We start from the raw sequence: 119,227 nt of genomic DNA on the forward strand, positions 1-119,227 counted from the left end.
GAATGGCTATACTAGAAGCCAAAGTGATGAAAAAGCACTTAAGAACTATTGTTTCAGTAAGACCTAACCATATAAAATAAATGCAATTACACAAGATACAGAACTAAGTGAGATTATCAACTTTCATAAAGCATTGCCAATGCACAGATGGTTTTACTGACCAAGTTTTACCAGAAAAAGTTTTAATGAGAAATGCTTTTTCTGTCCTTTCAAATAATAGGAATCAGGTTTTATATATGCACTGGATGGCATTGTGACCATTCCTTTGATTTGTATTGTATTTCAGAGCAGAAATGAAACAGGAAATTTGTAAATTATAGAAAAATAAGAGTAAACACCCACTCAAATGTTGACAGCAATAAGGAACTGTTGTTGGAACCATGGATTCTTTTAATAAAGAACAGACACTTACCTCATGATATCAGATTCTTCAAAACATTTATCAGTTACAGTCTCAATATTCAAGGGTCCTCATGCACCTGAATTTGAATTCTTTTGGCCAAGAGTGTGTATTCAGACTGCCCTTATGCCCTTGATGTCACTGTGTCCCCTTTCCAGATACAGAAAGAGAAGAACATAACTGTCTCTCAATAGTAAGGAAGGCTGATTATGGAATACATAAGGAGATCACATTGCAAATAGAATTAAAAAACATCCTTACTGTAAGCAACAATTACTTCTTTGAGATTCCTCACCTGACGTCAGGGGTCATCTAAATAGTAGTTTAGATCAACTCAGTTAAATTGAACAAAAGTCCTGTAGTTTTGAATGGGAGCATCCATGCAAGATTTACTCTGCAATAACTGATATATTTTTAAGTTATCCCTTCCTTTAATTTGCTTGATTTTTTTTCAGTGCTATATATCGAGATGGCAGAACTCACCATGCTGGGTAACAGCACTTAAGAGTACATTGACAAATCATCTGAAAACAGTTTATGAAATGCAAGATTTTATCTTGGTGTCTTTAAGTTGGGCAATATGACCTGAGTGTTTACACCAACCAGACCTGCTTGATAGAGAAACAACAAATTGCATACACAGTTACACCAAGTTGCAGCAGTTGGTCATGCTAAACGTGTACTCCATTCTTTATGCTGGTTGCTTTAAACAAGCTAATTCACACTAAAATGTGTAAGAAAGACATTAACATTCTGTTTCTCAGCCACCAGCTGGTTCTCCACCTTGTTAACAATCACTAGGACTGAGCTTACTGGAAAATAATCTTACTGACTTTTCTATGGGGTTGTTTTTTTAAAATCTGATTGGTGACAAGGCCAAAAAAGTTTTGGAAGATCAGTATCATGTTAAATGCTTTTAATTCCGAGGTGACCAACAGCCTTTTGAAAAAAAACTTTCTATTTTGATCTCAGTTACAGTTGAAAGCCATCAAGAAACGGTCTGGAGGGCAGGTCCTGCGTCTGAGAATCACAGAAACTGAGTTTCATGAGATTTAATTCATATAGTAAACTTCTGGGTTGGAGCATACACAAGTTCCCATGTAGTATTTGGAAATAAAACAGTGAAAATAGGTAATGTTTCTTGTTTCAAGATTTAATCCAAGCAGACACAGACACAGTTTATAAAATTACTCTATTGCATTAGAGTTCTATATAGCATTTAAGTTTTATGAATGTTTTTCCTTCAGTGTAGCATATATTCATATTCCAAAATATCTTTGCACAGTCTTTGTGCAACTACATGCTAAAAATCTGCAAATGCACACTTAACACTAAACAGCACAAAAAATACATTCTGTATCCATTCATATGCAAATTTAAAACATTTCACTTGGCAGATAAACAATGAAAAGTTATTTTAAAAAAATCAGAAACTACAAAAATGCGCACATAAAAGTCTTCCCTTTTGGATTTTTAGTAAAATACTGCTCTGTATAAGATCTAATGAAAAACTCCAGTGCTTAGAAAATACTTTATATCTATGGGAAAAAGAAATGCTTAAATTTGTAACTGTGTGAGTTAAACATAATGACCTGGTTAAAATATAAAAATGAAAACAAAGGGGACAAAGATCAATGCAGATGTCACATCTACCAGGACATGTAAAACTGTAATTAACTGGGCACCAGGCAGTCACTTTCATAGAACAGAAAAACTAAAAATCAGGGACTAATACAATATGCAGCAGCTACAGAATAAAGGGTTGAATCACCTACATATACTACACATAGCAATTCCACTTGAAGAGGGAGCAAAAATCTTAGTCTGAAGTAGAATAATTAATAAAAATTGCTGTGTTCACTGGTACATATGAGTATAGCATCCTTCATAGCTTTGTTTCTCAAAAATCTGCATAAATTTGCTGTACAGACACATCAAAATTTAGTGATGCAAGAGTCTAACACAGCCCCATCTCTGTCATGGCAATTTTCAAACAGGTATTTTCTCTTATGATCAGATCATTCAGATAGATACAGTGGAGTAATTAAAGGTCACATAACCACTTCTAAAATATTGGCATGGCAGCATCATATCAGTCTTATGTTGCTAATAAGAAGAAAAAAACCAAAAAATACAACTTTCCTTTCACAGCATATGGCTCTGAACCTCTTGAGACTAGATGACTATAAAGAGAACAACAAAATCAATGTAATTTTAGACTATACGTAGACTATTCCACAAGTTTCGTGATACTAAGTAAAATAAAATTCCTTGATCTTGTTTTTACCTCTGTGATCCTTTTTACAGGGCTTGCTGCTATTCTACAAATACTGCTGAGCCAACAATTGTTTTGGAAAACTGAAAATTTAAAAAACACCGTAACACAGTAATAATGTGATTTCATACTACACCAAGAAATGAAGGCAAAAAAACCAAATGAAAATGTCTACGGACTTGCAGATCCGAAATGAAACCTGTTCAGAAGCAACAAAATGAATCACTCAAGTTTGCTTTATTTCTGGTTCCTGGGCCTTAGGGTAAAAATACTTATTTTTCTAGAACAGATGAAAAATGAAATTTAATGAATGCCAGTAAGCAGCACCAACAGAGGTTTCAAAATTTTTCTTAGACTGAAGATTTCATATTAATGTCCATAAGAACAGTACATGTGGGTTAAAAACAGTACAAGGACCTTTGAGCCTTCTTTTCTTCCTATATGAACAAAGAATCCCATAGTTCTGTCCAAAAATTCAAGTCAGCTTTTTGTCTGAATATTCTTGTGGAACCAATAGCAACATTTCCTAATAATTTAATTTCGCAACACAGAAATTCTCTCACAAAAGTAAAAAAATAAATATTAAAAGTCACTAGTAACAAAAAATAACCTACTACAGAGAAAGTTTTAGGGCACAGACTATTAGAGGAAGAAATGGACTCTAAGTAAACATAACTTTGACAGCAATCCAGCAAAATGGGGCATCTTTAAACTCTGGCCATTTTTATAGTTTAGAAAAAATCAGGATATCGCAAGCATTTAGGAGGCTATGCACACCTGTAGTAGATAACTTTGTTATTTTAGCATCAGAAAACAATTAAATTGGTAGATTAAAAAAAGTTAAATGCACTTTACCAAAGGGGTCTCTACTTTGCAAATGCTATTTTTTTATTCAATTCATCCTATAATTTAATTTCCTGGAACAGATTGTATCAGAGCAACCACTTTTTGCCACTCCAGTAGGAGACACACAATAACACCTATGTTCTGAAAGCTGTGAAGCTGTTGCCCTCTAGTACAAAACCCAGCAGTTCGTACTCAGAGTGGATTTGGCAATTTCTTTGTAGTCAGCTTTCAGTTACACTGACTCAACTCAGACAGACCTGGAGTGCCAGTATAAAAGCTGCATTTAAATGATTTTTACTTTCTGTCTTATAACACTATTTAAAATCAAGCTAGAGTACAAAATGTCATGCTAAACACTGTTAGATGCCCAACTTATTACTGTTCCACATCCCTTCCAAAAAGCACATCCAACCTGAGTTAAGGTTGCCACTGTTATTGCTGCTTACCCGATATTGTCTGTAAGCCACTGTGTAGAAACCTAGGCACAAGGGATGGCATGGCAACCCTAACTTAGTATTTCCTGGCTTTTGCTAATTTAAGTGAAAATAAAATAAAGTTTTAACATAATTTTTATGGTTTTAATGACAACCTGAAAAATCATAGCAAATAAAATGTATTTCCTTCTATATTATACTTAAAGTGGCTGGTCTTTTTAATAGAGATTTCTGATTTTTTTAAATGATAGAACATAGCAGTGGGGAAAGAGTTCAAGATAAAATACACCTAGCTACCAGATTTATTCTGAAGATTTTGGTGCGCCAAAATTGACAGCCAGTTTTCTTGGCTTTCGCTTGCTGGAAGTGTTTGGTGTTGATTTGTTATGAGGAGTACTTGGAGTAGCCACATTGTCTTGAAATGAAACAGTGGATTGAGCAGCTTGAGGAGATTTTAAAGGAGCTGAAGAACTATCTTGCTGAGTGTGGTCAGAAGACATTGGCTGTTCATTCTTTAGTGGTGCAGCTTGAGGGGAACTCTGAAACTCCTTGAGTTCAATTTTTTTCTTGCTAGCAGCCCTTTTTTTAGTTACCTTTAAATTAAATAAATATTATTTAACAGAATGCATTCTCAAAAAACTACAAATATTCCACTTTCAGAAAACATGCACACATAACAATAATTTTCTAATACTAAATAGTATTTATTCACAACGGGGGTGTTGTTGTATTCATCTTGTAGTCACATTTTTTTACAAAAATACCATATTAAGACAAACCTGCTGCTCTTACCTGCAGAGGTATAAACTGGTTGTGAGAACCAACTGGTATAGTTCCTGCAAGAGACACATTTCCTGGATAGGAGCCAGGATAATAATGCTTAGGCACTGGAGTTCCCCAGGACACTGGACCAAACATGTGAGATGATGGAGGCATCATATTAGCTATGAAAATAAGAAACTTTTAGCTCTCTTTCCTCAAAATAATAAAAAAAAAAGAGAAACAAATTCCCCAAGAGCCCAGGACTACCCCAACTACATCTATCTGCATGTTGTTTATCTTTCCAGCAAAGCCTCACATGCTTCATATTTACTTCAAAATAGCTAAGTATTTATGTATTATCAAAAGCCCCCAAACAAACAGAACTCCACCTAGATGACAGCACAATTAAGAGCACTAAAGTCATGGTATCTGCATTCCAGAGTGCACGTAATGTGGCATCTCCACATCCTCAGCTGAGTCAATTGTATTAGCAGAAAGCTGCAAGCTTAGGCCGTCATTTTGGAACACAGCAACAACAGAGAAACCCCATGAAAAGAGATTTAGCAGCTGCTGTATGAGTTTCTAGGATGCTACAACAGTGCTGACTCATTAATTCCTAGCTGTGAATGGGAACATCAGTAGAATACAAAACAACTGGGAGTCAAAAACAGCACCAGAACTTTTAGCAATTTTTGGGGCGTTACTTACCCTGCTCATGTTTGGCAGAGTATAAGAGGATTGTGGAAGTTGGGCATAGACAAATAAAAACAGTATTGCAGGGAGAAACATTAACTATATGGGATGGGGGGAAAATCCATATAAAAAAATCAAGGAAGCCATTTCTTACAAATTCTGGACTGGGACCACCCGCTTTCAAATAACTAGTTGTTTTGAAGAAAAAATAAACGGAAAAAGCACCTAGGACTGAATGGATAAATTCTTGAGGAAAAGAAACAATTAATAGAGATGATTCTTTGTACTGAATTAATCTGCACATTGATGTGAAGATGGTCATGAACTGTTTTCAAAACTGTTCAGACATATAAGTACACATATGAAGACCAAAAATGGGGCTTTCTGGAAAGCTTTCATTTTCATATAAAGAACCAGCACAATTAGAGGGCATTGTGGTATTATCTGAAATGTGCACTAGTCAAACACCTACCAGGGGGCTGTGCAAATACTGGAGGAATTGATGCAGGTGGTACAGGAACTCCTAGTGGCTGGTAATTTGGAAACACTGGGGGAGGCAGAGGTGGAGGCGAAGCAAAGTTTACTCCTATAGAACCCTATGAAGAAGGAATCAGAGGTTTACAAAGAGCTGCAGTGCACAGAGACAAAGATTTGAAGAGATTTTTTAAATCCTCACCAAGCGCTGTAAAGCAAAAAGCGCAGCTTTCTCCTTTGCTTCAGCTTCAGAATGACACTGCGGCCCGTGAACCAATAAACCATTTGACAGCTTTATGTGGCAAACTGTCATGGTCTAGAAAAATAGAGAGAAAAATTTTTGAGGGAATTTGTATTGCTAACAAAGTGTGAGACAGAAACAGAGATTTGTTTGTTTGTTTGTTTGTTTCAAAAAAAGGCAACGAAGGGAGCTAAGGTTTATTTTCAGATAGATTTCAGTGGTCAGTCCAAATATTTAATATAGAACAGTTGATAGAAAGTTGAGAACTTGTACTTTCGCAGAAAAAACATTTTACCTGTGGTGTTTTTAGGAAAGAGAAATCTGGTTGCGACATTCCAAGAAGAGAACAAACACGAGAAAGTTCAGAAACAGTAGACAGTGCAGGCTGTGGACAAGTGAAAGGATGACCTCCAGCTTCTGTCGCTGGTGTGTTCTGGGGGCCTCCAGGGCTATGCTTGTTCATATAAGCAGCTGACAAAAGGGAAAAAAAAAAAAAAAGTAGTATCACAATTATTTCCTTCACTAAAAGGATGGCACTTTGGTTATTAGCAAAAAAAAAAAAAAAAAAAAAAAAGCGCCTTATTTGATTTTTTCCCGGTATTTTCATATTGTTTAACAAAAACCAAGAGACTACATCTGAAGAGAGTTTTAGATCCAAATACAGAAGTAGAACTAAAAAAAGATGTAAATTTTATTACTGTATTTTGATAAACAGTACCCTGCTGAAACTGTGTTCTAAAATGTCACTCCAAGGTGAAGCTCTGAATTATGAGCTGATGGTTAAACATACCCATTTTTTTTGTTGGTCTGTATTGCACAGCAGCTCCATGGCAATCCTGTCTACCAGAGGGAGCAGGAACATCATTAACTTGTGATTTCACTTCATTCCTTGTTTGCAGATCTGAGCCATCTATCTTCAAAATCTCTTTGAGCATCTGTGTTCCTTTCTTTAAAAATAAAATACACCACTCAGGAAGATGCTGGCATTCAGACAGCATGACCTTCTTAACACTGATTATCATAATTGGTAACAGAATCTGGCTTTTTATTTTCCAATCAGTTTTATTTTATCAAAGCAAAGATAACAGCATCTTAGCATAAACAAAGGTGTTTGCTGATTTTCTTTCAGAATAGCTAATTAAAAAATCATTAAGACACTTTAAAAAGCAGTCTGAGGTTTCATGGAGATTCTTTAAATAGAAGCATTGATGCTAAGGTAGCAGATGCTAAACTGCAATGTAATGATTCTTGCAGTATACAGACCATAGCAAACGACTGTGGTGACAGATGTTCCTCATTTGTAGCTCTTGCTTCCTTGGAATAAGTCTGCACTTCATTTTCTTTGGAAATTTTCAAAGAAGCTAGAAGGCTTTCCAGTTCATTGTCCTTCTTAAATTAAAGAAGAAAAATGTACATCAACTAAGTGTATTTACAAGCAGATGCAAGAGGAAGGGTATATGAATTCAAGGTTCATTTTATTCTCATTCGGATTTTTCCTTTCTTAGCTTAGACAGGTCACAGCCATGTCTGTTCAGAGTGTGAACAAATATCCAGAGACTGCACCAAGTTCTGCATATTAAAATATGCAAGTATTGGCCAAGAGAGAATCGATTTAAAAACAATCAAAGTTACACAGGTTTGTTGTACTTTTTGAACATGAGTTTGCAAACAAGTAACCAGGAACAATTGGAACAAAAAGGACTGGAAACTGAAGTTACTCAGAGAGCACAAGACAGTCAGTTCCTTAGATCCTACCTTTCCACCTGTGCAGGGACCATCAACTGCAGCCTTCTGAATTAAAGGCATGTTGGGACTTCCATTCCTCTTCAAAAGTTTGACATTGTACTTATTCCCACCTGTGAAATTCTGAAATAAATTGCAGCAAGTATTATTGAACACCCTATTACTATCTCTCTATTATCTATCTCTAATTACACTCCATTACACAATGATATTAGAAATACATCTGCAAAGAGCTTTCACAAGCTAATATTCTTAAAGGACTTCAGCTTATTGAACATCTAGCATTTGTGTTTTCCCACCAGAACATAGATTTTAGAGTCTAAGAGGAACAGCAAAGTTGTTCGGTATCATCATACATTTTATGCACTTTCTCTCATATTCTGTCTATAAACCTCTAATGAAAAAAAAGGAATAATCTCCAAAATAATTTTGACTGAAAGAATCTGACTAAAGAATCAACTAAGATGCCAGTTAAAGACAAATCTGTAAAATGATAAATCACATCGGAGTAAAATAAAAGGAACAGATTTACTCAGTACAGACAAAATTACCTGCTGGTTTGACATTTTACTATGTGGTTGACTTTCGCCTCTTGTAACTTTGGAATCTTCTTTAACTACAAAAGAATGCATTTTTTTGAAATGCTCTTAAAAATTGTAACAGTCAAGACTCAAAATAATTAGTAACTCCATACAAATACACAGAATTGCATTAATTTTAATGGTTTTATCAAATGTTTAAGTCTTACTTCATAGGTCATTTGGTCCATGCTTTTCTTCTAGGATAAAATGAAATTCAGTATATCCAATCACATATCAAATTATCTACTCTACAAATGTGATCATAAGCAGATTTTCAAAGACGTGTTTGGTTTTTTAGTTAGATGGGTGGCAAGTTAACAGAACATTGAACAACTTGCCTAAAATATTCAGGATTAAGTGTGGAACAATCTAATATGCACTTCAAGGACATTTGACAGTAACAAGTGCAATGTAGTGTTTAGAAAACTGTAATAAATTATTTCCTGTCAATAGCTACAAAAAGCCAAAAAGCCCATCAGACGTTTCAATGAAGGTCAGATAAAACAAGCAGTTCCCCTGAACGAAGTTTCTAATGACAGTACTTACATTTTTTATAAGGCTCCTGTTTTCTTTGCTGACATTTAAAGCTGCCGTCATTGAAGCCTGGCTTATAAAACTGATGGCCAGTTCCCAGCTTGATTTCCTGAGGTAGAACTGCACCCTAGGGTTTCAAACATCAAAGCTTAACCAGAAAACTGGGTATTATTTACATAGCAGTGCCGTACGATTACCCCTTTCCAGAGCTATGCATACTCCATGTAATACCACTTTCATCCAGAGGATTTATTTGTAATGTGAAGTTCCCTGATACAATGAACTGATGTATAACATTAAGTACTTTCATATTTTGAATGCAGGGATCTGTTTAAAGTTTCTATACAAACCTTCTCATGCATGTTTTGTTGAACGTGATGAGACTTCCCAGAAGTCTGCAATGACTGCCATATGCTGCAGAATTCATCATCTTGCTTACTTTGTGCCTGACAAAATAAAAACACGAGACCCTTAACACACTCAGCTGTGATCAATTCAACTTTTCAACCAGCTAAGCATATACCAAGACATTCTGGAAAACGTAAGGTTCAAGTTTAACAGTCCTCAGATGAAAGATATTTTCATACTGACACTAGTACGAGTTGCAGGTAATTAATAATGAAACAAGCTGTTGTAGTGGATTGCAGTTGCAAGTTTTTGCAACTACAAGATTGCAGTTGCAATCTGCAACTGCAACTACAAGATTGCAGTTACCAAGAATCAGTATCAAACTGATATGAGTTTAGTCTGCCGATTAAGTATAATGCAATTCAGATAACATTTCAGAATGGTTTCAAAAGCATGCTTTCATACTAGGAGTATTAGATTTTATTATTCATGATTTATTTTGTAAGGCCTTGCCAACAAGGCTCAATTACTTCACTACATTACAGGTATGTTACTGCAGAACTGTAGTGCAGCTATGCAAAAAACCACTTTAATATCTAAGCAAGGATAACGCAGGATATTATATTCGCCCAAGAACTGAGAGCAGTTCTGCTCCAGTCTGTATCTGAACTAAAACATCTGATGTACTAAAACAAAGCAATTTATTAATCATGAGAAAATGACACCCACCCTGAACAGAGGGCCAAAACAGAGACATTTGGGTCCGATACTAAATTAAGCCGAACACTCACTTTATTTTTCTGATTGCCACTCAGAAATGATCCTTTCTGGGGTGAGTTAGAGTTGCCCTGATTTTCAGCCCTGAGATTGTAATGCTGTCTTCCATTCAGTTGCTAAATCATTGAGAGAGAAAAAAAAATCACAAGTGTTTCATTGTTTTACATTTTCTTTTGGAAAGTATTTTTTCTTGTATAGACTTGAAAAACATGAGACAACTGTTTTCAAACACACATAGAGCAACATGAGGTTACTAATTAAGGTGAGTTTCTTTAAGGAACTCTCTCATTAAAAAAAATAAAGTGTCATTAAACCACCAAGACACTCAATTTACTTGAAATTTTTCCTCCTTTATTGTGGTTTCAAAATAAATTATAACCAAGAAGCAAAGCTGATAGGAAAATCATGTCTTCCATTTCTAAGCATGGACAAACAGCCTATAAGGAAGCACTAACTGAATCACACCTTTAAGGAAATAATTGCATCTCTGTCCAAACACACTATTTGTTGACACCACATATGGTGTCACTGCTCCGAGCTAAGTATCTATCAGTATCTCTCAGGAAAGCAACTGGAGTTACTCAGAGCAAAACCACTGTCAATAAGGAAATTTTAGTCCTTTTCATTATTAGATTACATTCTTTCTCCAGCATAAAAATTATTCTACTTCTAATATATTTTCATAAACACTATATTTTGTTTGGACCAATGAAGATAACCATGTCAGTATTTCAGAGTCTACAGAAAAACATTTTTGTACAAATGAGAGAAAAGCCTTACTTGAGTAGGAACAAAAAGGGAGCGAGGAGAATGGTTGAGGCCTCCCAGATGCATTTTTTGTGAGCATACAGACGAGAGATCAGATGTATATGAGTTGTAGTTATTCACTGCTGGCTGAGGTTTAACTATGGCCATCAGCTTTTGGTTTCCCACTTCTGACCGACTACCATGAGACAGGTTAATTAAGGCACTTGAGGGCAGGCGATAACCTCTGGCAGGTGAGCACCTTGAGAAAAGTGAATTCCAGAGTTGTTTTATGCAGTTTACTTGTTGCCAAAAGACAATGACTCAAGTTTGAACAACAGAGGCCGAAAACTATGCAATATTGAAATCTAGTAGCATCACAGACAACCTGAAACCCACGGATCCCCTCTGCCCTCTGGCTGTCAAACAGTAATTAGCACTACTCTCAGTTTATATTGTACCTTTCAGTGCCGAGCTTAAAGAAATTTTTAAGGTGAGTGAATTGTTATAGCACAGTTCTGTAGTAAATATTTCTGCAAAAGAACCAGAAAACAATATTCTTTTATTTTTCAGAAATGAAAACTCGAGTTTCAGGTTCAGTAACAGAATTACAAATTGAAGTTAAGCAGCATTTCTGAACACTGAGTATTATCTGTGTTACAGAACATTGAACGGCTATGATTGCTGAATGCAGGTAGTAGGGAAGAATCTCTTCTAATTTCCATCATTAAAACCTTAGTTTAGGTAAGAATAGTAAAATGAAGCCTGCTGGGTATATCTCAGCACTTAAAGTTTAAGTGTTTACTTCAATACAGAGGAGCTATCACACTTCTAAAAACGAAAAGTACCTCCACCTCCCAAAGAACAGTTCAGGCTTTTAATGGTTGGAGTTTAGTGTCTAAGTATCAACTATTGAGTTTAGAGTCCCTCCTTAATTATCACTACTCAAAGAGTAACAAGAAACACAAAAGAAAAAAAACCAAACTGACCAACACTGCTAAGAAACAAAGTTTTAAGAAGAGGCAGCATTAAAAATACTCAACCAAACCAAAGCCAACTATTTCATGCCATCTATACCAATAGCATGAAATGACTCTGAACTCCCCCACACAAACCTTATAGTGAGGCCTCCAAGGAATTCTTCATCAAACAAAACTTCAAAGAGCACATCTGTTTCTCTAGTAGCTATAGAAAACAAAGCAAAACATCATCCTATACAGTTACTTCCACCTATATTATATAAATATCTATCTATACTAGTTATACAATAAATAATGAAAAGACAAAAAATCAACAATAGATCCCCAAATAATTTCTGAGTTATTTCATTAACAGGAATTTCAAAATCCTTCTCAAGGTCTCACATATGTCTGCCCTTCAGTTATGTACCATGCATTACACCTTACCAATGTGCATTAACAGAACTGCAGTTTACAGCAGTATGTCACAGCTGTCAGAAACTGGCAGAAAAGAGATGCAAGCCACTTCTACATTCATGCAGTCAGAAATGGACAGCTACTGCCATAATGATAGACTAAAACAGCTTTAAAATTATATTAGTATCTAAGAATGATGGAGAAAAGAATATATTTTTTAATATATTCAAAATGCTGTTAGATGCAAACTGAATGAGAAAGTCACTACTGAAATGGCAGGTAAGAAACCATTTGTAATACTTGATCTCAAACTGCTACACTCTATGGGGCTCAATAAATCCTTCTTGATATAGATTTATGGTTAGTCTTGTCAAACAAGGTATAAATCCATGCCAATTAATGGAAATTGAATATTACAGAATAAAAATACAAATTCAAAGTAAAACTATTTAAGACAAATCATACTTGATCAAACTTTATGTTCAATATAAGCATTAGGGCTAATACTTGGTTTTATGACTACTTCACTTATCTTTGCCCATATTTTCCCGTAACTACATTTTGTTCCTTTTCTGATCTGCCTTCTTCATATTAAGAAGAAATGAAGAGTAATTTCTAATTCATATAGGAAGGAACATAGAGTAAGTAATTTCTTTTTCAAATAACAGCTGTGTAATACATGAAATTAAAATAGAAGACTTAAAGGTTTGTTTCAAAACAGTAAATATGTCATTAACAGCTTCAAGTTGCATATGCTTCATAGTGAGAAATATGTGCATTTACAACCATTACACAAAACACTATCCTGAATCCTTTCACGTTACTAGCTGAGCTGTTATATAGCTATAATCATGAAGAAAATATTACCTCCTTTAATTCCAATAATGGTGCCTCGTAGACCAACAGGAACAGAAAAGTTCTCTCTGACATTGACAACACGGTCAAACAACCTGTACTCTGCATCTCGATCTGGAACAACCCCCTTCTGCTGCTCTAATGGCTGACAATAACCAAAAGACTAAGTTAATGAATGAAAAACAATAAAGATTACAATAAATTGCATTTATAACAGTACCTGAGATGCACTATAAATTAAACTTTCTGGGGAAAAAAACCCACAGGAAGTCCCCCCCAAAAAATAAAACCTTCCCTCTCCAGAAAGCAAACTTTCTTTTTTTCCCCTTGCAACTCTCACTCAGTGCTTCTGCCTGAAAATGCATTGTACACTAGTTGATCAAGAGAATCAATTCAGACAGAACCAAAACATCATGTGTAACCTGCCTATATCAGTAAAATGGGCAAGATGAGCAGTTGGTCCTATGCGAAGAACTGAATAAAAAGTGAGACATGGGAAAAGAGACAGCAGAAAGCACATTTTATTTTGCTTTTTTTATAGAGCCAGTAAGAACTGTAGAAGCATAAAGGACAGAAGGTAGAAAAAAACTGAGTCAGTGCCTGACAAGAGAGAGTTTGTAGTTAGAAGAAATTCTCTCTCCTTGTGGAGACAGATAACTGTTTTCAAAATTATTTTCTTGAAGACATAATAAAATCTTTCCTTTCATCAATACTGTCATAAAATTCCATTCCCCTAAAGTTGGCAAGCTTAGGTAAAATAAATATGATCTGGACAACTTAACCCCTCCCCTGACCCATTCACATCACTTACTCTGTACAGCAAATGGGGTTTCACAGTTACTCGCACCTTCTTGTTGCTCTTCCTCTGCTATAGGAAAGGAACAGAAAGTCTTAACAAACGACTGTAGGAACAAGAACAGCAATAGGTAAAACAAAACTCCTGAAAAGATCATGCAGAATTCTTTAGTTTCTTTTAGATAATGGTATAGAGCTTTAATGAAGTTGTTAGAGTAAGTCTAGTTCTTAAAGCATGATGGATTTCATATCAAACCATTAGGTGTCTAATTCTAGATTTCACACCAATTTTCTATGATGTCCTTGCAAGTTATTTCAAAAAAATCAGCCAAAAAATCATTTAGCTTTGTCCTTAGCTTTTACTTTAGTAATTTCCTTGGCCAGTTTTTTCACCTGAGGCCTTCAGAAAATAACTTTCTAATCTTCTGCAGAACAAAGAGAAACTGCAAGGGAAGAAAAGCTGGGATTGCATATAAAAAGAGCACTTTAGTATTTTTCAATATATACTGACACCTGTTCCTTTAGAAAACCACCAAAAGGCACAGCTCAGAGTATGTCCCACTGCTTATAAATCACCCCCAAAAGAGTGAATCCCTTGCAAAGATTAATAATGAGCTCTTCTGAATTTCTGGGATAATTCATATTACAAATCCAGATTTTACATTATATTCTGTATTCTTTTTCTTTGGAATGGCAAATAATCTTCAATTGTCTTATTTAAATTCGAGAACTGCAAAAATAATAAGCACTGCTTTTTGGTTCACCCCTGCTCACAATGACACCAAGATGCATACCTTGCATTTCTCTATTTCTTCTTCAATTTTCTCAACAATGGCTGCATCCAAAATTTGCAAGTCACAAGACGAGCGAGACAAAGCGGACACAGGATGTGCTTTTAACCAGGCAACAATTTCTTGCACTTTCTCAGCTCTGAATAAAAAATGGCATGAATGAAAGGTTTTAGCTGCATAAACCAGTCATTTTACCATGTTCCCTATTTTAATCAGTCAAGTATTATCATACAAGCACACTGATTGTATATATTCATAAAGTAATGGAATCTAAAGGTTCTGTATGACTTAAGAAAAGTCAGAATTACACAATACTCTTTCAAAACCATAACCTAAAGTTTTGTTTCAGGAAAAAAAAAATTATTAAGTTGATTAAAAGTATTCAGCAAATGAAATTTGCATCCAACCAACAAGCTGTCCAGATGTGATTACTGGTTCTGTGACCAGCTGTTTCTCACAACACAGGAAGAAAGAACTTCACAGGGGAAGACCCTCTGGTAAAATGGCAAAAAAAAATCTGAGATTCTTCTTTAAGAAGAGTCCCACACTGGTGTATCACCAGTTAAGAGACCTGCAGATTTACTGATTGAAGCCCATGGATTGGGTTTATGAACTAAAGCAGTTTCAAGTTACCGTACTGTGTCTGGAATCAAGGTTGCTACTTTTTCCCATGTAAATGTATACCAAAAATGTGCAAAATACTTCCAACTCTGTAGGACTTACTTTTCAAATTCCAAGTGATTCTAGACAATTACCACAATTACTGGTTATTTTTAAAAAAATTATTTATAACTAGTCATATCTATGCTTACTGAAGGTTATTTTAAAGGCAAGAATTATGAAACAGCCACTGAAATTGATATTTCTCATTTACTGGACTTGAAGTTGAAGTTAGGCAGAAACTTGGACTCCACAACTGAAAAGTACAGCATTCAAATAATGTTTTCAGCCATCACTGAACAACCAGGCTGCTGGAGGAACAGCAAGGTTTCAATTACACAGCAGCCACTTCAAAATCATTAACAATTTCTTAATTGTCAGTCTTTATTCTCCTCATTGTAGTAAAGAGATAAGGACCATGGATGGCTTACCCGTTCTCATCCTCTCCAGGCCAAATGTCATCTTCATAGCAGATATCTTCCTGGCTGTTCTTGGCTACATAATTAAATAGTTCAGGCACCCTAAAAATCCCCAAATATATGGAAGATAACTTCAGTTTCACATCAGCACAGACCACAAAAAAGACCCATCAAAATCAAGTCTGGCGAGCTTCAAAAGTTGCGAAGCCTACTTTTTTTACTTAATTTAGTATCACACTGCTAATTTTTCAAGGCAAGCTCCTAACAAAATTACTCTATCCCAAAATAGAACATTGCAATAAAAGAAACTAACTCAAAATTCTTAGAAGATCTGTGACCAGAGGACAAATTCCAACAATTGATACAAAGATGGGTAATTTGGATGAAGCTCATATCCAATAATTTACCTTTCTAAATACTCAGCAAGTAATTGTTCTACTGCAGAAGAATACATCCATTCGTTTCCAACTTTCTTAGTATAGCCAGGAACTTCTTCATTTTTCTTATTGAACTTCAGGTTTAGCCCCACATTTGCTTTGTGATCACCATGAGGACTGGAAAAAAGAAAAAGTTCATTAGCTTACAATGATATGTGTATGTGTTTACGTACATTAAAAAAACCCCTCCTAAACATACACTCTTGACCTTAAACCACAGAAAAAATTAAATCCATTGTATTGTTTACTTGTTAACATTGTGTCAGTTGTAAATGTCACAGGCCAAAAGCTGTGCTATGGTGGCTGTCCACCTGTGTGCCTACACTTCACTTTAAAGGAGGGTAGGAAATATTTTACGTTTCTTCCTTAATTGAGATCTAATCAACCACAATCAGCCTGGCATATAGCAAGGTGCAGAAGGATGCCTTTGAACAATCCATCAAGAAGAACTGTACGCATCAGATCACAATGAGATGCTCAGGTATCGACCATATCTTTTGAGAGGAACCAAATTTTGATATTCACAGGATTACATGGATTGCCTTCCTTAGGGATTTTAAGCAGTTTTAACTAGTTCTGAAAAGAAGCTACAGGTACAATTAGTCTCCCTTTATAGTAGGAGTAATAAGTACAATGAAATTAAATCCTGATTCCACTTTTTTATTCTCAGTACGGTAAACAGCTAACCAGGAAAGTCAGTTTTATATCTGTCTACAATATGAAAGCAAACAGAACTGTCCAGTCAACAAAAATTTAAAACATGCTTCTGATAGAAAAAAAGTACTGCACATCAACTTCGTTTACAGCAGACATACTTCAAAGAAAGCCTCAAATCACAAAAGAGTGTACCCTTGATAAAAACAGCACTTAAACACAGCAAAAAATCTGCAGAGCTATAGCAGAATTTAGAAGCTTCTCTGCAGTCAAAATTCACAGAGAGAACTTACTTCTTCTTTGATCCTCTTCCAATAAAGATACTCCCTGTAAATCTGGAGACAAGATATCCACTTACTCCAAGACGGCTGGCCAAAATATATGCAGGATTGTATTTCACAGAATATTTCTTTAAAACAAACAAACAAAACATATTGGCAATGCCCAAAGGATAAGGATTTTTATACAAAGGGCAAATGAATGATATGGAAACATCCCTTAAAGATATTTACCATGGCAAAATCTATTTGATACATTGTTAAAGCTTTTACTAGAAAAGCAGAAGCACTCACATGCTGGTTCTGTATTAAAGTTTCAAGCTGGGGTTCACATGGAATATTAAAAACTACCCGGATTCTACCTTCTGGGATCACATCATGGGAATCCTGAACCTTGGAGAGAAACACAATAGGTTAAAAATATTAAAAGTGCTACTTAAAACCAGCAGCCTTTGGATCACAGACCTCATGATCTACTTCATCAACAATTCTGCTGCAGTAGGCACAGAGATGTTTTGGGATTCATCACCTTGCCTTGACCTGTACCTTGCTTCCTCATAGAGCCAATCAGTCAGCATTAAATGAGAGGAAGTCATGACTGAAAGTAACACAAATGGGAACTTTATGTATTATCCCAAAGAACTAATAAAAAAAAAAATCCTGCATTCAAGATCTGCTTTTTCCTCTTACATAAGCAACAAGGACAGGGAAAACCGAAGATCTCTCTTTCTCAGACTAAACCACCAGAGAATCCTAGATTAAAAATTTTAGCTAGCAAATGGCCACTACTGTCACACAACATCTTAGATTATTTTAGGTTTGCAAAAAAAAAAAAAAAAAAAACTGCAGGGAGAAATGATGAAATTAGTGGAACTAACTTCTCCCATGCAGCCGTAGTAAGGAGATCCAAGCATGAAGGCCGTACTTCCAGGAGGAAACAAATCATCCAGAGTTTTGATGTTTGAAAAACGAGAGTCAAAGGCTTTGATATCCTACATGAAAAAGACAACAGTGATAATCTTAAATATCATTCAGTTCTAGTAGAATAATTAAGAAGTTTATATAAATAGACACTTAGTTTAAAACATAGTCTGAGTCTGAAATAATTCAGAGGAGATACTGAACTTGTATATTTACCTTGACAACAGTTTGGTAAACAAAAGGAAGAACTTGTTTAGACCACTGCTTCTCCAAATAAACTTCTCCATTTTGTTTTAGTTGATATCTATTACCAGTGAGTAACTGTGCATAAACAACTACTGATGTTTCATGGATAATTATTCCTTTCCTTCTCTGGTACCTGAACACAAAGCAGAACATTTAGCTTGATTACAATGAACAGAACTGAACCAAAAGGTTAGAATTAATTTACTGAAGTAAAATAAAGTAAAATAAAGTAAAATAAACTCCTTAAATAAGGATTCTAATAGTTTTCTTCTTATTTTACAAAAAATACCTAGAATAAATGGCTTAACCAACTGCTTACCCACTGTTGCAGAGCAATCACTACAGAGTTCAGAGTATTAATTTAAGCACATTTAATCTTTACAGTGGAAGGGTTAGGGGTAATTAAATCAGTTAACTCAAATGACTGATAATGATTTGCCAAAGTGGTGCCAAACTGATTTTTGCCTTTTTGCTTTTATATATTCTCTATATTCTTTATATAAACATTTGTAGCTCTGTAGCCTATCACAGGACTTGTAGCTAGCATTTTACCTACTCTGTTAGACACAAAGACAAAATAAATTCCCCAGCAGCTCCAAGCTGGAGGTCCAAGATTAGATTCTCTGGGAAGCCAAGGCTGAAACCAGCTCTCCAAGACACATTTTCATAAACGAAGTTTAGTCCCTGTCTAAGGGAGGTGGGGGGGAATTCAGAAAGGGTTGAACTGAGGAGAAATTACCTTATCACTTATGTCTCTAACTGGGGACTCTTGTCAGTTATGCTAATTTGCTATACACATAAGAATTGTTTGTGCTTTATGTTATGGGTGCATCGTCAGGTGCTTTCCATCTAGTGTGCTGTGCACCTAAGGATCCTTAGAAAGACAACTCCTTTTCATCACATAAAAAGGGTATGTGATGTGTCTGGCTTGTGACTTAATGATCAGCAAAAAGGCATCAAAACTACTGTAACTCGTTTATAGTCTACTGAGCACCCACTCTTCACAAGAGCAAGAGCTGTATTCAAATTTAACAAAGCTAAGCTACTTGAGTTGCAAGTTGATTCTGCATTACGTCATCCCACATACTTTCTACAACTGAAGATTGCTAACACCAGAACAAAAAATTGAGAGAGAATAAACACTGAAATTCATTCACTTGAGAGTTCTTTTGTAACAGCATCTAACTTTAGTTACCTCAGAACTGACTCCATATATTCTGAAATCTCAATATAAGCTCTTTTATGTTGTTGTTTTAAATTTAAGCAGACTTGATTAACCTTTATCATCAAGTATGCAGCAGCTCTTCTGTGCTACTTAGGTCTGTAACACAGGAACAAAACACAGCCAAGACATAAAATGCAAAGCTACACTTTAATTTTTGAAGTTACTTACTGCTCTGAAATGCCTTGAACTTCTTTTACCCACATGCTTTGCTCCTTATCTCCAACATAAGCCACTTTAGTTGGGGGTACTGCATTTCCCATGTAAAGCTTCTGTGTGCCATGTGGTTCTTCCAAATAAAACCTTGAGAATATTATGATAGGTAGGAAATTTAACCAAATAAGATTAACACGCACATAACCAATTGCAAGCAAAACTCAAAATAGTTAGAAATGTTTTTAATAAAATATACCAGTACATGTGCTATTTATAAAGGAGGATTGGATAGAAATGTTCATTGTGTGGATTTCTGTGCATGCATTTTCCCCTCAAAACCAAGAAGGAGCTCTCCCAAGCTTCTATATCTATAACAAAACAGTGAAAGACTAGACTGCTACAGAGGCAACCAAACCTCAGAAAAATGTTAAACACTCTTCACCAAGCAGCCTTTGTTACCGCTGGACTAATTTGTTGTTAGTTTTACAATAAAATCAAAATTTCTGTGCAGTCCAAGAAACTTAGTTTGAAAAAAACCAGTAAGACAACAAAGAACTATGTATTAGATAACTCTTACTTCGTTTCTCCATCTGACACTGCAACAACTCTGGCTTCTTCAAGATGGGGCCAGTTAACAAAAACTCGCTTTCCAAGTACTGAACTGGCAGCATTTTCTACCATCTGAAAAAAACCCAGAAGTTTTATTACTAATTGTTTAACATATTAATTTTTTTGTTACAGTATTTTCTTGCTGTTTTTGCAATAAAAACTACAGAAGTTATATAATGGATTTTCTTGCAGAATATAAAACTTGTTTTATTTTCCTAAAATATATTTGACACAGATTACATAATACCTGATTAAAGATGTGGCTCTTAAAATGTTGCATGTGTTACCTGGAAGACCTGGGATAACTTGTATGTCTCATATACGTTTTCTAAGCACTTCTTTTGTTAAATCACATAGAACTGTTGGTGTCTCTGGGACACAATAAACAAAATGACAATTGGAGATTACCGAAGTATTTTGTATGATATATTTTACTTATTTATCCCATTGAAAAAAAGGAACAACATTAATGTCCACAACTTGCCAGCATCTGTAAATTCAGTCTCAGATTATGTTCTTTTTTTCTAAGTCTCTGCTGCTTTTTAATATATTAATTGGATTTTTCTTCCCATGCATCTTGAATATGCACTCTCCCTATCTCTCTACTGTAAAATCATATCATATTACATGGTTTTCCTCCTCTCTCCTTTATTTTATTTATTTCTGAAATTTCTTCTTTTCTGCACCTGTCGTTTGCTACTTTGACTCTTTCCTTTAATTCCTCCATCAAACAGCCTCATTAGAGTGGAAGGTGTTAAGTCCGCTTCCTTGATTAAAAGGAAACACTTTTTCTTTTGAAATGGTCATCCCTTCAGTAACACTAAAGACAAACAACTCTGGTCTGGAGACTGCTCCCTTGCATTTATACCATTCATTAGCCACCTGCTCCTTACCCAAGAACATCTAAATGCTACCACAGAGAACGGCCAGAAACTCAGCTAAGGAGACTGATATTTCATATTGTGAAGTCTGGAAAAATTTTAACCTTTTAGCAGATACCCAAAATTCTAAACTGTTTCCCACACAAATGTAGCATTTTAACACCTCAAATCTGACTTTAACAAATTCAGACTTCTTAACAAGTCTTTTGTCCAGCTGTGGGGCATTTTTTTTGGTTAGGTTTTGGTCTTTTGTGAGGAACTGAATGCTTACCTGGTCTTTTGAGTTCTCATCAACTATGATTTCTAACATCATGTTCTCTCCATGGCTGCTTTGCTGAAACACTTGTACACCACTTTTTTTAAGATAGAACTGGGTAAAAACAAAACAGCACGTGAAACTTGAGCTCCTACATAGTTATCTATTAAATACATTTGAAATGTTGGAAGAGAAAAATAGTTTACCTTATGTTTAATGTGCTTTAAAGTAGGAAATCCACAAAAATATAATGCATTCTTGTTAATTTTAGTTATCTTATTGTGGGTTATTTCTACATGCCAAGCATCCAAAGGTATTGTTTTATACCTAAAAAAGAAGTTGCACAGAATTTGCTCATGCAGATTGACCATCAGCTCTAGAAAAATTCATTACTTGTTCACTCATTAATGAACAAACCCTTTGCTTTCCAGCAACGAATTTACGGCACGTGGAATATAAAGAAAGGGAAAAGCCCCTATGCTATTTCTGCAAAGAGACTATTCACTAGGAAAAAGATAAAACTTTAGGATATATGCCAAACTCACTATTTTAAATAATTGCAATTATCAAATTCTAACTAGCAATGGTTCCATACAGTATCATTCATCTTCACAACTGTCCATTCTTCACCAACTGTAACCCAGCAACTGGCATTCCTCCTCTACTCTTAAGTTTGACTACTGTTAAGCTTATGTTTCCATTTCATCTTCAGTCTGTGTGAAATAAAGCCGGCTAATTTCAGTGAGAAGGTGAAAAACAAATTCGTGTTTAATTCTCTGCAGTGGATCCAAATGCTTGCATTTTTAAAAAAACATTCTGGATTTAGCATGCCAGTAAATGATCACTATTTATCAGGTATTTGTACCAGTCTTTCATTCTCTGTCATACAGAGTTTAGTAATTCTCTCGATTGTTCTTGATGACTTAACATTGGTCATCTGTTTTACAAAGTAACATCTGAAGGGACAAATACTTTTACTGTGCCATCCAAAGCAGGCAACATCTATTTCAGTGTTTTTCATTTCTCAGTTTACATACTGGCATACGCAAGGCTTGGTTAAAATGTTAGGAAAAGTCCTCCTACTGCTTTTAACCTGCTCTAAAACAGTTACACCAGCATTACCTCGTGTGACATCGTTCTATTGCAGGGAATTTCTCTGGCCATGGTGACAGGTACTGGAACTCAGCATCTTTGTCATACCAGTACATTAAGCAAGCACTGTGAGTGTTTCTTCGTTTCTCCTCTTCTTTTAGGCCCTTATTACAGGATTCCATGGCCTGCAGCAGTCGTTTCTAAATTTTAGAGGAATTAGCACGTGTGAAACTGGCAACAAAAATTAGCATGGAAAAAACTACACTGGGAAAGTAACCTGAGAAATCCAGAGACCCAATGTGCTCATTGCCCAGCTGCAGCCTCACTCTCTCATGTCCCTGATAAAAATGTTCTCTGAACAATTACCATGGAATGGCTTTGGAAAATAATCACCTTTCTGCAAGCCTGTTTCCAAAGGGTAGCCTTGTCTAGCACTGTTATCCGATATGCAAAAGTAAAGCACTATTCTATTGCTCTTCATTAGTGCTTTCCTCACGTGAAGAGATTTCCTGTAAAAATATTTTCTTTTTTTAAAGTGTTTATTTTATTTACAGAGGTTCTCTGTTTTTATATGTACATAAGAACAGAATATTCTTCTCAAAGAAACTGAAACAAAATATCTGAATAGCTGATTAAAACATGAACACCACCAAGTCCACAGCCCTTACTTAGGACTTCTGCCACCTGAAACTAGCTTTGCTTTGTGGTAACTTAATCTAAACTTACTTCCCAAGTAGAAACATTTATATTTTTCTGTGGTCTTATCAAGTGTTAATTTAACCTTCCACTTCATTGCATGTCTAACTGTTGATTAATCAAGAAATCTAGCAGTCTTGTTACGCAGCTTTTATGGACAGCACATGCTGGAAAGAACTTACCTCATCAATGAACGGGATTAATACTACAGCTTCCCATTCCTGCTGTTTACCATTTAGGTCAGTTTTAAAATCAGGTGGATAATATTCTATAATAGGAGAGTCTTGACTAGTCATCAAATGCTAGGAAAATACAATAGAGATGATATCAAAGGCAGTTTAGCACTAACTGTAAGAAGACACAACGGAAGACTGCTGTACAGGAATGAAATCCAGTGCTGTACAGGAATGAAACACTTAACTGTCCTAGCTGGAAATTGCTTAGCAAATGTAAAATTTTGTATTTATTACTAACTTTACAATGCACTACATATAGTAACAAGTAGAATATTTAACCATATACCTAAAATGTACAGATAGAATATAATTAACATGCAAAACCACCAAGACTAGAGTAAAATAAAATAAAGTGGACAACGAGTAAGCAGTAGATAGATAATGCAATTTAATTCTGTACCTTACCTGGTAACATTTAGGCAGCAGATCTTTGCTAGCTGCTGGAAGTACCGCAAGAAGCTGTTCAAATGGCATGAAAGGTTTTCCAAGTTCAAATTTGATTTTGAGTTCACTGATGTTGTGAATATCTGACAGGTAAGGTGCATAATGATAAGGGTAATACCTGCAGGTTAAAAAACTCCCTAAGTTATTTGACTTCATTAGAGCACAACGGTGTTCACAGACCATTAAATGTTTCCAGCATACAAGATGAAACATCACTCTTTCAGCACTTTCTCATTCACTGTTTTTTCTTACCAGCTCCATGACTGAACTCCATGGTAGTAATAATGCAAAATCCATTGTATTGCCTGGACATAACATTCAGCTTGATCAGCCAAGAAGGCACTTAAAAGAAAAAGGGAAGATACTTATTAGTTTTCTCATTTTCACTGGTTTATAAAAACTACTTAGCACCTTAGCACATAGGGATGAAGATAGAAAATTGTGGGAATCTAATAATACCATGATTTTCTAGATTTATTTCCTCTCTGGTCCTCAATACTTATTACAGAAAACTTGATTTTCAGCTCTTGTTGCTTTAGGCAAAATCATCACCACTGCAGTACTCTGCCATGTGTTCACCACTTTTGACAAGGGGGGAATATTCTGTCTTTTATTAGAATCACAAAATGCTGGGGGTTGGAAGGGACTTACAGATCATTTTGTTCCAACGCCCCGCCATGGGCACAGACACCCATAGACCAGTCTGCTCAAAGTCCCGTCCAACCTGGCCTTGAACACTTTCAGGGATGGGACGTCCACAACGCCTCGAGGCAACCTGCTCCAGTGCCTCACCACCCTCACAGTAAAGAATTTCTTCCTTATTATCTAACCTAAACCCACTCCTTTCAGTTTGAAGCCATTATGCCTTGTCCTGTCACTACACCCTCTTGAAAACAGGCTCTAACACATATTTACAAATGTATGTCTCTAGTAAATATCTACAAAGACTTGTCTTCAGCATTTAGGAATAAAAAAGGAAGTATATACTTACTCAGACACTACTTCTACACCCATTTTAGTCATGTAGTAAGTTCTTTTGTATTGCCTAAACTCAGTTTCAAACAGATCATCATCTTCTGGTTCATCTTCCAATGTGGCTGGAAAACCAGTCATGAAAAAAAGGATTAACATTCACTTCTCGACTACAGTAAGGTTTGAAAACATTCACTTCTGACATAATGCCTTAACTTTATTCTTCAATTCGAAGTACAGGTGCTCACACCTTCCTTGCACTGAAAGTAACATGAAACAATCAAACAAAATCTTTACCCAGAGAAATTCTGGAATTTTTAAGACAGGTAACCCATTTTTTAGCTCAATTATAAGAACAGAGAAGATAATATAAGCCATCAGAATATATCCGAGAAAAGATTAAAATGAATTTTAAAATTTAATTATGTTCAGCAACATCATCTAATACCCTGTAGTAATATTCATAGATTTTTGACAATTAATTTCAAAACATGAGCAAAAACCATTTCCTACAAGCGGAATGAATTTAAAAACAACCACAATCAAAAACCCTAAAACCACACAAAAATCTGTTCCCCTGTCCCCCCACCTAAGAAAATACCTATGCATACAATTATCAAAAGCATATTATTGTTGAAGGTTTGTTCATTAATTCCTTTAACTCATCATGGGAATAAAGGGCAAGGAAAAAGCACCTCTAAAGCTTTAGCCCCACTCTCTCTCACCAGAGCAGTTCCACTTCCCAACAGCTGACTACGTAGGTCTTGCATTCAGATTAAGCTCATCTCTGACATGCAATTCTTACAGCTCTTTGAAATTAACACACACATTTTTTGTTATATGTGTATGGAAAAATTCTTCCCACTTACTTTTAGGGGTTACTTCACCTTCATTTTTTTCTAAAGCAGCCAAAGATATAGAATTTTCCTGAGCCTATTAAATTAAGATTTGAGATAATGTAAAAATACAGGTTAGTATGCACAAACCCCATTCAAAACTTGCAACTCAAAATGCTTCAATCAAAATGTATAAATATTATTTATTATAAACCCCATTTCCTTCTCTTAAAATTGCTTCAAGGAAATTATTTAAGCTGACAAAAAGGACAGATCAGACAAAAGGAACAGTCTCAAACATTAACTACTTCTAAAAAAACACCCCAATATTTGTGTCAAAAATGCTACCAAAACTGCTCTATACACAAAGAACAGGATAACAGTATACAAAGACAGATTAAATGCAACAGAATTTTCTCCTGCTACTCTCCACCCTGCTGAAGCATACAGTGAAGGGCAGTCAGTGGAAGTAGTGGTGGGGAACTTGACACTGGGGCAGAGACAAGATATTGCTATGTAGCAGTACACATGTATATACAAGGTGCTGTTCCTTAGTAATTGGTTTTATGTAGAACTGCAAGTTTAATACTAATCTGAGATAGCTCACCAATGAAACTGCCCTGTTTATCATCCAGTAGTTAGCCAATACCAAAACATACATGAATGTTCTATCAGTGTATCTGAAACATCAGGAACTTCCATCAGACTGTGCATTAAAAATTAAGATTATGAAGCATAGCAGGTTTGGTCAAAACTCACACAAAGTTAGGTTCTGCTGCTTTTGAAGATCAGCAAAGCACTAAATACAGATTTACGAGACTTTAGAGATCAGGAGCACCTGCCCCTGACTGAACCATTTCAGCACTCACAGACAGCAAAGCATAAAGGCAGAATGCAAACACGACAATTTACTACCTTTTCTGGTTGAAAAGAATCTCATAGCAGAGGTTTATGCCACTTAATTTGTCTAAAATCAAATTACTGATTTGCAAAAAGTAACGTTGTTATTTCTGAAATTGTGCATATGAAACACTGACCTTTTGTTTCTTTTGTTTATTTTTTCTGGCTTCCTCTGCTGCAATCCCAGCTGCCTCGTTGAGGTATTTATTGCCCACTTTACTTTCAAACCATTTTAGGTCAACAAAGACTTCACTGAAGTGTTCACGATCAAACTGTGAGATTAAAGTAAGTTTGCAAATATTTGAGGGATGTCAACTTTAAAATGCAGATTAACAATGTCTTTTTAGTTTGTGCATTAGATTACATCTAGAGTCACTCGGACATAAACATTTTCCCTAAAGATGCAACTAAATCACTTAATATCAAAAATCCTGTTTCTCAGCAATTTGTAACATACAGCCAAACCATATTTTGTTTTCTTTCACTAAGATGTAAAAAAAGAATTAAATAACTTCTACATTTCACTATCAACTCTAGAAGCAGTATACACATAGGGTCTGGTAATACAGCCTCGTGCCACAGATCTAACACTTTTACAGCTCTATTCAAGAAGCAGAAAAAAAAACTGAAGCAGGGACAACAGATGACCTCCCTCTTTTCAAGTTCAACAGAAGGTTTAATCCTTTCCATTTCTATATGGCCTGTCCTTACCTCATCTCTAGGATGGATTACTGCACCAGGACTTAACAGGACTACCTCCTGTACACAGGTTAGTTCATGAACAACACTCCTGCCTGCCTCTCAGAGATCTTTACTAGTGATCTTCATAAAAAACTTGCAAACAATTCTCCCCTCTGAGACCTTCAGATATAGCTTACCCCACAGGAAACTACCAGCAGGGGAAACATCATCACTGCCTGCAGCAAGCTTCAAGAATACACAGAAATCACACACAACCCTGAGCTGGAGGAGACCCACAAGGACCACTGAGTCCAACTGTTACGTGAATGGCCCCAGAGGGAGTGAACCCACATCCCTGGCTTTACTGGCACCTGTTCCAGAGGGACTGAACCCACATCCCTGGCTTTACTGGCACCTATTCCAACCAGCTTTGCCCAATGCTGCCACACACTTCGATGGGAAGTGAGGACCATGATTCTACTGGTAAATCCTCATTTGACTTGCAGCATTAAAGCACTGTGCTGGCTAAAGCACAGATCAAATGATTCAATCTTTTTCCTCTCATGCCATAAGATCAGACAACAACTGATTGGATTCCATCTGCTCAATGCTAGAACAGCTGATTAAACCACCTGCAAAACACAGGCATTTAACAGTTCATTAAATCTACAGCATGGTGTATTTTAGGGTACAATATTGAGTTTAAATTCTACATTCTCTAAATTTCAGAGTTACTTACATCTGACAATCTTGTGAGATATTTCTCAAAACGTTCTAAATTCAGATGCCCATTCTCATTGATGTAACCTGTTGAGAAAATTAAGTCTGTTTTTGAACTAACAAGTCAACAGTTTTAAAATTTGCATTTAAATTCTGCACAGATAATAAAATGCAATCCTGCTGTCTCTCTAAGAAAACTGTAGTAAATGCTAAACATTCTAATGCAGCAAGAAAAGTTAATAAATACAAATACACCAACGTTAATGCTTCTACTTTCCACAACTGGACCCAGTTTTCTCACCTCCCAGTTCTGGCAAGATAGCCATGTATGTTCTATAAAGTAGCGGCAGTGCATCATGATTAATGTGTAAATGAGGTAGATGAGGAATAAAATCATTTCCCACAAGGAAACCCATTAAGATCCAATCATCTATTATCCTTTCAATATCATATTCAAAAGAAATCTTGTCCTGGAGGAAAAAGAAAAGGGAAAAAAAACCAGTATAAATTTTGTTATCATTTTTGCATAAAGACTTCACACATTCACACAATTTTTTTCCCATCTCAGCTCCATTAGAACTTACTTTTACTGGGGAAAATTCATAATCAATATATTCTCTCATCAGTGATAAGTGCAGTAAATGAAACGTGGTTTCCTCTGGTGCACATACTCTGTAAATTATTCAAACCACCAAGTTAATTATTTATAAACACACTTTCAACATTAATATTAATAAGCCCAAGGTTACCTAAACCCAAAAACGTATCTTTACAGAAGAAATAATGTATAAACATTTCCTTGAATCTATTTTAGGATTAATCTGGTTTAGTCTATAAAATTCTGCAGTAGAATCTTCTAAACACCAGATACGATTGCATGGAGAAGAACTAACATAGAGAATAGCCTTGTGGAGTTCCATGCTGCAGTAACAATTTCCTAAATCCTTATCCCATTGCTCAAAAAAGAGACAAATTAGCCTAACTTGGCACCAAGCCTCATTATTTAAAGGTATTTTCTAGCTAATCTGAATAACAGAGTACACAGATTCACATCTAAACCAGATGGGTTACATCTGTAGTCATTTGAAATGCTTCTTGTAAGAGATGAATATGCTCAACTTGAAAACATGCTCTGGATATATTATTTCATGGCTTCAATGCAGCACTAAAAGAGTAACAAACCTACAGTGTGTTTATGGCATAGTCAACGTATATTCTGCCTGCCTTTTTTCTCTTCACTAAAACTACTCATAAAAACCCTAAGGCAACATTAGCCCCAGATCAGTTAATACCTACAGCAAAAGATTAATGAGCTAAATGATGCATTTTAAATTAATAAAGGACTATTTCACCTTGTAGGTACTATAACTAGCTGAGACCACCTCCGATGACAAACCAGCATAAATACTTGTGTTTTCACACATAAAGAGGAAATTTTAGAAATAATCCTTTAAGGAAGATGCGTGTGATGGCAGCCTTCAGATAAACTCATGTAAGACAAACTCCAAACTACACTGGGCTTCAGAACCAATTGTCACTTTTTAAATGCAATTTTCATATTGGTATTAAAGAGCTCTGGCAACCAGTTTGATGCTGTAAGACTCTAGAAACATTCTGCCCTCACTCTCCATTGCACTGGACTTGAAAATCCTGATAAAACAAGCCATTTCTCTCAATAATTGTGGAGAGATATTAATTTGTACATATTATTAGGATTTTCAAATTTCCAACTGTAAGTATCCATAAAAGTGACAATATTGGCAGAAGGTAATTCCTGTAACTTACAGAAGTAAATTCATGTAATGAGCGAAATTACTCAGAAATTAAAATACGGAACAACGCTGGGGGGAAGGAGAATAAATAACACTTTGCCTTTTGATTTCATACTTTCACCAATTAATCTTTCAAAAAGTAATCACACTCTTATTTCACTCTATTTTATTTTTTAGAAAGGTGAAACCAAGGTTTTACTTTGATTAGATGTAAGATCTTTAAAAAATACTGTAGTGCTGCATGCCAACACTACCCATCAGTTCTGGAGAAACATTGACTGCAAAGACTGAAAAGAAAGCTTATTTGTGATCTTCATCACATTGTCCTTGGCAATAAAATATTCCTTTATTAGCAAAAATTACACATTTATCTAAACATTCATGACTTATCCTGTGTTATTCAAAATCCTCACTGTGTCAGGAATGTTTATTTCTGTCTCTCCCATACTCTCCCTTTATATATCCAATATATGCTTTAGGCCCTTCAAAAAAGGAACCCAGGCACAGTAACAAATTAATTCCTGTATTACTTCAGAACAGCTCCAGGTACATGCACAGCTCTGGAACAAGTCACCATCTTCTGACTGTTTACAGACCACTAGTTCTTTCAATTGGGCAAACCCTGAACAAGAGCATCTATGCAGCCATTTTTAGAGAGTTTATTTTAGTAATTATCCTAGTAATTTCCTTAGATGCACAAAACCTCAGACAGATAGATATACATTTTACTAAGTTAGTATCTGCATAACGCAGTTATGGAAACAATGTCAATATAGCCCAGGTTGCTTCATTACAACATGAAGAAAAAGTTAAAACACACCAAAGCTTTAAGGATTTTTATAAGCTGTTCTGACAGCATACATTTTTTCATGTAAAACAACTCAAATACACAATTCAGCATGTTAATTTCTCTAATTTCATGACTTTTCTAACCCAAAGAATAAACTAAGACTTCATTAAATTACTACGCAATCAATACAAAAAAACGCAAATCACCAAACACACACCTGTTTTAATCACCCAGTATGTTTTGGATTTAATTTCATCATAAATAAAATAAGAGTAAAATTAAATCAATTCACCTTTGAGCCTTTTTACCACCAAATCTGACTTCTTCTCTTAAGAGCGCAAAGTGTGCCTCATGACTTGTTAATCCCAGCATTATCTATTACAAAGAGATATCAGAAACATCTTACTTTTTCCATTTTTTTTAACCTTTCAAGCAGAATAAAGAAATTTCGATGTTTGGTTTCATTACAAATTCAAAAGTTTGCAGAATACAAAAGCACATGCTTGTTTCAAACCATTTCAGAACCCTGTGAGCTCAGGAAGATACCAAAAATGTACACACTGGACAACTCCCTGCTGTTTGTATTCTTTTAATTGCACATACCAAGTCAGCGTCTAAGCCATAGAGACAGTGTCTTGTGTTTGGATCATGATGGGGCTTTGCTTTTTCTGATCTGATGAACTCCATAATTTTATGCTCACCTTCCCCTGGAGTCTGGACACACACACACACACAAAAAAAAAAAAAAAAAAAAATCAGCAGTAAGTATTATACTATTAAAAAAGATCTATTTAAAATAAGATAGCAAAAAAATATAATGACCTCATGGCCTGATAAGTAGACTGTTATTCCTTGCCAGGATTTGTCTGTGGAAATCTTCATATTTACAAAATATTTAAGATGCTCATTCAATCTGGCCATGAATTCAGTTCCTGAAAACAGAAACCTAAGTTAAAGCTTCTCACTAGTCTGTATTTACATTTCAGAAGTGTTAAAAAAATGCCAACAAATAAAGTTTTGCCAGAAATGAAGGGGATAACTGCTTTCTTTCCCGAAACATTTCACTTTTTACAGAGCAATGTAAAAATTTTTTAGAAAAAGACAGTATTCCAACCCTACTGAATGTTACTAAATTTTTTGTTACAAACTTACTTATGTCTTCATTGATTCTGCCTTCTATTTTTACAAAAACATGCCTTAAGATTGGAAAACAGAACCAAAATACAGATGACAAATCATAAACATTTAAATTTAAATAACTGAAAAATTATCTTACCTGGTGTAATACAGTTGGAGTCAAACCTGGCTTCTGTCGGGAGAGTTTCTCCCTTTTCCAATGCCTTTTTAATTTTGTCCTCTGCCTCTTTTGCTGATCTAAAACAAAAGAGCATTGGAGAGAGAGTAGAGAATGAATCATCTTATTCAAATGTTAATATCCTAAGTACAGCTTTTTAACAAAATAAATATAGCTGATTTTTTAGAGTGCGTAAGAAATAAAAAAAAAGGAGAGAACTTGAGTTCCTGAATAGAGTCTGAACTTATTTCTGATTCAACCAAGGTGGCTTAAAAATAGCACTTTTTTCACAGAAATGTGACAATCTGTCACTATTCAGTTACAGTTAGGATTTAGATTATCAAGGTGATCTTACAATGGTTGAGCAGAATGAATGGATATTAATGTTGAAACAACAGGAATATTTGTTATCCAAACATCAGAAAATGCCACTCCAGAACAATAACTGTAACACAGTTAAACAAAGCAGCAGGTGTGGAATTCCAAGGGAGTCGCCAGTGAACTAACAATTTATCATGTTCAGTAATGGACAAACTAACAAACACCATGCCAGACTTTCTTGGCCAAGAATTTCCTAAACTCCTCTGAACCAGAAACAAGAGAAACCACCAAAGCCTTACGTTTTTGTCTGACTCTCAATTCTGCTACAGTTTTCTATTATGAACTCTTAATCTCTGCTTCCTCTCAAACCTCCTTCAGTCCCTAAAGAAAAAAATACATCAAAAAACAAACCACAAAAAAAATCCAGTTGCTTGAAAATGTTTTCTCTTGCTCCTTTCCTGCAGCTGATTTATGCTGCATTTCATTCACCATCCCTGTACTGTCTGACTACAGACACTGGCTTTTTTTTCCTTATAGCAATCTTTAAAAAGCTTCCAAATCTCCCAAAACATTATGTAATTCTTAATCTACTTGTACCTCTGTATCTGAGCTAGTTTGGTAACTGGTATCACTAGGAAGTAAGTTTCATTAGGAACTTGATTTTTTTCTATGACTTCCACTACAGCTACCAAATAGGCATATCTGGAACTAGCATTCACAAATACCAAAAACACTCACAGGTTATGAAGCATTTGGAAACAACTGCAAGAGCTCCACTGCAGAGTGGTTCCACAAATTCCGTAAGAAAAAGCTCCCCTTGTCACCAAGTTCCACATATACAGAGAACAATTTACATAACTAGCAAACTTTCCTTTTGGAATCCTGATTTGAACATTTTACAGGTAGTTACCCTTATTCAATTAAAACCACTGTCAAAGGCACAACCAATCACAATCTCTTACTTTCCATGGCATACATTTCAGTCAGTAGGTTCTTTTAAGGGTTTACTATGCTCAAGATAGAGTGAGAACTGATCTTCTTACCTGAAACGTCTCCCACGCTGCTGATTCATTTTTGCTCTTGGAGCTACTCCATCAACTGCCATGAAGAAAACTTTTCTTGGCTTAATAATGCGAAACAGGACTTCCAAATAGTGAAAAATATTGGCAAAAATCTTATCTTCTGAGATTCTGAAGTGGACATCGTCATCATTTGGATGTGAGCACTGATGTATGATGCCATTCATGTCCAGGTATAAGTTGTCAAACTCTGGAATCTACAAATGCCACAGTTAGTATCACTTGGTGAATGCAGCCAGTGCCCAAGGCACACCTGAGAGCACTCTGGGAACGAGCTGAGCTGGGGAGACCTCTGAGGAACCTCCTGCAGACCAACAGGCAGAGTAACAATATCTGCACTGGCTATGGGTTACTATCATTTTACTCAGTGAGCCAAGTCAGCTGAACAGATTCCTACTTTATCCAGGCTGTTTCTGGCACCTCAGGACTTTTGTCCACGTGCTCAGACTATCTTCTACACTGTACAATGGAAAAGCAAACCAAAACCACTTTTTTCAGGAAGATTGTTTTTTCTTTTTTATAAGCTTGCACTTTTTTTTTTCTTTTTCATAATCGATTCAACCTTTCACAGCTGCACTACAAACAATAAAAACTACAAAACTGAGTATGCTGTTTCCAACAATATTTCCAAGCAAAGCTGGTTTGAGGAGCTTTAGAGTCCTCCCCCTTGTTCAGCAGCTCCTACCCCAACCACTGCATGCTGTCACTTCAGCAATGCCTGTGAGCACCTTTGAGTCTACAGAGTGGCAATTAGCACCAAAAGCAGAGTTGGCAATAATAACATCAATTTCCTACCCAGACTTTCCAAACAGACTTTCTTTTTCCTCCTAGTTCTCTGCTCTTCTAACAGAAGAGCAGAGAACCTTACTTGTAGCAGTCACACTTTCTTTCAAAGGAAAAAGGAAGCCTTCCCAAATGTACACAAGCAACACACAGGGAACAAACACTGGTAAACGTATCATGCAAAGGGGCGAGTACTACCTCTGTGTTACCAAAATGCACCACAGGAACAACTGCGTTAACCTCAATCCCCCAGTAAGACTGTTCACAAAAACTCACACATCATCACACCTAAAAAAAGGCACTGCCAGCTTGTTGCTATTTTCTACAGCACTGCTGCTAACACATCTCTAAAGGCACTTTATTGGGCTTGTATTTATCCTCCAGATGCAAGAGAAATGTAACTGTTTTAGACAGAGGAAATAGTGAAGAGAAGAAACTAGAGGCAGGATCAGGAATGACCCCCCCTCAACTGCTGTAACTAGTCTTCTGTTGCACATCATGATCCTCAGAATGGTTAAACTCAGTAACCAAACTGCTTTCAGTGCTTTCAGACAAGTGAGCAGGGCAGTGCACAGGCAGCACTCTAAAGAGACAAAAACTAAAGCTTTTATATGAAAGCAACACACATAAAAGGTCCAATGTTTTCTTCAAGAAGCACAACTATAATATGATTTAACAATAATACTGTTTTACATAGATAGGCCTTTTTAATTTGTTGGTTTAGTTTTTTATTTTCTCTTAGCATCTACTCTAGAAGCCAGTATGTGTCAGTCTGTATATTGCAGTGATCTGGAAGGGTTAAGTCATGTTTATTGTTTATCTTAAGAGCTCGAACTGCCTCTTCCAGAAGGCATCAAGGGTAGCACCCCCTGCTGCCACCCCCCTGGTTAGAGCAGACACTGCTGCCTCCTCAGCCTGCCACAGTTTTTCACTACAAGTTTAAAGATGCGTGAACAGCTCAGGCTTCTAAGAAAACAGCAGAAAAGGCAGCATAAGCTGCTGCCGCCGTGCAACACAGATGGCATTAGACACTTCAGAGAAGCCCAACAAAACATAAGCAAAGACCTAAGCTTTGAAACTAGCAGGAAACATCCAGGCTGGGAATCACCTGAGCTGGGCATCTTAGTTACACTGACACAACAGCCATTTAATCTTTAAAAATCACAGGCACTCAGGGAAAATGTATTAATATTCAAACACACTCTCCATTATCGCCTACCTTAGAACATTCAATCTATAAAACTACATCTATGACACCAGTTGAAAATGATAATTAGAAGAGCCTGTATCCAACAGGTACCAAACACGACGTCTCTGAAAAGATGACGTCTTAGTCCAACTATCAGAAGTATCATTTACGGCTTTCGTTTTCCAGGCTCGAACATACTTCCCGGTTGAGCTGCTAACACAAACTGTCCGACGCAGGCGACAACAGGGAAACGCAGCAGAGCTGTAAAATCCGTCCCTCGTCATTACCGCGCCACTGGCCGTCAGCAGCTGTAACTTTTCTGAGCCCAACAAGGAGCAAAGCCCGACCTCGGGCGCCCCGCGGGTGCGAGGCCGGCGGGTGCTGGGGCGGCACTGCCGAGGGGCCCCAGGGCGAGGGGAGCGAGCCCGGCGGGGCAGCCACGGGCCGGGAGCCGCCGCGGGCCGGCCGTTCCCCGGGCGAGCGGCGCACCCGGGCTCCGGGACTGCTGAAAGCACCGCCGGCGCCCGGCCGCGGGCTCCGGGCACTGCTGCCCGCCAGCGGCGGCCCGGCCCGGACAGGCGGGCCGTCCGGGAGCACCGAACGCCTCGCCCGCTCCCCAGCGATCGCCCGCCGCCGTCCCACCATTTTCGGCCGCTCCGAACGGCGAGTCCCGCCGAGACGCAGCCGCCCCCCTGCGCCGCCCCGGCTGTCGGCGAGCCGGCCTGGGCTGCGACTCGGTCCCGCAGGGCCGGCCCGGGACGAGGCCCGCGGGCTCGTCCCGCCGAGGGGCCGGTCAGGAGCCCCCCGGGGCGAGCCCGCGTTGCCCAGCGGCGCTCCGCTCTCAGCTCACCTGATGCTCCTTCAGCACCTGGCTGAGGCAGGGGTACCGCTCCGAGATCCACCGGTAGAACTTGGGGACCCCCATGGCCACAGCCGCCCGCCGCCCTCGGAGCCCCGCCGGAACCAAACACCGCGGGCCGCGCTCCGCCCTCCTTCCGGCGCGCCGCGCTGACAGCGGCCGAGCGCCCGCACCACCGAGAGCGAGCGGGCACAGAGCGGCGCCGGAGCGGGGCGGGCCCGGCCGGGGCGGGGCTGGCGCCGGGGCGGGAGCGGGGCGGGCCCGGCCGCCGCCCGCCCCTCGGCCGCCTCCCGCCCCTCGGCCGCCGCCCGCCCCTCGGCCGCCGCCCGCCCCTCGGCCGCCTCCCGCCCCTCGGCCGCCGCCCGCCCCTCGGCCGCCGCCCGCCCCTCGGCCGCCTCACCGCCGCCCCGGCACGCAGGGCCTGGGAGCGCCGGGAACGCACGGGAGCCCCTGCCCTGCCCCACCCCGGGCCCGGCCCCCCGCCCCGGGCAGCAGATCTGCTCCCCGCGCGGCTCTCTGCGCTCCGATAAACAGATAAAGCCTGGGAAAAACAACGGAACGTCAGCACTCAAACACCGCACCGGAAAAGACCACTGTATGTTCCAAATATTTTACTAGGAAAACTCGTCACGTTTATGGGACAGTGACAACGCTTCTAGACTACTCACTAAACCGACAGAGAAACAAACGCCCTAGAAGCAGTTGCATACCCATTATTTTACTTTCCCAAACCTCTGGTTTTCAGCTGAACAGAACAAACACTAGAGTGCCAAACCACAGTGTGAGCTTGTGATCAAAACCTAATAGCATTGTCTCTCAGAATAACAGAAACAAAACCACTGTACAGAAATTCTAATGATAGCCTACTGTAGGTTAAAAGGGTGTAATTTTTCCCTATCTCCCCCCACACCTCATTTCCCTACAATTTGGATGCCTAGAAAGCACGCATTACTGTAAGATAGTATCTGCCTTTCAACCATATTTTAGTCTACTCTTGTCTGTGTTAAAATAGGTTTTCTGAAATGGAGTCTGAAAAACACTCCTTAGAGCCATGCTTTTTCCAGGGGAGGAAGAGGGGCTGTGCAAGGCTCTCAGGAGCCCACACGGATGTTACAGTCACAGCTACAACACCTGCCTGCAGCCCTGGCCTTACAGCTGCACTGCCAGGCTCCTCCAACTCCCAGCTTTTGCCTGTCCTTCAGGAGGGTTTTTTAGAGCACTGCACTCAAGGGCTAAGGAAACAGGTTCAGAACATGGTACCACTTCACCAGTTTACTTATGCTATGATTTAAGATCCCAAAAGCTTTCCTAGAGATAGCCAGGCTATATGGAAGAAAGTTGAAGAAAAGTCTATACTGCTGGAAGGAAATACTAATAATTTTTAGAAAGCCCTTCTGAGTATGAGTACAAAAGTTGAAATAACCACTTTACGTCATATCAGTATTAAACTTCATTGTATTTTCTAATCTAAGCCACATGAGAAACATGTTTACAAAAATATACAGTACTTTATAGAGTGCATCTGCAGGATCATGACAATTTTTCATATAGTCAGAGTATGACACTTTCAGAGCCTTGCATTGTCTAATTTTAAGCAGTTCTTATGTATTGCCTTCTACATGTGTACAAAAGGTAAATCCTAACACCCTACACATATGCATTCATAGCATCCTTGCAAGGGCACTGTACATTTTACACAGATTTTGGAAGACCATAAGCCTGTTCTTCTGCTTGCAGCCAAAAATCAACAGAAGTAACCAGGTACCGCAGATTAATTCCTTCCCAACAGTATTACAGCTACAGCACTTGTGGTATCATTCCAAAGGGAACAAACTTCACATATATGGAGCCCAGCCCATATACATCTGGCAGAGCAGGTTGTCATCACTTGCTTCTTGAATGAGGTAATGAACATGCCCTTCAATAGATAAAGGTAATCCTTTGATTCTGTTTCTAGTCTTAATGACACCTTGCAGCCGTTGTTCTATATCAAGGACATGGGTTTTGGCCTGGAAAGGAGAAAAAAAAAAATTGGTACTATTCAGGAACTTCCACTTCTCAAAATAGAAACAGTATTTCTTAGGATGTGTTCGAAATCATTTTATAATTTAATACAAAATCCAGATGCCTATACCAGCTACATTGAAAACAAAGGCTACTCACTTTTAAAAACAATTCCCTAGAACGGATATGTCATTGGTCAAGCTGTAACTTTTGCCTTACTTTTTTACAGTTAAAAGTTACCAGAGAGGACTGAAAGAGCTATATAAATATATTTGAGAATTGTTAGAAAGCTTTATTTCATACAACTACTTTCAAATAAATGCAACATTTTCCTAGCCTTGCTCCTGGAATTCTGGATAAAATTTACGGCAGAAAATTTAGGTCGGAATTATGGGGAACTGAAAATGAATAACTCAAATTACAGAGGTTCTGCTGAGCATCTCAAAATGAGCTGTTCCAAGGCCCACTGGAGCTGCTAGTTCATACCAATTACACTCATGTATTTTCTTTTAAAGCTCAAGCATAATGTTGGCATCTCTCCAGAAAAAGCAGTTAACATATACAACTATGTGGGTGGTCTTGTAAAAGAAAATTATGTAGACACAGCCTGCTTTGTAACTGCTTGAAGACCAGGAGATTTTCTGTGCTGAAATAGCCCAGGTAAGTTCTTTGTTGTGACACAGTTTCAGTGATGTAGTTTTTCCTTATCTTAGCTGTTGTGTTTGTCAGTGCTCCCTAACTATTACCTGCTATTACACATTTATTTTCATTAAACAGTCCTTAAAAAAAAAAATATTAAGGGACAGATCAGAAATTTTGCAGAGGGGGAAGATAATAAAAATTAAGCTATAGTTTGGATGAATAATGCAGTCTTCAGCAACAGCTAATAAGGATAAATGAAATCCTAATTTTAATCATGTAATTATATGCACCAAGGCATGTATTTATTCAGTAATAAACACCTACTCAGGAAAAGCACAAAAATACACATGGAAAGGACTCCAGATGTTACATCACTGTAAATCTGGAGGACTGTGCAAGTGAGGGGTAACAAGATCCATTGCTTCTGCTGATGTTGTCCTTGATTTATTAACACTAACAAGTGAATTACAGGCTTTTTTGTTTGGTTCTTTAGTAGAGAAATTACCTTTTTTATCAGTAAAAAAAAAAAATCTCTTTATAAATAAAAATTATGAACAGAGAGATAACAAAGAACAACCAGAGAAATTTTTAAATGGAAGAAAAAAAGGACAAAGTTCCAATTAGAAAATATGTAGTTCGTAACAATAACATTTGACATTTGAAAACCTTAGGTTGTGCTTGTTTTAAACTCACCTTTTCATTGACAACTTCCCCGGTTTCATTCACCTGGGCTTTTGTATTTCCTTTAACAGGTTTACTCCATTCCACAAGAGGATCATGGAGAAAAGTCTTTAGGACACTAAATAAATTAAAAAATTAGAAAAGGATATGATACATAAAATGCACTTAATTTTCAAAACACAAACACTGACAGGAGCCTGTACTTAGTGCTGAATATTTCTACTGCTTTATATTTAGCTCCATGTCATGGTGAGAGTGAGCTGCAGGACAGGCATATGCTGGAACTGGCATATTCCCCAGCAGTTACTGTTTCACACGTTTGGACTACAGACAGCTTTGGGGAGTCTGTAGCCAAAGCAGCTGCCATACCTCATCAGAGGCTCCCTCTGATCACGCATCAGCCGCAGAGTGACTTCACAGGCCCTTCGGAAGAGACCCTCTGTTCCCATGGGGCCCATCCCATTAACCATGTTGTGAGTGAGGCGGAAGGGAACGATTTCTGGGACTTCAAAAGTTTCTCCCTTTACATTGAGAAAAAAAGGTTTGCCATAAGTGTTTTAAGCATTATTAAAGAGTAACATTTGCATTGGCTTTAGGATTTTTTCTCCATCCTTGTCAGTGACAGTTTCCTAGCTGGAAAGAGACGTTTGCTCAGCTCAGTCCTACTCCGGTAACAGGAAATTACAGTGAGCAAAAGATAACATTGTCCAAATAACCTCTTTTTCCCTGTCTTAACACACTAATACAGGGCATAAAATTTTCTTCTTAAATATATATTTATCCTCTGCAGTCTCATTGCAAAATGCTAACCTTTATAATATGCAAGTTAGCTTAAAAACATTTTTTTTAATTAAGTGTTATATAGGACAATTTAGACTTACTAAAAAGAAACCAGAACAAATAACCTAACAGTATTTCTACATCACTTATCTCAATTAAAAAGGCCACATGTCCCACACCAAAAGCATCTTTCAAGTGAAACACTAAAACTCCAAATCTTAATCTGGCCACAATTTCTGCTGTTTATTTTTACTGAACCGTTGGAATTTTTGTGCTAAGTTTGTGTGAGAGAGAACAAGAAACTCTCCACAGCAGCAGAATTCTGAATGTAGCAATTAGTTTTGTTTGGAGGGTGACAGCAGAGAGAGAGGAGAGTCACAAAATATAAAGAGTCTAAAATTTGGGCTCTTTCAGTGTATATCCACATCAGGTCATCCGATATTGGCTAAATCAAAAAGTTGGTTTTCATTGAATGCAGCACACAGAACAATCACATCCTCTTTATATATTCCAGGCTTTTTTGGGGGTATAAATATGAGACAAGTGAGAGAAAGAACACAACTGACATGTTAAAGTAAAAACGTGGAAAAAACCCCAAGACAGTAGAAATTGGTAACTTACATGCATATAAAATAAAGAGCAGGTTCAGCAAGTGGCATTTCTCACCTTATTGAAAAGGCAGTTGAAATCCACATGCACACACTCCCCAGTGAAGGAATCAAACAGGATGTTCTCCCCGTGGCGGTCTCCCAGCCCCAGGATGTAACCCACCATGGACATGACGGCGACAGAGCGGCAGTAGGCTGACCTGCTGTTGTACCTGTGGACACAGAGCAGGCAGCTCTGAGGCACTGCTTGGCTTAGCTGTCCCCATCCTGTAGTCCCATGAACTCTTAGGGAAATACACAAAGGAGATGCTCTTAAACTAGTCTCATCCCACTCACCATGAAGTAGGGTCAGGAAACGTTCTAAGAAACCATTCATGAAAGACAGGAGGGTGACGAGGCAGAAGGACCTCTTTGAACATTTTCAGCTTTTCAGACAAAGGTGCTGACTTTGGAAGCATGTGCTGCCGCAGTTCTTTCCCAGTCATATAGATACCTGCAACAGATTTCCTCAGCTGGGCAAAAGAAATCTCCAAATATAAAGCCTGATATGTACTATTACAATATGGTAATTTAAAGAAAATAAATGTCTCCATAGAGTTGAAATAAACGATCAGATGAATAATAATCTATAAACCATGTCAGTTGTGGGGTACAGGAAAGTTTTTCCCCAAACTTTTATTGCACTGATCAGAAAGCTGCTTTGTTAACAAGAAATTCAAAAGAAATCTGATCTTTTCTCTGGAAAGCTGCTGTATTCCTAATCTTGCTTCAATTGTGTATTATCTTAATTATCTCACATAAATGTACCAGACATGAAAACTAACAAATCCAATCTAAAGAAAAAGTTCATGGTATTTTTTACTATTCTGTGCTGCACTTATATCCCCAAGCTGCTGAAACAATTTACATCACTGTATGTAGCAAAGTATGAAGATGCCTGTGCTATCAGTTCTTGTAAGGAACTTGTCCATTCCAAGCACCAACTCTTTTCCATTTAAGAGCAAAAGTCTACCTCACATACGAATAATAATATACTGCAGATAGATAAAAACACATGTGACTACATCTTCCTAGTATTTAGCCTGACTCTTGCCATTGGTTTCATTTACTTAATAAGGTCCAAGCCCTTTAAAAATGTCTAAAAACTTTTACTACAGTCTAATATATTTCTTTACCTTTCTCCTTATAAAGTTTTATCAGGATATTTCTAAGCCCAGCAGTGTTATTCACCCACTCAATGATGCCACATTCATCATTTAATGGAATCACTGCGTAGGTGCGGATGTGGAGCTCTCGCCTACGGGACTCTGCATCTTTTCTTAAGCACTGTTCACAAAAGGAAAATGAGATTAACACATAACATATAGGATCAAAATGGATCTCTAGCATTCACATTCTGTCTATAACTACTTTCCAATCACACGGTCTAGAATTTACAAATCTAAGCTTCACAGTCTGCAGTAGGTCAAATGAAAGCAAAATGTGCATCTGTTCACTAAAGTAAATTAAATAAATGAGGATTTTGCAATAAAATAGTCAAACTGCAGTATTTGAAATAAATTTTTTAGTGTTTCAGAGACACTGTCATTTATTTTAACCTCACAGAAGATATGGTAGCTTAACCTTAAGCACACTGCTGAAAAGCAGAATAAAACTAAAATAAGAGGTATGGCAACACCTTAGTATAAAAAGATTAATTTACCTATGTTTTATAAAATATATTAGAAATTACTAAATAAGAAATTTTAAGCATGACAGCAGAAAGTTTGCAGGTATTTATTAATTCTAAATAACCTGTCCTGTCTATTTTTGCTAGAATAAACAATTGTTTGGGCAGAATAATGTTATTTGTTATTCTTTTCAGAAGTCTGTAAGAAGTCACACAATATCAATTGCTACTGGTTTTTGCTGAAATACGATATTTTGTACCAGTTTCCTTTTCTTACAGTGAGCTTTATCTCAAGCTAAATTGGCTTTTTCTGTTAGATAACTCAGTGTTCTGTCCTGGTCAAAAAGTATAATGCACCTGACTGTCTCATTCATCAAACCTTATTAATAAGGGAGTTGAATTCCATGAGTCGACAGTCTTTTCTCAGATCATCTTTTGGCTTGCACATCATAATGTAAGATTTCCCATCTGAACCTTTCAAGGTGATCTTTTTTGGCTTTTGAAGTGAGGCAAGAATTTCCACCTAAAGAAAAATGAAGGTTGTCACTAACATCTGTATCAGATTATCCAAAATAAAGTGTGTGATTGTAATAAACCACTGCAACCAATCATGTTAGCACTTGCATGGTGCTGCAGCACATCAACCTCAGACCAAAACTTTATCTGAGTGCAAGGGGCCACAACTGCCTCAGGCTGCTGTGACAGAGGCCACTCAGCTCCCACAGAAGTAATTATGGAATTTCCTACTCTTTCCTCCCATTTCTAGAGAGCCGACATGTATTTGCAGCTATGTTTGTTCAAGATTAAGTGAAAAAGCAGGTGCCAACCGGAGCCTTACCGCATCATCAAAGCCTGCAATGTAGGCCCAGCAGCCAGGAAAAGGGTCATGGTTAGCATGGGTGCCAGGAATTGAAGGAAGAGTTGGTATCATTACAGATTGTAAGGGAATAAGGATTTCACTGAATGTGGGCTCCTCTACTAATCTTTTCAGTGTTTTGAAATGGATATTCATGCTTAATGTTGAGCTGTTTCCATCAACCTTGAAAAAAACAATGATCAAAGTTAGAAATAGCATTTAAAGTTAACAAACACTTAAAATAATACTGCCCTTTCACATTAATTAATAAATAGACTAGAATAATAAATGCTGATTGTAATAAGAAAAACAGCAAGCTACATTTCAAATTAAATAATCAAGAAGTAAACGTATCTGGCTGTTATGACAGACTTATTTTTCACTTTGAATATAAATATAGAATAATGAAATAGTTCATTTAGTTCTACCTTGATCACGCTAATTTGTTCATAAAAGCACAATCACCCTATTTTTACAGTAAAACTCTGAAAATTAATGGGCACGAATGATATGCGAAAGTACAAAACAGTGTAAATCCTATGTACTGTAAACAAGCCATTATGTACTGAAATATTTTACAGTGTGCTCAATTTAAATCTTTGACAATTTAGTGCAGTTTCTGCTAAACTGCACTAATATTATGAATTAATAACTAATATTGATATATAATAATTATTAACAGAATAAATTCTCGCTACTATAATTAATATTATGAATTGGCTAATGAAAGGAATCAGAAGCAGCTTTTGCATGACATTCTTGCATAATCCTACAACATGCATGAATTTGTTTATTTCTGTAAGTACTGGTTTGTTGCAGAGTTCCAACAGCTTGTCCGTAAGGCGTGTGGCATCCCCAATAAATTTTCCTAAAGATTCCTTCATGTGGATAGCTCTGTTTAGAATTTCCTTACATCTATTGACACGCATAGGGTAAGAGGACTGAAAAAAAAGAAAAGTTAAAATTTATTAAACAGTGAGTTGAAGAATTGTCCCCAGTAATTAATATTCTTTCTTCTGCTTATTGCTTATCATATTTAATATCCGGAGAAGGATGTGCTTCAATTGAACAGCTGAAGTGGTGCTGTTGGTGGGTGTGTGGGCGTTAATTCTGAAACCATTCTCAGGACATATAGACCAATATTCAAGTCTATATTTGTGTATCCTGAATGTTATTTCACCAGCCTGAAGAAATAGTATGCACCACGCTTCCCAGTCTGCTTTGGAATGACCTTACTGCCAAGCAGTTAGTTGTACATCTACCTATGATTACAGGACTGAAAGTACTAAAACACAATTAGTAAATAAAACAAAATCTGTTGGCTATAACTACACAATTAATCAGCTATTTCTTATTCAAATTTCCTTTCCTAATACACCATACAACTCTGGATGCATATTAGCATTCCAATTTGGAACATTTAAACAGTAATATCTGAATTAAGACTGCAAAAAATAATTTGCAGTGATAGCATAAATATCCTCTTCTCCAACACTTTATCATAACAAATGAAACTCTCATATCCTTCTTACCAGCTTAGAGTAAAATAGGCTGTATTTACATTTCTGAGAAAAACAGTTTTGTAAACTTAAAAAAGGTGTAGCTGAACATATCAAGGTACCTTGGACACAGCAGTCATCATCCACATTGCTTGCTGTGGATAGGCTAAAAACACTTTAGCAACAATCACCATCAGGACTGCAAAGACTTCATCATGGGAATGGCAGATTCGGGAGATAAGCTGAGAAAAGGCTGTCAGGAACTGGTAAGGTGCCAGGTGGTTCGTGTGCTCTGTAATCACCTTGTTTATTTTAGCCAGATCATTTTTCATTTGTACACGTTCTAAACGACCTGCTGTAAAATGAAAAGAAAAGACCATGTTCCTGGTTCTCCCCACTGGAAAGAGAAAGCCATTTAAATCGAGGGTGTAGAGTAATATTTTGTTGGCAATTTCATTAGCCAAAAAAAAAAATTGAAGACAACAAAAAGCTCCTACTGTAAACTTCTTTTTAAAACAGCATACAGTGATCGAATACATATGCTATTTAACTAAGCAGAATATCAGGAAATTAAATCTCCTTACACTCTTAGAATTACTTCTCTAAAATGATCCAATGGCATAGAACACTCCATGTATTTGCCTGATAAAAGGATTCCAGTGTTCTTTAGTGGAGAGGAAATAAACAACGTCTTTCCATGGGATGAAATTAGCACATCTCCTATCTCCACCCCTTCCCCTGAGGACCCAGCTTGATTGTCACATCAGTACCTCAGAGTGCAGGATCTGGTGTGCCTGCAGCCAAACACAGTTGACCTGAGTGTGTAGAATGACGACAAGACCAAGGAGCACATCTGTCTGCTTCACTCCAGACCCGCAAGCAATGTTTGAAATTTTCATTTTTACTGAAATCTCCCACCCAAAGCGCATCTGTGGTGTTAGTTTCACACGCCTTCATGCTGCTGCCTACAAAATTTTTTCTACCACCTTCATTTCAGTAAAATGAGGCAGGAAATTTCAGTAAAATTCTTTCAAAGACTGGAAACAAATTGAAAAAAAGCCCTCAAGCCTAACAGTTTACTGTAGCAAGTGCAAACAAAACTACCACTCATCACTCATGAGGGACCTTAAAAGTGGTGACCAGGGGCATACAAGGATTTTCCCCGTATCTATTTAATGACTGCAGTTACCCAAGGAACAATGCTGTCTCATTATATACTTGAAAAAATTCTGGAGGATTTAATTAAAATAATTAATACTCTCCTGCATGTTAACATCCTGTATTTTACAAGGATAGTAGTACTTTCTTGTTTCCATATAACATCAGGCAATAAATCTAAACAAAGAACTGTAAATACACGTCACTGCTCTTTCAATCATCTGTTCAAAAGAATGACATGGGACCTGTGTACTGGGTGGGAAAAAATGTTCTACCTTTATCACATTCATATGCTTTTGCTCCAAAGTCCAGCCATAAAGACAGCATTCTTGGCATTGACTGATAGATGAATTGGTTTCCGTACTGTAGAGACCTGTGATTACATGTTTAAATCAAAGTGTGCTAATGATATATATTAGAAGTGATACAAATTTTATATTCTTACTTGTTTAATACTCCATTCTAACTTTAAAAATTTATGTCAGCATTTTAAAGCATCTGCAACAACCAAAAAATATACAAAGGGTTTGTTTTTATTACTCAAAACCACTGATGAAATAATTAACTGGCTGACAAAAGACAGACAGTTGCTTATTCAGAAGTAAAATTAATTAGGTATGAAAACAAAAAGGAAGCATGCAGTATTTTATCTTACAATACTGCATAAAAATTTGAGTCAGTCTGAATTGATGAAAGGAAATATATTCCTACAGAAATGTTTTTTCTCAGTGTAACTGTCATAATTTTATAGAAACGAAGCAAAGTTCCCCTCTAACCTCCCAAAGTGATGAACAATGTATCTAATCAGATCTCCTTGTTTTTCCATCTTGTTGTCAGTTACCATCGGCATTAGTTTATCATAATATTTTGCAAGATAAAAATGTCCATCTTCCCATTCTGGCAAGAAAACAGTAACATCCTGCAACAAAATCAAAATGAGATAATTACTTTTGAGAGGATGCTAACTTAAAATATTCTCAAGAAACAAGAATTTTGTACTAGTTACGTTTCTGCAGAGTACATGCAGTAAAAAGTATTAATTATTAACACTGTAACTCAAAAATTCTAATTTTGCCTCAAGATAATTGCCTCTACAAACTAGAAGTCTGTTTTCAAAATACCTTTTGGTTTGGAGACAGACAATTGAAGACAGAATGATATGGGATTCCTGAACTAGGAAAGATCATACTTTCATTAAAATCAGGTTCCTGATCCTAATAACTCAGTGTTGAGTTTCTTAGAGCTTTTTGAAAAGTGAAACAGCATGATGTTAGCAGTTGGACTCAATGACCTGTCTGACCTTAATGAATCTATGATTCCATATTTTTCACATTTCTGTTTTCCTTCTAAACCCTGATATTTAAAAGAAAAACAAAAAAATGGCATGACATGTATTAGAAAAGAAATAATTGGTGAGAGGCACATCCCCTCTTTAATAACACTGGCTTCTTTCCTGTGCCAATACTTAGATAGTACTGAGTGTTGTTGTTCTCATAAAATCTGCTGAAATTTCATTTGTTTACATTATTTCAACCTTCATTTGATTTGATACATATACATTTTTTCTCTAAGTGAATGTTACAGAAGTGTGTTATTAAATAAGACAGCAGTAACTATTAACAGTATCAAATGCCAAAACCTGGACAGCAGACATGCTGCTTTTAAGGAAGCATAAACATCTGCATCTCCTACTGTTTTAGGAGGCAATATTAATCAATGCCAAAACGTATTTCACAGGCATCACAAGATGAAGCATGCAGTGCTGTATTGTTCAAGAAGAACATACCATTTGTCCCTTTTCCCAGTTCTTCAGAGACTGGAAGCATATTTAAATCCCTTACACAGAGAGAGAAGTAACACTGAAGAGCAGTACAATGTATCACCAAGTCAATTCTGTGTATTTGGAGTAGTCCACATTTTAGTGAGGAATTCTAATCTGTGCAAGCATGAGAACAAAGCCATGCTTCTGTAACTTTTTCTTTTAAAAGAATTATATGAACTGTAGACTTCCCTGTGCTGATGTGTTACATTAAAGTTGGTTAAGACAGCTAAACCTTTACAAGAACTGCTTCCCTCCTACACATCGATGCACTATTTAATCCCATTTATGTTATACTTGGTCGACATCATCAGGAGCAGAACGAAAGCTTACTTAAGAAATACATTAATATTCAAAGCTCCTGCCTTGTTAACAGCAGTATTCCAGATTACCTTATACTTTTTCATGACTGCATTGCTTTCAAAGTTAGCAGTTTCTTCCATAAATCTGCCCACTAGCAGCATTGCCCGACCATGGATGAGCTGATTTTTGCTATTGCAGGCTGCTTTATTTTCAGGGAAACATAACTCAACCCCCTTCTGGAGAACAATTAGTGCTTCATGAACCTCACCCTAAGGGAAAGACAGAAAACATTTTATATAAATGGATGACATATGTTTAAGTAACATTTCATAAACTCTAAATATGAAAGATGCAAAACTTCCCTCTTACAGTTGTTATTAAGGCAAAGCTATGTCCCCAAACGTGTTCTAGGCCATTCTAGCTGTGGTAACTGAGTATTACTAACATCAAATGCTTCTATTTCCTTGTTATCTCAGCATTCTTGTGCCTTTAGGTGTACCACAACAATTGCCCTCGTGTTTGCTGCCTACTGCTGTTAGTTAAAAGGAAACAAATTAAGGAGAGGCGTATTATTAAGATAATTTGTATTTGCCTGGGCTCCTTTGACAGTGGCAGGTAATCCACCAGTTTTATACAAAGGTGCCAGGAAGGTCAAAGGGTACAAAACAGGCCTGACCAGCAGCTGGAGAATCAGCTGCAATGTGTTGACAGTCCCAAATGACACATATTCTTTTTATATATGCTGACTGTGTGCCATTTTTTTCTTGAAGAAAACTAAAAATATTTCCTTCTTGCATGTAAGAAATGAAATTCCAGTTTTGTTTTCCTTACCTTGGACCAGAGCCACTTTGCTCTTTCTACATAAAGTTCTGAGAGGGTTGATTCCCCAGCATTCAGCAGAGCATTATAGGCAGTCTGGTGATGCCCAGCTTTCCTTGCAACTCTGGCACTCTGGAGCCAACACTGACCAACAAGCTCACTGTAATCCTGCCTGCAGGGACATTTGGGGAAAAAATGAAACATTTCTATTTTGAGCGCTACTTTAAAATCTGAAGTAAATATCACAGTGTATTGAAACACAAGTTGAATTTCTCAGCAAGTTATATTTTACATAACAATAATTTAAAACTATTTTAATACATTTCTTTCACCTTTTTTTTCCATTTAGGCCTAGAAACAAATACACTTTCTCCCTGTTTCTTGCTTCTCTTTCTTTTAGACAGTAGATACATAATATTGGATGACTACTTTTGTGTACAACAAACTCCCAGAGTTTTATCTTCTCTCTTCTAACACATCCACGGAAACCCAGAGTATTACTGAGAATACAACATACACAAGAAGCAGTCCTATCCTCACCTTTTATTGAGACTAAGCAAAGCCCTTCTCAGTGCTAAAATGGGTTCTTTTGCTCTGTAGGAGTTTTGGGTCATTTCAATACGGGCACACCAGTTCAGGGAATCTCTACTGTGGTCAGCATCTGGTTGATGAAACATTGGCCCAATACTGTGTTCCAGCTCACACAGCATATGCAACCTATGTTAGCAAAAGAAAAGGCAAAAAAATTGGTGACGATTGCTGTTTGAGATACATGCGAATTTTACAAAGTTTCTGCAATTTTCTTTCTAAAAGCTGGCTCTGTAAATAATGCCACCCAGTAGGATTTATGCTAAAAGCAAAAATGCAGCAAAAGCAAGCACACCAAATCAAGGATTTATAAACTGATTAGTTATTTCCTCGATATTCCTTTGCCAAGCTGCTGAAAAGAGAGACAATGTAGATCACTCAGAGAGAAGTCAGTGTTTAGCAAGAGTATTTCTATCCACTAGTTACTTCAACCATTCTTCAGAAAGTCTGACATTTCAACAAATCCAATTTTAAAAGCAATGTACTTTTACTTGAAGTGAAGTTCTTCCATTTATTTTAAAACACCATTACTGTTAATAACTGTCATTGTAAAGATGGAAAGCTGAGTGGTTATAAACGCCCTAGTTGTCACTGGCAGAGCCCAGATCTGTGGGTACATCTGACAGAGAAAAAATGACTGTTGAAAGGCTTCCAAGTAGCCTGGATCAATGGCTAAAGGAAAGTGCTTTGAAACACTTCTTTCTCAATACCCAAACTTCATTTCCCAAACAACACTTCAGAAATTACCAACAGGAGATAGAATTAAGAAGTAAGTAAAACACACACTTCAGCTGGCTTCAGCCAGTATCTTGCCATGAGGATGCATTTACAGTGCAGAAGTATTAAGTCCTTTTATTCAAAAAGGCTACTCACTTTTTAGTCTACTAGTGCCAAATTAAAAGTTAATTAACAAAGAAAAGTAGAACTACTGAAAGGGATGGGGTTTAATTCTTACTGCTCTTTCTTGATAAAAAAGGGAGTGCTTTTCAGCCTCCATACAGAACAAAAGAAATGCTCTTAAGTTAATGGAGTTACTGGCCTATTTGCACTACTTCAAGCATGGAATTAACTTGCTGCTTTTTATTACCTGACATTTACATTATCTTGCTAGCTGATTTTGAAAGACTGTACCACATCATTTTAATGTGAACATTTTCTATGGAGGATAAATATAAAATCCTAATTAATCAAAGGTTTTCAGTTGAATGAATATTTTAAAAAAAGGTGACAAAAATGCACATCACATCAGTACCATTTACTGTAGAAGTGTAAAATTCTTGCTGCTGCATACTTGATTGTGTGATTGCTGAATTTAAGAATAGTGCCATGAAAATGAGAAACCTGATAATGTGTTCATATCCTCGCTGATAGGAGCCTCTTTCAAAGCTTGCTGCTGAAAGGGGCACAATCTGTTCTGCTCGGACCACCTTGAGCGTCTCGTAAAAAGCTGCTTCATTCTTCTTCTTGGCTGATAACAGTAAATGTCCCAGTCTCACACTCCAAGTAGTGGACTTCACATCTTTGGGGAGAAAAAGAAAACTCTGCTTCTTCAAGCAGCTTAACCTGAACATGCTAATTTGTCTAAACATACTACTGGGAAAAGAACTTTCTCAGAACAGAGTAATTGCATGTTAATAGCACTGTATAATTCAACTCCACAATCCATCCAGCCAAACAGCCCCAAAAGATACATTCACTCCAGACTTCTGCTCAAATATTATCCAGGTTACAATCAAATATAGTTACAACATTCACTCCAGACTTCTGCTCAAATATTATCCAGGTTACAATCAAATATAGTTACAAAATCCAGAATACAGAACTAACCTTCCAACCAGTAAAATCCAAGACAAATGACAATATCTGCCACTTGATTCAAGATGATTAAACCAAAACATAAAATTGTTAAGAATTGCAATGAAGTATTAATGCTTTTATGTAATGGTAACTTACCTGAAGCCAAATAATTTTCCAGTAAATCCCATTGTGACAGTTTCCAGGCTGCTTCCACTCTGTAAGTGTTCAATTCAGAAATCCATTCAGACCTATTAAAAGAAAAAAAAAAAAGGCACTAAAATATTGTGCTGTCTCCTCTCAATATGTTAATCCTACATTATATTAGCAAATGTTCTTTATATAAAACTTCTCTTACTTGAAAAGAGGCAAGATAAGCTTGCTTCTAAAGAAAGTCAGTAAAACCAAAGGACATGCACTGACAACAGAGAAGCTTCATATTATTCAAATGAACTGTGTATTAGATGCTTACACTACCTGTTTGCAAGCACTCCATTGACCTGAGTTATTACAGTAGATAACTGGCCAAGGCCTAACATGGACTTCACTACACCATGATAGTGAATAATCTAGAAAGAGGAAAAAAAAAAACCAACAAATGAAAACCCCACATACACATTAATGAAATTCATGGCAATCTGAAGGAAGAAATGTGCCCATTTGGGTGCTTTTTAGAATACAAATAGGCATAACTAATTGCACCACAAGCTAAATGAACATTCAAAAAATCCAGTAAGAGATCTGTTTCAGTTCATAAACCACTCTCAACAGCAGTAATGATTTAGCAACTGACAAAATAAGCACATAGATTCCTACTTTACTTAAAATATTCTGAAGAAGTTTTTTTGTCTTAGTTGTCTGTGAGCTAAAAAGATTTAAAATAATAATTATATTTATATGAAAAGAAAAAAAAAAACTTTTTATTTACTTGATCAGGTTCCAGTTGGATAGCCCTATCATAGCAGGCCGTTGCATCTCTTAACAAGCCAATACTTTCATGTTCAAGGATTTGCTCTTTGAGAGACGGCTCTGCTTTGCGGATGGCGCTCACCCCGGCCACTCCGTCTGGCTCGTGCATGGCAGCATACAACTTCTGCATTCAGACAGAGTTGGACACGGCATTAAAAACAGGAAGTTATTTCATAGATAACATGCAGAATCGCAGAACTTCTTGAACAGGAAGTACACACTGCTCTGTAGGACTCAATGGCAGTAAATTTTCATGGAAGATGTCAGTTCTGCCAGGCTCCTCTTAAAGTTGAGCCCTACTTCTGCTTAGTGTACAGTAATATTCATGATCTCATACTATTGATGGGGTATCACATGAAGTTACCTGAAACCATCCTTATAAAAAGCAAAATAAATATCTTATTTTTATATGATAGCATAAAGATGATTACTTTTGGTGAAAAAACAACATGATATTTCAAATTTGAAAAAACTTTGTAAAGGAAAACCATCAACCACAGGAAACCACAAAAAGGATCATCCCACAAGTTAAAACACTGCTTGAAAATAAATTCTATAATCTGCAACAACTTTAGCACTGGCTCTTTTTCTACTTTAGAATAAGCCACTTGGAATTTTTTCAAATGTACTTTGGCTTTTTTTGTTGTTGTTATTATAGTTGGCTGTATTTTCTGGCAAAAGGCACAGAGCCAACTTCAAAGCAATAACTGTTATACGATCAACAAACCCACATTTAATTATTTTCAGGAATTTACAATCTTTTATTATACAATAGAAAGCTATTCATTCCTTTTCATATAAAAAACATGCCAAGCAAGAGAAAGTACTAAATATTGCTGAAACACAGACGACCAAACACTTGTATTCAATAAGTGCCCAAATAAATCTTTTCTTCTTCCCATCAAAAAGAAGAATTTGACCAAGCTTTATTCATCATACACATTTTCATCTTATAATACAAAAACTAAAAAGAACTTCAGAACCTGAAGAAATCCAAGATGTTCCTGAATATTTTGTTTCTTCTCTGTTATAAATGATTCAAAGTGCATCACAGCCCTCGTGTAAGCCTTGGAACGAAAGGAGGCCACAGCCAGTGTATCCTGGGGAATGAGGTCTAGAAAACGTGTCACATTTTGATATTCTCCATAATCCTCACTTGATGCTGTTGAAAAAAAGACATATTAAAAGGCCTGTCAATTGAGGTTTCATTTGTAAGAATTACCTTATGCATCAAAATTCAATTAACTCATTTAACAATTTAGTGAGATAACTGTACTAATTAAAGAACATGGTCTTCTCTTCTACCAACAATAATTCATTTAAAACAATTCTAGTGAACTTTCTACATCTTGCAAGACAGCACAGAATATTACATATTGTATATAATTCTATATATGTAATATAATAATATATTCAGTTAAACTGAATGTTTAGAAAACTGTCAAGAAATTAACATTTCATTGTTCAAGTTTTATATCTCTAGCTCTCGCAACAGGCATTCAGAACAATCCATTTGGGGTGGAAGAAGTGGAAATCACAATATGATGTAAAGAAATCATAGAAGAGATTACAAGTTATACTAATACAGCATTTGTAAAAAGTCATAATGTGAAGCTGCAAACATAAATAAAATACTTCTTTAAATAATGGTAACGCCATTTTAAATAAAATAAGCATCCCTCACTTTTTAGATCACTTCTGTCTTTGCTAGACTTGCCAGCACTTTTCTCAGCAATGAGTGTTTGAAATTTATGTCTTGCCCACTGGGTGAGGTGATCCAGCATGGAGAACACTGTCTGTGTGCTCAGCTGGCTCAGGTCAGAGGCGCTGTCCTCAAGCCTCCTGCTGCACTGCTCATCGTGTTTCAGCACAGCCATAATCTCCATGTAAACCTACACAAAGGTAAAAGACACAAGTGGCATACCCACAGCAAAACAGTAGGAAACAGCAAGTAACATAAAATCAAACGGAAATACTGATCTTTTAAGTGTGTATTGTAATAATTTGGAGATTATTTTCATGACCTTGCTGTCCCACAATCTCAAAAGGAAGAAATGGCAAACCAAGCAGCAGCTGTTGTCAAGGGATTCTGTACAGGGACAAAGTCTTGAGGTTTCAAGACACCAAAAATGCTACTGCACCTCTTCTACAAATACAATACATCAAGATTTGATAAGAATAAAGTTGTCTACTGGTTACAAGATTACAGATCTACTATTTTGTCTCTGTTTAAATAAATGGCGTAACAAAATATCTATTTCTGTTTGTTTTAGTCCACAAAATATGAGTTAACATAAATAACAGATGCTTATTGTGGATGTACTTGCTCACAGAAGAAAATCATCACACGCCTCTACACACCCACAATATTTAAACACAGATATTTTAGCTGTGAAATTTCAAATTAATGGAACGTAAGTTAAGAATTTTCAGTATCTTCTAACTGCTTTTTTTCACCCAGGACATGCTTACTAAGAGTCCTTGCAAACTTGCATCTCTCTGTGCATACATGTGCTGCTCCCAGTAAAAATGGCAGCACTTGGGCACATGCACTGACAGCTCAAGCAAACTGAAGGAAAACAGGATGACTTCTCCCCCACTCCTGCTTTGCCACAACACATCTACAAATCCTGCTCCACATGAATCTGGCATGTGAATAGTTTATCCACTGAAACAGTAATTGTAATCAAAGGAGAAGAAAAAATTATGAGTCTGAATTCTTGGAATTATACAAGTTCAATTTACTGGCTGTTTTTGTTGCACTCTTCCTCTTTGTACCACTCCAGCTGTTGATGTTACTGTAGTCATAATTAACTACATAATATCTCATCCTAGTTCCAACTGATGGAAATCAGCAGAAAAGCTGTTCCAACACAAACTTGTATAAGTATATTCAAAACCCTGTCAGAAAATTTATATTATTAATACACAAAAAGGAGTTTTACCAGAACAATTTATTCGTGTAGGCCTACAGAGCTGAGCAGCTCTCATGTGAACAGCTCCTGAGCATTCCTGTGAAAAACACTACCATCTTATACACTCACCTCTTGTTGATCCTCTTGACTGCATCCCAACAAAACATAGACAAGGATGTGTGGAAGTAGATAAATTGTCACTTTATAGTCATTTTTCATCATAATACTGCAGCAATCAAAGACTTTTCTGGCAAGATCATGTCGCACCTATAGAAAAATATTATTTCCAGGAAAAGCGTCATTACAAAAGTGCAAATACATGAACAACCAATAGATTTCCTTTTGTTGATGAACACAAATTCTAGTCCATCAAATAATTTTAAGAAATCTGTCTTCTAGAGAAGGTTCATCTGACTTAAATCTGCAACAGGGATACCAGATGGCAGCTGCTATTACACCTAATAACCGCTGAAAGCACAAAAGATAGGTAAGCCCTGCTTACATTTCCACTTCTACATGTGTTTTACATCACTGTGAACTTGCACTGGCCACAGAAAAAAACCTTAAGACTGAGAGTCTACCACTACATTTAGCCTTTCTTCTACCCTTAAAAAAGCCCGCAGAAAGTAGGATATTATGAAGACACTCTGTCTGAAAGAGGACAGTGTAGTTACTGAGCTATTGTAATTCAATTCACTTCTAACACTGGCTGAGTTGGAAGTGACATTTTGGTGGGTCACTTAGATATAGGAAAGGAAAAAGAAAATACAAGTAATTTTTATGTGCTGGGACTATGGACAGGGAAATCTTTCCAAAACTGAGAAGGTAAATCCAGAAGCATTTCAGATACTTTTCACAAGCATTTGTCAGTGCCCTCAGTTTCACAAGAGTGTCAGGAAAAAGGCAGGTTTCCTTGATTTTTAGCTTTGACACTGCCTGTGAAGACTTGCCAGGAATCAGTGCTGGGAAGGGGGGTGCAGTACCGTGCTGAAAAAGCAGCAAAGTCCTGAAAGAGGCCTGTCGTTAACAGACATATTCTCCATCCATCCCTGACCTGCAGAAACTGAAATGAGGTTCAAGAACTGTCTTGCAAAGAGCATTATTTTTGCAAAGAGAAAGATTTCTTACCTTTGTAATAAGATAACCTGCCCAAGTTGCTGACCATTCTGCAAAATTATCACCTAACTTGCTTAAGTAAATTGGCTTCTTCACCTTTGACCAGTTTACAGTCTTCTGATAACTCTTGTACCTGTAATTTTGAAATATCCATTTAATAAACCTAACTTTTCATTTAATACAGTAAACAATAGCACATTGCTAGTTATGAAATTCTTTCACAAGGAACAATATTAAGTTCTGTCTTATGAATCTTTAAAAACAGAGTTAAAATTGCCACTTTCAGTAGTCAACGCCTTTTATTCTAGAGCTTCTTAAAATGAAATATGAAATAAAAATTCTCCTAACTTGTTAGGTTGTAAGTATATTTTAATGTGCTCTTTGTAATCAGTTTTAAGAAATGGAGTTTGATAAATAGAATACTATGTTGTTGACAGGAAAAACCCAGAGCATGCATGAAAGCTGAGGAAGGCCAAATAGTCCGTTTTCTAAAAAGGTAAAGTTTATCACAGGTGAGCATGACTGTCTTCATGAGGAAACAGAAGGGAAAATGATTATTTCAAGTTAAGACACTAAGATAATTTGAAGTAATGATAAAAATAATGTGAAGAAAAAGTCAAAACTCAGTGAGCTCCTCCTACTTCTATAGAAGGTAATAAGATGCTGTAGATTTGAGTAGAGGGGAAAGAAAACAAACAAAAAATTCAAAACATCATCTAACTCAATGCTCTTGGGACAAACAGGTAGACCTGGGCAAAGTATGAGCTCTGAGTTGTGCCTGTTTGATTTAGAGGGAATTACATTCAAATATGTGCTAATTCAGCTTTTAGTAGAAAGACCTTGTTTCAATTTCGTAAAAATATATATCACTCTTCCCAGAACAGTGACAGTCACAAAACCATACATGGTTAATACTAGCCTGGAGAATAAAAAAAATCAGATGTGTTATGAAAAGCTATTCCTTAAGCTGTCATATACCGTGTGTTTAAGTGAGGTTCCAAGATCTCCTGTACATGCTCAGGAAACCTCCTCCAGAGCCTGGAGCCAGGGCAGTCAGTGTTTGTCTCTCTGCAGTCATAGATGGACAGTAACTCCTGAAAAGGCATAGTTTGCATCACCAAGTTGACACTGAGACTTTTCATGATCACAGTACAAAACCCCGTGTACATGATCAAAACCCCATGTATATGAGATGAACCTTTCCAACCCGAATTATTCTATGATAAGCAATGAGAGAGAAGTTATGGAATGCCTAATTCAGAAATCGTAACTGCAAAACTGTCATCCAACACTCTTAATCCCCTGTTACTAGGCAGTTTTGATTTCAATTACTGATTCCCCAGATTCTCCAGCTGGTGTTTGGACCACATTATCTTGTACTCTTCACATCTGCCAATAAACCAGGACCAGAATTTAGTCTGATTCCTCCTTGTGCAGGAAGTGCACAGCCCTGTGCATTTGCTAATAAAATTCTTATCCTGCTGACTACATAGGGCCACCTATTTCCTCCTGGACTAAAGAACTGTCCTCAAGTTTTCACAAAGATATTACACATCAAAAATGGTAAGCACAAAAAAACCCCAAAAACCCCCATCTGCTAAATAAAACCAGCACAAAAGACTAGAGTCTGAAAATAAGGGTGGGCTCCCTTTCAGCTGCTTCTTAAAAGTGTAAGCAGAAACCATCCTAGGAATACTCCTTTTCATTTCTGCCTGTGCAACCTGAGCTAATTCTAAGCCTCTCTCAGGATTACTCCTTTATCCCTATGTATGGACTGCTAGTTACCTCTAAAACATCAGATATCTCCTAAAATATTATGACACAAAAGCAAACAGATCTATTTTATTTGAGAACTACCCAGAATACTATGTGTACTTTCTAATTTAAACCTGCTACAGGATGAAGTTTCAAGCACTTAAACATATACTTCAAAATGAAAATTTGTATTGCCTAGTTTTATGTTCAATGTTAAAATAATCTGTGAAATAACAGTAGGATCTAACCATGTATCTTACCTGAATCGCATACGCTGCAGAATCCTGAGCACGAACATTGTCAGCATAAGCAAGGAAAGCTCTGGTCAGTTCCATTAACAATCCATAGGCAAAATTTGGATCTTCCACCCCAGCCTTAATCACAAACAGAACACTAGTTTTACTAGAACAGAATAATAGCTATATCTTTCAATAATCACATGGAAGCGTAACTGTAAACTGTTTTATGTGAGACAGCAAGTCCAGATTTTCAAAGGATCTAGAGATAAGAGGTTCCCTCTTCCCACGGACTTTTAGAAGATCCCTAATGCTAAACAAAACACGACTGCAATGCTTCTTACCACAAAGGTAAAGTGTTTTCCTTGAGTTTCACTTGTTGAAAAATCGAGCCTGCCGGGATCTATGGCTCCCAGTTCACCTAAACATTCTCCACAGAGCAGCCGAGCTTGGGAATTCGCGTCCTGGCAGCCGATGAGAAGCACCGTCACCAGCTGGGAGATGACTGGCTCCACAGTCTCACTGTCTGTGACATACTTGATCAATTCTTCCTAGGAAGATGAATAAAAAAGATGAGTTATTTCACAAGCATATTTGTAAATAATCTTGGAAGTCTTTGACCTGTAACTCACTTCTGATTTCATTTAGCCATGACTTCAGGTAGAAACTGTGGTCCAATTGCACTAATCTGCTTCTCACTCTAGGAGGGACTAAACAAAGGTATGAGGGATCTGGGCCTCAGTTAATAATGCTGTCATGGCCAATATTGTATTTCACATCATGCATCTCTCTACTAACTTTATTTTGTTTTACCAAGTACCTCTTTTCTTTTCTACATAATCTTTTTCACTTATTTATCCTTCTAGTAATGTGTTCCAATACTTCCTCCCAATTTCTCTCATGCAACTGTTGTCATACCTTCTGGGTCTGTTGCCATTTCTGTTCTTATTATTTGCCATTTCTTGGACATTTCTTCACTCTCAAGACATACAAAACCCAGGGTTTCAAGTCCTTTGATCTATGTCCAACATTTTAATTGGGTGGCCTTTCTTTTTTTGTTTTGGCCCAGCTTTTATTCCTCAGTTTCACATTTAGTCCAAATACAGAAAAAAATCAAGATGTTTGTCATTGTTATGCTTAATGAAAACTGAAACCACAGCCAACATAACAGAGCAAATAGTTCCACAAGCTGTGGAACTAATTAAGTTTGATTTGCCTCCATTATTTTGCTAGACTTCTAACGCAGCAAGACATGGCAGGATTTTGCTGACCTGAGCTGCAAGAATTATTGCTTGGCCAGGAGTACACACAATGATTGTTTGTTCTTTTAGCTGGACTTTTTTTTTTTAAATTTCTGGCAAAAGAGTGTCCCACAATCTTATAACTTTAAGGAGATTTATTACTTTTTCTAATGGGTCACATACACCCTTTGAGCTAATAACTGGACAGAACTGTAAAGCAGTGTCTTCAGCTTGTACATGGCTATAAAATTTATTTGAATATGATCAATGGATTCAAATTTTTGAGGGTGGAAGACAAAGAAAGAAGAGAAAAAAAAAGGTGTGAGGTGGTCAAACACATCCTAATTCTTTCATTTATTACACATACACACACACACTCGCTTTTATGTATGAGACACCTGATGCAAAAGCCAAACATGCCCTAAACAGTCAATAAGCCCATATAATAAAGTGCTGAAATGGACTTCTTAAATACATGATTCCTCAGAGTGGCAAAAAAAAAAGTACACTAGCCTTGCTGAATCAGTATCACAGACTTGAAGGATTTGAAAGTCCACCTACACGGAGGTGCCATGAAAAAGAATCCATTTTCCCCATTATAAGAAGAAACAGCTTAATTAACTGAGGAGAATAATCCAGCTCCAGTAAACACTCTGTAACAATAAGGAGTTTTACACTTTTAGTCCAGATGTTAATTTGATTTATTTTTAGTTCTACTGAAGAAGTTTTCTGTACCTGGTTTCTGTACAATGTTTCTTTCAGGCTGGTAAGTGCATGAATGCGAACATCCACATTCTCGTGCTGAATAGCTCTCATAGAGAGCTGCAGGGCTGTCTGCAAGTCTGTGCTTTTGGAGGATTCCTGAACATAAGAAGTTCAAGTTAAGTATAACAGGAATATGACTGAACAGCATCTCAATGAACACAAGTAAGAACATAGGGAAACAACTGCCTTTTTGCCTATGTTCTCAACTATATCCATATACTGTTGTCTTCCTGCCTATTTTTAAAAATGTTTTACTCAAAAAGGCTCTATATTTTGCTTTTGAGTAAATATAATGATGGTGTAAATAAAAATTATAAAATCAGAAGAAAATGCTTTGCTTAAAGTCTGTCTAAAATCAAATTAATTTCTACTTTTGTTGCATCACTCCCACAAAATAACTATTTCCCATCTATTACCTAATCATTCTGAGGGCAACCAAATGAAATGGACAAAAGAGTACTCCTAAGAAGAGAAAAAAACTTTGCTTCCTGTAAAGAGAATATGGCCATAGCTAAAACTGTTGACTTCTCATCTTATAATCTGGCACAAAAGAAATGAAAAGTCAGGGTTCAGGAGATGCTACAGAAACAAGAATATTGAACACAAGTACATTTCTTTCCTAAACAAGAACCAGAACATGCTTCAAACTATGCCTGTGATACACAAAACCTATTTTGTCGTGGAGGCAGGTAAATGTATTTCCACTTAACAATACACTTCACGTTTTCCTCAGCTGTCATGAATTCATTTGATGCAATAAAGCCAAGCAAATAAATAAAAGAAGCTGTACCTTTCTGTATTCCTGAAGGACGACCTGAACTTCTTTTAGTTCAGGAAGGTCAGGTAAAAAATATATTTCATGCAGAAAGTCTCGTACTGCATCCCTAATAATTATCAAAAAAAAATATTGCAAAGAACACAGCGAACATTACATGAATCAGAAAAACCTTAAAAACCCATCAAAAGAAAGCAATGAAGAAATCTCGTTCAATATTGCTACTATAGCCTTCTACAAGAGCCTTATTATTCCTACCTTTTATTGTGAAAACTGTTGCTATGATACAATGCAAGAAAAATGAAAACCCAACAAAAGTAATAAAGATATTAAGTATCAACATTCCTAAAAAAACCCTTTAAAGCAACAAAATATAAGATGAAAAAGAATTGACTCAACCTTACATTCAAAAAGGTTAAGTCATGAGAATTGAAGTATTTGGTAATAAACTTTGATTTTTTTTCAGTTGGTTTAAACATTTGAAGGGAACATATGAAACCTTACTCAACATAATTCTCTGTGCACTTCATAATTATACCTCTAATTATTGAAGAAAATAACTCATTTCCTCCCCACTTCCAATTCTGTACACTTCTCTTTATCTTAGAGCAAATGTTAGCAATCATTGTTATTCTGTAGAGGGAAGTAATTTTCCACATCAGTACAATAAACACATTGAAGAAAACCTGGCAGGGTTCAGTGTCTGAATGGGTTGTAACTTGGCCACAGAATTGTATATAAGGACAATATAAAAACCCCTTTTCAGATGAGGCTATCACTTGTTACATTTCAAGATCTCAAACACAGTTTAGAGAAGGGGCAGTTTTACAGAACAACTATTTAGCAGAAAAACAAGATTTCTCATCTCGGTGCTGGATGACTTGAATTTAGGGTTATCCCCATTCCTGTTGCAGGATTTAAACCATATAACTGAAAATATTTTCTGAAGTACCTGTTCTCCACTATGAGGAAGTGGAATATTGCTGTGGTTTCCTTGGGTTGGATATGTATGAGGGGCAATAACACTACTATCACATGGCTGAGCAAGGAGCCAAGGTAGGAATGGTCCAGACTTCGAACAAAGCAATCCCAGGCTCTAAACAAGAAAAGGCAACAAAGCAATATAATCAATGATTCTTCTCTGCAGGAGACATTTCAGGTGAGTCATGAGAAGCATTTTAAGCTATTTCAGCAGTGTGGTTTAGATTACTGTACAGAACAAAACCAAAGAGTATATTAAAGACAGAAATAGCAGGGATGTCACTGTTTGAGTACACCATCAGTTCACCTGCAACACAGTTCTGGGAAGTCATCCTTGTATCTCAGAGCTGTTCTCAGCGTGGTCATCATCTTCACTCTGACTGAACTGACGTGTTTGGGACCCATGAGCGTCATTAAAGACCTCAGGCTGTTTAAAGCCTAGACAGATGAAAGTCATTGTAGTGTATTAGATACTCATGGTACTGTAGGAGTCATATTTTCTATTAAAATCAAGCCGCCCTTGCTTAAGAAATCATACTCTAAGACATCAAAATTAGTTTGATGCTTTAATAAAGAATTTGGGTTTAGAAGAAAAAGGGAGTGAAAGGGAATCTCTAATGACAAGGTTGTAACAAAACCCTACATTGTTTAGGCTGTTGACAGACTGATGAGGGAAGAAATGTGGACAGCAAAGGAGTTAATGATTATAGATATCTGTTACAAGACATGATTAACTGTATATCCCAAGCTGAAAAGGGAAGGCTTAGGAAATTTAGAGGAAATAAACAAACTTGCATTTAAAAGAAAAACCAAACCAAGAAAACCCCAACAGAGTTGACAGACAACTGCTCACAGAAGTGATTGGCAAGCATCAGGGAACAGGTAATAGCTCAGTTGTCAATGAAAGACAGAAGAGAAATACTGAGATGCAGGAGGTATTTCAGTCACAGTAACACTACACCAAACAAGGTAGTAAAATGTCCAGCATGACAGATCAGTAACACAGGAATAAACCCGAGCCTGAGAAAAGGTCATGCAAGGTGAAACTCACCAACAACAAAAAACAGAAGAAAAGATAGAAACAACAGCAGGTGCAGCAAAAGAAATGCTATACAAAGTAAGAAATTCAGAAAGCATGAAGAAAGGAGGGTATGAATATGAGAACATTTTTACATGAATACCTGAAGAGCAAGAAATCACCAGAGAAAATGCAGTCCAGTCTATCAATGCAAAGGTTATGTACATTCTAGCATTGAAAATTTCCTGCTGAAATCATCTACACTCCCTTTGTGAGGAGGCTAAAAGGCCAGTCTTGTGGTTAGAAGCAGAATTTTCACTTTGTCTCAAGCTGTGAGCTCTAATTTCTCTAAATGTTCTCTACTGCAAAGCTTAAAGGAGCTGTTCTGGGAGAACCAAAACTAATGAAGTCCAGCTTCTCCTGGATTTCCATCCTTTTTCTTTACTTTTACCCTTTGGTGTCCTTATATAACCAGTAATTCCAGTAATTGCAGCAATTCCAGTTGTCTCCCATATTCCTTCATCCTCGCATTGGTGTCCACTTCACAGACTAAAAGTCATACACTTGGATTTCTCCCCTAGAATTCCTGGGTGACTGACTCATTGCATACACTCTGTCTGACGGAAATACGTAATACACTATCTGACCATTAGAGAAACCACGAACTTTTGAGCTTACACAGAACTCCTACCCACAGTGAGACCATCAGTTTTCAAGAATCATTCTGGGACCCTAGTATCTTTGAGACATCCATAACAGTGGCACGATCACACAAGTAAGTCTGGACTATTAAAACAGTCCTTCCTTATTTTTGTTTTAATACCCAAAATTAAGTTGACACACCATTTTTTTATCCTCAATGCCAACACTGGAACTCAGTAACTGCATGTTAAAAAAAGCCAGGATACCAAGCAATTTAGGTTGCAGATAATCAGCCTGTGGAGAGGGAAAAAAAAAGTTAAAACCCCAAATAATCGTACAATTAACACATTCCAAAGCCTAAGAAATTAAAAAGCAGGTGTGAAATGCTAATCCTGAAATAGGTAAGAGAAGAACCCCAATTACATAGCTACTTAAGAAATATCAGTGTTATTGAAAGACATCCCTATTAGGCTATGGGTTTTGCTGTTTTGTAGGAAGGTTAGGATTTACATGTGTGTTGTTGGTTTGTTTGGGCACTTTTTGTTTTGATTTGGTTTTCTGCATACTTGGTACGGATCTTTCTGTTACAGAAACACTTAACAGGAAATGTCAGCCTTTCTTCCACTTTTTTGCCTGAAATAAGTGATGTACAGAGAATGGCAAATTGCCTTTACTCTCAGAATGGTCAAAAAGAAATTATTGAAAAAACTGAGCATGACAATTTTGATGTCCTTACCATTTGCTCTGGTGAGGTTATTTCCCTAGGCCCCTGATAGGGATCATCCTGAGAGGCAAATGAAGCCAGTATGGACAAACCATTGAAGACTTGCTGGTAGTGCTCCCCGATCCGCAGCAATAATTCATTATGCAGGCCCTGGTAGTCCTGTCTCAGCAAGCTGCCCAGCTCTATCTCAGTCTCATTCTGCGGTCAAACACAAAGTCTTCATTTAATTGCAGTGTAATTAGCACACTGAGAGGCAGGAGGCATTGGGCTCTGGCTGGTTTGTTATAGAAATCAAAGGAAAAGCTTTCAAACAGCTCAATGTTAGACAAATCAAGCTTTTAGAATTTGCCAAGTTCTAAAATACCTTAGACACATTCCTCAGAGCCAATGGAAGCGATTATAAATAATAAGAACAAAACTTCTGCATATGCAATTTCCCAGCCTCTGCTTTGCAATACCTTAATTTAAATAAAGCAGAAAGCTCACTATGCATCAACTGTTGTTCCTAATCAGCAGGTGTAACAGAGCAAATGCCAATTTACCTTGAGGTAATGCAGCGCCCGCTCAAGCTCATCCTTGGTGCAGGAACAGACCAAATGAGAGAAGATGTATTTGAAGTTATTGATTAAAATCTCTCTTCGGTTCACATTCAGTTGCTTTGCTATGGTTCTGATAAGTGTGGAGGCTGCAGGACTGGCCTTGGCTGCTAGGTCAGGAAGCAAAACTTGCAGGGTCCGCTGGTAAATTAAGAACTGCAGTTAATGGAAAAAACAAACAAACCAACCCTCCAAAACCCCAGGGTTAGGCTAAGTTCCACTACACACGTGTCTGGTCATATTTATGACCATAGGTATGAAAAGAGAAAAACTTTAATAAGATGAAAATACCTAGTAAAAATGCAGATAGAACTAATTACTTCAGGAGCTGCTTAATCTAATCCATACTCAGAAATGTATAAACAAAAAGCGAGCTAGCATTTTTTGTGTCCATCCAGATTCTCCACAAAAGGAAATGTTAAAAAAACCCCAGAAGAAACCAAAAAGCCAACGTGCCCACACACAACACTCACCCAGCCTATGATTCAGCTAGAACATTGCTGACTTAACAGTTGGGCGCTTCCCATCTACCAACAAGCAAAATACAAGCATGATGCTGAAGTTACTGAGGATTCTAGTAGGACAGATATCTAACCAGATCAAAAAGATCTGTATCCACAGAATGGTAGCTTTCTTCTTTTGAAGTAACAAAGCTGACACCAGGCAAAATCACACCTTACAAAGGATGCCTCCAAGTGCACTAAACCATTAAGACAGATATACTCAATGAGCATTCTCAACTTCAGCTTCTTATCCATCATACTTGAATTGGCACTGTAGCCATCCCTCTAACTCCTTGACAAAACTGTTCCTCTGCATTTCAACTCTCAGTTGCAGCATTCCCAAGAGAAAGTGTGGATTAAAACTGAAATTCACAAACACAAAATATCAAAAGGACTGACCAACTTACTGAGAGAAAGCGATTTAGATCTGGAAAATCAAATACATTGGCAATCTCAGATAACATGTCCAGAGCCATTTCTCTCTGGTGAGCAGCTGTTTCTTTCGGCAGCTCATTGCCCTGGCACGGAGCACTCAACACCACCATCTGGCTGGAGTGCAAGGATTCCACTAGAAACTAAGCATGAAAAAATAAGTATTCAGTATTATTTTCCCCTTGTTCACTCCCTAAAACTAAACATAAAAGTTTATATGCATCTGTTTTTCTCTCTCATTCATTGCACATAGATCTATGATTATTACTTTGCAACAGAACTGAATTATCATCCACTTAATAATTACATTCAGTTTTGCAACCCTGGATTCAAATATTGCATTATTAAAAAATATTCAAAATTAGAAAAGTCTGCTTTTGACAATTTTCTTTTAAACAGAACTTTTTGTTGTTAGGTAATGGATATAACAAAAAACCTAAACCAATCATGGCAGGATTATGCCTGTGAAATGCTGACTTCAATTCCAATTTTAAACCATAGTGTCTTGCAGCAATAGTACTACAGAATGTAAGAGCCTCTATTTCAGAGTGAAGCATGGGAACAGGGAAGCAACACTACTGAGGGGAGATCACAACAAAACCAAAGATTTCCCATTTCTTTCTGAATGCTTGTAGTGGTTTTTTCCTCAAAATCATTTCTTTCTGGTCCTATGAGATTTCACCTTAAGCAATAGTGCAATTTTGACCTTGAACTCCATTTTCAAAATACACACAAAGAACTCAAATACATGCACTTTCTAAACCACACACTCTTTTTACCTGACAGATTGGCTTCTTGTACTGGCTGAAAAAAGCCTGCAGCTTGATGGCCTTGGCTGCTGCCAGGGCACGGATTTCTGTGTACGCTGCTCCGGCCACTGAAGCTGACTTGGACAACAAACAGTGCAACAAATGTAAGAGGGCAAATGGTACCAAATCTCCTTTGGATGCCCTTACAAAGTAAGTAGAAGAAAAAAGATTAAAAAGGAAAACTGAATTGTTGCATTAATAAAATGATTTAAGAACATGCGATTGCCATCATGTAAAATGAGTCCTGGTTGTATTGGCATGGCTTATTTGTACTTCCTATGACAGGGCAGAAGAAAATGAGGAATGTTCCACAGAAATCAACAGCTCTGTACAGTTGCAATGGATTTGGGGAAAAGATGGCTTCAAAATAAGTAATTTACACTTACACCTCAGGGCACTTTCTATCACAAAGTGAAACTTGGCAATTTTCAAGATACTATCAAAAATACCTTCCAATATCTCCTGTTGTGAGAATCAAGGTATCTTTAAGCTCATTATTTCTTGATATTTTGGCATTTGTGTAGGCTTCTTTCATCCTTGAAACAAACAGCTGGTACATTGGAAAACAAGAACAAATTAATGATAGTGTTTGACATTAGTGAAACAAAAACCACAGTAAGTTAGGAACAAAACCCAAAACTAAACATGAATTCACCTCTTTTATGAATCCTCCTTCAGAGTCTAAGGATTCTAGTATGTTCTTTATGCAGTCACTGAAAGCCACTCGTACATCTTTGTCTGGATCTTCCATTAGATTTAATAAAGACCCAACAAGAGTCTTCACACTGGACTCATCAGTATTAAAATCCAGGTGTTTGCAAAGATGAGGTATATTTTCTATAAATGCTGGGTGGCATGGTTGGAGGAGGGAAGGAAAACATATATTTAATACTTTTTCAAAATGAAGTGCACAAGAGTGATGCAAATAAGCCATAAAGCACGCTTTACTTCTTTAACCAAAAGAATAAATATTGTGAAATCAGAGAAGATATTTAAAATTCAGATTTTACCAAGTATTACAGTTTTAGATATAGCCATGGACCAAATTTAAGCCAGTTTAAAAAGAATATCACTGACAACATTAAATATCAGCAGTGATATCAATTGAAACACAAAACTTCAAACATCAATAGAACTATTAGAAACCCAACACAGAATAAAAGGAATGGGGAAAGGTTCAGAGACAGTGACTTAGTACCTCAGATGGAAGTGTAAAATGTTACTAAAGGTAAAGCCACATACCTAGCTTTACTGAACTGGGTGCTTTGCTCTCAAGGAGAATGAGAAAGGGCTTGAAAACACAGGCTTGCACAGAAGAGGTTTTTCCATGAGCAGAAGTCACGGTAAGGCTGCTACACAAAATATCATGAGTAATATCCTTAATAGCAGAGTCTGCTAAGGAAGGTTTTACATGGAATGGACCGCAGAGACAACAAGATAACTTCCCAACTATAGCAGCACAAGCCTCCTGGACTAGCTCAGACTCATCTTTGATTTGATTTCTGAAATGAAAACAAAAATGAAATCATTTTAATAGATCATTTACATAGAAATTTGTTCTTCTACATTGTCTGAGTTCTCTAATTATACTGACAGTACTATCAGGACAGTTTAAGGGTCTCTCTCACTAAATCATCTTTGACCTTTTCAGATCACCTTTATGTTCTGTTAAATGTTTGAAGTAGCACTGGGCATGGTGAGGCTGGCATGCTGTAAAGAAGAAGCTGAAGACTAGCACAAAAGGACAGAAAACACCAAAACATCTACAGAAGAAAGGCAGAGAAGCTGCAAAGATTTTAAGAGACATATGGACAAACACCACATGGATTTCACAGACAAAGGTTCTTTCCTTTCCCTTCCCCACCTTAATTCAAATTGGGGTCTTCATCTAGCAAAGGAACTTGGACACTGACAAGGTAAGAAAAACACTGTTCTTTCACACAGACATCATCATGTGCACCTGCCCTGTTGATATCTGATGATTTCTGAAATTAAGACCTAGCAAATTTCATATGAAATTAACATGTATTTTTGTGCTTATACTCCATTTATTATTTGCCAATTTTTCCTCTTGCACAAAGACAGAACAGCTGCATTAGTACATACAAAAGAGCTCTGGGAATCACGCTGCAGGACTGCACAGGATGAAGCAGGAGAGAGAATCCTTTAACACAAGTAGCCCGAATTACTTCATGGTGACTTTGTAATGCCCAGTGATAAACTGATTTTCTCCAATCCAGATGAATGTTTCTTGGGAAGAGAGACAGAAGGAACACACAGTGTGACTGAGTTTGGGGTGCTAAAGAGAAAAAAAAAAGCAAATAATTATTTGATTTAAACATTTAATACCATCAATCATCATAAGAAGGCAAATAAAATTATTTTACTTTAGAACAATCATTCCAAAGTGGAACTAGGTTTTATATACTTTAACATACTTACAGAAACTCTGTGCAGTTTTTTGACTCAAAACTAGAGGATCAACCCCCCAAATAGATGGCTTAAAAGAAGAATCATCAGGATGGCTGAAAATCCAGGGCAGAGACAGCAATCCACATAAGTCATCAAGAATCTGATCACTCAGTGGAATTTTCACTAGGGGAAAAAACCAGCAAAACAACAACAAAAATATACTTTTTCAGTTCTATAGAGTTTAAAATATTTCATGTTCTTAATTTGCTACAAAATATTACTTTTTCTATCAACAAAGACTAGTATCACTATTCCCACATGTTGACATTCTATTTTTTAGGCATGTAATAATAAATCATGTGGTGCTAAATCAGTAAAACCTAAAAATCTCATTAAACAGATGACAGAATGTAACACATGAGCAGCAGAGTGAATATAACTTTGGTATCTCTGGATTTATGTGAAGACTTTCAGGTGGACTTTGGGGTGTCTGGTAAGCTGAACTCACAATAACATGGTCAGTCTTGGCAACAGTCTGTCCTCCATCCCACTACTTACTTTAAAAAAACCCCATGGAAGTACTCAATATTTTTGGTACCACGGATGCCATGTTTGCTGAAGCTGGTCACAAGCTTTGAAAGTGTTGAGTGGAACAAAAATAGTAAAGTATGCTGCCTCTGTGTGTCTTTAAAAGAAAATTGCTCAAGTTTGATCCTTTTTAATGTATTTTCACTATCCCCATGTATTCTCTTGATCAGATAAAAATCAACAGAAGTAGAGACAAAAAGAAGTACATTGTGTTCAACAAGGAATGAAATTAAGGTCTCTAAACAGAAAATAATGCTTTTTTTTATTTAACCTTTTTTGTAAAAGAGTTGGAATACTAGCACAAGATTCACAATTTCAGTACCTCTACCAAAAGAGAGTTAATACAGTCAGATGAATTCCTAATTTACAAAATACAAGACATCTTAAAGGGTTTCTTACCTTGTGCATATAGCAAAGCATCGAAGATTTTTACTATTCTGTCAATCACTTGTTCTAGATTAACAATCTGCGCAGCAGCCTCTAACAGGTTCCTGCAGACTTTCACCACTCTTGTGGTAAAATCAGAGGAAATCCACTTGAACTGTATATTCACCATTGAATCTGAGGGGCTTGAAGGAGTATTTTTACACGTATCAGAGTTACAGGGATGAGACCCTCCATGCTCTTTACTGTTAAAACAGAAATCACATCAATGCAACAAACAACATTTAGTATTAACTACTTGTAAGCCAAGTTACTATGAAAATGTACTGGACCCATCCAATATTGATCCTGATACACAGACAGGCATAAAAGAAATTACACAAATCGTAATGAGAGCTACAAGAAACTCTTGGTCCCACAGTTTCCCCTTGGCACCTTTACCTGGCGGAATCTGTTGGGGAAGAACAATGAACTATGCACAGAGCAGCCAACCGCAGAATTACAGCGATCCCTTCCACAGTCTGAAGAACATCTCCTGGCGGCTTTTCTTCCTCAAGGAGAGATATCAAGGATGCAGCTTTCTTAGTGATGGCATTCCACAGAGCACTCTTCAGTTTCATGTTTACAGGGCTAAGTCTGTAATTTGACCATAATAATTATTTTCCAACACATACTTTATTTCAGAAAAGATAAATAACCATAGAAAAACCAGAGTTAATCCATATTTGATATAGGATTAGGAAAATACCAAATGAATCTTTAGCTTAAATGTGTTGTTTGGATTGAAAAGAGGCTACCTCTGAATTTTAGTATGACTCATATCAGATTTGTTTGAAAGGCTATAAATGCATGACTCTACAGTCCTTGGAAGATCTTGGTAACCACAGAAAGGCAAACATTATATCCATCTTTAGGAAAGGCAAAAAAACAGAATCCAAGGAACTATAGGCCTGTCAGCCTAATCTCACTCCCTAGAAAGACTATGGAAAAAGTCTTCCTTGAACTCATTTCTACCTGCATGAGGATCAAGAAGGTGACTGGAAACAGCCAGCATGTATTTACGACAGGCCAATCATGCACTCGATTCCTTTCTACAATGAGACAGGCAGCTCTGTGGAGAAAAGTGGGCTGCTTTTTCACAAGACTACAATTGTCTACAAAATTGGGCTGACAAGAACTTCATTAAGGTCTACATGACAAGTCCCGCAACTGGCAAAAACCCCCATGTGCAATAGAACAGACTGACAGCTGATTAATTAACGAGCAGTTTTGGAGAAAGCGACCTGGCAGGCCTGTGGAAAAGTGGAGTATTAGAGCGGTGTGACCCTGTTTCAAAGAAGTCAACTACAGCCTGGGCTGTACACAAAGAGTGAAGACTGATCACATGCCCACACCTGGAGTGCAGCATGCCCCAGCCAATTTTGAGAGCCCAAAGACAAGAAAGAGATCAACTGCTGGCACAAGTCCAGGATAATCAGGGAGCACAGCACAAGCAGAGGTTGAGAGAACTAATTTTGCTCACCTGAGCACAATTTAACTAGACCTGCTTTAAGTACCTCCAATGTAACAGCACAGCCACACACAACTCTGTCACACTATGGATGCTCTCAGCTTTGTTTTCAGTGTGAAAACATGAAAATAATTTTCATTGAACACATTCAAAACAGTCTCTTTGATAAAGTTAGACTTAAAAATCACCAGTAATTTTGATCCCTCAAAATATAATTTAGATTTGTTCCCCAGAAGCTCTTTTAATCTGCTAAGAAGAAACTGCCTCAAGAAGTTGTCATTTATTACTCAACAGCCAAATTACTAAAGAAGTAGTTACTAAGTGCCATACATTAAAGGTGCAGGTGATTTCTTTGGATGTTTTGTGGGTAGGCTCAGTCGTAGTCTTTTCTCTGGAACTTCATCACTGCTGCTGCTCCACCCATCAGTGTCTGAGCTCTCCAGCTGGTTCTGCTGAAGCTCCTCAAGGATTTCTTCTGTTTGTGTTTTTAACGCTGTATAAAGTGGACTCACCAGATACTGGGATGGACAAACAACAAAGATACCATGATGTATGCTCTGCCTTACTTAAAGATGTGCTATTATCACTTCTGACTTAAAATATTAAATTGCAAAATATCATGGTAAAAAGGTTCATAAAAGCCTTTCCATTCAAAAATCGTAATTACAAGATGAAAGCTCTTATGAGCAATGAAGTTTCTTGTGCTGCTACCAGAGAGGATGCAGCTTGTTCAGCTGTTTCCCAGTTCCTGCCATAATACCTTGCTACCAAAGCCATCAAACAGACACACAAAGTTTAACAAACAGGTAGGATACACAGATGAATGTATGGAATAGAGGCACTCAGCTTATCTATCAACAACTTGTTATCAACACCTCGTTATGGTTTCTAACTATAACAGAGTTTATTTAGGTTGAGTATCAGGAAGAAATATTTTATGAGGAAGGTGGTGACACATTGGCATATGTTGCATAGAGAGGTGGTGGATACTCCATCCCTGGAAACACACAAGATCAGGTTGGGTGGGGCTCTGAACCCTGATCTAGTTGAAGCTGTCTCTGCTTACAGCAGGGAGTTGGACAAGGTGGCCTTTAAAGGTCCCTGTCAACCTAAACCCATTGACTCTATTTTAATTTACACTTTTCTGTCTACCTGTCCCTAACAAACATGACTAAAATCATATGGTTGGAAAGTAAGAGCATCTCAAACTACTGCACACTACTTGCAAAGCTGCCCTCATATGAGTGCACTCTGGGCCTTGTATTATGATTGTGGACAGACAGTTGTGCCTGCATAGCTTATGGACAGTTTAACACATCTGAGAAACATAGCAGTTCAGCTACATCCTCAGATTTAAGAACCCTGACCTGTAGAAACATGTGAAACAGATAAAAAAAAGGAGTATCAACCTAAACACACAACTAAAAATAGCATTTCCTAGATTTTCTTCTTTGCATAGGTATAGATTTTTGTATATGATCTATTCACACAATAAATTCAGTTTTTAAAATAAACCTACCTCTTGCTCTTCCTGAGTTCCAAGCACATTCACAAAAATTCTACATATGGTACCGACACGGGCTTTCCTTATTTGTGAGGCAGATTCATAGCCAGCTGGAACAAACTCCAGAAAATACTGCAGGATATGGCAAAAGGCAGTTTTCAGCTTTTCACACTGAAGACACTTAAAGACATCCCCTTCAAACAAAGAGCAGAGCTTCTCTAGCAGCATAGTCAAGTAGACAGGTTCAATATTTTTGTAAGAATCTGCTTCAAAAGGCAGCAATGTCCTCACCAACAGTAAAAGCGGTTCTGCAAAGAGTTCTGATTCCTCAGTATCCATTTCAAGTGCTGATTGTAGAATTTCAAAAAAGACTGTGAAGAAAACACTGGCCAGCTGTTCTGGAGGTCCTCCTAAATGAATTAACTTCACCACAAACTTCATTGCCAAAGTTTTAACTTTTGGACTGCCGTACTCTAACAGGGAGCAGCCTATCCCCCAGAGAATAATATCCTGTCTTACAAAAAACATATCTGCAACAATATTTGTCAGAATAGACATTAATACAACTTCCAAATATTCTATATTTGGCACACCCATCAGCTGTAATGGTGCCAACCTTAAATATCCCACTTTGTCACTTATATTGCTGGAAAATCTCTTTACAGTCACTGGCCAGACCAGTCCATCTCCCCAGATATGCTTCTGTGCATCTCTTTCATGCAGGATGATTAAGTCTTGAAAAAGCTGTAGCAACTCTTTAGTTAGCGCTTCAAAAATGGAGCAACTCTTCATTTTAAACAGAAAAAGTAAAGAGCAGATGACATCACAAATGTTCTTGTGCAATGTGTTGCAGTTTGGAGCTGCAGCAATTCGAAGAAGCCTTGTTATGATCCAGTTACTAAATTCTAGGACAATGAAAGAGAATCTTTATTATTAAGATACAAACTAAAATCTTCAGTTGAGCACCTCCCTAAGAGCAGATTGTTTATCACCAAAACTAAACCCCTTGAGATAAATGCTCAGTAGACAGAGTCTTCAGTGGGACATTTATCCAGCAGATCCCATTGAAAAAGAGGAAAAGAGGGGGCAGAACATGGGGGTTGGGGATGGAAGACACACAGTGTACACTGGTATTTCCAGACATTTTCCTCTGTCAAAAAAAAAAACCAAACCACCTTCAGGCAATGAGTACAAGTACAGCATATCTCATCAACACCATGTAATAATATATCTATGCAGTGGTAATGAATAATGCCAAAAACTGTCCTGAGAAATTTCCGTTATCACAAGTGCTAATCCATTCACAATATTCAAAGTCTATCATCACATTTGTTTATAAATTTACAATGATGAACTTATACATCTGCCTTTCTCCCTTTTCTGTTCTTTTGGATGATCCCACTGTCTGCAAATTTAAATCCTGAAAATACCAAGCTTCAATATAAACATTTTCAAGAAACTCACCAATGCAACTGCATTCAGTTTCCTCCTGATTTCCATCCACATTTACAAACATAAGTGGGGAGGATTTCATGATATGCTGAATAAAATCAAGCAACATCACAGAACTTGGCTGTGAATCTGATTTCTTAATCAGTTCCAAGGCAACTTAAAAAAAAAAGACAATATTTAAATCAGCATTGCAATCACCCATTTCACAATTTTTGTTCACACCTTATGAGAAATATTTTTAAAAATACATAAAATACTATGATATGGTATTAAACTTCCCAAATTATTTATTGAGAGTGTATTTTTTTAATCCATGAAGATAATTTCATAGATATTGTCACCCTCTATGTGACTCCAAACTGTATGAAGAAAAGTATAAATTACTCATTAAATATTATTAACCTCAAATGCATTAACATTCAGTTAAAATTCTATCCAACTGTGTGCTGGGTGAAGAATAGCAAATACTTATGACATCCCTAGGTTTACAGTCTTCCTGGAGAAACCTCCAGAATATAAAAGGTTTTAAATGGTAAATTCAGCTTACTGAAGCAGGAAGTATTGTAACAAAAGAGTGAAAGTATCTAATGCAGCTCCACCTACCAGCCTCAGGTATCTGAACCATATCAGATTTATCCAGATCCCTCAGGGATCCTATCCAGTGTTAGTACACGAAGGAAACTGTCTGAGATTCAGACAATATTTCAATTCTGAAAGACATGTGAATATTAAGAATTGCAAGCACTGTTACTCATGAACAGTGACATTACTTGACACTCCTGCCTTTCAATGCTGTGAGCATTTGTCTTCATAGAACCCTGCACTGCATTCACCCCTTCCTTCTTTGGGGCTTTCTGTGTGTATGGTTTATTTACATTCATTTACATATTCACATCCCAACAGAAAATACTTCATCACGGACTTTATTAAAAAATAAGTCATAAGTGGTATTTTATTCAACCAGAACTTTCTTAAAATGAGATTTTTAACTTCTATTTTTGGCAGGAATTACTTGAAGTATAAAGCAGACAATTTTAGATGCTAGGAATGTAATGCTTACCAACATCTACATCTGTAAGAATTCTGTCAATGAACTGGCAGAGTATTTGTCTTGGTTTCTGCACAACTGTGTTGTACTCCTCTGGACTAGCACTAAAATTAAAAGAATGAGATTTTGATGTTACCAATTTTAAAGTCCAAAATAATTATTTAAAGTCTATCTCAACAACTTAGTGTTAAAGGCTGATTGTCAGGCTCTGGCAGCGACACCCGGGAGGGGGAGAGGCGAGAGGGACAGACCCCGGCAGGTGGCGGGAGAAGGGACCAGCTGAGGTGAAGGCGCGGGCCCGGCCGCAGGACATCTCGCACACCTCCTTCTCCCCTTCCCCGCCACACATGCCGGGCCCGCTTCCCCCAGCGCAGCGCAGCACAGCACAGCCTCCGCGCACACACTCTTCCTACCCGGCGAGCTCCCGCAGCGCGGGGATCATGGAGGCCATGCCCAGGCCCTGCTCCGCCATGGCTCCGCTTTGAATCGGGCGGCGCGGCGCGGGGCGGGCACGGCAGGACGGCGGCCGGCAGGGCCCAAACCTCCTCCCCCCGCGCTGCTCGGCTTTAACCGCTTCGTCTCCGCGCACGGAGCGGCCGCGGCAGCTCCGGCTCGGTCCGCGATGGCTCCCGCGGGCACCTCGCCGCCCCGGCGGGATTCTGCTGCGCGGAGCGCTGCACGGACAGGTAACACCCAGCGGGGGCAAGCGCACCCCGCCGAGCCTCGGCCGGTCCGGCAGCAGCACCGAGGGACCGCCCGGCCCCGGCGGGCGCCTGGTGGAGTAGCGGGCGCTCCAGGGGATGGGAGAAAGGAAGCGACACAGTGTTGAGAGTGGCTCTAGGCGAGGAGGGGAGCGCCCGCGCTGTGAGGGGCAGCAAGGAGGAAACTTCGGTGCCAAGGGAGCGCTCGGTGCAGCTCCCTCCACGCCCGTCATCTCTCCGGTCCGGCCGCGGCGACACCCCCGGCGCAGGCGGGACGCACCTGGGCGTCAGGTGTGGGACAGCCCCGCCGGCCGCCGAGCCCGGCCCCAAGCGCGCCGGCCCGCCCCGCCATGGCCCCGCCCGCCCGGGCCGGCCCGCGGCAGCAGGTGGCGGCGAGAGGCGGCGGGGCGCCGGCAGTGCGGGACGCGGCCGCGGGGCAGGTGGGCAGCGGCGGGGGCCGCCTCTCGGGGACTGCCTCTCGGGGACTGCCTCTCGGGGACTGCCGTGGCCGTGGCCGTGTCCGGCGGGAGCGGCGCCGCGGGCCAGCGGCGGGCGGAGCCGGCGGGAGGGCGCGTTCGGCAGGTGAGCGGGCTCGGCGCTTCTCCACACAGGTAGCGGTGAGCAGCGTGTGTAGGATACAGTTCTGCTGTTTTGTTATTATTATTACTTTCTGAGCGCATGTTGCTTTATGTTTCGTTTCTTTTGTGAAACGTTTGCGTGTGTAAAGCACGGAAGATGTTGGTGAGAGCCCCGAGGGGAGGCGAGGCGGGCGCTGCGCGGCCCCGGGCGGTGCCGGCGCTGAGCGGGAGCGTGCGGCCCCGCCTGGCAGCCAGCCCCGAACGCTCAGGAGAAAAAAGGATAAAACAAGGGGGTATGGGCAGGTGTGAACCACAGAGAGAGTACGGGAGGGGCGCTGAGCTGTGTTTTTGTCATTAGGCTCTTTCTGCATTTGTGTATGAGCTTCGCTTAGTGTTGTTCCTGGGTTGAAATAAAATCCTGTCGGAGGATAATTCTGTTGCCTGTTTCCACTGTGCTAGGGCTGTGTCGCTTGCATGTAAAATAACCCACGTGTGTTTCAATTACTTGTACCATTTCAGATTAATGCTTTTGGGAACCTATTGCTAATATTTCATTCAGAGATGGTTATTTTTGTCCAGCAAAATACATGTTGGTCATTTCAATAAAATTTTGCTGGCCTTTTAATGGCTGTCAACTTGGCAAGGACCTAAAATACTTCTAGAAACTTTACAAAATGTAACTGGTTTGTTTTCCTGCATATATTGCAATGTTTTCTACCAGCTGACTATAAAATGTTAGTCTTTCTAGAGTCGTTCCTAGAGAGAAGGAGGAACCATGTATGGTTTGTTAAGTAGGACTCCAATGGTTCAGGAAGACCAAGTACATCTGGGGTTTGTTATCAGTGTTATTTTGAACACAAAATTTTCTAGACCATTTCAGTTTAAAGTATCTGTTATTGTGAAAACAATATTCTGAGTATGAATTTCCAAGACTAAAATGACAATCACAGTAAGGAAGGTGTAAGCAGTACTGCTTGCCAATTTATTGTAAAGTTAAAACTCCCTTGTCATCCCTGATGAACGTAAGAGAGAGCAGGATACTGTTGGTATATTAGGAAGTTCAAGAAGACTCTGTTATCCTAAGAAATAAGCTAAATTTACTGATTCATAGGGTGATTGTTTTTGCTGCTAAAGCATAGTTGCGACACACAAAGTGCTTAATAAAAAAAGTGCTTATGCATGGAAGTCTCTGGAGTCAACAGATCATATTAATATAGGTATTGTGGAAATGCTTTCATTTATCATAGGTAGAATACTGCATGAATTTGTGATGCAGCTTCTGTGAGCATTAACTGAGCATGTAATTCAGGCTTTTTTCTTTTTTGTAATAAATACTTCTAACACGTCAGTGGAGAGACCTCCTGATCTCCATTCTTCACTGGGAAATTTACTTCCCAGTTGCAAAGCCCCATCAACTGACTTCTCACCATACCATCAAATTTCCCCAGCTACCATGGTGTTAGAAGACCCCACATGAGAGTGCCCATGACAACTTCATTGGGCTGTGAGGATGTAAGAAGTCTCAGTCAACATAGCTTAGTGTTTTATAGACCCTCCAGGGAAACAGCCCCTGAAACACCTGGTTTCATTTCTTGCTTTTCTTTGGCACAGGATAAGGATCTTGTTTCTTTCTCATCTCGTTATGTTGCGTGTTTATGTCTCTTGGCCCCCCGGAGGAGAAGCAGGCATGTTAGCATGCATTTGAAGAGAGTGACTAATTGCTAATGAAGATAAAATGCCTGGAGATCTTTCTCTGTTTTCTCCTCCAATGCAGCTGTTTCATATTGGTAAAAGGAATCTTGGATGTGCAGGGCCCAGCTTGCAGAACTCGGGTCAGGGGAAAGAATTAATGCACAAGGTACAACCAAGTGTCAAATTCAGTGTATGCAGCACTACCAAGATTTCTGCCAAAGCTGCTAGTACTTTCTAAAAATTCTTTTTTTTTTTTTTCTGCTCTCTTCCCTATTTGAGTAGTCCTCTCACTGTATAGTTGCATGATTCTTCCACACTCAGGCCTCTCTCTTTCTTGGCTTTCATATTTTTTTTACCACATACCTCTGCTGGTCATTGTATTTTTTTAGGACACTGAGTTACTTTGCATTGGACCAGGAGGTCTGAGAGTACAAGAGCATGTTAACTGTACTTTTATTCCCCGTGTTGTTTAACTCTGAGGCATAGTTACTGTTCTTGGGGCTCATGCACTCTGTGGATGCCTGTGAGCTGTTCCCCCAGGAGGTTGGCATGACTGCAGCTCTAGCTCAGCTGTCCTGCAGGCACACAAAAGGAGTACGTGTAAGTGCACGTGTGTGTTCCTTTGATGCCTTCAGGAGCTGTGGGCTGGGGCCTCACAGGCTGGTAGCGGTGGGGAAGGGAAATGCAGCTGAGATGGTGCATTCTGTGAGCTGCGCTAAGCGCTTTCACTCGGTGTCAGGGGGTGCTGTGGGCTCCTCATCTGCAGGGCTGCTGCAGTAACACCCGAGAGGCTGGGAGTGCTCCAAGTGCCATTTCCCTGTGCAGTCATGCAGGTGCCTGACCTTTGGACACAGGCCACTGCCCCTGGGCACTGGAAGAATGTGGATTTCAGCACTCGTGGCTTTTATCTCTGCCTCTGTTGCTTTGTCAACTGGGCTGGAATGAAGTGGCACAGATTAGAAGTATGTGTCACCCTGAGTATTGGTCTGATGATTAAACAAAACAGTAAAAAAAGGAAACAGTAAATGGTGGAAAGGACAACAGGCAATCCAGAAACCTAACAGCAGATTTGGTACATCCAGCTAAGCAAAAACTAACAGGTACAAGAGGGGAAAAAAGTGGGAAGAGAAAACATACAACACTAAAATCTATTTGACTTCTAAATATAATCTTGACAAGTCCTAGTCCTACGAGCACTTACTCACATTTTTTCTATGAATAAGCCTACTAATATGCTACTGATAATGTAAAGTACAGTATTTTGTAATTTGGAGAAGTTGTATATTAGATTATACATTCCTTTGGAACCTAGTTTTATTATTTGTATAACAGCAATTACTATTTTTTATCTGGAACTACTACTTTTAAAAATATTTGTCTCTATATTTTTTTTCTTACTTGTTTCTTTCTTCCCAGTATTTTTAGAGAAGTGTTATTCTTGAGGCTAGTAGCTGTGGAGGAAACTCACAGAAATGTATTAATACCACTATCAGTGTATATCATCAAGACTTTTTGAGTTGATCATTTTTGAATGAGAGTTAAAATTCCTGGAGTCTAGTTTCCTAAAGAAAAATTTAAAGAATCTGGAATTTACTCTTTTTAGAAACCTTGTAGCCACAGTGATGCTTAAACATCCCTTAGTGCAGTCTAAAACTCTGTACTAGTCATGCTGGGAGAAAATTGTGCAGTGTCCATTTAAAATGTCATTTAAAATACATTTGAAAATTCTAACTTTTGAAATTATGTAGATTCTTCTATTCAAATGTTTCTTCAGTGAAAATCTGAAAAATGGTACTAGCTACCATTGCTCCAGTTTTCATAGTGGGAAGTTTTTTTTTTCTGAGACTTATTAGGAGCTATACTTTTCCATCTGATGCTGTGTTCTGTGCTGATAAAAACTGGAATAGAGTTTATGTATGGAATATTGATAAAAGTTCTGCAAAATGTTCACTTTCCCCATTGTATTGTACTATAGAAATCAGTGCAATGGGGGAGTGATAAGGGGGATTCATGTTCTTTGTCTTTTTCCATCTTTTTTTGGAAAGCAAATAAATCTATATGCAGTGGAGCAGTGTCTGTTGCTTCTTTGTTCCTTGGTGAGTATTTTCCCAGTACTTGGAGCTTCCAGTACTCTCTGAGGATTTTGTCAGTAGAATAGACATCATCTTAACAGCCTGCTATATGGAAATGCCTAAACTGAAAAGTTTAGGGATACTCTTACGTGTAAGACTTCATGTGAAATCTCAGTGTAATGTTTAGTTCCACCCTTCTTATTGCAGTAATTAAATAAAATACTTTCATAGCATGCACCATGATGGCTGAAATACTTCACATCCGTGCCGTTTCCATAAAAGCTCCAAAAATCACCAGGTCTACATAAATAGATTAAATAAATGTAGGGCAGGACTCCCAGCAAGTAACAGAATCTGATCTCAACAAAAAACTATCCCTGGGAGAGGCTCCACTGTACTGTGGCAGAGAATAAGGAAGCAATAAATTGTAAATGTAGTTCTGGCAAAAGATACTCAGCTGGGCAACTGCAGTTGCTCTTCAGCCTACAGCCTGGGTTTGAAGACCTTCTGTGGAAGATGTCTTGTTAGCTCATTTTCAGCCGGACATTGAAGGAGCAAACAGTCAGCTGGTGATGGTGGTGTGATTTGTAAAGCAGTATTAACAATGAGAATAACAACTGACAGTGGTCAGATCAATATGGATCGGGAATTTCAGGTTACTGACAGAACCCCTTCTGCATTACTGGTTTCTTTATTACAGTTTTTAATCATTGCTGTTGCTAAATCTTTCAAAAAGGGCTTGAAAAGGATGGTTTCTCTATTCTCTGGTATATTATATTTGTGATAAAATTACTAATTACATAATTTCAGCTTTGATTCATCTGGTCACATGCAGGGAATGCTAAGTGTTAGCCATGGCCTTATGTAAATATTATTTACATAATTATTTGTTTTGCTACTTCTAACTGTAACTTGATGAACTCCTAGGTTTTTATGTGGAGGTGTGTACTTGGTTACTGCTATTACATACAGGTGTCCAAGGGGAATAAAGGTACTGCATCACAGTAGTTCATCAGAGAGACTGGCATTGCTAAGCCTCAGAAATAAATTATGCATAAAGCAGAACGTGTGCTTCTCCATGCATGCTTTTGGTGGGAAAGGATTATCAACCCACTTTCAGGGCTCTCTTGGCAGGTGTTTCCTTAATAATAATAGTCACTAGGAAAAAAAAAAAAGCTGATTCCAGTATTTCCCACTTTCATTCAATTAGTGTATTCATCCTTTCATCTCATTAATAATCAGTGCTAGAATAGAGTGATTAAAAACACTGACATGTAGAAAAGCTGAAATATTAAGTAATGTGTTATCAGCAAGATTATATTTATTTGAATGTGATTTCAAGAGTTTGTTTCTGTTGAAGATTCAGGACCTGGCTGTTTCTTTCAAACCAGCTGTTCTCTGATAGGTTTTCTTTTCCAGAATTTTTATAGTTTGGAATGTTTTTGTCTTGCTGATTTATCAAGCTCTTCTTGTAACTCCCCATCTCCCCTTCTCCTATTGTGTTTACACATGTCCTACTGCTACTCTTTGCACTAATTTATCACCTTATGATGAAGGCAAATGAAATTTTCTTTCATATCCTAAAGGTAAGGCAGTGTAAAGTGGTTTGAAGTTACAATTTTCCATTGAGCTGATTATTTTACTTCTGCAGTGTTTCTAGTCCTTCCAAGCTTGATTTATAGAATCAAGATATGTTTAATTGAAGCTAGTGAGGATTTCCTCCTCCCTTTCCAGGTAATGTGATGTGAAATAACTGAATGTAAAGATATATTTCATTTTATTTATCATTTACCGTATCAGCCACTTAATTTTGGCTGAGTATTTAATTGTATGGGGCAGAATATTTTTCACATCCCAAATGACAAAATATTAGTGCACATAAATTTAGATTTTATCAATAATTTATTTTTTTAAAGAGAATTAGTTATCATTTAAATCATATCAATAATTTCCTCTTTTTTAAAGTAGTTGTCACTTGCTTAGAGTTGCATAGAGAGGTAATTACTCTTCACTAGTGCAAGACCTATTGGACAAATTCTTCTAAAAGCTAATACCTTGTTCATCTTAATCATTGACATTTATATATCTTTGATCTCTCAAAAGGGATTTCTTTATTCTGGTATTACCAGAGATTTAAAAAAAACCCTAATGTGTGCACTCCAAAATTTCCAGAATCTTTGACCATTTTGCTTGTAACTCAAACCTCTCGATTGGCTTCTTCACCATGGCAAGGTCCTACCAAAGCTGCTCCCAAGAGAAGCTTGGCAGCAACACAAGACTTGTTTTTTGTCATGCCAGAGCAAATCCCTACTTCTGGCACTGCTGTTGTGTTTGTTTTTGTAAGGTGGCTTGCAGCCTGAAATGGCAGCCCTTGTGCTGTATGAAAGACAGCTACTGGGTCAGCCACACTGGGCTTTTTAATGAACTTCTGTCTGATAGACTGACTACCTTGGGGAAAGCAGAATTATGAAATTATCTATTGCATTCCAAAATTTTCTTCATGCTTTCCCTCCTGAATTTTTTTTTTATGTGGTAAACCTATGGAACAGACTCTTCTACCAAAGAGTTTATTCTTTAAGCTGCCATTCTGCTTTTTGCTAAGTAAATTAAGATCTAGGCATTTAAACTCAATAGGATTAATCCATATCAGCCCTCCCCAATGAAATAAGCATATGTTGGATGAGTGGCTGCCTCAAGTCTGTGTGCTCCTTGAGAAGTGCTTCATTAAGATGTCATTTCAGTTGTGCTGCTTCCCACTGGACTCCTCACCCAGTAGGAGACAGACCAGCAGTAGTGGGAAAGCTTGGGAAGGTAAGCATGGTACTGCCTTGCTGAGTGACAGTAACAGCACAATAAATACTTCAGTGTCGTGTTTAGAAACTTAAAAACAGGGATTTAAATATTGGGTATTGTTTAATATTCAAGAGCATTAATTTTGGAGACTTAGAAATATGAGTTATTTTTCATTAAAGGTCACTTTGTGAAAGTGGCAGTAAACAATGTGACAGTTACTGAGTTTTTGTGAGGGTCAGTAGGAGTAGGATGATTCCTTTGGGGTAGACTTGTAGCTAACTTAAAATCCAAAACATATCAATCAAAATATTATATGAAATGAAATGCTTATTTTATATGATCTTCTCCAAAGATGTTTTGTCCTTGTGAAAGGGCTGATTTACCAACGAACTGCTTTATCTGTTGATCACAGTTTATCATCTTATCATCACAGAGCCACTTTTTGACTATGTATTTCATTTGCCAAATATGTGAAAATCTGCTCTCAAAGTCTGACCAAGTGTTATGGCTTAGGAGTGGTGTAAGAAACATGAACGTTTTCCTTTGAAAGTGTCACAGTTTGGAAAGGCTTTGGACTGTAATCCGGGAGCTTTGGAATGCTGCAACACGTACTGCAGCGTGTGAGAGCAAACAATTGTCACTTTATCGTGGAACTTCTTAAAATGGCTAACACAAAATAAATGTAAATACATTATATTTAAGAATACTCAGTGTTTCAGCAAAGAGGCTCATTACAAAGGTGATCCAGCTTACAGTATTTTCTGTGTTGTAAGTGTTGTTCCTTGTATTTAGTACATGCTAGGTAACTGTATAATTGTATATTTCTCACTTTATGGGACTTCAGGTAATTAATTTTAAAGCAACAAATAATTTTTAAACTATCATTTTTTGTTTTGTAAAGGTTTTTATTAACCTAGCATTAATTTGTAAGATGATTTTTCATGATACTTATAAAAGTAAACAAAAATTCTTAAAAACAAAAATTTTAATTAACAAAAATCATGAACGCTTTTATGCAATGTTTTCTATCAGATGAATAAAATGTTATATTTTCATTGTTTTAGTAGAAATACCTGAATATATCTTCTGTTTAAACTTTTTTTTTAATCATGACTTTGTTGCATAATTGCAATGTATGGTTCAAATGCTTAGGGATGTCTGTTCATGTTGAGAGCTCAAGCTATCAAAATGATAAAATGTTTAAACACAAGATTTTGATGGGTTCATTTTTTTAAATTTTGATTTCTGATGTTTGCAAAAAAGATGGCAAAGTTTTCACCAAAGTGTCAGAAACTGTTTTCTTTAAAAACATCAAGTTATCTCCTAATCACAGGAATCCAAAGGCTGAGATTTTGAATAATTCACTTACAAAAAATTTTGCTCAGGAATTTTGTTTAATTTTCATGTACAAAATATGATTAAAAATGACAGTTGGCAACAGCAACTGTAGAAATTTTATTCTGGCCCAATTATTAAGAACTACAGCACCAGCAAATGAGCTTCCTGTGTGCCCCAGATTGTCTTCTAGTTTAGAAGGTACGAACAATACTCTATTTAGCTTTAGTTACTCAGATTTACTAATGTGCTCCCTTTATCCTCAGCACTTGGGCAAACATAGCTCCTTAAAGCTCTGAGCTGGCAAACAGGTGGCACTTGGGCATCTGTGCGCTCTGCAGAGAGTGGCTTTGAAATGCTGCCAGTTGCTTTTGCCACGTATTTTGGAGGACCCTCCTTTTCCCTCTAGTTGGACCAATGAAAAAAGAAACCCAAAAATAACCCATGAATTTTCCATGACAGAAAATCCTGGCTTGCTTGCAGTATAGTAGCTGATCGGTCTAATCTAATAATCTTTTGAACCATGTGGAGCTGAAGGAGGCATTAGTGGGTGTCAGAAGGCCTTACTGCCATCTGATAATTAATGAAAACTGGAAAATATTCCGGCACCATGCATCTATTCAGTACTATTTTATAACTGCAGTTAGCCGGAGTGTGAAGAATATGTGGCTGTAAATTCAAGTGCTGAGGGCAGAATGAATGCATTTCTATTGCTGCTCTTAATGATATTCACGTGATTAACGTCTGGGGTGACCTTAAAGCTAAGTTCATTAGTAAGAGTTCGCCTGTGTCTCTCTGCTGGAGTTTTACTATTTGTGGCAAGCTGAGGTTGCCTACTTCAGCTACCAAAGAACAGGCGCAGGGCAGGATAAACGCAGTTTTGTGGAGTGTTGCTGTTGTGCTGTTTGAACACCTCGCTCCTCTTCTGCCTCTTGGGCTGTTTGTTCACCCAGAGCTTTGTTCGTAGTTCTGCTCTTTCAGTTACGTGGTAACTAAATGTTATCTTCATGCTCAGAGAAGAGAAAAATGGTTCATAATATTCTAGTTGGCTTAAGAAAAAGATCCTATTCTGGAGTTATGAATGCCATAGAAGGCTGAAGCCTATTCCTCAGCAAAGAATAGGGAGAAGTACAGTATGTCCTGCCTCTCAAGTGGCACAGAACCTGGAAGAAACAGAGGCTTGGGACACATACTGACAGCCTTGCAAAAGATCTGTGACATTGTAACAGATTAAACTGTCGAAGGTGAGTACATTTTGCTTGGAGTAGACAAAATGCAAAATCCAGCAGTCTCAAAAACTTTGAAGCTCATAACTGGTGGAGTTGTAATTTGGCACAGTTTGTGGGGTTGAGAAAATACACGAGGATCTGTTTAATTCTAAAACAAACTTCAAGTCTTTCCGGTGACTGGAAAGTAGGGCTTAAAAAGTTAATCTGATAATAATGGGAAGTATTTGAGAACAGAAGACAGGTGTTATTCCATATTTCATGAGGTTTTTAGTTGCTTACGGTCCAATTTATGGGTTTTTTGGAAAAGTTATTTTTGTAATCCAGACTATTGCTTCTCATTAGCTTTTTTGTTTAGTAATTAACTAGCAGTGCTATAGTTTATTAAGGAAGTAAAAGAATAATTAAAACATAAACTCTGGCATATAAATCTTATTTGAGATTACTGGGATACCCAAAAAGTCCTACTGTGAAATGGGGGTTCTGTCAACACATCATGAGCTCTGAGTATGAGTTTTTATTGATACAGGTATTTCAATAAGTATTTCAGGATGTTTTCTACTGAAATTTCCTTTAAAAATAATGCAGCTTACATTTGTCATTGTAGTTGCTTGGTAACAAAAGCTGCATGTTCCTAAACCTAGACAGAGAAAGAAAGATTAAGTATCATTTGCTGGTGTGTCTTCTAACTCTCTTTTGCTGTTGTAAACTTGATATGTAATGTCAGCCTAGGCACAAAAGAGTGACTTGAGGATGGAGTTCGTGAATGAACTTGCTTTTAGTAGTGTAGCCTTTCCATTTATATTTTAGTGTAGTTTGCTCTAATGAAATGTCACAGAGACACCAAGTTTGGACTTTTGAAAATAATTCTGTTCTTCAGAGCAGTTACTAGTAATCAAAGGGGTTTTATGAGTAAACTGTTTCCTAGTTTCTCATCAAATTTTCTCTGTGTTGTTGGTACTCTTTCCTTCTAACATGTATTTGCATGCTAAAACTGCTATGATGCTTTGACCTTTGTAGGAATTAATTTTGCCACAGTTCCTGTGTTTGGCTGCTGTAGTTTTTTTCCTTGCTTTTGGTCTCAGCATCTGAGGTAGCAGCTTCCAGTGTGAATTGGACAGCATGATCCTTGCCAACTGTGGCCCTCCAGAGACAGGGCATTTTCCTGGTCACTGTGTGGTCACATTCAGGAGTGATGCACAAGCAAAGATACTCACATGGGGACAAAGTCAGTGAGGCAAGGGAAGCTTTTGGAACAGGAAGAGCAGGAAAGGTGCTTGAACAAGTTTTCCAGGAAGGAGGCTCTAGCACGTGTGTGCAGGGAAGCCAAATGATGAGTCAGCATGGGACATAGCTTTCGGTATAATAAACTGATTTTTGGAGAGTATCAAATGACCCATCCAGAAGGCAAATGATATTGATGGTGAAAAGAGATAAGAATATGTCAGATAAATGAAAGAATACATTATATTGATTGAACTTTTTCTGTTCAAGGTGCAGTCAGATGCTTCCTGGACCAGTGTAAACATTTTGATGTTTACACATGTAAAGAAGTTTCTTTCACGAATTCACCTTAATTCTAACTGTTACTTCCTTGCTAATTAATTTGAGTGTAGTTCTGCCATCATGGATTGCTTAAATACATTGCCACGTGTGAAATGGAAAAGCAGGAGTTTTGCTTTCAGAACACTGCCCTAAAATGTTTAACTTATGTTCAAAACTCCAGCTTCAGATTCTTGGATAAAAAGATGAGGTGGTGGGGTTGCTTCGCTTCTGTTAGCATTATTTTTGTGGGTTATAGTGGACAGATTGAGTGTTCTTGAGCTGTCTAAGAAAAACATGTTCATGACTAACAGGAATGAAGTTTTTCCTTGGAAATACATGTGGCTTTAATGGCAAATAGAAGTGGACCCAATAGTAACTATATATAGTCATATATCAGAAAAACAGAGGTGAAAATGGATCTCTTAAGTGTAAGCTACACAGCAGCAAGTTTTATACCAGGATTTGTGAATTTCCTTTGTAAGCACTAGTTTTAACTGTGTAAGTTAACAGTAAAAGGTAAAAATGTTCTAAACTCTGGACAACAAGGTGGAAGCAAAGCAACTCTAAAATGATTCACATTGGGAAGGTTAGAACCACACCCACAAAGATCACATGTATTACAGTCCTAGTGGTTTCTACAAATGTACATTTTCCAATAGGCTTGAGGAGACACTTGCAGGATTTGCTCAACAAACGAAAGGTCTTCTGTGTGATCCCATGTCTCCCAGGGGAATTCCCTAATCCTAGTTCTGACACTGTTTTTGCCCCTTGTTTCCTGTCTTTATGTTGCAATTGTGTGTCATTAACAGCATGTAGATTTTATTGCTGGATGCAATACTTCCTTACTGGAAAATCAAAACATTAGTATGTCTGTGACATTCCGTGTAATGAACTATGGAATTGAGACTTTGAGTGTTTACACTAACACTTGTGTTTTCATGGCAGCACCAAACAAGAACTGCTTCTGCCACCCTTGGAAGGAGATTGCAATTCCATTACAGTTATTTGTTTCCCAAGTTTTTCATTACTTTATTTATGGCATGATTTTTAAAGATTCTGAAAATCCACAAATGCAGCTCCAGTTGAAGCTGTTGGAGTACAATTGAAAAACACGTTCTTAATAACCGTGGTACCTTTGCTGTGGTAATAAGGGAGATGTCCTGTACCTGAATGCCAAAGTAACTAATCTCCTTTCAGCCAGCTGTAAGGCTTGATAGGATGTTCCAGAGCTGAACTGCTTTAGGTTGGCAGCACCTTCTGAGCTTCTGATGTCATCCAGGCATTTAAACTTGTGTTTCCAAGCTGTTTGCCTACCAAGTCATAGGCTCGAACATCTTTAAAAAGACCTACCAAGACCGTCCTTTTCTACTGTAGATTGTAGTAACTCTGCTCTTGTTTATTCTATTTCATAAGCTGCTTTTATTCACAATGAATTCTGAAAACGCTTTTTAGTGGAAACAGTCTAATTAGTGGAAACTTAGTATGTTTATGTTAGAACACAAGAGGCATAAGGACTTGATTTTTTTTTCTTGATTAAATATTTGGGTTGTTGAGGAGTGAAAACCATGAAAGATGTTGGGATAGCATAAAAGGTAATGAAGATTTATGGCTAGTGTATTCAGGTTCTTCCTATGCTTCCATTTTCCTTGTGTCAGTACTTTTCCTGACATGATTCGGATACCATCTACATGCTGTTAATGAACTTTCACCAAGCTAAAGACTGTTCATAATAGAAGTGAGAGGAAGTGCCACTTTAGCAGATTCACTGTATCCAACTTTTTATTTGGGTCAGAGTTTTTTGAATCTAACTATATTAAAAATTCTGTAGGGAAACTTTATTTTTGTGTCCCTTAATTTGCTATTGTATTATGGCACACATTTATTATTTTGTCTTGTATACTTTGATTCTGTACTCCATAATTTATTGGAAAGGTACTATGTTTAAATGCATAAAATATGATTGTTAAAATATTGAATCTTGACATTTTTATCACGGAAAACAAATCTCATCTCAAAAGTAGAATGACTGCTTCAGATTAAGGGGTACATTGTTTTTGTAGACTATCTGATCTTGTGTTCTGAAAAACGGAAGTGTTGTGTCTTATCAAGAGATCTGTAAGAAAAATCTTGTGTCTATTTTTCTAGTACTGATTTGCCTGGTATTTTCAAGTCCTAAAGAAAAGCTGCTTGTTGCATGGAAGCAGCTTTTTTTATGTATTTGCCTGGAAATGGTTTGTTATTGGGTAGGGAGCCCTGGACACTCTGCATTGCAGAAATAAATTTAACTCATTTGCTGTTCTGTTACTTAAAGAAGTGATCTAACCATAACTAGTATTAAGGATGACAGTATTAATAAACACCAGAAAATATAATTAGAATGTAGTGACTTGTGTGCACAGCTCTGCAGGGCTGGTGGTATTGAGTTTTATCACCTCAATGTCCCGGCTTCACAGAGAATGTCGCTATTTCAGATTTGCTCTTGATGACAATACTCACAGCTCTGTGCTGGAAGCAGGTGAAGCTTGTAGAAATCTTTAAAAAATAACTGATTAACCAAAGCAGAATGGGTCACCTGTGATCTGAGATAATCCATTTGGGCAAATTCGGCCCCAAATGTTGGTGTAGCTAGACTGTCAACAGGTTAAGGTTGCAGAATGTTTCATGCAAGGTTCTTCCATGAACTCAGCATGCAACAGCCCTTTTTCAAAGTGATATAGGCATAGGTGAGGTTTCTGTTGATATATTTTATTTGGAGTGCGGAAAGCAGCAACACAAAGCACAGGCAGATTGAGATCCTCTTGAATGATGCATGCAAAGGAAACTGCGGGAAACTGATACCCTTGTTTAATTTGCATGGCTCTTCCGTGCACTCAGAAGCCAAAGGAAGCTGGAGGCAATTTGTTTGGATGAAAAGATATCTTTCCAAAGTAAGCTTTTACCTGCCTTATTAGAGAGTTGCTCTTAATCCTGACCTGAGCCTTATGAAATTGTTCTGTACTTATACCACAGTAAGTGAACTTAGAACAGGCCCATGACCAGTCTAATAATTAGATATCTCAGCTTTTGCTGCTAATTCATGAGTCATCCAGGTTTATCTTAAAGGCATAGAGGAAATGTTGATTCTGTTACTGACCAGAGTTACTGTACTATGTAGAGTAAATTCCTATGGAGTGAGTAATTAATTTCAGTGTACATCTTATCCTCCTTTCATGAGATACATATTTCATGGACACAAAATTTATCACTGTGGCTGGTTTGATAGCCTTCCTTTTGCAAAGGTCAGTGCATACAGTTTTGGGCAAAGTTAAAAATGCTGGTTTTCCCTCTTAAATTATAATCTGTTCACTATGTAATGCTGTTCATAAAAGACTGAGGAAAATCCCATGGATTATTGGTTTTTATGTTGAATATTGGTTTATATATTTCTTCATTGTTCTCCTCCAACTTCTAGTAATTAAATACTTTTGAGCATCATAAATATGTGGAGTCATGTTTATAAGCCCAGGCTGAGAAACATCATCTCTGAGTGTTCCACGTTGTGAAGCTTCAGACTGACCGTATCATATTGGAAGAACTTTGTTCTTCATGCTCTTCTGCTAATAAATGTAATCGATATCATAATTATACCCCATCTCTTCTTTCAAAAATTAGCCATGTGTTTGCAATACCTCTCTTTATATACATAGGTATGTGTATGTATATAGGTAATTACTTTGACCTTTTGGTGCTCTCCTGTTTTTAAGATTGATAAGCATCCTCTTGCATTTGGAGTGGGTCTATTTTTTTTATCTTTTTCTTTATAAAGCCCAGTGCTTCTCAGTCTACAAGTGTGTTAAATTAGTTCTTTCTGTGCTAATTAGAGAGCTGGCCACACCTGAGATGCTGTGTCCAGTTTTGATTCCTGCCACAAAGAAAGGTGCAGACAGGTTGGAGGGATGCAGAGAAGGGCCACAAAGGTGATCAGAGGACTGGAAGGTGCCATAGGAGGAAAGACTGAGAGGACTGGGTTTGTTCAGCCTTGAGGAAAAAGTTTCCTTGAGAAAAAGCTTAGGGGAGACCTTCATTACCATGTTCCAATATTTAAAGGGTGATTACTCCCTTGTAAAAGAGGTCACATGGAAAAGAGGACGGTAATATCTACAGGTTGCTCCTGGGAATGTTCTAATTGGTCACAAGACAATTTTTCACAAAGAGGAACAGTCAGCCTTTGGAATAACCTCCCCAGGGCAGTGGTGCATTCCCAGACATTGACACTTCTAAGATTTGGCTGGTCAGGCTGCTGGACCATCTTATCTAGAGAGTGCTTTTGCCAAGAAAGGTTGGACTGGCTGATTCTTGTGGTGCCTCCCAACCTGGCATTGTGTGATTCCGTGGCTGTGTTCCACAATCAAGCCTTCTTTCACTTTGGACACCATACAGTGCATTTCTTTCCTAATGATGTCTCCTGCAGCCTCACCAGTGACATGGGAAAGATAAGCTATCTTTCTGTGTCCTGTACTGGGGCAAACAACAATAATAATAAAATTGTAAACCCACTGAACTCCAGTGATTACTCATTTTGTCATGAAGATTGAGACTTATCACAATAAGATAAAAACTTTATCTGTATTCAATTAAGAAAAAGTAATCTCCACTGCTGTTACGTTACAGACCACCAGTGCCAAGAATATGCCAAGAATAATCTTGGCATTAGTGAAAAGTTCTTTCAGTTTAAGATGAGCTGCGGAGGGGAAACGAAAAATAAAATATATATACAGAACAAACAAACCTGGGTAGTTTTATCTTCTTGAAAACCATCAGAAACCTCTGTGTGTGTGTTCATATCAAGCTAACATTCTGCGTGTTTGTTCCTTTGCACAAATCTTTATTCTATGCAAACATTTCCAGTAATTTTTAATTAGCATTTCCTCTTTCCTTACTGTCTAAGGGGAATATGTGATGCATATTCTTGTTTTAAAGTTTCTTTTGTTTGTCTTATACTTTATAGTGCATTTTCTCACTGAGATTGGATAGAACTCCTAGTTTATTCTGGCGAGGGATTAAAAGACACTAATAGTGCTTGAAAGCTACTCTGTTCTCATCACATCGACTTAAAGAGTCCTGGATAACTAACACAGGAATACTACAGGTTAAACTGTATTTTGGGGAGATTTTTTTTTCCATTAAAATCTACAGCAGATTCAAAGCCAAATAAGAGAAGGAGATTTTTCATGTTTTGTAATTACAGATAGTACACAGTAATAACCAGCTGGTTGTTGACATAAAAGCACAACCTGTATATGCAAATGATGCTCTCTTGCCTGTCATTAGAGACAACAGCTTTAAGAATGATGCGGCAATAGGCAGTATTTGCAGCAGGGATGGAGGAGGTGTGTCCCTGATGCAGACAAAAAGGACAGCAACAAAAGAAAATAAGCTCTCGAGTCAGCATTCTAAACTCCATTGTCACTGCAGTAGCAGCTGCGAGTGGAAATGAGGCAAATAGAATTTGAAATGAAGAACTGGAAAAGAAATTGCCACTTGCCTGCATGGATAGAGACAACTATTGGGCCTGATTGCCAATTAACTGGTCTGTTTTTTCTGACAGCTTTGATAACAGGTCAAAAATGTGGCAGGAGCTGCTCTTGGACCTACTCACTTCATCCTTTGTGGTTTCTCAGCCACAGATACTCCTCCATGCACAAAGAAATACCACGATGGTACCAACAGGAATTTGTATCGTAGTTGGGTGTGGATGATTTCCAGCAGAGTCCAGTGAATTGTCTTTAGATTGAAAAAGCCTTCCAGGCATAGAAAGCAGGCTAGGATTACATAAGTATTGTCAGTTCACATTAAGCATATTTTCAAAGACTAAAAAGAGAATCAAGGGTGCATGGTCAGCATTAAAACAGTGTTTGTATCTACCCTGTCCTGGAGCAGCAGGAAATGGTTTAATGTAGGCAGAGACTACAGAAAATCTAAGTGTCAAATGAACGCCCTCGGAGTACAGAGAAACGTTCTCTGTAAATGAATATACCTTTCAACAGGTAGCCACAGTTGCAAGACACAGGTACCTCTGGAGGCTAAATCTTCTCAGAATTGCCTGTGCCCTGAGTCATCTTGGGTGGTGATGAGCCTGGGTGTGCAAGGTATTTATTATCTTAGATAGAAGGTCCCCGTTTGTGGACTGGAATGGTCTGAAATGTCTGACTAGTTAAGGTGTTGTCCCTGAATGTTCAAACTGTCTCTCCTGAATTCCTGAGCCGTGATTGCAGCACTTCTGCCATTTAATTGACCAGATAATTTACCCTGTAAAGATATCATGGGCTATTTAAGGCTGTCTCTTTAGAGCAGTTATTAGCTTTATTTTTCTGCTTCATTCAAGAACAGATGTTTCTACTGTGTAACTGAAATAATCAACGTCTTTGGAAATCAAAGATTGCTATTTTATGAAATAGAACATGACAAAAAACCTGAATTATTTATCATAAAAGGACAGGAGAGAAACTAATTGCTTGCAACCTTGCAGAAATTTATAAGATCTGACTCATGATAATGGTAAATAGTTAAAAACGTTAATGGTGCCGGCAAAAATGCTGTTGTCTTTGATACTTGCTTAGCTAAATATTTCACTTACGCTTTGTCATGCCATTTCTGTATTTCAGAGAAGTGTCATCTGTTTAGCTTTTGGGGTTTTCTTTTTAGATTTGGATTCTTCTAAATTTCCTTAGTAAGTTGCATTTAAATGTTTTATTTTTTTTCACTAATTTTTCCACAGTTCTCTTTCTTTAATTGCCACATCAGGTTCCCAGTGAAGGTACTTGCACTCCGAGAAACATCTGTGTGAAGGGTTATTTTTTCTGAATATATATTTTAATTTTTTTTTTTCCTTTCAGTATGAAGACTGGTACATGCTGTTAGTAAGCTTAGCAAAATGGGTAAGAAGGATTTTAGTACTTAAATAAGACCTAGTGACATGAAGGAAAAAGACTTAACTTGCCACCCACACTCAGGGCCATATCCTGTGTGACCCACAGGAGCAGTCCCAGTGAAGACACAGAAAATACTAACCCCAGTAAAGTAGGCAAGATCTATTTAAAACAAGCCACTGTTGTTTAAGAACTCTGTTCTCTAGCATAGTGAAAGAAAAAATTTCCACAGAAGGTGGGAAACAAAGGTACAGCCTTTTCTAAGGGCAGCCAGCATGATTCATGGTTTAACCAATTGTTGAAGTCAGGTTTTCTTTTCTAGAGTCTTGTCCAGTGGTAACAGTCCTGTTTTGCTGGTATGCACAAATTTTGGGGAAGAAACAGCTATATAAAGCAGATCTGAATATATTTATTGTGAGCTTGGTCATTCCAGGAGTATGTTTTTTCTTGCTGTAAAGCAAAAGCACTAAACCGGAAGGAAAACTTAGGCAAGTTTAGAACAACTTTGATGAAAATATTTATGTGAGGTGGATTTTTGCCACTTTTGGCTTATACAGTAAAGCAAAGATGAAACTTGGATGTTTAGGACAGGCGCAACCCCTCCTGTAACACCCTGTGCTCTTTCTTTCTTCAGCCAGGTGCGGCTCGGAGCTTAGCACAGGCAGGGCTGTGCTGCCCTGGCCTTGCCTTGTGTGTGCCAGTGGCACAGCGCAGGGGAAAATGGCAAATGCAAATTTAAACTTGTGTGTTGAGACAACTGCGTGTGGCTTCTTTACAAAGCTGCACTTCCTACCAATAAATCTGAATCCTGTTGTAGTAAAGCTTTGATAAGATGTGAAATCTTTCATGGGAGTTTATCAACGCTTGTGAGGGGACTTTCAGCTTTGTTCCACTTTTCTAAAGAGGTCAGCCGAGAAAGATGCACAATGAGACTGCAGTCTTTGCTCAGTAAAAGCCTTCCTTCAGCTCTCGGGCAGTGTCAGGGTGTCAGAAGAGTGGTAGAGTTCAGGAGGTGATACCTCCTGGAGCAGTTGTGGACAGGCTCCCCAGAGTTCACTGACGGATTGTAGGCAGGTACTTGGAAGTGTCCCACTGAGGTTCATGCAGTGTAAATGCTGGAGTGCTCAGTGCTTTGCAGGACTAAATCCCAGCACTGACTGCTGCTTGGCGATGGTACTGCATCTCTCTTAGAAATTAATGTTTCCAAAAATTGTTTGGTGAAGTGTGAGGAGATTTTAATGCTGGAAGACCACTCAAGCAATGGAGGTAGGTTGTTAGACAGTGCTTTTTCTATGCAAATGAAAATATTAAATGTATGTAAGCAGATGCTGTTATTGTGAATTTTCACTCACTATTACAGTGCAAAGAATTGCTAGGTATTTGAGGTACTTTAAAGTGTTGTTTGTAATGTTTTAAGTGTGCCAGTCCTGGACATGTCATTCAGGTCTGGTGCCTCGTGTTGAAGAGGTCAGTAACTTATATGTGTCTGGAATTACAGCCTGCCTTATATCTTACCTTTTTATTATTAATTTTAGGTATTAGCAATTGAGGACAACACTTCTGCTGTCTGATGATGGAGAACAACATAACTACTATATCTCGTGAAGAGCTTGAAGAGCTACGAGAAGCATTTGGCAAAATAGGTATATTTTAAATAAGGGAATCATAAGGATGCCATTAACAGTGCAAAACCTAGGATTTATGGAAGAAATCGTTAGGGATCACTTGGTTTTGATAGGACTGTGTTTTCCTTCTGTATTGCCAGTAATATCTAAAAAAAAATGTAGAAAGAATGTTTACATAGATTCCCTTACTTTCCCTGGAACTGTGTGTTAATTTCTTTCAACTTCAGCACTAAAACCAGATACATTTTCTTGCAGGGTGGTAGCATTTTTTGTGTTACTGTATATGCTACATAATGGGTCTCAAGATTCAGTTTTTTGAACTCCGTACTTCTGAAAAACGTTTGATTAAGCTTCAGGTGTCATATATTTTCATGTTTTATCACTGCCACTTGGTTTTTGCTTTACTTGTATGCTTTGGTGAACTAATAATTTCATTTATTCAATCAGATTTTATGTTCTAAGAAAACTTGGAGATTTTTTGATCTTTTGTAGCTAGCCAATGTTAATAAATAACTGTACAATTTTGTATGCTTGACAGGATGTTTACAGATTAATCATAGCACACAGAAAGTGTAAGAAATTATATAGCAACTAACCCTTTTTTCCAGATTGCACTGCTGTTGTGAATGTTCCTATCTGCTTTATTTCTTATTTACTGCAGTTCTGAGGGGTGATGTGTCACTGTGCAGCTCAGGAAATCAAACAACCGTGTTTGTAATAAGTCATGATGTGGGGAACAGGGTCATTTTAGGCGAGAAGTCTTAAATATTAGGAGTCTTTACTTGCTAAAGAAACTATTGGGAAACTGTATATTAGAGATTTGGAAGACCATGAGTAGTGTGGAGAAGTGAAGAGGGAATTATTCAGGTTCTGCCAATACAGGTATCGCATGATGCCCAGTAGAGAGTTGGGAAGATGAAAATAAAAAGAGCTAACTTCACAATGAATAATAGAACAATGAACCCATTGACTCAGGGTGTTGTTGAGACCAAACAAAGAGTAGAAATTCTAAAGGGAGTAAGATACATCCATGGAAGATAATTCATGAGTTGCTGTTAAACAATCATCAGGACATCTATAGGTCCAGTATTTTATATCCTCCAGTAGTTTATATCCTGCAGGTGCTGGAATGACAGAGCAAGGAGAAGAGCACTATATACACGTATTGGTCTACTGACAGGGGTTAGCATAGGTAGAGTCTCATTGGTGGTGTCTGACAGCTTTTCTATATGTTTGGTTTTCACCATCTACATTCCTTTTTCTCCATTCCCTGCTTGCATGTTTTCATATTTTTGCTTTAAGAATTGTCTGTACTGCTCCTACCCACTGAGAAGCATTTTTTCTTTTGCTTTCTGTAAAACATAAAAATTAAGCATCATTAGTTTTTTGATTTTTTTTTTCATGTTTCTGATGTCTCTATGGATAAAAGTGCTTGCAGCTACATTGGTAAACTGAGAGAAGGCATTTATTTAACTCTCAACTTGTCATCATGGAAACTTACCCTCAGTGAAAGATGAACCTGGAGAAATAAAATAGCTGGTAATCTGAGTGAGCTCATGAGCATGTCCTCTGCTGGTTAGACCATCCCTGTTATTATGTGTGGTCTTACATGTCTGCAAGGCAGTGGATGAATTAATACATATGAAAACATCAAGTTTGTGTATTGATTTTTGAACTTTTTATAGTATCAAAACCACAAAATTATTTTTAACCCCCTGTTTTTAACTTTTTGTCTGCAGTGAAATCGGCCTTCATTATGAAGCTGTGCAGAAGCCACACAGTGTAGTATGGATTATAAAAACATTATTATATAGCAATTAATTGTGGCTAGAGATGAAAGCATGTTTCTCTGCTTGCCCTTCTGTAATGAGAGGCATTCATCCACTCTGTTATTATTGGCTGAGTTCTGATAGTAACGCAATATGAAGAGAAGTTTTTAACTAGTAAATGAAAAAAAACCCCAAAAGTGGGACCACCTTGACAAGACAGAAAAGTGACCACGTCATCTGCTTGTGTTTCTGATTCATTGTGACGTTCTCTTAAATTTCTCACAAATGCACCATTCATAGAGCTGGGAAAATACTATTAACTAGTATTTTTCAGGACCTTTAATATGATCATGAAAGTCACTGAAAATTGTTGTCAAACATGGAAAATATTAGCATTAAATATATAAAATAATGCACATTATATCCTGCCTTACTTAGGCAGGATATGATTTCTGTTGGACTTGAATTTGATTGGACTTCATCTAACTGTGTATGGACTACAGCTTTTTTGCTTTTAAAAGTACTTCTCTTCATTGTGTAGCCAAGACACAGGTAAGGCTATTTTACTGGGCATGCTCAAATTCTGCTTGTATAAATACCTATATATATACATACATGGAAATATGCATAGATTTAAAAAAATAGGAACAGGTAATGCAGTTGATTCATTTATGTGTTACTTTGGATAAAAACATGGGTGTGTAAAATGATTCTTTATTTTATATATATATTATACCGGGGTGAATCCAAGACAGCTTTCTGCAAAGAGATTGTCCAAAGGTAAAAGTACCAAGGGTATTTTTGATTGTTTCTGTGCTGCTGCAATATTCATCATGAATAACACAAATGATACTCAATTTATTTTTATATGATACAGCCATTAATTTCTTTCCAAAACTTCAAACCTCTTGTTGAATAAAAGCATTCTGATACTTTACTGTACATGAACATTCCTGCCGCGTGGCCTTGGGAGGCAACTGTAAGTGAAGGTGGCAGCTCAAATTGCTCCTAACAGAGCCAGTTAATAGATTAAAGAAGGTCACTTTTAATAAACAGATACAGATCATCCCAGACTTATTCTTCGCTGGTAAGCCAAACCACATCAAAAGTTTTAACAAACAGAAAATGTTTATCAGATATTAGGATAAGAAATGAAATGCAGTCAGGCAGAGTTCTTGTCTAAGTAGTTTTTCTTGTGGAAGTGTGCTCTTATAATAACAACATGCATTAGATTTAAGCTTATGGATTGCAAATGATATAATATTGCAGTAAGCATACATTAATTGATGTCTCCTTAACTTGAAGCTTTATAGATAATTTTGTCGGGAGTCTTAAAAAAAATAAGAAAGTCTTACTCTTCACTATTTGCAAATTTGCTATCTTGTTATGTCTGTGCTCTGGGGCCATAAGATAGTTCCTGAGAAAGCACATAACACAATGGCACAAGTCCTAGACAGTTGTGCTTCTAATCCACAAGCATTCCTTCATACTTACTTATCTATATGAGAGAAAGAAGCACTCATCTCCTAGAACTGCGTTTATCATGCTTCATTTATTCTTAACAGTTACCATACCTTAGTACATGAATATGCATAAGGTAATTTTACAAGTTGTGCTTTCATTCTACAGATATTGACAACAGTGGGTATGTCAGTGATTACGAGCTTCAAGACCTCTTTAAAGAAGCAAGTCTGCCCTTGCCTGGTTACAAAGTCCGGGAGATTGTAGAAAAAATCATTTTAGTGACAGATAGCAACAAGGATGGAAAAATCAACTTTGAAGAATTTGTCTCTGTAAGACATTCCCTTCAGATGTTTCTGTACTGTCTGATATGTACTGAGAATTAAGTGGTAAAACTAAGTACTATTTTTATATCTAACAATTGTGTTTTCTGTGACAACCTAGAATGTCCTATACAGTTTTCTAATTTTCATCTTTCACACTCCTGTCTAATTTAATGGTTCTGATTTCAGCAGCACGTGAAAGAACAGTAGTTGCAATCAGTCTTGTTTTCTGTTTCCTCCAAGGTGAGGGGAAGGACTACATATTGTAAGAACTGTTGGGTCAGCCCTTGCTCGGACATAGGAGCAGACAATTAGATACCAGCCTCTGAATGCTCTTAGTGCTTCACTATGCTTAATCTCTATACTAAAGGCTGTTTATTACTGGGAGTGAGGTACAAGTTTTCCCTTTCACTGAGCAGATTTCAAAGCTTTAGGCTTTTCTAAATGAGAAGCACTCATGAGTGCATTTTAAAAGAAACAAGAACTTACCAGGCTGTTGGTTTGTGGATATTTGGGGATGATGATGTTTTGTTTTGAAGTTAGAGTACTGCTGCTAATTGCAGAAGGTTGCTCATCGAATTAGTTACTGATCTTTTTTACTGAGATTCTAAACATGCAAAAATTTGCTTCCAGGTATGAGCTGTGTAATAGAGGTATTCACTGTGAAATAATTTGTTAGATATCCAGTGTAGATATAGATATCCAAACAGTAATTATTTCTTTTTAGAACAGAAGTCAATATAAATATCAAAGAAAGTCAGTCAGGTTAACTGCTGACTCTGGACTACTTATATGAATTACCAGTTATTTGAAGGTACAATCAATCACAAAATGCTTTCTATTTTTTTTTTTAATTTCAGATAATCCAGGAATTAAAAAGCAAAGATGTTAGCAAATCTTTCCGAAAATCAATAAACAAAAAGCAAGGTATTACAGCAATTGGAGGAACATCAGCAATATCTAGTGAGGGGACACAGCACTCTTATTCAGGTAAGAAATAATTAAGCATGGGCAAATGTTCCATGGAGAAAGACTCTTTAAATTTGCACTACAGATAAAACAGAGCCTAACTGGAAACTGTTGGCAATGAAAGCAAATTAACACAGCAAAAGCATGTGGAGATAGACAAGGTAAGTGTGGGTGATAGTTTATTAATTCTGTTCAGTTGTTGCTTAGTTTCACTCTTAGTTGCACTTGGAGGTAAGTTGGGCACCTGCGTGAGAGCAAAAGAGGAAAATAAGCGCTGACATCTTGTGGGAGGGGAAGTGGCCCCTTTGGCATACTTGTAGTAAAGCTAGTCAAGTTTTTGCCTTCATTATATACTAATGGACTCTTATTCCTATATTCAGATAAGAAATGAATCCTTGTTTTCATTTCCACAGTGTTAACTAACGTGAACTAAAACCCCATTAACAAACCACCACACATCCTTTCTGGATGGACTGGCCTCCTCAGCTGTCTCTGCCATTACAGAATTGTTCACTCCTACATGGTTTTTGCATAGACTATCTCACACTGAAGAAGCTGCTTTTAGTATTTGATCTGTTTCTTTCTACCTCTCCCTGCTGCATGTAATTTAAGTTGGTAATTGTGCCTAATTGCACTGCAGCTCCTGGCCAGAGTGTGAACCACCTTCTAGGATCATATTGCAATCAGCAATATTGCTACTTTTTTGATTGGCTTAGTTGGGAATTTGTGTGGCTCCAGATTGTGTAAAGGTTCTATATATGAGGAAGATTTACTTTGATTAGCCAAAGGTGGCAATATCCCCTCTTTCAGTAGAATTCCAGCGTCAGCTGTACGTGGTACATCCTCAAAGCAGGGGATATGCTCCATCCCAAAGGATGCCTGTAAGGCATGAGAGGTGATTGTTTGCATGCAGTAGTATTTTTGATGGAGAGGAATGAACCTCTCTGGCACACAATTCACCTGACCTGGCCTCACCAGACATCTCCTTTATGATGAGGTGAAGTGTGCTCTAGAATTCCACATTGTTTCCCATGGGTAATGAAAAAAGTGTAATGGGTCAGGTGCGTCTTGAGGTGAGGTGAATCCCACCTGTACCATTTGGGAATTTGGATATTGAGACTTGATTGACTGTGATCCAGATAAGCTTTCTTAGATACATAGTAATAAATTATGCACTGAATATGAAAGAGAATTTAAAACTGAGATATTAAGCTTTTTAAGTTTCTCAAAGCTAAAGACAGCTCAGCAGTTCAGGCCACTCTCTGAAAGTCCAGCCGAGGGTTGAATGAAACACTGCATTTTAAACAAGCAGCACATGGAGTGAGATGTTGCAATTTCACATGATACATTTTCCCCTCTTCTTTGTAATTGCTGAGAAACTGAATTAGAAGTCAGCCATGAGGATACTTTCCCTGTGATGTTCCTATGATTTTTATGATTTTTTTTTACCCTTTAGAAAATCACCAGATACTTAGGGGTGCAACAGGAGAAAAGGCAATCTGTACTTACCATTTTTTGTGTTCTTTCTCATTGGTCTGATTTTTTTAATAACTGACCTCTGTGAAACTAAGGGATTTTGTTGCACATTTACCTCTTGGACCCAAGTATGCTGTTGCTAGTGTTCATGGAAATGCTAATCTTTTATTTTAATGCTGTCTTTCTTTTCAGAGGAAGAAAAAGTTGCTTTTGTTAATTGGATAAATAAAGCTCTACAAGATGACCCAGACTGTAAGCACCTCCTGCCTATGAACCCATCAGATGCCAGTCTGTTTAAATCCCTTGCAGATGGCATCCTTCTTTGGTGAGTCCAAGGCTATGAGAAAGAAATCTCAGTGGTTAAATGCTGACGACAGTGACATGAATTAGAAAACTAGACAAGCTTTAACATCAAGACTCCACTCTTAAATATTTCAATATGGGTGCAAGGTGGGGAAAATCTGTTTGCCCATAGAAATGTGATTTTTAGCGTATTTTCTGTGTGACTCTATGCATATGTTATAGGAGTAGTTTTCCACTTCAGAGCCATAATTATACATGCCAGATATGTGCAGGCTGTTTATAAATTAAACTGAGATAATTAAACTGTTCACAAATTCATTACTTGAAATAATTAAAAAACTTCACTGTTTTAAATATTTTTAAAAGTTACTAATTATAGTCATTAAATCATGGGATAGCAGGAGCAGAAATCTGAATTAAATCCATGGTAAAGCAGAGCATATAGTAGGTCCCTTAACTTTAGTCTGCTGTAACTTTCTAGTTAAAGTGGATTACTGGTACTTACTCACACACCATGGTAACAAGGGATTAGCTTATTAGTATTGATGTGAATTAGTCTTTGAGATCCATGTAGATACAAGGTACTACAGAAATCCAGTGCAGAAATACAATGATTATACTACAGTTTTTCAATAGAGACCATTTAAGTTACTTTAAAAGTTTACAGTTTTAATCTTCTCAGGAACTTTCTTTGACAGTTAGAGATGTCATCAATTAATTATAAAAGGAAAATGCAAAATATCATCTGGGGCATTCTGAATGAATGTGCAACTATTTAACAGGGAGAGGAGATTTAGAGGATGACCTTTTCTTTAGGTCTTGTCAGAAATTTTTGCAGCTAGTTTAGTGTTAGTAGTTTATAATCAAATAATATATTTTCTGAGAAACAGAAGTTTGAATAAACTCTTGACTTTTCTTCCTTAGCAAAATGATCAACTTTTCACAACCAGATACAATTGATGAAAGGGCTATTAATAAGAAAAAACTCACTCCTTTCACTATTTCTGTAAGTACTGCATGGATGGGAACTTGCTACAAATGAAAAAGTAAAGTATTTTTCTGTTGTAATGACAGTTCTCCTGGTGGAGAAAAAAATATTCTAAAAGTTATATGTAATAAAAAAATCCTGAAGCATGAGATTGTATTTGTGAATAAATTCTATTGCATTTTCTTATTTCTTAGATGATTTACAGAAAAACTAGTTTTTTCTTGCCTTCCCTAATTCTTTACCTATTAGCTAATTCTGTTTTGCCTTGCTGAGTACCTGAAGAAAATAATTTTAGACTTTGAGTAGATGGACAGGTTGTATTTTAGCCATGCAGAAAGTATCTGCATGGCTGTATACTCTATGATAGGATGATGCACTTTCAATACTGGAGAGCAACTTGGACAGAAGATGAGAAGATCTATTTTGAATTATGTATGAAGTCATGGAAAAGTTTGACAGAAACAATTTCAAGAACTTAGTTTGGGTTTAAGAGAACAGGTCTGGAAAATGAAGTAGATCCGTAAGTTACCGGCCCAAAGAGAAAAAATGGCTGATGAAAAACCTCAGTTGAATGGCAGACTTTTCATTTTAGGCAGTGATGTTGAAATGTGAGAAGTTAAACCATGCCACGTTCTACATCCTCCAAGTGGGTTTTGTAATCACTACTTATTTAAAGAAGATTTGTCAGCAAAGATGATACTGAATGTGTTTATATTGCCTCTGCAGATAGTGGAATATGACACAAGAAAATAGTGACACTGATGAGAGCTGCCAGCTATTTTTTCTTGGGATCTTTGTCAGTATCTTTGACAGTCACTAGCTTTGAGTGTCAGGGTCTTGAATTGCCGTGATTTTCATATGCTCTTCATTCAATTTCACTTTAACAATTGCTTGAATAAATGTGTAAGATTTAAGATGGGATGACAGTGATATCAGAAGTATCCTGCACAGGACTTCATGCAGGAATTCCGTATGAACATGTTTTTCAGGATCAAGCCTCTGGTATTTTGAGCAGTATTGTTTAATTTGTATAACTGATACTTATGAGTGGCAAAAAGTATTTTGATGAAAGTATTCCTCAGTAATCCCAGCTGCTGAAGGTGGTCCACAATTTTTGCTGGGTCCAGATTAAACACTGTCATTGCTTTCATTAAATATTTGGTAAGATGCAAGGTAGTTCACAAAAAACCTCCAGAGTGTGCAGTTTTCCATTGGAAACCATTGAACTAATGCATTATTTCTTCCAAAGTTTAATATGAACAATTTTACTAAAAAATACAATCTCACGAGTTTGTTAAATGATGATATTCCAAATAGGAAAACCTAAACCTGGCTCTGAACTCAGCATCTGCCATTGGCTGCACAGTTGTCAATATTGGATCACAAGATTTGCAAGAAGGAAAACCACACTTGGTATTAGGACTCTTGTGGCAGATCATTAAAGTTGGCCTTTTTGCTGATATAGAGATCTCCAGAAATGAAGGTAAGAGTAATGCCGGCTATAGCAACTTGGACTTAGCTCAGACCACAATAGCAGTGATTTCAGCTTTCTTTCAAACTTGCCTTTAGCTCTGATTGCCTTGCTCAATGAAGGGGAAGAACTGGATGAGTTAATGAAGCTTTCCCCAGAAGACCTCTTGCTGCGCTGGGTGAATTACCATCTGGCCAATGCAGGGTGGCAGAAAATCAGTAACTTCAGCCAAGACATTAAGGTATGTAGTTATTTGCTCTCATAATCGAGCACAGTGGTATTAAAACACACAGTGCATAGAAAAAAGAAATCAGAAGAATTCAGATACAATAGTAATCTGCTTTCTCTGGCTGTAGGTTTATCCTGCATTTTTCAACATTGAAAGAGCATTATTTTGATCTCTTCTATCCTATTTAGTTGCTCATCCCCTGTGTTATCATATCCCAGTGCAAAGTGAACACTTCCAACAAGCTGATAGTCAGGGAAGTTCTAATGTTGTAAGATGGCTATTAGAGTTATTTAGGATAATTTGCACCACCTTATTAGCTGCCTGATAACTGCCAGTCACTGCTTTGCTGGTGTGTCAGCTGACTGACACAGGGGCTGAAAGGTTCCTTGGGGCAGGTGGCAGAGCTGCATAATTCTCTCTTCAGTCATTCTGCAAAGGCATGCAGAGCACTGTAGTAGCCCAGCTGATGAGAGAACACAGCAGCTTTTTAAAACTGAAAGCAGAGGAGGAAGATTCCCTAAAGTGGTTATACCTCCTTTCATTGGAGAAAACCATGTCCTTAATTGCAAGTTACATCTTTTCAAGTGCTACAAAGAAAGCTGATATTAAAGCAGACTGTAACTAGGGTTTTATATGAAAAATGAAATTTGGGAAAAATATTATATGGTGTTTAAGTGAAGTAGTAAATATTAGAACTAGTAGAGGTTTATTTTTTCTTCTAGTTTGTTACTGCAGAATTGATCCTTTTTGTACATAAATTTGCCCTGAATATCTTAATTACAACAGTCTAGTTAATATTCAGCAGAATAAATTTAACTAGCATTGTCCAGAATAATTAGCAGATACTCCTTTTCTCTGTCATCTGGCTAAGTAAGTTCTATGTGAAACAGGGTAGTAAAATGGCTGTGTGACTTCATCCATATTCACTGAAATTAGGATGCTGTATTTTTTGACTCCTATAACACTGTGGCTTTTGGATTGGACTATTAGAGTAATAGATGTCTAGGAAAGGCTACATATTTGCTGCTTGCCTTTTTATTTCTTTAATATTACACTGTTTGTTTTAGGATTCAAGAGCGTACTACCATCTGTTAAATCAGATTGCACCCAAAGGAGATGACCTTGAACAATTGCCCATTAAAATTGACTTCACAGGATTTCATGTAAGTCTCCAGAAATGTAAAAATAGAGTGGAATTATCTGAGACCTCTGTGTATGTATCCAACATTCTGGTTATCCCTGAATCTTCTTTTGTTTCCTAACGTGTGCAAAAACTCTGCCAGATTCCTCAGTGTTACTAAAGCTTAAATGAGCAAAAACTTGAATAAGTTCTACAGTGCTGCTGAAATAGGATAATGCATCCTGCAGTGTAAAGTTTAGAACTATGTTTTACTTGGAATAGTGTATATTGATTTTCATTTGGGTCCTGCAACATGGTTATTACAAGATCCTGCTTAGTTCTCCTCTTCTGGAATTCAGAGAAGGAAAAAGAAGAGACTTCACAAACCGTTGTTCCTTCCTGTAACCAAATAGCATTTAGAAACAACATGGGAGCCCTTCCAATAACCAGCAGGAAAGTTTTAAGTTGTGAAGGAAACCATCAAGCTTTAAGTTATGAAGGAACAGAGGGTCTAAAACTGGCCTACAATGATGTGAAAACACTTGTCTAAGGTGCTTCATAATGCAAAGTTGAACTGCATGCCTATATACCTATAAATCAATCAGAATCTAAAGCAGAATCTTATTATTCATTATAATCATGAAACCCATGTGCAAGTTTGCCTACATGTTCTCTTAAATTCCTTGTTTGCTTTGTTTGCTCTTGTGTGGGATTTTTTGAGAGTTTTAGGGTTTTCTCTTTAGGAGAAAGAGTAGAAGTTAATTTTTTCTGTTTGATTTCCTACAGTTTGTATGATCACATTTTGCAACGAACCAGTATATTACTAATTAAGACCAATGAACAAAACACATAAGTTACCAACTTACAATGATTAAGAGGAAAAAATATTAAAAGGACGGCAAGTTTGAAGCATTCAAGCTCTTACTGATGGTTTTGGGCATCATCTGGAATTACTGTGCTTGGGAGTATCAGTTTAAAGCAGTGATGGTGAACCTTTGGTACATGTAGGACATACAATATGAGAATCAACAGCCTGGAAATGGAAATAAAATCTCTACACTCCTGGCTGCAGTTGCTGTGATTCATGAGGAATGCTGTGCTGGGAGCCACAGAAGTGAAGGACAGTAGAAGGCAGAGGAGAATTATCATGGGCTGTAAGAGCTAGCTCAGGCATTGGCAGAATGAGGGAGGAACTGATACGGGTCATTTAAAGATTTCCCTACCTAGGAATTGGTAAAATCTAGGACTAGGCTTAACTGTAAATTAACTTTTGTTTGTTTTTCCTTTTAGGATAAAAATGACTTGAGGAGGGCTGAATACATGCTCCAACAGGCAGATAAATTGGGCTGCAGACAGTTTGTAACTCCAGCTGATGTGGTTTCAGGCAACCCTAAGCTCAATTTGGCTTTTGTTGCAAATCTCTTTAACACATATCCAGCCCTGCACAAGCCTGACAGTTCATCTTATGATGTCAATTTATTAGAAGGTACTCAACTTTCTAACTATACAGAAGATAAGAATATTAGTCATTTCTACTTAGGTATTCCTTGTAGGCTGTGATATAGGATCACTGTGTGCTGGTGCCTGTGTTTACTTGCTAGCAGCCAATACAAGGCTTAGTATAAAACCCCAGTAGTGTGTATATTGTTCACTTGTGTTAGCCTGACCAAATGGTTATTACTGAATAACCGTCTGTTATTCATTTGCAGGAGCAAAAACTGTCCTCCTACTTTCCTTTCAGTTTCCCATGCTTCTTTCCATGCTATTTGTATTTTAGCTGATGTACAAATTCCGGCTTTTCTTTGCAGTGCTATATTATGCAACTATAATAGTCTTTTAAAGTATTTTTCACATAGTGCATTCAAATATATGTGTGTATTAGTTTGTTGCCTTTTAAAGTAGGAAACTTTTTTTAAAAAGAAAAGACTCCTGTATCAGCAACCTATATTGATCTCTTGCATCAAAAGCCTGTATAGATCCTATCGTATCAGGGAATTTGGCTTTCAACTCTACAGTTCAGATCTCTAATGCCAGAGATAAAGGGATAATTGGTAACAATCTTTGGCTGTTGCCCTTGCCGTGGACCAGCTAATCTAGGATAATGGAATGGCTCCTGCCAGTGTATTTCATAGTTGTTGACTGATCTCAAAGGAATGTGAGAATCAGGGGTGCCGCACTCGGGAGAATCATCAGCAATGTTCACATAGTCCTCTGCACTGCCTTCTTGTGCCTTCCTCTTACTGTTCCTATCAGGTTTCCTTTCCATCTAGGTGAGTCCATCTTCCTTTGCTCCTGTTTTTTCATAATTTGTCTGTGCTGCTGCATCCCTGTGTCACAAATCTTGTACCCCTCAGTGCTTTCCTGTTGCAGGCTTCTTGCTCCTCTAGCTTCAGCTGGATGCCAGCTGTGATGTGATAGAGGCTGTAGAGCACAGGACGTTGTCTTCCCTTTTCAGCTGTGATATCCCCAGTCACTGCAGTCCCTGCTGGCCAGGACAAATGACTGAAGGAAAGGTCTGCTCTTCCTCTGCTTCAGTTTTGTTAGAAATATCAGCTGTTGGAAATGTATACAGGAGCTGTATGGAGGTGGAATACGTTGAGTTCAGCTTCTCTACTCTGAAGATAAACTTACTGGTGTGATTTGAAATACTGAAAACTTGGTTTAATTTGGAAGAGTTATCAATGGCATGGGAAAAAACAGTTGAATTAGTTTCTGGACTTCCCTGAAACATTTAGATGAGATCACAGTCTCAGCCAAACTAGTTTAAAAAGTAACAGTCAGCTGAATGCTAGACTATGATTTTGTAATGATAAATACCGGCCAAATTTAACTATTTACAGTATATATTTTGGAGATGGATAATCACGCCAATGTTATCTGTTCAAAGAAAAGTAGTTGCCTCCTTTTTGCCCTCAAATAATAATTTCTATGTGTCAAGTAGATCTAGATCATTAAAATAGTTTATTTCAGTCCAAAGACAATGTTGTTAATGTTTTTTTCCTGTTAATGTATTATTTGTTTTCCATTAAGTCCTGTGTTTATACTGATGTTTTCTCAAGCTAGTGATATAAAATATGACATTGATTTCTTTATAGTTTCATCATAGATTGTCTGTTGAAATCTGACTCATAATTTATAATGCTTTCCTGTTTTGCTTCATGAAATGCAGATTTGACCCCTCCTAATGTAGGTACTGTATTTAGTACTTTTCTGTACTCCATAAAAGTGTTTATTCTGCAATTTTTCATTCTTTCCCCCCCCCTATTGTTTAGTCATCTCTGTCCTTTTCTGGTTGATATTTTTGCATTGTTCTTACATTTTTCTATTGTTTTAATATGCCGTCATAAGTAAAAGAGAAGGAATAAACCCCACAGCATTTAAAATGGGGGCAAGAGTTGCAGTAAGTCAAATGCCATACAGGTATTTTGGGGGTTTAGCCAGTAAGGGCTTTCCATGAACCAAGATGTCAAGCTGTAGGCATGTGTGGGTGAGTAGAGCTTCCTGAGAGTCTTCATTTTCCTGTATAAATTCCATCTTTTCAAGGACTGTCCCAGCTGATCAGTATGGTGTGGCTGTCCTCTTCACTTTAAGACAGTTAATGCTGTGCATAAACCCTGATAATACATCTGGTCATGTGCACTGAAATATAGAGAGTATATCTCTCAGGAGCACTGACATAGCAAAATGAACATTTGATATTGTGTGGGGGTGGAGAGGGCAGTCCTGAGCTCAGTTATTGCACCATCTTTGCATGTTGCTGCTGATCCAAGGAGCCTCTCGCCTGTGGGGAAAGCAGCAGTTTGGAGTCAAAGTCATACAGAAAGCTCAGTTCTTGGGGGGAGGAAGAGGAGGGACTTGTGTCCACCCACTTTTTCTCCAGTGTAGATGCCGTGTGCTGTTGCTTAGATTACTGGCAGCCTTCATGGCTGTCACCACGAGAGGGTTAAGTATTCTCACTCAGGCTGGCTGAACTTCTGGTGCAACTGTACCTTGAGCTCCTTTGTGTTCTAGAGATAATCTTAGATCTATTCGGAGCTCTTTGGATTCTTGGCCCCCTCCCTATGGCTACTTTCTGCTCAGTTCCACAATGTAATGATCTCAAAAAAGAGATGGCAATAAATATAAAGGATACTACCAAATTTGCTCCTCTCTCTTTTGTGTAGCTCTGCCCCCTTTCTGCAGTTTTCCAATGATTTTGGCTATCTGCTGCACCACTCAGCAGAAGATATGCTCCTGATAGGATCACAAGGTATATTTTGAATAAAAGAATAGAGAGAAAAAATGGGTCAGTTCTCAGCCATCTGGAAAACTTATGAACACTCATGTATTGCATGATAAAGGGATTTGTTTAGAGTGGCATATTAAATCTGGTATGCTGGGTTTAGTTCCTGGACTCCCACTTTCCAAAAGGGTCCTGCCCAGCTTGCATGCTCTTGCTCCTGCTTGGCTACTTTGGATTTTCCTCACAATGTTAAGCAAGCATTTTAAAATCCTCAGTCTGAGTGCAGTTGCTAAGTATCTGTTTTTGTGGCTACCCTGTTTTTAGTAAGATTTCACTGAATAACCTTGGTACTGTCCTTGCAATGGACAAATGTTCCTAAAAGCACTTTGCAGTCAGTATTTTAGGTACTGCAAATCAAGGCAAAGCTCAGTAACCACAAAATCATTAAATAAAAGCACAAGGCACTTGCTTCAAAATAGTGTAATCTCAAAGATACTCTTTATAAACTTAAATTATATATAATTCTTGAGTTGTGATTTTTTTAATGGAAAAACTGTAATTTTTAATAGTGTTGTCACAACGTGTGATTCTTCTTTTAAATTTTAATGTGGCAAGAAATATGTGAAACAAAGCTCTCTGATGACCTTGCAGAATAGTATTTTTCTTTGTTTCTTCTGTTTCATCAGGCTCTTTGGTTATTTTTATAAGTAAATATGTGAAACAAACAGTGATTCAAATTGCACGTGAAAAAAATCTTAATTTAGAAAATGTATCAGTGGGATGAATATCAACTATTTCATAATAATTGGAAAGAACCTGGTAAGGTGGCTGAAACTTTTAAAATAAAACTTACTTTGTTAGAAACTGTAAAGTGCAGCTTTGAAATTTCTGAAGTCCAGAGCTTTTTGTATAAAAGGGTAAGAGACTTCAATTAAAATGGTAACTTCTATCTAAAAATCGATGTTATGACATAGGTCTAGGCATGGAAAGATTAAGAGATTTTTTTTCGAGTCTGATGATAAATACATGTTTACAAAGTAGCTTAATTTTACAAAAACATTTATTAATCCGTTAGCCTAGAACTGCAGTCCTAAATGAGACAGTTTTCATGCTATTCAAACCTCATCAGACAAACGTGGTATTGTTGCCCTCTAAGGAGCAAACAAAAACAGCAAAGAAAAATCTTGCTTGGATATTTGTGCTTCAGTCTGGAGAAATCTGTTCTTTCATTGTTTGGAGAGGTTTTCTCCTTCTTCAGTGTCTTCCCTGTTTTCTTAACTGTGGATTATCAACCCAGGGGAACAAAGTGATGAGGTTATTCCAAGCTCACATATTCAGGCTAAATATTTTCTCAAATGCTCCTCTTTGATGCAAGAGAAAACAGCTTATGCAGCACTGATTCACATGTAGATGGCCACAGAGACATCGTTAAAAATTTGGTAGTGTGGTATGTAGAAAGAAAAATAATGAATTATTGCAAGCTGTAACTTTTATAGAGAAAGAGAGTTAGGTTGGGACTCATGATTGCAAGAATAAAAGCAATCTAAGTCTAATCTAAGTGAAGGTTGGGATTTACTTCCTTATGAATTCTTTGCAGTTCTTGTAAGTAGAGTGGCTGGTTAAAACTGTGAGGATAACTGCCCCCCTCAGCAGTATAAATAGCTTCAAAAATTTAATCTATACCACACTGCCTCTCCACATTTTCAGTGCAAAGAACTAAAAAAAAAGAAATCTGTTGCTTTGGGGAGGCCCTTTGCAATTTAATACTGTCAGCTTCTGTGAGAGTGGAGTTGTAGTGCCTTGTGTTAGTACTCACTTTTTATTAAAAGATGTCATTTCAAACAGATCTAATGGCACCGTTGAATGCAGTTTCCGCTCATTTTCGTTTCAGGAGATTATTATTAATAATCTCCATGATATATTAATTATGAGAAATAGAAAAAATTATTTCTATATTTTATCTAATTGTATTTACTCAGATAAATATAGTCTAATAATACTACTCCCTGTAGTGCCCCTGCCCTATGCTTAGAACTGAGCAAATCTGAATTGGATAGGATTGCCTTGTAGTACAGACTGCTGTTTGGGAAATTATGAACTCATTTTGGGGTGGGAGGGGAGGTGGTGGGGGATATGAGAAGCATTTAAACATTGCTTATTAAAGTGTTTTCTCCAATAACTTACATAGAATTTTATTTGTTGCCATAGGAGAAAGTAAGGAAGAAAGGACTTTCAGAAACTGGATGAATTCGCTGGGTGTAAGCCCATATGTTAATCATTTATACAGGTAAGATTTTTTTAAAAGAATGATTTGACTTCCCTTGGGTGACACAGGAAAAAAGAAGGAAAGAAGAGGGGGAGGTTGTATTTCTACAATAGTGATTCCAGGTTTCCACTTCAAAACTGGTTTGTAGGACCACATTAAGTAGTATCTGATTCAAATATTCTAGTCATAATCTAGATCAGCTAGAAAACCTAAGAAGGTTTAAATCTTACCCCCTCCCTCACTTGTACTATTCTTTTTTTGCAAGATAATTTCATTGGTTTTGAATATTCTTTAGCAAAATATATCTGAAGGCATCTGCAGATAAAGCATGAGCAAGTCAAATGCAGATAAAGCATTTAACATTTGGGAATGTCCTTAGAGGACTAAAACTAGATCAATAAATTAAAACTCTTTGAGCAGCCGTTTTGTCTGTGCCTGCCCTATGAAAGTAATTATTTAATTGAAGCCAGTGGCTGAATTTGCTTCATGAAGGTTTGTGAAAATAAAGAAATTAAATGCAGAATTTGGTGTATATAATTGCAGGAATCAAGCGATAGAATATAGGCCAGTTTCTTTACAGAATGGCACCAGTTTTTATTGAAGTGTCCGGAATTTTTCAACAACCTAATTACACTGTAAAAAGTCTCAAATACTTTCATTGTCAGTCTGTGCTTTAAAACATGGTTTTGCTCTGATTTAGTGACCTTTCTGATGCTTTAATCATCTTCCAACTGTATGACATGACACGTGTACCTGTTGACTGGGGCCATGTCAACAAACCTCCTTACTCATTACTGGGTGGCAACATGAAAAAGGTGGGTGGATGCTCTGGGAGGCAGCCCAGCTTCACTGGCTCCCATTGTGCTGATGGCAGTCTGTGTTGGGCAGGATTTCTGTGCTGCTGAGACAGTTCGGGGGGGGGGGGGGGGTGGAAAATCTATTTTCCAGATATTATCCCAAAGAATAAATAGCAGATATAGCACATATCACCTTAGTTTCTAAATGTGGACACGTTTTGGCAATATTTAATTGATGGCCTGATTTGGGTCTATAAGTGAAAGCGTCAGGCCTGACATGGGTGTTGTTGCTGGATGCTCCTATGCTGTGAGGCATTTTCTCCCAGAGCAGTTTTATATGCTGCCCAGAGGATTTGGGCAAGGCCTGCAGAATCCAAGCTTTCACTTAGTTTTGTGATTGTTATGAAGCCTGAAATGTAGAGGATAAAAATTACTGCCAGTTTAAGAAGAACACATTTCAGTATCTTTCAAAGTGTAGTTTTGATATAAATATATTTTGTTCATTGCCTTAGTGGAAACTTGGTTTTCTCAAATCTGGAAAAAAATATCATTGGAATCTTGCATAATTGCATTTATAGTAAAAACTGTGTTATTTTAATCACAGTGTAGCTAGACTGGAAATATTTTCTAGCTTCAGATCTCACTGTAGGTAATGATAAGCCAAAGTAATTTAAAATGCATATAGATTATAGGTCTGTATTGCAGAAATATGAAGGTGTTTTCATTATTTGCATACAAAATTTATTTTTAGATTGAGAATTGCAATTATGCAGTAGAACTTGGGAAGACAAAAGCCAAATTCTCACTGGTTGGTATTGCTGGACACGATCTAAATGAGGGTAATCCAACTCTGACTTTGGCTTTGGTGTGGCAGCTGATGAGGAGGTAAGTTAGGTGTAGTGTATGATGGATGTGTATATATGTGTCTGTGAATGTGTGTCTGTATATCAAGGCAAATAGTGGTCAGGTCACCTAGCTGGTATTGTAGAGAGCAATCTCTAAATATCCCTGTTCTCAAAGATAAAATTGTGTATGTGTTTTGTAATTTTACATACTGTGCAGTGATTGAAACCACAATTTATAGGGACAATTATAACGTTATAAACTAGAAACTGTGACTAAAATTATAAATGGTGCAGCAAGTGAAAAGAGCTCAACTTATGTCACGTTGATTCATTTATCTTTCTGTAAGTAGACAGTAATTTAAATATTTGTAAAACCCAAGGAAGTGGAGATACATATACTATAGAAGTTAAAAGGGTAAAAAATTGTAGGCCATCATAGCTATAGTTACATAAGTATCATCAAATCAAAATCTTGCTACTGTATTAAGCAAGAAAAAATAGCTATAAAGTGATTTCATGAAGGAGTGTTTTATTGCCAGTGTTTTCCTTGAATTATTTTTGTTAGAGCTATCCCAAAACACTTGGTGGTTTTTTTTCTCAGACTGATGTGATTCAGTTTTTTTTCCCACTGGGATAGTAGGGGAGCCATTTTAACTTAGAAAGTAGAATTATGATGTACTGTGCATGAAGATGTTACTGTGACTATTAGGAGATTTGGGATAATACTTTATTCTTTCTTTCAGTAACCATTGAAAAAGTGCTTTCAAGTACTATGTAGTTGGTAAGGTAAGGGTACCTTACAAAGAGGAGTACTTGGCATTGTTACTGTGATGAAGTAATATTTTACCTTTTCTTACAAAGAAAAGTTAAGCAAAGTTGAGTTCTACTACTCATTTTAACTTGGGCTCTTGTTCCCTTTATTGAAGGTATACTTTGAATGTACTATCCGACCTTGGAGAGGGTGAAAAAGTGAATGATGAAATTATTATTAAGTGGGTGAATCAGACACTTGCAAAAGCAAATAAGAAAACTTCAATTATAAGTTTCAAGGTAATCAATTTGATTTCCTTTTCTTTCCACATATAATAAGACCTGGGATTTTTAACCTGATCTGTTAACGATTTGGTTTTAACAGTGGCTCTCCCATCAGCTAGCAAAATTGTTTATGGAGATATTTCTGACAGTCTTTGAATGCTCAAAAGTATTTTACAAATCTATTGACAAATAAATTATGGCAGCTGCAGTAAGAAAACAAAAAGCCCAACAACAAAGAAAAGAAAAAGAAACAAACTTTCCAAGGGGCTTCTGTCTGAAGTTATAAGTGTTTGGGCGTGGCATGTCGTATATTTTCCAAGTATTTGGATATAGGCACTCTCATGTTTGTACAAGCAAGAGAAACGATTTTGGAAATACCGGGGGCAGGTGACCACTTCTCCTAGGAGCTGCTTGAAAGGATGTTCTCACGTGTGACAGAGCTGGGAGAGGGAGCCCGCGGTAACCAGCGACACCTTGTGTCGTCCTTGGACCTGCGGAGGTGCAGCAGGAAAACAGGAGCTGTTCCCATTCAACAAATAAGAACACATTGATAAAGAAAGCTTGCCTTCCACATTATTTAAGTGTTCAAAACAAAAGAAGCCATATGTGTGTCAGGTGTGTTATTCTGTATGAATATCTTGCTCTAGAAATGGCTGATAAATAATTGCACACAAATGTAACATGTTTGTACAGGTTCATTTTATAATCTGAAGCAGTTATGTCTGTGGTTCAAAACAGGAGAACCTAGCAAGTTAAATATTTGAGAGTTCACATGTTATGAACTTTAATTAGTAAAGCATTATTAATCAAAAAATTAAGTAAAAATATTTCATTTTCACTTTAGAAGGTAACTTGGGCCTTCATTTTCTTATGAGAGGTTGCTGCTTCTCTTATTTCTATATAAATTGTTATAATGGTGGTATTAAATAAGTTGTAAGTATGATAAGAATATGTCCAAATATCTTGCCTTTGGTATGCTTGTGTTTTTTGGGGGACATTGGTTGTTTTTAGGGTCATTCAAATGGCAAGAAAATATACGTATGGAGGCCTGTAAGGATCTTTTTGTTGTCTTGAAAGTATGGTCCTTAAACTTGTATCAAAATTCCCTTCCTTCCTTCCTTAGGGCTTAGGGAGGCAAGTTTGATGAAATCAATTTAAACCACTTGTGCAGTAATGATACCAGCACAGTGAACATTGTAATACTGATTGCAGAAAAGAACATTAGAATTGATAAAGGGTAAGGAAAACCTTCACACTATGGAGTAAGAAAGCAGGCTTCTGTCTTTCAGGATGCATGCAAGATGTGCTGTTGGGCTTTTTGCATTTTGAAGATGGAGTAATCAAAGCAGATTCCTGGAACTAATCTTTTGAGTCTTTTTCTTTTAGGACAAATCAATTAGCACTAGCTTACCTGTCCTAGATTTAATAGATGCCATTGCACCAAAAGCAGTTCGTCCAGAAATGGTCAAGAGAGAAGACCTTTCTTACCAAGACAAATTGAATAATGCCAAGTAAGTTTTAAATGAATGCTTCATAATTTCCTGAAATGCAGGAAAGGCATGAATTCACAGTGTAATGCATGGTTTACTGATTTGTTAAGAGAAAGATAACACTATCACAAATTGATTTTTTGAATAGAATATAAATTCTAATATTATTTATTTTTCTAGTGTATCTAAAATATGAACTCAAATTCACAGCTGATATGACCTACCAGCACTGCAGTGTAATTGGTTTTTTAATAGTTTGCCATACCTCATATTGGTTTTGACCAAAATAAATGCTTTGCTAACCAGTAGCAAAACATCTGCCAGTACAATTGCCAGAACATGCTTTCTTCACAATTTTGTCTATCTTCTATTAGAGCCTAAGTACTGTTAGACATGGCATATCCTGCTATTGAAATCTGGTTTTGTTGTGAATTTTGACATATTAGTAGATGCCAGAAAACTAACAGTATTTGTTTTCTCTTGTTTTCCAAGGTATGCCATTTCAGTTGCTCGAAAAATTGGTGCTCGTATTTATGCTCTCCCAGATGATCTGGTTGAAGTGAAGCCAAAAATGGTGATGACAGTGTTTGCATGTTTGATGGGAAGAGGACTGAACAGAATAAAATAATGCAGACACGTAATACAACTTTCTGCCATGTTAAGCACAATGAATGCCTCACAGTTTACAGAATTCTGAAACTTAGTATAAGAAAAATTGTATGCACAAATAATACTCAACGATTATCTTTTAATAATGTGTTTATATTAGTTAATTTTCTTCAGTTTCATAACACGTGAATTATTTATGGCTAATACTGTTTTCAGAACATGCTCATTAGGAAATTAACATCATAGATTTGTATTGCTTGGAAAAACCCATGTGAATCAAGCTCCATTTGCATTAGTTTCCATAGCACTGTAAGAACCTGCATTGTTTTACATATGTTGTTTCAGGACCAGTTATGAAACAGTTTGATTTTTGTGGGTGTTACTTCCATGTAGTCTCAAGGTGCATTCCAATTCTGTTGGATTGGACTCCAAACTGCACAGAAATTATCATTCTTGCCTTATCCTTGGAGAGCTTAACTCTTGTTGGAGCCAATGAGAGTCTTGTCATTGACTTCAGAGCAAGTAAAGGCCTGTGATAATGTCTGGTAACTGATGAATACTGATTAAACTGATGAAACTTTTTTGTGGGAATTATCTTTAAATATATGTAGTAGTTTTGTTTTGTTACTTGGTAGAAACTTTTACAGAACATGTTGTATGAAAAAACCAGCAATAGAAAGCAGAAATGTCCTGTCATTATTAGGTCTGCATATGTGCTAAGTTTCTCGATTGGACTAGCTGTTGGTTGAGTTTTTTTAACCTTTCATAAAATATTGTATTAAGAAAACAATAAAGAGCTGGCTAGTCCACTATGGCATTTCTCAGTACTGTATTGCATTTCCTTTATATATCATTCCTTTGATTTATCTAAAGCGTGTATCATTGTGCAGAGGTTTTGCGTAGAAAGACGGGCGCATTGTCTGGATGCGATGAAATCCGTAATTTTTTCTTAGTAATTTTAAAGTAACTATTTGTACTCCTTTTTCATCAGCTGTAAATTTTCACTTATCATGCTGGAGCTAGATATTTAATAAAGTTGTTACCAAAAGCCAAACGATAAGGAAAGTGAATCAAAATTAAAGAGATTTTTTTTAAAGTATGAAGCTTCTGCTTTCTCTCAGGTTCTGAAGCCAGTCCTAAGTGTGGCAGAACAGGGGAATCCTGATGAGCGAGTAGTTGGACTAAGTTTTACATCTTCACCATCTTACACACAGTATAGCAACAGTAAGGGATGCATCCATTCAGTTTCCATTATATGAGATATGGGGACTGGAGGGAATTAAGTGCTTGGATTTGAATCCATTTGCCTATTTACTAATTTGCATTGTTGGGACAAGACTTGGTTTACTTGGTTTCTATTCCGAGTCCAAGATAATGACAGAGTTTTGTACAGACAACTCAGTTCCAGTCCTCATTCAGGGGTGGCTAAATGGAGGCTTACTTAGTCTCTATACTGTAAGAAAAAGCGATTTCTTATTAAATTATACAACCCTGAAGTACTGTATTTACCTGCCAGACACTTGGTACCTTACTCCATAAAGGCCAGTATTTCCTATTTTATAAACTATTGCTGTAAGTGTCCAGAATTACTTCCAAGGTGCTTTGAGGAAATTGAAATGAATTTTCACGGGCAACCCCTTGATGCTGCGATGAGCAGCGCCGCAGTTACTGTAGCAGCAGCTGGGAGAAAACAGATTGAAGGCAAACCAGCG

The 119,227-nt window shown here is 37.5% G+C and overlaps 3 protein-coding genes across 6 annotated transcripts; 1 reads left to right on the top strand and 2 right to left on the bottom strand.

Annotated features, from left to right (window-relative positions):
- Positions 1-1,532: 1,532 nt before the first annotated feature.
- On the bottom strand, positions 1,533-36,196 carry XRN1 (5'-3' exoribonuclease 1). 3 transcript variants are annotated; one of them, XM_066193257.1, is made up of 43 exons: positions 36,064-36,196; positions 33,206-33,438; positions 31,824-31,921; positions 31,370-31,479; positions 31,151-31,261; positions 30,840-30,922; positions 28,570-28,657; positions 28,287-28,455; positions 28,005-28,072; positions 26,722-26,856; positions 25,718-25,781; positions 24,868-24,973; positions 24,129-24,218; positions 23,838-23,994; positions 23,379-23,498; positions 22,531-22,700; positions 21,615-21,735; positions 21,424-21,522; positions 20,240-20,343; positions 19,678-19,809; positions 18,255-18,417; positions 17,996-18,109; positions 17,412-17,510; positions 17,133-17,248; positions 16,156-16,302; positions 15,761-15,850; positions 14,673-14,808; positions 13,895-13,951; positions 13,096-13,228; positions 11,968-12,037; positions 10,889-11,114; positions 10,123-10,224; positions 9,334-9,429; positions 8,996-9,110; positions 8,420-8,484; positions 7,881-7,991; positions 7,389-7,514; positions 6,916-7,072; positions 6,421-6,596; positions 6,087-6,200; positions 5,883-6,006; positions 4,748-4,899; positions 1,533-4,548 (listed from the first exon to the last, which is right to left on the bottom strand). In XM_066193257.1, exons 1-43 carry the CDS (start codon positions 36,136-36,138, stop codon positions 4,258-4,260), a joined length of 5,313 nt encoding a protein of 1,770 aa, XP_066049354.1. In that variant the 5' UTR covers positions 36,139-36,196; the 3' UTR covers positions 1,533-4,257. The 3 variants fall into 3 exon arrangements, with proteins under 3 accessions (XP_066049354.1, XP_066049355.1, XP_066049356.1); XM_066193258.1 differs by lacking the exons at positions 30,840-30,922; positions 31,370-31,479; positions 31,824-31,921; positions 33,206-33,438; positions 36,064-36,196 and having other exon boundaries at positions 31,151-31,170; XM_066193259.1 differs by lacking the exons at positions 1,533-4,548; positions 4,748-4,899; positions 5,883-6,006; ... (20 more) ...; positions 19,678-19,809; positions 21,615-21,735 and having other exon boundaries at positions 20,257-20,343.
- Positions 36,197-36,702: 506 nt separating this feature from the next.
- On the bottom strand, positions 36,703-76,155 carry ATR (ATR serine/threonine kinase). The gene is made up of 47 exons (XM_066193262.1): positions 76,081-76,155; positions 75,680-75,771; positions 74,632-74,775; positions 73,183-74,072; positions 71,994-72,181; positions 70,595-70,789; positions 70,169-70,398; positions 69,212-69,364; positions 68,876-69,068; positions 68,012-68,271; positions 67,425-67,615; positions 67,219-67,319; positions 66,740-66,911; positions 65,936-66,103; positions 64,972-65,166; positions 64,442-64,627; positions 63,907-63,999; positions 62,353-62,483; positions 62,017-62,160; positions 61,080-61,173; positions 60,260-60,385; positions 58,628-58,834; positions 58,308-58,421; positions 57,271-57,386; positions 56,305-56,425; positions 55,306-55,443; positions 53,946-54,153; positions 53,245-53,423; positions 52,221-52,385; positions 51,770-51,861; positions 51,452-51,543; positions 50,840-51,017; positions 49,451-49,627; positions 48,923-49,082; positions 48,181-48,360; positions 46,746-46,888; positions 46,245-46,342; positions 44,934-45,166; positions 44,119-44,253; positions 43,295-43,495; positions 42,836-42,979; positions 41,963-42,113; positions 41,124-41,280; positions 40,846-40,999; positions 39,769-39,920; positions 39,412-39,517; positions 36,703-38,081 (listed from the first exon to the last, which is right to left on the bottom strand). The coding sequence occupies exons 1-47, from the start codon at positions 76,137-76,139 to the stop codon at positions 37,908-37,910; spliced, it is 7,980 nt and encodes a 2,659-aa protein (XP_066049359.1). The 5' UTR covers positions 76,140-76,155; the 3' UTR covers positions 36,703-37,907.
- Positions 76,156-76,807: 652 nt separating this feature from the next.
- PLS1 (plastin 1) lies at positions 76,808-118,329 on the top strand. 2 transcript variants are annotated; one of them, XM_066193264.1, is made up of 16 exons: positions 76,808-76,979; positions 96,053-96,160; positions 99,541-99,704; positions 100,556-100,685; positions 102,333-102,465; positions 103,368-103,449; positions 104,749-104,914; positions 105,001-105,143; positions 106,199-106,294; positions 107,542-107,737; positions 112,682-112,760; positions 113,440-113,554; positions 114,288-114,421; positions 115,308-115,431; positions 116,803-116,927; positions 117,399-118,329. In XM_066193264.1, exons 2-16 carry the CDS (start codon positions 96,088-96,090, stop codon positions 117,532-117,534), a joined length of 1,896 nt encoding a protein of 631 aa, XP_066049361.1. In that variant the 5' UTR covers positions 76,808-76,979; positions 96,053-96,087; the 3' UTR covers positions 117,535-118,329. The 2 variants fall into 2 exon arrangements, with proteins under 2 accessions (XP_066049361.1, XP_066049360.1); XM_066193263.1 differs by having other exon boundaries at positions 76,808-76,950.
- Positions 118,330-119,227: the final 898 nt, after the last annotated feature.

This window comes from Chamaea fasciata, unplaced genomic scaffold (assembly GCF_029207755.1).
Source record: "Chamaea fasciata isolate MVZ Bird 193981 ecotype frontalis unplaced genomic scaffold, bChaFas1.0.hap1 SCAF_11, whole genome shotgun sequence".
NCBI lineage: Eukaryota > Metazoa > Chordata > Aves > Passeriformes > Sylviidae > Chamaea > Chamaea fasciata.

Bases quoted from the DNA above. Each gene is read 5' to 3' on its own strand.
- XRN1 (XM_066193257.1), bottom strand. From the start codon at position 36,138: ATGGGGGTCCCCAAGTTCTACCGGTGGATCTCGGAGCGGTACCCCTGC. The intron at 28,073-28,286 runs GTGAGAAAACTG...TTTTCTCAACAG, and splicing joins TATCTTGCCAGAACTGGGAG to GTTACATCAATGAGAATGGG. The intron at 4,900-5,882 runs GTAGGTGTTTGA...TTATTTTCATAG, and splicing joins AGTATTTGCACAGCCCCCTG to CTAATATGATGCCTCCATCA.
- PLS1 (XM_066193264.1), top strand. From the start codon at position 96,088: ATGATGGAGAACAACATAACTACTATATCTCGTGAAGAGCTTGAAGAG. The intron at 96,161-99,540 runs GTATATTTTAAA...TTCATTCTACAG, and splicing joins AGAAGCATTTGGCAAAATAG to ATATTGACAACAGTGGGTAT. The intron at 114,422-115,307 runs GTAAGTTAGGTG...CCTTTATTGAAG, and splicing joins GTGTGGCAGCTGATGAGGAG to GTATACTTTGAATGTACTAT.
- ATR (XM_066193262.1), bottom strand. From the start codon at position 76,139: ATGGCGGAGCAGGGCCTGGGCATGGCCTCCATGATCCCCGCGCTGCGG. The intron at 64,628-64,971 runs GTAAATTGGCAT...GTTTGACCGCAG, and splicing joins GGGCGCTGCATTACCTCAAG to AATGAGACTGAGATAGAGCT. The intron at 51,862-52,220 runs GTAAATAAAAAG...TCCTCTTTCTAG, and splicing joins TCCAACTGGAACCTGATCAA to ATTATTCACTATCATGGTGT.